This window comes from Drosophila innubila (genome assembly GCF_004354385.1).
Source record: "Drosophila innubila isolate TH190305 chromosome 3R unlocalized genomic scaffold, UK_Dinn_1.0 2_E_3R, whole genome shotgun sequence".
Taxonomy (NCBI): domain Eukaryota; kingdom Metazoa; phylum Arthropoda; class Insecta; order Diptera; family Drosophilidae; genus Drosophila; species Drosophila innubila.
In genome coordinates this window covers 12,691,280-12,812,544 of record NW_022995380.1, presented here as the reverse complement: position 1 = coordinate 12,812,544, position 121,265 = coordinate 12,691,280, and the positions used below count along the sequence as shown (strand labels likewise).

The window sequence follows — 121,265 nt, the reverse complement described above, 5'->3', positions numbered from 1 at the left end:
TTTTAAGCTCAGCCCAGAAGTATGCAAGGCTTTTTAATATGATTTGCTGCGTGTATATTATTTCTTCTTATTACATTTTAAAATTTTTTTTTTTTTTTGTATTGGATAATTGAATAATACATTACTCAATAAATGAGAATATAAGCATATTTTTGGGAAAAATGGCAATAATTTAATTTAATTAAAATGCACAACGCGCATCTCAACATTGAATTGTAATCAAGTTCTTTCTTTGAGGTTGAGGTATGCAATTGGGATTGTCAAAGGAATTGGCTATAAATAAGTGTGATTGATTGCTTTCTACCAAAACAAAAACCACAAGTATCTATATAGTAATAAAAGACTCGTTCTGTTATTGTTTGCATGCAAATTTTAAATGCATATGGAACGAGTAAAAGGCAAAAGGTTGACCTTTCTAACAGCACCTTCTTAGACAGCACTAATAACGCCCTGTTTTGGCATTAAGCGAAGAAAAGAATATACCACAATATGCCAGCTATTCATCATGAGCAGAAATAGTTTAAACTTGTACCGTAAAGATGCTTATTAAGAATGCATGCCACGTAGGACTAATCCCAGAGCTAATCCACAGCTTATGAGGCTCATGAGAGGTTGATTCATTGCATGGCTCATTAGGCTGATTTTGAGGCCAGTCCGAGTCAAAGACCGACTAGCTCACGGCATGAACTTAACCTTCAAGCTGGCGGTACACCCAACCCAAGCCCAAACCCAAAACCCAATCCCATACCCCAGACCTAGGCTCAGGCGCATGTTGCTGTTGATGTTGTTGTTGAGACTTCGCCTGTGACTGTGGGTGTGTCCCCATTTAGTGGCCTTTGTTCGGTTTGTTGCATTGCACTTTGCCTACGCCGTTGGCGCTGCTTTCGACTGAAAACTCATTTCTTTTGGCCGCCTCAATGGCTGGCTTGGCTGTGTCGGCTGCGATGGCTGTGATGGCTTTTGGTTAAATGCCTTGGTCCAATGCAGTGTTGGCTCATTCCTCGCTCAAGTCGCGTGAAAGTTGGACGCCAGTCAGAGCACAGAGGCAAAGAAAGCTAAAGAAGACGCTAAAAAGCCAAGCAACAAAGTTAACAGCAAAACCTTATTAAGTCAGTTTTATTCTTCTTTGCGGCCAAAGAGAGAGAATAATAAACAAACAGAACTGGTCCGTTTTGACCCAGTTTGGAGTACAATTCAAAAGAATTTCGGTGGCCCTGGAGTGAAATTTATACACAAACTCGCAGTATTTATCGTATACACTGTATGTTTCATTTGTGGTTTTTAAGTGTTCTCCAGAAACGCTTTCGCTTTCGAATAGTCAGCGTCATTTGAAATTGAAATTAATTAGCATATGAACAGCTAACACACCGATACCAGTACGTGCTAATAAATTATGAAACCAAACTAAAAGTGAAACAACGAACACTTTTTTTCCTTGACTTGTACTTTCATGCAGACGAACCGCAAGTTAGCCACAACAACAAAAGCAACAACACCCGATACTATAATTATGTGCCACAAATTTGGAATAATATTGCTGCTGTCCACAGTAGGCGTTATTTTGGCCCAGCAACAGCGTAAGTACACCCCAATAACTAAGCCGAAAATCAAAACTAACACTTGGAAATAGCCAGAAATCGTGAGGCCAAATGGCTTTCTAACTGATTACGTCGATGTCGCAAACACTTTCTGTCCTGCTGCCAACGAACTTATCGCTTATAACCAGGCTTAAATACCGCTCGATTCGGCTTTAATTACATGCTTGAAACGTGTTGACCGCTTTGAAAGTTGGCACCAGTTATGAGGCTATCGTTTCCAAGAATCTATAGGAAAAAACCCCCACTCCGACCTACCCAACAATTAATCGGTTTTAATTGGTAAACCCTAAAATAGCAACGTTATTAAATGAGCTTATGACACATGAAATTTTAAGCGTATATACTTATATGTCAAAATTTCATTTGAAGTTTAAGAGTTTTTCGAGATCTTGTTCACGTTCTTCCCATTAACTCTAAGCCGGATAAATCTCTAAGATATTCTATTATTAGAAAAGTAATAAAAGTCAGACGTAATTGTAATGAAAAAAGATAGAATTATTTAAGATCTTTGCATATACATATGTATATCTTAATATATATATAAAAAGTTCAATTCCAGCTAAATCTAAAACGTAATTGGGAAAACAGATTTGAGTACATCTTAACCGCAATATGAATTGTGAGACTTACTTTAGTTTGTAGAATAACAGTAATTAGCACAGCCTTAGTTCAAGTCTGCCAAGCCCTCAATTTCCCAATAATGCAGTCAGATCGACTTCCCCCACTTAAAGCAATCACGCCCGATGTGATAGTCTTATCCGATTCTGTGGATCTTGACTCGACTGTGAATTGCCAGCCCGCCGATGTGTGAACTTGAACTCAGCTCGAGCATAGCCAAGTTCGGGCTTTGAGCTGTAATTAATGGCAAATGCTTAAATTTCGTTGCAGTTGAATGCGCAAAAAATCAAAAAATTAAAAGCAAACTGAAAAAACTGAACAAACTGCAAGCTAAAGAGAATCAACAAAAGTTGTTAACTGAGCAAATTAGTGATCATTACATGCAAAAATTTCAATGAACTGGGAAATGTTGAAAAATCGCTATATTTATTCCTTTCTCTCTCAAAGTCTCTCTCTCTCTCTTTCTATCTGCAGCTTACTATTTGCAGCAATGCCCCCGAGATGAGGCAGCTATTAACGAGTGTCTACGTGATAGCGGCAACAAGTTGGTGCATTATCTACAAAAGGGCATACCCGAATTGGATATTTACGAGGTATTTCTAACTAGGAAGCACAGCAAATTCTGTTTTCTATCCCCCTCACATTCTTTTAACAGATCGAACCTGTTGTAATCGATGAAATTGGCATTGTTTTGGGCAGCGGACCAGACGGTTATCGTGCTCTCTTCCGTAATATTCAAGCATTTGGCGTTAGTAATATTACGGTCACTAATGTTCGGTATGTATATAATAAAACACACACATACACACACACATATATATGAAGATCAGCACTTGAGTCAAGTGTGATGTCACACTGAGCACCTTAATTATTTGTACTGTGGTCGCAATTTCAAATATTTTCAGCGCCACTTTGAACCACAATAGCTTGCCCCTCAACTTGTTTGCCCACTTCTAATACTCTATCTCGTGTAGGATGTAGTTTATAGAAAAGCAATACAAAACATTTAATAATTTATCTACAGCATAAAACAGTTACACTTCGATCTACAAATAGTAAGAGTATTCAGAACTCGAAATTTATACTTATTTTACCAACATAGTTGATCATCTCATGCCTTTACTATTCGAATGATAGTTGGCAAAATTGTAAGAGTATTACAGCTTCATTCTTTAATAGTTTCATTAATAGTTTACCTTCCCTCTCTGTCTAGCATCATAAGACACGCGTATGCTGGACAATCGTTCAGTTATGCATTCTATCAATATGTCAAAGCATTTACGAGGCACGCGATCATTGCATATCAATTTAATTGATGCAATTTTATTTATATTGTGGCTAGATATAGAGAAAATGTCTATAAAAAATAACGTTTAGCACTTGTTTTGTTGATCCGCTCATTTTTTCTCTCTGTCTATCTCTTCAGCTTTTGAAGCTCTCTCTAATCTTTTAGATATTGTGCATTTTCAGGGAATTTTATATAGAACGTAAATAACCATGAATAAGTTATAAGACCAATAAGTTTGGGCACAGTTCAATTAGTAGGAAAATATCAGAAAATATCACCATAAAGCATGCGTGCTTGTTGGAAATTCTTTTGACGTCATTGTGTGGGTTGCAACTGGCATTGGATAATTTAAATATATATTAATAGTACTTTAAATTATCTTGGGAAGCTGCTACAAAGAAATACATATGTTCTTAAGGCAGTGAGTCAATGGAGTCTAATTTTCCCAACTTTTTCATTAACATAGTTCATGGTAATAGACAGAAAGACAGGTTCAAAATGTCCAAAATAGTTTCATATATTTGAGCTCAAATGAGTAGACTTGTCAAGTATGAAACTAAATCAATAATATAGCGACTATAAATGCCATAGCGAATAAGTTAGAACTGACTTGAAGTAGCTTCCACTCGCAGATTATGCAATTTGTGTGTCCTCGACCTAGACGTCCGACAACTTTCCGGCATTGTGAGTTCCCATGGCAAATGTATAGTAAAAAGAAGCCAGTGTCGAGTGGAAGACTCTTAGTACCATTTACAGTGACTTAAGAACCAAGCGGCAATTGCTTAAAGTGCTAAAGATGACGAATGGCAAGAAAAATATATACAAGCGAAAAACAAATGTGTGTCAAACGCAGTTCGCAATGTGAAGCATTCGGCTTTGGCCTTTCGACAAAACGAACGAATAGTCAGCCGGTTTCCATGTCAAATTCAATTTACGGTTTTGGCCCGACTTTTGTATCGATTCTGGTTTAGATTTTGCGGCTGAGTTTTACAGGTTTTGCAACGAGTATTTTTTGACGATGTTTGATTTAGATCTAGGTAATGATTTGTTGCACCAGATACGTATTTATGTATGTTGTCTCATGTGTGTCCGATCTGAAGGTCGAGGTGGAGTTGCTGTTGCAGTTGCCACACGCTGGCGACATTGAATATTGCAAAATTGTTAACACATCGGATGAAATTGCAGTTTTAGTGTTGCGTCGTAACTCGGAGGCGTACAACTCTATAGCCTGAACAGTTTGACACTTGAATACATAACATACATCACCTAGTCATTATCATTGTCATTGTCATCGCTTGCAGCTCCGACTTGGACTCACTACAGTTCCAGCTGACGTGCGAGATACCTCGGATACGCGTCAAGGCTCAATATCGATCCACAGGTGTTCTGATCTTGGTAAAGGCCTCCGGTGCCGGTGACTATTGGGGCGAATACGGCAAGTTGGTTATCAATTCGCATATTGAACATAAACTGATTTAGATTTCTCTGCTTGCAGAGGGCGTCAAAGCCAAAATCTATTTCAAGGCGTTGGCCAATGAAGGCGCCGATGGACGCACATATCTCAGCACCGATTCGGTTAAAATGGACTTCAATGTCAAAGATATTCAGATGGGCGTCGATAACATTGCCAATGGAAACACAGTTATACGTAAGTTTCAAGTAATTCACCAAACATTACACTATTTTAATTAATTGTCTTTCATTTTGCAGAGGCTGCTCTCAATCTGTTCATCAACTCGAACTCTCAGGAGCTGCTGAAGGAGATGAAACCCGCGCTACGCACCAAATTGACTCTGGTCATTCGCAACTTCATGGATCGTTTGTTTGCCAAGATTCCCCTGGATGAATGGATCAACTTGAACTAGATAGTTGCATTATATAATACTTACAATAAGATCTAATTTATTGCACACAACGAACAAATAAAATAATAAAAAACGAAATATATAGTATTTAATTGAAATGAAACTACAATACACTTTCAAATTTAAGTAATTGCTCTGCTAAAGTAACCAAACAGTTTATGCTCATACTCAAATCCTATTTACTATATAATTATTTGATAACAAGAATTGCAGCTTGCCAGCTGGTTAAATATTATCATTTTGTGCACGGTAACATCAGGTTCGACATGCAAAACGAGTACCTCAATAATAGTTATGAATGAATGGGAAATGCGGAGAAATGCATCTTTAAACTATAGGTCATAAGAATGAACAGTGTAAATAAATTTAACTGTACTTGAGAAATCGAAACTTAAATGGAAACTGGCATGGATCCAAACAAATTTAAGGAAATCTTCAAAGGGTATTCTAAATACTAATAGGACTAACCAATTAAAAAACTATGAAAAAATTGGTAAAAATTTCTGAACATTTAGTGTAGGAATGTGCCACATAGAATTTCATCAGAACATGTAAACTGGATATGAAAAATGGTAGAACAATAACTTATACCAAAGAATGCGACAACTCTGACGTAGATTCTTTGCTGAACAGCTTCATGAGATCTGCAAAGACTATATAGACTATACTAAACAACGGCCAAGGTTAACTAACTTAATCGTATTCATATTCGTAATCGATGGTAAAGTGACTCGTGTTTGAATTATTAGCTACAGCTTCTAAGCTCATGTCCATCCCAGCCTTAAGTAAGTATTAACTAATTAACTTTGACAATTGCGTGTTGTTGAATAATTTTTTTCCACATATAACTGAACATCATCAGTTGTAGCAGTGAACCATGTCAGAGAGTTACAGCCTTGCCTTCCTGTCAACACTCCACAGAATGGGGACTCGACACACAAAATTACATAAAACTGTGATGGGCGGTGCACGGCTGAAATGAATTCCACTTATACTAAGTTTAGATTGTCAACACTGCTTTGGAGACAACTAATTACGCACTGCACGCCAACCTGAGTCAGAGATCATCTGGCAATAAATCCAAACAACAGGCTAGCTAAAATGGTTCTTAACCTTTTCACCCAACAAAAAGGCAATGGGGAATCTGTTAATGTTAAACTAGTTAATGCGACTTCCTTGGCTGCACTTTGTAGGCGGGGTTTAGCCAACCATCGTATTATAGCACACATATATAAACAGATTCGTATGAACATGATCATTAAGATTATTATTATCATTAAATTAAAGCCGCTTTGAGTCGCGTTCTCACTATTAAGCTCTGCCTCTACCTATAGCTTTAGCTGTGGCTCGTGTCTCTGGCTCTCCAGGGTATTGTCAACGTGTTTTGGGGTTCTACGTTACGTCGCGACGTCTATGGCTACGTCTAAGCTCAGCAGCTCATGTAAATCGAATCGTTATTTTTTCTATAAAATGCGAACGACTCAACAATTTTGCATTCAGTACGATTTGTCGACGGTTACTTAAACCTCACACCTCAGATTCTAGCGAGAACACTGAACGGTTCTTCAGTTTACTAAAACAACATAAAAACGTTAGTAAAATCTATTGAAATGTGCAAAAGGAATTGTTAAAGTTCAAATTTAAAAACCTTATAGTGTGCCAATTCCAACAAGTTAAATCGAAAGAGAGAGAAATTAGTCCTCCGAATAGGTTATCAATAGCATTAACTTTATTTTTAACGTGTCTGTGAAATAGTTGTACTGAGTTTTCCTAGTCGAGGCTATGTAGATCATAGTCCGAAAGGAATGATAAGTCCTCGTTTAAATGAGACTCGTTGGTCTCTAGCTCATCATCATCGGTGGGTGGATCAACGGCTGCTGCTAATGCCTCCAGGTTTGAGAGAGCATCGTGTGGTGTTCTGTAGCACTGCATGCGAATCTCATCGAGTCCGTAATTCAACAGACCATCACACCTCGATATGTGTTCAATTGATAAGTGATTTATTTGGAAGATCACTAGCATCATTTCCCTTTCAAACTTGTCCGCTTTGATGACATTCCAGCCTTGGATCGGTAGCTCTGGGTTGGATGTTCTTAGCATCTCCAGAATGTCTACGGAGTCTGAAGGGGTCTCGGGAAGCCATGCTGTTGCCCAAGGTCGCGACGGTATGTCCACTAGATCAACTACCTCTAACTGTGCGCCAGGATACACCTCACCGACCTTGGCAGTCGCCCATTTGTAGAGCAGCGCCGATCTATCACTATCACAGGCAATTAACTTAATGTTTCCTTGAAACCATCCTGCATCCGTGCACGACGGCGGCGGTCCTGGGTTTTCCCTCAATACTTCTAGTGCAACAGAAGCCAGGGAGGCCTGAATCCAATCCCATTGGTTCCGGGGGATCTTGCCTTCAAAATTGCCATTGTCAAGGAGTCCGATGATCTTACGTCCTCTCGCAATTTGAGCAAATGTTCGCTTTCTTGGGATTTCATAGGATTTGGATTGTGTTTGATCGAGACCCTGCATCTTCATCGTCGAACAAGCACCAGGTGGTTGAAAGGAGTTTTTAATATCATCATCAATTATATCTGAACTACTTAACGGGACTTCCTGAGGAGTCTTATGTAACTTTACAATCAAATTCTTTCTTGCAGCTTTAATAGCTTGTGCCCGGGAGTTTGCAAGCTGGTTTAGAAAATTTGGAAGAACAGCCTTTGCCCACTTGATATCCTCTTGAATCCGTAGAAAGTCCTGACTCGAAGATACCTGGTCTTCTTTAATAGGCGCGGTTGCTTGACGCTTCAAAATTCGTTTAGCCTTTCTAATACGAGTATTTCTTGCGCTGGCTTTAGATGGATTAGATCTGGTACAATTATCTGGTCTTCTGCTCACAATCGGACTTTCGGAAAAAGTGTTATTGATATCCAAAGTTTTGGTAGCTTTGGGTATTTTATTGGGAGGACCAAAGTCCTGTTTATTATAATTTTTTCGTTTTGAATTCATTTTGTTCCCACGAGTTGCGGAGAAGATAAAGGTCACCCCGAGCAGAGATCCGCATTACCCGGGTAAGGCTAGAATAGAACAAGCAGTCGCCAGGAGCTTGAGCTCTCCGTTCACGACTGGGCTAGTTTTGATAAACCTGGGCCCCCAGCCAAGCTGACTCTCGGCACGGATCGAATGACACCTTAATCCAGCCCAGGTGTGAGATGAGTTACGAAGTGTGTGAAGCTATATTCTGGGAAGGCGGCAACACAAACGCCTTGTCGGTACTGTGGTTACTGCCACGCACCCGCTGGCTGTCCGGGACTGCTTATTTGCGGATGGTTAAAGTCACGCTTATTCGCAGCTAACCTCTACTAAAGAGGTCATTCGCTATCCGCAACCTGCGACCCGTCTGGCGGCCCCAGCTAGGCCCCTGTTGAACCCCATCTCTAGTTCATCAGACCAGACACAACATATTATCAGACATGTCATTAAGTCCTCTCATCTAATGTTCTATAATTGAAATCAAAGTCAACCCACTCTCTAAATGTCTTTGTTGTTAGATTACTATGCAGTTATCATAATGCCTGTAATCAGAGACTTGGGGATAATTATAACTAACTGACAAGCTTACTGAACTCTAGTCTACTATCAGAGGGGACACAAAAAGATTCTGTGACGTCAATGAATAGTAATGAACGGAACTTGGGATGAGTTGGCATTAACAATTTTAGATGTGGCAAATACAGATTGTCATCGAGCCTAACTGTATTATTAACGACTTTTCAAACTACTAATTTCAGGCATCCTTAGCCCAAAATGGAGTCCAGATTAATTACAGCCGCAATTCTCGTCTGCTTCCTTGGCATCACCTGTGCTGGCAATATGCGTATGTATAAGTAATAATTATCAAGTTACACTATAATTCATATTACCTTTTAATCCATTAGCTGACTATATTAAGATATGCCATCGCAACGATCCCGAACTGTCCAAATGTGTGAAGCAAAGCGTGCACAATCTGCGACCGTATTTGGGCAAGGGTATCAAGGATCTCAATGTGCCCGCTCTGGAACCCCTCTACATCGGTGACCTCAGCATACTTGATGCCAGCTCGGGTGGCATTACTGTCAAGGCCAAGAAGCTGAACATCTATGGTGCATCCAACTTTGAGATTACCAAAATGAGAGCGTCCTTACAGAACCAGAGATTCGACTTTGAGCTGATTCTGCCGCAACTGCAAGGAGATGGTCAGTACGAGATTAATGGCAACATTCTGGCGCTGCCCATCAAGGGCAACGGACCCTTTGTAGGCAACTTTACCAACTTTGTGGCCTATGTGCGAGTCACTTACGATGTAAAGAACGTCAACGGCATTGAATACCTTGACATCAAGGAGTTTGCACTGAAGATTCGTACTGGAAAAGGTCGTCTGCGTCTCGATAATCTCTTCAATGGCGACAAAGTTCTTGGGGATGTGATCAACCAGACAATCAATGAGAACTTTGATTTATTCACTAACGAAGTAATAGCGCCCATTGCTCGGGCATTGGAGGTCAAGTTCAAAGCAATCGCTACCAAAATCATCGAAAATTTTACATATAATGAGCTGTTTCCTGTTTAATTGAAAAACGTGCTTAGAGTTAAATGCAATCGCTTGTGATACAGTTAATTTCATTATTTTAGTATAAATATATCTCTCATAAATAAACTTTAAAGGAACATAAAAACAGACAGTGTTTTGATTCTTTATTTATTTATTCTTTTATATTTACCATTTTGACAACAAATTACAATTAATTCATGTCACTCTGCGCGTCCATTTTTGTGCATTTAATGCCAAATTTTGTTTGTTTACAACTTGAGGGATATTTCTGAAGGGAAATAATAACATTTATCGTAACAGCGATTTAACAATCAATCGGACTGTGCGAAATATCGATACATTTATATTCTAGGCAAATTCAAATTTTCAACTATATGCAATAAATTAATTATTTGATTAAAAGTTAAAATTCAAATTTATAAAAAATAAATATGTTGATTTTAATGAAGGCTTGTTTTGCTTGAAGTTGGTAACTACAAAAGGAGGAAAGTTACAATTTTAATTCTAAAAATATTATAAACATATCGATAAAATTCAAACAAAAATTCTGCAAAATATAAAAGAAACACTAACTTTAAATTCAAGAAACGTTAAAGAAAAAGGTACTTTTACCATTTTTTGACATTTTACTTTAAATGGTACGACTTGCCAGATCAAAAAATTTGGCTGCGTGGCAACCTTTTGAGCCAATACAGTGTGGGAACACCAGTGTTGCGAAATATCGATACATTTTCTTACGCTGCTCAGTGCCCTCAATTAAAAATAAAATTACAAAATTTCTCTGTCTCTGTTTATAAAAAATCGCATTGTTTAAACGTTCTAGTTTACATTAAACACAAGTGGTAGTAACGTTGTAGAACATGTCAACACCCGCACGCAGACGTCTTATGAGAGATTTTAAAAGGTAAGAAAAGTTCACACACTGACATTCGTCGTGGTATGAAATGGAGAAACGGGGCGACATATGTATGTATGTAGGTGCACACTTGCATACATACTTACGTATGTATGTACATACGCCCGTGGAAAAGTTTGCGCAGCCAAAATACAAACGTGCATGTGTGTGTGTGACCTGCGTATAAATTGTGTTTGTGCATGTGTGTGTTTGAACGTTGCCTTTTTTCGCTGCTCTTATTTTGTGATAATACTACAACAACAACAAAAACAATGGCAATAGCAATCGTAATCGCAATGGCAATAACAAAAAATAGTGCTGCCTATGCTGTGTGTCTTTGACACTTGACTTTGAAGCATAGCGCAAACACAAACAACCTGAAAAAGCATGTAAAATGTAAATGAAATCTGTGCAAAGAAGAACTGAGGCAAAATACAAAGCGTAATATACTAAAATTCTTTTTCCTCATTTGTGCAATTGCGTCGCAGACAGAACATCACATCAACACAAACAACACCAACGACAACAAATGCCAACCAGAGCAGAAAGCGAGAGCAAACCACACACAAATAATGAAATAGTTCTCCCAACAGCTGCAAAAATTCAGCCTCATCCTAATTTCCGTGCACTTCTCTGTTTCACCATCTTCCGTCATTCGACAGCGCACACTTAACCTTGTTGACTCATACTCTCTCTGCAGCGAAGCAAGCAGCAGCAGCGCCTTCTTATTGGAATTTCATTCAGCTTTGTGTGGGATACATATATTTTTGTTGTTTTTTTTTTATTATTGTTATTCGATTTTCGTTAGTTGAACCAATTATTACACCAACCTACCACGTCCCCTATCAACAAATGAGAAAGTTTGATTGCATAAAGCACTTACTGCACGTGGCTAAGGGTAAGGGTGGGGGGTGGTTGGGTCGCTACACCTTCTCGAGTCCAGTAAATGTCAAGGTCTAATGCGTGTATGAAATCAGCCAACTATCCACCCACTTTCCACAGTCAGCGCGGAAATTGTTTTTTTTTTTATCAGCATTTATTGTCTATTGTTTTTGCATTGTGTATGTTGTGGTTTCAGCAGCTGCTGCTGCTGCTGTTTAATCGATGATTTCATTTTAAGCTTTGTCATTTGTATTGATTTAAACTGTTTAAGGGCGCGGTTGTTGGGCATCGCTTCTTGTGGTTCACATCCTTGTTACTGTTCCTTGTTACACACACACGCACACACTTCTTCGTGTATGTCTGTATGCTTGACCTAAATACAAGCGAATGTGTCTGTTAGACACCTGGGAACCGCTATTAAATGACTGGGATTTAAAACATGTCTGTGACCAGTTAACCTGGGCTAAGAAACTAAACAAATTCTTGTTCATATCTTCATTTGAGTCGTTTTTGCACAATTTACCTATGTTTGCTTAATAAACAAAAAAGATACCCTAAAGACAGAATGCTTTTTAAGCAGCACACACTTCCAGCTAAAATGTGTTGGCGCGCTTCGCTCAATGAACTCGCCAATAAACAATGTACAAAGTGCAACACATACAATACCATCTGATTATTGTAAACAGCAAAGACAGAGAAGAGGAAATATGTATCTCAAAAGACACGACAGCGACTGCCAGTGACTTATAATATATAAATATATATGTATGCATATGTTATTATATCTATAGCCATAGACCCCTGATGATTACTCAGACATTCAGAAATGCTTTATATTATTTGTATATATGTATGTTATGTTTGTTGTTTTGGTTTGCCAAAATAAAAGAAGAAAGAAAGCTGCTACATATATATGTACATAGACTTGGGTTGCTGACGTTTTAATGCTCTTACAGAAAGTTTCTTTATATTTAAAAACAGACAGATTTGGCCAAATGTTTAACGAGTTAATCTTATGCTTTTTATTTGCAGACTTCAGGAGGACCCACCAACGGGTGTTTCAGGTGCGCCAACAGATAATAATATTATGATATGGAATGCTGTGATTTTTGGTCCACACGATACTCCGTTCGAGGATGGTACCTTTAAGTTAACCATAGAATTTACGGAAGAATATCCAAATAAACCGCCAACAGTTCGATTTGTATCGAAAGTATTTCATCCAAACGTTTATGCAGATGGCGGCATATGCTTGGATATATTGCAAAATCGCTGGAGTCCCACATACGATGTGTCAGCTATTTTAACATCCATACAGGTAAGAACTTTAGTACTATACATATATATTCTTTTGCGAATATAAAATGTATAACATATATTTTGTATTTCTTTTCTTAGTCACTGCTGAGTGATCCCAATCCCAACTCACCGGCCAACTCAACCGCCGCACAGCTGTATAAAGAGAATCGTCGTGAGTATGAGAAGCGTGTGAAAGCCTGTGTGGAGCAAAGTTTCATCGATTAGCCATGCGCCCACACTATTAACATCATCAACAACAACAACAATTATAATTGCAACAACAACAGCAGAAGCAACAGCAGCGGTAGCATCTACAACAACAACAGCAGTGGCAGTTGTAGCAGCGGCGACCTGCAGCAAAAAACATCAACAAGAAAAACAACAACAACATGCAATAATATAAAAAAGTTTAAATTAAATAATATCAGATATATTTATAATAGTTATAATGCTATGAAATTGTAACATCGCCTAACACACACACACACATACACAGACAGAAAACACAAACACACACACACAGACCCTTGCACACACGCACATTAACACATACATCCGCAAAACAGGGCAGTTTATGTTTTCGGCTAAATGTTTTACTCGTAGACACGCGACAAGAAACATCAACAACGTTAAAATCCAACAAAAACAACAACAACCCACTGAAGCAGCAACAACCACTTCAAGCGACATCAATAGATATATCACCTAAAAAGCATCTTTTAAGCTAACAATAATATTAATAACAACAACAAACAATTTAATGTTATAATTCAAATAGCAGCAGAAAGAAAAGTTATTAAGAATAATAAAAAAAAAATTATTAAAATAATTCGGATGTTTATTGCGTAAAATAGTTTCATTTTAAAATGCTAAATGCTATAAACAAATTGATGACTAAATTATTAATTATTATGTATAACCATTCGTATATAGATGAAAAATCCAAAAAAAAAAAAAAATACAATAGAATCACACACCATAGATGAGTTTTGAAGTAAACTTGCCTTGATTCCAAATATACAAATAAATATATTCATATATATTCAGCTATTTTGATTCGCAAGCTGTCATTTAGCGAGAGCTGCAAATCTAAAATGTAATATGATGATTAATTATTCGCACAAGCTACCTACTAATTGGTTCATAAGTAAATTGGCTAAAAGTTGTGAATCAAAAAAAAAACTTTAAATTAAATGTTAGTTGTTAGCATTCAATTATATTAAAATCGGATCTATGATATGTCTATCGAAGTAGAAGAAATACCAATATACACCCTTTAATCCTATGCCCAGTGACCAATTCAATCAATCCCTAGATCTTATACAGTTCTCATTTCAATGGGTGATAATTAATGTAATATCTTTTATCCACGACCATAACACTGAACATCGTGTACGCATAGTAATTAGACTAAACACCTCATAACTGCCACACGCTAAAATAGTAACTATTGGTAGCACATATAAACACACACCCACGCGTCTTCGACAGGGCATTTCATTATTTAGTTATTAGTTTATAAGCGTATTCTTACAATCGATTGTTCTAATTTGTTTTCAAATTGCTGTTCCTTTTGCTAAGACCCTCCACTTTGGCACTTTGTGTTGAGATGACGACGACGATAATGATGATTTCGGAACGATAATGATAATTGATAACGATAATGATAATGATAATGCGAATGATGCTCTGAGCATCATGTAAATCTATTTGGATAATCCTCTTATAGCAGCATGTTGTTTTTAATTTAATATTTAAAATTGTACTCAAGCAAACTATTGCAATCCTTTTAGAGCTCTTGATAATGAGAAACCACAAGTTGAAATCAAATAAAAATATATAAAACTAAATACATACAACAAGCAGCAAATTGAAGCAAACGATAACAACTTACCTTATAGATTTCAAAATATCAATAAAAAAAATATATGAAAAAAATAAAATTGTGGCATTTTTATTTATTTTAATAATAAACTGGTCCATTAGTCTGACTGTTGCAATGACTGTAAGGTCTTCGAGTTTTAATAATATGCAGACGGTTCTCAAACTAAAGGATGTCAAGATACTCCATGTACGAAAGTTAAAATTCTGTAGTTTTAAATATTCTTTTATCAAAATATTTTTAACCAATACTCTCAACTTTTTCTCGTAGAATCCCTTTTTTCCAGTGCGTCAGACCAATGATCTAAAAACCGACAAATCCTTGTGAAACTCTTCAGCCGACAGCAGGTTAGTAAAAAGTATCAGCTACTATGTAAAATTTCAGATCGCTGACTCACACTTAAAAAATAACTTTGACGCTAGTATTTTTTTATTTAAAATTTTATTAATTTGTTAAATTCTATTAAAGTTAATGACTTAAGCTTAATGTTTGTTAAATATGTGTAAAATCGCATACAATGAAATAGATTAATCGTGTCGTTTTAAATACACCAATTATTTTGAATATTAGTTTGGTGAAAATTTTATTTATTTTTTAATTGTTATTAATTAAAATGTAATTTGAATAATATATTTTGACACAGAAGATGATAGAGATAATAATAATTTTAATAATAAACCATATAGCGCACACAGATAAAAGATAATGTATAAAGTAAAAACGGGGACCAACACAAGAACAAGACGACAAAGTAAAATACGAGACGTTATTTACATGGAAATTTTAGAGCTAGAAGAATACAATTAAATTTCGTAAATACGATTGTGTAGTATAAAGAACTCCTTTAAGATGTAGAGTCAAGTAAAAAAATTGGAAATCTTTTGTGGGGGAGGGGGGTGTATACGTTGTATATAAAAATATATAGAATACTAAAGGGCATTTCTATGTGGGGCTACAGCTTTCGGCTGCTCCATGGAATTGCACAAGGGTTTGTTTAATCGATTGCAATGGTTCTAATTGCTGGACGCATGACTGTGCACGTTCTTAAAGTCCTGGGTTTGAGTGGTGCTGCGCAACACTTCCAGCCATCTGAAAGACATTAAATATATTTAATTCAATTCATCAACTGTATAATGTGTGGACTCACCTGTTATAGGTATGTGCACTCTCTGCTCTAAAGAAATACACATGGTTCTTAAAGGAGAGCTTAAAGACGAACTCCTTTTGGACAGCATCCTGATGGCCAGGTGGTCCTACGGTATAGCCGAGCAGTGGTAAGCTGGCCAGTGCAAACTCATCCTGATAGCTCTTGTAGAAGTACAAGCAGAACGAGGTAAAGACCACCCACAATTTTTGCCAGCCAGAGCTGTTCTTGAATTTACGAAGCAGATAGCCGGAGAGCTGATGCTCCGCAGCGATTAGATGATCGCCCAGCCCAACGGTGGCGCCACGATGCCAACAGACGTGTAGTGCGGTATTGCTGCGTGATGGTTGCGTCTTGTTCTGCTGCTGCATCTGCACCTGTTGTGGCGTCAATGGGCCGCCGCCTCCAGTGCTGCTGTTCAGGCTGTTGGTGCCATTGCTCAGACCGATCATATCGAGTCCCTCTTCCGACGAGCCTAAATGTGGGAAAGAAAATGGTTTGAGAAAGTTTTCAGTGAATGCATATTACAAGATGAGCCGGATTTATGGGGGTGGTTTCCTTCTTACGAGGCTTTGCAGAGTGCTTTTCTTGCCAGTCACAATGTGAGAAGTGTTGAAGTTAAATAGATAGAGAATAAAAATAAAGTAAAGTCAACTAAAGTGCATGCAATAAGAATAAGTTAAGAAGTATACAAACAGTAAAGAGAGAGGCACTCTAGAGAGTGCTTTTCGGAATTAAAGGAGAATAGGAATCTCTGTCTCTTTTGCTAGATAAAAGTCAATTTCATATGCATAGTCTTTTTGAGTAAAGCCAAGATAATGAGTTGATTATATCCTTCAATCCCATTTAGATACTCACTGCAATTCTTGAGTGTGGTCAGCTGTAGTTGCATATTCGGCGGCCTGTTCTTGATGTCGGCGGCCGCCTTTGAGAGTTCGGCTAGCCAGAGAGTCTTCTCAGCGGTGGTGCCTGCACTCACCGTTATCGCGCACTGTCCACCAAATATGGAAAACGTATTGTGCTCGGCATTCTCGGTAAGCAGAGAGCGTACTGGCACATGGCCGAGTATGCGAAAAGTTTGATCCAACGGCGACTTGGACCCATAGAGTAAAATGTCCGAGAAGAGAAAGAACATGCGTTGCTGCAGGCCACGCTTTGAATGCTTCAACAGGCAACCCTGTCGTATGAGACGACGATGTGGTTGCACGAGCTGCTCGAAACTGATGTCACGCTGCAGTTCGCAGAGTTCTACAAAGTTGGCCGAGTCTGGGAGCTGGATGCGAATTTGCTTGGTGCTACGTATGAGCAAATGATAGACAGCCTGGCAGTCGGCATAGTCAATGTGTTCCTCGGCATAATAGTCGCATAGACGCTCCAGCAACAGTTGATAGTGGAGCAGACGATTCAATGGCTTGAGAAGAAGCTCGCCAATAGGCAGATAGCAGACCTTTTGTTGCTCGAACTCTTTGTAGAGCTGCTGAAAGCGATTATCCGTCTCGTACATGTCGTTCATACAGTGCAGTATATCCATATGGGTCTGAACATACTCATCGTAGATGGGCAGTGCGCCCATGTGCTTCATCATGACATCACCAATGCGATGGGTATCATGATAGCCGCGTCCTTCCCACTGCACCATGCGATGCTCGATGTCGCGCAAAAAGAGATTGTGATGCTGGGCAAGCGAATCGAGCAATTCGAACAATGGCTGCAACTGCTCCACATCCTCCAAGCTAAGAGCCTGCCTCAGGGAACAGTTCAAAACATCCAGATCCTTCTTGTACGTGCGCTCCGTCATCAGCAGCTCCTTGGCCAGGAAATAGCTTGGCTCTGTGGGCCATTTACGCTTCTTCACCTCCGACTCGACGTCATGGCTATTGGACATGGGCAGCCCGTTGCCATTGTGACCATTATGGGCGGTAGCTACGCCAGTGGCCAGCTCCTGACGCTTGGCGTGCTGAATCTCTGCCTGAATGACATCATAGGTTCCAGCCTCAGAGCGCGACAACGATGATGATTTATCCGAGCCCAACGTAAGATCATAGCGATTCGGGAGCGTGCCAATCTCACCGCGCCTATCCAGCGACATATTGCCATTGATGCCGTGGTAGACATCTGCATCCCAAATGAACATAAATGAAATGAAAAATAATATTTAAAAATAAGTTAGAAAATTATAAAAAATATAATCAGAATTTAAAACTAAAATTTAATATACTTATTGAAAATTAATGTCCAGACTTAAACACTTTTCGATTGATTAATGAAGTTTTATTTATTTGGTTTCTCTTTCTATATAATTTAATGCTGGTTTAATCGCTTCTTGTGTATAGATTTTCACTCATTAATTAATTAATTACTTTTTTCATGAAATTGTATCTTAAAAATTCTTTAAAATGAAACGTGTGTACTCAACGAAGTTAGAAGTGTTAAACGATTATTTTTTTATTATATTTATTTGCTAAAATTCAGCTAAGATTTTATATTTTTTCTTTACCAATCTAAATATAACTTAGCTCTGAATAAACATTCATTCGAGTTTATTGGGAGATTAACGAGTACCAGTTCAGCTTCATTCCAAATTCCTTTTTCGAATCAATTGCGCAAAAATTAATAAAGCATAACTTTTGGAACATACAGAACTCAGCTTTATTATATGATAGGCCCAAATCTAAGCCATTAAATTTCAGTCAATTTTTACGAAAATTAAATTCGGAAATTAGCTGTATCGTCTGGTCATTAGCATGCTGGAAGTTTGTCATATACATGCGCACATAAATCCATTAGATAACACAAAAAATGGTTGTAATAACATTCGCTAATGTACATATTACAAAAATGTAAAAACATTTGTTTTAACTAACTAACTAAAATCAGGTTTTAACGGATAAAAAACGATCCTCAAATATTAAAAATTTAACGTAGTTTGATTCATTTGTGTAGATATTAACTAATTTCGCTTAAGCTAAACATTTTAATGCCAATAGGAATGGTTTAATTTCTTTTGATTAGAATACTTTTGATCCGGTGAATAGTTGAAATTATTGTACTTGGGATTTACCCTCCATTCTCTACATAGTGTATACCCTAACCCGTTTCAATCTTAATAATTTTATACTTATTTTTCCATTATAACAAACATTAATGTAATATGCGATAATTTTTTTGTAAACTTAACAGGGTTACAATTCATTTCGCTAGGTTTCATAATTCGATTTACACTTTCGCTGCAAATTCACATAAAATAGGAGTAGCATACATCTTGGTAAGATTTCAAACATTCTCTTCTACTCTAAAAAGTACGTAATATTTATATTAATGTGGAATTAAATACGAAATGTGGAATTCAAAACTGACCTAAACATTAGATTTTAATATTATAGTTTTAAGATTTTTTATGTCAGTTTTGGCACAATTAAGTACTAGAACTAAAACTAATACAACTTCTTAATACTTTTAAAGGGTCTCGAATTACAAGTAACTACCGATTGCTTGTTAAAATGCTTGGTTTTAAAATGCCATAAAATTAAAAACTTATTGATTTTGTTCGATTGAAATAAATGCTGCTTCTTTGATGTGATATAATAGTGGCATTTGAGATCTTAAATTTGGCAGATATTTCTTTCTGACAAAAGCATATTTTTGGCATAATACTCGACCTGTAGATATATTTTGAGATTTGACACTTTTACGGGAACTTATAGCATAGACAATATATAATATGTAATACTGATCAATTACTAATCGTAAATCAATTAAATATTTAATTATTATTATTTTTTAACTTTTGTTTTTTCTCTTCATCTTCATCTTCTATTTCATTTTCTTCTTCGCTTTAGCTAAATAACAATTAAATATTTCTGTTGCATTTGTATTATGAATTAATAATATTATTCGATGATTAAACAGTGCATTAAAATTTGCTCAACTCGATTCATAAATGTTTATTTTTTGGCTCTTCTATAACATTATATATACTCTATAGAAGTTCGATAATCCAAATTCAACACCAACTCATTCTTCTACTTCTTCTTCATCTTCAACTCCCTCTCCCTTTCCACTGACAGCTTGATTATAATATTTAAGTTTATATATTTGATTAAAATGTTAGTAAGTTTGATTTTTGATCGCATTTTCCAGTTGTTATATGCGTGTTTATATGATTCAATATATTCTTTATCGATCTTTTCTATAGCAGCATTTAGTATTTTTTTGTTTTTTCGCATTGATAGTTTTGGATTGTACGATATTCTTGTTTGTATTTTAATTTTTTTTTTTGGTTTGTCGTAAATCAGTCTCAATTATAAATAAGTTGGTTATACTTGGATCGTGTGTAAAAAGTCATAGATTTGTTCTAAAAATGTTCCAAGGCAACTGAAGAAATGGAAAATGCTGCTGACGCTGCTGCTGCTGCTCCCTATTTATCATGCTACGCAATTTAATGGTCACTCAGGTCATCCGAATCATGGAATTTGGGCGGCGGATCAACTCGTATATCCAAGCCGCATGCATAACGTTCATATTCAATGGGCTCCGACTCGTAGTCTGAAAGAAAGTCCGGATAGGGCAGCTGCTGTCGAGGTGCCTCAACTGGGTGCACAGTTCGACTGGTGATTCGTCGAATGGTTCCCATGCCACCAGCACCACCGGCACCGCTGTCTTCGCTAGAATTGGCCAGCTCATCGGATAGTCCACCACCACGTGATTCATACTCGCTCTCCTCGGGATTGCAGTAGCTACGTCCATGATACGGCTGAGGTTGCTGAGCAATGCCACCAGATGTGCTGGCCACCTGTGAGTCTTCACGCTTCAACTGGCGCTTCTTTGTGCGCACGGGCTTTACAGGTTGACCGCTGGCTGGGGGCATGGGATGATTGGCAGGTGCCGGCCTGTCCGCCACTGGTTGATACATGGGCTTGGTAATGTGACCCAGACGATCGTAGCGTGGGAAACCCATCTCATCCACGTTATCGCTCATGTCAAGACTCTCGAACTTGCTGGCGCCGCTGTACTGCGGATAATCGTCATACTCATCGGTTTGCTCGCGCTCCAGTTCCTCGTCAAACTCCAAGTATTGCTCGTCGCGCTGATAGGAGTACTCCGAGCTGCCCGAGTCCATCTCAGGCACATAACCCTCAGAGCATTCGCTACTCTCCGCCTGCTCCAGCAGAGCAGCAGCATTTAGATTAGCTCTCATGCGTTTCACAGGAAGCTGACGCTTTTTGCGATAGCCCCGACTTCTCAGCTGTTTCACATCCTGACCACGCACATCCAGGGAACTGTCCGTATCATTGCCACTGGGTGGACTCTTCAAGGCGGTGGCCACAGCAGCGGCCGACAACTGAGCAGCTCCAACTGTTGCTGTGGAAGCTCCCTTACGCGGTGGCTTTTGAATCAGCTGATTCGGCGGCGACTCGGAGCTGAGACTGCTCGAGTAATACGGGGAGCAGCGTATCAATTTGTCAGCCCGCTGGGGCATCTGAGGCGAATTGGGCTCAGTGCTCTCACTGTTGTGTGTGTTCGTTGTGGTAGTCGTATTTGTGGCCGATGACGTGGAGTGTGCATCCCGCTCCTCGTCAATTCTCATGGGCAACTCCTGACTGCTCTGCTGCGACTTGCTCAGCATATGCTCGTGAAAGGAGCTCGACTGACGCAACTGTTTGCTGGTTGTTTTGAACTCACGTATCTGCGTCTTGGACAGCGTCTTGTCATCGTAACTGTGGTGCTTGGCCAGCGGTTTCGCCGGTGGTGCACCTACATTTCCCGGCAAATCGCTGGGCGTCACAATCGGTGGCACACTGGGCACTGGCGGTGGCACAGGCTTGACAACTGCTTGAGTTGCTCGCTGGGATTGAGATTGAATTTGGGCAGCTCCAGCTGCTGCTACTGCTGCTGATGCTATTGTGGCGGCTTCTTCAGCTTCAGCGGCGGCGGCTGCCTGCTCCGCCAGGCCAGGCTGTTTCATCTTGTTAAGCAGGGCCTGCATGATGGGTCTGGTCACCGCTGACTTTGGCTTTGCTGGCGGTTGTGGAGCTCGTGGTTTCTGACGCGTTTGCTGTGATTGCTGTGTTTGTATCTGTGTTACAGTGGTTGTTGTGGCGGTGCTGCTTTGGGTAGTTGTATGCAACGGCACAAACTCCTGGCTCTGGTAACGTTCCGTCAGCTTGTCGCTGTGCGCATACAAGCGTTCGACGAAAGGAGACTCCGACTCGGAACAGATTTCTTGGCTTTGATACAACTTGGACATCATTTCGAGCGATCGACGCTTTCGGGCCGCTGCACTTGTCTCTGGGACAGCGTTGGGTTGTTCTGTGTGATCTTGACTGGATCGTGCTTGGTTGCCATTGCTGCCGCTGCGTCGATGGACCTGGGGTAAGGAGCAACGTTTTTCCTCGCTGGGCGAGCTCAGACTGGGCTTGGAACCCACACGGGCTTGCTTCAGCGGCAGATACTCGCCGGGCACGACGCCCACAAGGGTGAGACTGCTTGATGTTGACCATTCGCTGATTGTCTGTGCCATTTCGGTGAGGGTGAGTGTAGTGTCATCGCTGCGGGTGGCCGAAGTTGGCTCACTCAGCTTGTCTGTCTCTGAGTTGGATAACATGTCATAGCGCAGACCGTCGGAGGATCCATTATCTCCACTAAACTTGTGGGAGTAGCTGCCGCTTTGCTCGTTAAGACTCTCAGCGGACTTGTTAATGGAACTAATGCTGGATTTGGTTTGATTAGATTTTTCGCTCTTGGCACAAGAGTGTGTTGAGACGGCGGATAGACTGTCGGAGCCGGAGAGATTGGCATACTGTCGCACTGTGTTGGTTCCTGTCGACCACTCCGAGATGCTTAGTCCAATCGATGTATCCTCCGAGTGAGAGCTGTGCGTGCATTTCTTTTGTTGCAATCCCATACGAACGGTTCCATCCAGATCAGTACCAATCGAGCTGGTCTCCTCTTCGGAATGGCTAGAGTGGCTGCATTTCTTGCAGCTGCCACCACTGCTCAAACGTGCCTCATAATTGCGACGCACTGTCGTCTGATCGTCGAGGTATGCCGAGGTGCTTCCCGAAAGGATGTCATCTATGGACGTGTCGGAGTTGTTGGAACCACGCGAAAGTTTCCTTAACTGTCCATCCGGTGACAATTGCACCTTAATGGTGCCCGGCATGAACACGTCATCACTGGAAAAGAGCTCATCCTCGGAGATTGGACTACGCGGTGCCGGGGAGCGTGTTGGTTGTGCTACAATCACTTCCGGACTGGAGCTCTTACGCAGACCTGCGCCAGCTCTAGCCGTTGGTTGTGTAGAGGACGTACTGCAGCTGACATTGAACGAGGACGACAGGCAGGATGCAGCACTAAGTGTGGAGCTCAGACAGCTTACCGTGTCCAATGGTAATTGCTCACTGCCAAAATCTTTGTCCTCGAAGGCAGCCGACATGAGGTAAGCGGTGTCCTCATATGGCAACACTTTGGCCACATCAGGGGGACCGGCTACATTTGCTTCATCATCCAGCAGAACCTTGTCAGCGCTTTGCACCTCGCTGGCATAATAGGTTTCAATGCTCTCCACCACAATAGGGGCGTCAATGGTGCTGGATGGTGGTGATGGCCAATCCACCGAGTCTTGGGATTGTTGGAATGACAAGCTGGCTTTCCAGCAGAATGATTTGGGCACCGGCTTATCCAAATCTGGCATGGCATACATTGTCTCTGGCGGTTTCACGGGCACATGATCAAAGGGTATCTCTGGCAGCGGCCAATCCTCAGAGTCCTGACTGCCCGCATTTGATAAGCACATGAGCGTGTGACGTTCCAAGTCCTCCGGCTGCTCTTCATCCACATGTGTTACTGAAAATCGCCCAGTCACCAACGTGGGTGATTTGGGTTCATTGAAACTGCCAATGCTAGAGAGTCGATCAGCAGTTGCCGAATCGCAGGGTATCTCGGGCATCTCCGCCGAGGTGCGACGATCTGCATCTGATATATAGGCCAGATTTGTGTTGCTTCGAGAATCAGAGCTGAGGCTGGGTTGATGATCAGTCGATCCAACGGATTCATCACGCATGCTTACCGAATGTGTCGATGCTTTGCTTACATCATCCTCCATGCTCGATTTTTCTGACGCCGTGCTACGTTCCGAGATCCGTGAAAGCGTGCGACCCAACGTGAACCCTGTACTGTAGCCAATAATATCTGTAGGATTAACCCCAATCCCTCCCAGAGTGCTGGTCATTGCCGGATAGCCGAAGGTCGTGGGGAAATCATTGAGGTCATCCTGATAGCTGGTATCGCTTTCCTTTTGCTCGTCCGGTGAAGCCTCCTTGACGTCACTGTCTGAGGAATCTCGCAGCGGGTTCTGTGCGTCATAGCGCTCATATCCGCCATCAGTTTCAACATGATGCCAGGGATCATCTGTACTGGAGCTGTTTGAGCTTTCGATGGGGAAAGCCTTCCAAGTACTTTGCTGTTCTTTTTGCGCCAATTCGCCACGTCGTTGAGCCGCACCCAATGATCCAGAACTACTCTCGGTTTCAAAAGATCCTCGAGACTCAACGCTTAGTGAGCCTTTTGAATCAAAGCTGGATTTCGATTCCTGCGAGCTGCGATCGCTGCCTGATTTCCCCGGCTCTGTTTTGGTTACCGACAGTTTTTTGCCAGCATTGGCACGCGCTGGTTTTTCGATTCTCGGGGGTTTTCGGGATCCACCAGAGCTGGACTCACTGTCCTCGGCTCTTTGCAGTATTTTGGCAATGCGTTCCTCAATGGGATCCAGGTATGATTCGGTACTGTTGCCCAAATCAATGGGACTTTGTTTTTCCAGCGTAGGAGTTGTTGGTTTTTTTATGATGATCTTCGGCTCATTGGTTGGCGTCTGCTCATTGGATCCAGTGGGCGTCGCATCAGCATCGGCATCTTTGACTACCACATCTAGCTTTAGCATGCGCTGTTTTAATTCCAGACACTTTTTGGCCTCCTCGTTACCAAAATCTTGTGATATGCCTAGAGGACGTGCGATAGAGCAACTAACACTGGACTCGTCGTCAACGGAACTCTTTTCCTTACTCACTGACAAACTCCAATCCGGCTGACGCTGCGGACTACTGTCCTTCTCACCGCTAGTCCAGGAATCCGAGCTTTTTGATTTATCACTTTGCTTTTCCAAACTGTACTTCTTCTTACTGTCCGACGTATATTTCTCAAACGTTTCGAGCACAGACTTTTCAATCATTGGACTGGCATTAGGTGGAGTTACCAGTATGTTTAGATCGGATGTGGGCGTGGCACAGTTGGAGTACTCCAGCGGTATGGCATCCTCTAAAGTGGCTTGTGTCTCCAGGATATTGCGATCAGGCTCTAGAGTGCGTGGTTCATTATCCGATGTGTCAGAGCCAATAAACTCATCGCATTCGACAGTTATCCAGGAGCCCGTCTCATCGCTCCGACTGCGATCTAAGCTCAAGCGATTGACATCGTGGCGTCCAACTTTAAGGTGTCGACGCTCCGATGAGATGTCGTCCTCCTCAATTGAAGGCTCCTCACACTCGATGGTGGGCACACGATGGGGATATCCCTCTGCCGCAGGTACCGGAGATTTGCTTGCCGGGGAATGACTTTCATCTACGGAGATGAACGAGTCGAGACTCTCGGCCGTGGAGGCCTTACGGCTCTGATTATATTCACTATCGCGAGTGTCCTCTGAAGGCAGCGAACGCTTTAGTATCTCAAGCGAACGACGCTCTGATATCACTGCTTGCGTATCGATATCCTCATGGACATTGTACTGATGGGCAAACATGCGACGATCGCCAATAGCACTTCGTATAATAGCCGCAGGTTTTTCTTCGGTCTTCTTAGCCTCGGCTGTTGCCTGCTTCTTATCATCGAGGCTACGAGCCTTTACATCCCGGCCAAGATAATGATGTTCGGCAGGTTTTTCCAAGCTACTGGACTTTCCGTCTATCTTTTTGTGGACAACGCTGCCCTCGATTTTCTGCTTGATTTCCTGTGCCTTGGCTATTTTTTTGGGCGATTTAATCATAATATCTTCGGGCACATCTGATTTCTCAGAGTCTTCAAAGGATTTATTGCGATCCTCAAAGCTGCGACTTGCCTTGTCCAATTTATCGGGGCTGCGACCCTCGTCAAAGCTGCGACTGAACTTCACCATTGATGTGTCCAGCTTGCGAGGTGCCTTTGCAATTAAAACATGATCCTCTGCTTTCGATTTAAATTCAGTTTCAATGATTATTTTATCGCCATCGGTTTTCACCATTATCTTATCCTCGGGCGCGGGAAAAGCTGGCAGCGTATCCTTCACCGGACTTAGCATTGTGATTGTCTGTTTCATGGCCGATTCATAAAGCTTTTGTTGCCTCTCCTTACGTTTGGCAATGTCTGCCTCAGTTTCCTCCTGCGACTTGCTCTTATCCTTGCTCAAACGACGCATTTCAATGGAACGTGGACGCTCCTTTGGACTTGATTTCTTGCTTCCTCTGCCATCTTTGCCAGCTTTTATGTCATCGGCGCTGGTGCGTCGTGACTCCGGACGGCTACGAGAGAGTGATTTACCTTTAAATGGTTCTGAGGTTTTTAGTCTTCCCTTGCCGGTGCTATCGATGCTGCTGGCCCTGGACACACCTGGTGATGTTTTCCGAGAGCTATTCGCTGAGCTGTAGGGTGACCAATCGGTGAATCGATACTTTGGTATATTCAAAATTAAATGATCGCCGCTCTTGAGCTTCATCTTCGACTTTCTTTTGTCCTTTATCTTCACGCCTTGTAATGCAATCTTTTCAATGTATTTCAATTGGTTTAGAAGTTGAACCTCCTCACTGTCAATAGTCACAGCACTCAAAAGCGAATCCTTTCGATTCGTGTTATAGCTACTTTGCGTAGGAATGGAACCAGCACAGGAATGAACACTGTCCGCTGTATCGTCCTCCTGTAGTGCTGTTTGATTGGTGCGCTCCAGTGACTTCTCTTCGAGAATTTCCCCTTCCTCCTCAAAGCCCACTGTGTCGTCTTTCGAGGAGAATGCATTCATGGGAGGCAAACGATGTAGTGAAATAACTGGAGTGTCCAGGCTCTTTGTTCGCCGCTCCGTGGTGGGTGACTGCTGGGTAGCTTGCTGACGTTGTAGAGAAACCGATCCCTCCGATAGATTGAGTCTGGCATGAGCAAAGAGAATTGGTGCATGACCCTTTGAGCGCATGACTATCGAAGAGTCTATGATTTCCTCAATTAGCTTGACTTTTGACTTGGCTGTTTGCTTTTTCAGTGTATAATCAATGTCTGATCCGCTTATCTTCTCCTCATGACATGTCTCGTAGATGTCGTCATTGCTGCGAAAGAACTCAGCGTGCTCAAATATGGGAGATGGAATGTTCTCGTTACGTTGATAGTCATTGGTGCACTCGTCCATGCGTCGCATCGGCAAATGAGGCTCATCCTCCGAGGATGGTATGGATATGGAGCGCTCCGAAATACGACGAAGCTCCGTGGCATTCGCATATTGTGGATCCAGCTTCTGTGTGTGATAACGACTCTCCAGGTCGGCCAGTCGACGACACTGCGGCGGAGAGCCTTCGATTTCCGTCGAACTCATGGTCTGACCTCGACCCCAAGCAGCCGATATAAGTCGACTTTGCTCAATTCGCAAAATCGGTTCAATTTCTTTGCGAGATTGCGGTGGGGAGAACTCCAAACGATCAGGTATGGCCTCCGCCGAGCCAAAGACATCATCCGAGTCCAGACTCTCATCATCCGATGAGAAGGATGTAATGCGAGTCTTCCCCTTCTTGGACTTGCCCGATGGCTTTGTCTTGGGTATAACCCTTGGCTTGTTAGCCTTTCTCGCATTGGCTTGTAGTTCCTTGCGTAGACTTTGGATAAGCTCCATTTGTTTCTGTTCGAGCTTCTGCTGTTGCATGCTTTCAGTTCTTGAACTGGTCGCCGAATCGCTTTCAATTTGACTGAGCTTCTTATTAAGTTTCTCCAGTGTGGATGCATCCATTTGCTTGGTAATGTCTCGTTTCGGCGACGACAGTTGTATAATCGGTATAGTTTTGTCAATTTCAAGTGTTATTGGGTCCACTTTAGATAGATCAATGTTTTGAGTAAATAGAAACTCCTTGGTTTCTGCTGGCAACAGACTGTCAAGGATATCTGGCAAAAAGTCAGCTGGACCGGGCCCGGTCAATGCACTTGCCTTTGGCGACTTTGGAGACTTTGGTGATTTAGGAGACTTTGGAGATTTTGGTGATTTCGGGGACTTTGGCTTGTTGTGTCCCTTGGCCCCTGGAGAAGGCGCTGTACCATTCATAATGTGACGCTTGTGCAGTACGTATGGTATATCCTCCTTTAGCACCTTGGTGAATCGTCGCTCATAGTCGCGGAAGAAGCTCTTGGGCAGTTCAAAACCTGTCTTTGGTATATCCACTTGAGATGCCGGCTGGCCATCATAACATTTGGGTATTTCGAAATTACCGTGAGCCTTGCACAATGGCGGTGCACTTGGAATTTGCTTATAGATGTAGTCCTCGTCACTTGAATCAGCTGGTGTGAGGTCTATGGATTTCTGATGCATGAGAACATGACGGCGTGAGTTGCTGCCAAGGCGAGCGCGATTTGCCAACGAGTTGGGATCGCTTTTGGTGCGTTCTACCGTTGCATGGGAATAGTTAAGCGGCACCATTATGGGATTGTATTCCTCAAAGTGTGTCTTGGCCATGAGTTCCTCCTTGCGCGTGATCTTCTGATGCGCTACACGCGCCTGTTGTTTCTCAAATTCAGAGACAAGTTCGGGAGTCAATGGATATTCTGGACTTTGTTTGGACTTCTCATCCTTGGGCTGACCCTCCCATTGCTTGGTGTACTTCTGAATGCATTCAATTCGATCCTGATCAAAACTGAATATGTTTTCACTATCTGATCGACGACGAAAAGCAGAGATTTTGCATGATTGCGAGTTGGACTTCTTAATAGGTACCGTTTGATCGATGGAGTCTCCAGTTTGTATATCTTTCTCCTTACAACGAATACCAGAAGCGGGCGTGGAGACCGATTCCGGAGATTTATTGCCAAATGATTTTGCATTGCGCTCAATTTCTACATTTTGTAAACTAATCGAGTGCACCTTGGATGTTTTATGCGTTTTATTGCTCGGAAATGTGGAATATGTATCCCGGCTATCATAGAAAGAGCTATTAGCTGTCGAACTATGCGTGTCCGAGAGCAAACAGTCATGACTTTTGACCTTTGGTCGTGTGTAAAGACCTTCGGCATCTGGCACTGGCTCCACAGCATCATAGTAATCGCTCTTTGAATCCTGACTGGATTGTGCAAACTTTTCGTAGAGTTCCTTCTTGTTAAATTGCTTGACCTTTTTGCAGGTTGTCGTCGGCATTTCATAGTTGCGTCCAAAGCAATCACCAACCAGAGACTCTTTAGAATCCTGACTGGAGGCAACCGATGTCTTGCTTTTGGTTGTTTCTCTGGACTTCTTGCTGTCAGTATGATAAAGACTGTCACGGGATTTCTTACTCGAGTCCGAGCTACGAGAGATTTTCGTCTCAAACATTTCACTTGGACTCTCTTGACTAGATGTACGCGTAAGAGCCTCCTGAATCTTCTTATAGAAATTTCCATCTGATTTGACAGAAAGTTTCTCACGTGGCAAATATCGTGGATCTTCCGCATCCCAGATTTCGTTCATAATATCAGCAGCCGACTTGGACTTAACGTCAATGGCCGATCGATACTTGGGTTGCTCTGAGACAGATTCATCGTCACTGGGTATATAATTACCAGAGTCCAGGGAACAGGAACGCATGTGATCTTCGGAACGACGTCGTCCGCTAAAGAAATCAATATCATACTTCTCCAGCAGCTCGTAACTATCCTGCGATATGTCATCCTGTGACCCTGTAAAGTCTAACTGCTGTCCATAATGTCGTTTCTGATCTTGGTTGTTGTACGTGCTGCCCGGATAGCTGGATGAGTACACCTTGCTGTGTGGCAGTGGAGAAAAGCCCTGTTGCGCATCTATTGAATGATTCTTGACAAAGTACAAGGAATGCCGGGAATCATCATAACGTGTTACTGGAGAATCTATGCGATTTGACGAGAGAAACTCTTTATCGAAAGCTGTCATGGGCTTGGGTTGTTCGCGATCATAATAAACGCTGCTATATCGTTCAAATAGATCCTTGCAGGAGCTGCTCTTGAGCCAAGACTCACGCTCTACCTGATCGTAGATGTTTTCACCTTCCCCATCATCCTCCCCATCGTGCTCCTCATCATCGTCCATATAATGAACAGCTGCCTGCTCCGGTTTGACAAACTGCGCTGTGGAATATAGATTCCCGGTAGCCATTTGATACTCCTGTTTCTCCGCTGAGCTTCGTCTCGGATGATGTGTAATATAATGACTATCATACGAGTCCACCGAGTCGACCCCAGAGAGCTCTGAGTTTCGCGGCAATGAGTGCGTATGCCTGGAGCTTTGCGAATCTATTGATGGTGTCAAATAGTTCTCAGATTGCGCGAGTTTAGTGCGTTCATTTTGAACATAGCGCTTGGTACCGAAGCCAGTGCCAAAGTAGGATGACGAAGATGACTCCGAAGGATGGTTGAGATCGTTATGATATTGATAGTTTAAGCTATTATAATTACGCTCCTGAGCTGCAGCATATGCCGATGTACTGGGCTGCTGAAGCATGGGCATAGAAGGTTGTATGCCCATTTGCTTGGCCCGGGTATATTGGAGTATAGACTGATCGATAAACTCATCGCTGAAGTGTTTCTCGCGTGTCTTTGACTTGGTCTTGCGATTGACTGTAGCATATATATCATTGCGATCGTTCAGATTGACATGTTCACTATTGGAAATCTTATGCTCCATTTGAGCGCTGTGAAAGTCCGGATACTTGTAGTGTCCCATATCGTTAATGTCAGTGTAGATGATGTTGTCAGTTTCGGTTTCGGTTGAGTTGGCATTGGCATTGTTAAGCATACACTGTTTAGACATCGAATAATTGGTACTGCTATAATGGACTGGGGTGACAGTTTGCGATTGGGACTCCTGTGACCGAAGCGGCTGACGACGGGCATTGGCCATGGCCATGGCTGAGGCCGGTGAGACTGCCGCCATAGTCTCCCGATTGATGGTAGATGCTGTCAAGTCCGAATCCGCTTCCTCCTCGACTAATTCCTCCTCCTCCTCCTCCCCCATAGGCTCCTCCTCCTCCAAATCCGCAGGCTCCAGCAGCTCCTCCTCCTGCTCCTCCAATTCCATGGAGCTGTTGAGATCCACCGAAAGACCCACTGTGCTGCTGTTGATAGTGCTGTTGTGGGTGTGATTGTTGGTGTTGATGCTGATGAGCTGCGGCGACACAGGGACATACACTTGGGATCCCACTGAGACTCGACGAGGCGTGCTGCTGCTGTACAAGTGGGACAAGTGGCTCAGACCTGAACACGCGCATAAACAAAGCATTTTATGGGATGTTAGCACTTGAGCAATAAAATTTAACCGAAAACCGAAACAAACCGAAATCATATTGAACTCAAGGCCAAAGTAAACTCTGAAAACATAATACAAGTACATTGATCAAGTACAGTATTCACAATAAAGATCATTGATCTAAGTATTACCCAGATCAGTAGCACTGTGAATACTTAAAGAAATAAAATGGTGGGTAAATTTTATAGGGAGCATTCACAAGTAAATTAAGTAATTCGCGCTGGCTTAATTGGCGCCATTGTGAATATTTGACCAACAAAAATCCAGCTAAGTCTATTTTTAACTTATACTTAAGAAAGGTTAACGAAATCGAATTATAGCTAAGGATTAAATTAAACTTATACGAATATCAATAACTTATCAAAACAAATCATAGATAAATCTACAACTATCTGTAAATGTAACTTAACGAAATTATGATGAATAGATGAAGAGCGAGTTGAAAATTGTAAGACTCACCTAAATTGTGATCGCCTGGATGCACACGAGCCTGATCGGGAGCGCGCTGCAGGCTGCTGCTGTGGCTGGGCGAAGTCCACGATTGCGGACCCTGTGGTGAAAGCGAGCGGTTCGAATTCATTTGGTCCATACCCACTGCCGAGTGGTGTTGACGTTCCGCCGAGCAAGCCGCTTCCTCCGGCGAGGTTGGCGATTCCGCTGCATAATTCTTCGTCTGATAGATCTCCACCTGGGCTGCTGTGACCTGATCAACCAAAGTGTTTTTATCTTAATCGATTGCAATATTGATGATTAAGGGTATAAATACTCACTTGAGAACGCATGTGGTCTATAGGATTGTCTCGTCGGCGATCCAAGGTATCCGCTGCCTTCTTCGTCAGAGAAGGGGTCATCGAGTCGTTGCATTGATTGCGATAATCCCATGTCGCTGCAGCGTGCATGAAAAAAAAAACAAATAAGATAAATAATATTAAAATTAAGGTAAATATTATTTATATTGGCAAATTATAGTGAAAATTTATCGCCTTGGCTAAACATTTCGCGAAACAAAAATCAATAAAAATTAATTGAATACGAAATGATAACGATAAATCAATAAATATAATTGAACAATTAAACAAAATAAATACAAACCAGTGTCAATTGGGAGAAGGGGATTGGCTGAAATGCTGGAATTCACATACGTATGCGACTGACTTCGGCTACTAGCATTCAATGGCCCTTGCCGGAATGACTGAGACCTGCAGCAAAAGAAAAGACAAGAGGATACCACGATTTTATTTTCACATGCTCATTTTTTTTTGCTTTTAATTTTGTTTTGAACATTTTTTTTGTTATTAATATTTTCGATTTTTCATTTTATTGGTTCTATTTATTTTATGATGGAGTTAGGCACAATTTTGTTTGATTTATGGCTTAATTTTTTTTTATTAGAGCTTAATAGACTCCGAAAATTTTATATTTTTAGCAAAGAGTCATTTGAATTAGGACAGATAATTAAGGAAAATTAAAGTACTTCATAATAATTAATAAACTTAAAATAAAACACACACACAGCATCATATAATATGGGTTAAGGCTACTTTAGCTGATGAATATTACAAATTTCCATAAATTATTCGATGGGAAATCATTAAGTCTCTCTCCCTTTTCTCTTGACAATAAGTAATACTTTCAATATTATAATTAGTTAGATTTAATTAAGAGTTATTTAATTGTACAGACTAAACTACTTATAATAGTGGCATAAGTAGATAAGGTTAGGTTTATACTAGAAAACACAACTAGTTACTACACATTTATGAGAATAAACAAATATGAATAGATTTATTTGTGTACAGTCTATACAAAACACAACAAAAAGCGACAAGCAAAGATCGTAGATACATTTAAGTCACGTTGTGGTCGTATCAACGAGTACAAATGGACTCAATGGGCCATTTTAGACTAGACTAAATACAACAACACACAATGTGAGCAGTGATGATTAGAATGAAGTTTAGGTTAAACTAATGAGAGAGTTGTTATTGTAGGGATAGACTAGGTTTTGATGACGACAGTTGGGTGGCTTATATATATATGTATATATAAGATGGTATCAAATTAGGAAGAATGTTATGAGTTTAGTACGTATATAAATAATTGCCAATTGTCATTTTAGATTACAAATAAATAATTCTGATTATCTACAATTATAAATAGTTGGATTAATTAATTCACATACATGTTTAAAAAAAATTAAATAAAATATAATTTCCAAAATGCTTGTTTGCTTCTGTACAATTTGTTTTTTCAATTGCTCTTTTCATTTTTTTCTTTAATAGATTTAATTTAGTTTTGTGCTTTGCTTTGTTTAGTTTGAACTTATGTTATGACCAATTGGTTTTTAATCCTCTTCTCTTTTCTCTCTTTTGAAATTGTTGAGTTGGCTTTAATTGTTTTTCGGCCAAGTTGTTAGGTTGTGACAGGTTCTGGGGTTAGGATTTGGTTTTGGATTCGTAAATAAGTTAAAAATTTTATTTTGAACAAAAATTCTGAAGTTAATAAGGAATAAAGTTTAATTTAGAAAAAAAGGATGATTACGCTGATGATTCATAATGTGAACGGATGAGGTTTATTATAATAAATGCTTTTGCTTTTTTGTCAAAGCATTTGTTTTGTGTATACAGAAATATGGCGAAGTTTTGAGGGTGGTTTGGTTATTCATATATAAGGGGGAAGTTAAAGCTCAAAAAATTTTCAAAAATATAAATTAAGAAAAGCGTAAAAATAAGTTTAAATGGAGTTTACTTATTTGTTAATGTATTAATAGAAATATTGAAATAATTGCGATTTGGTTGTAAGCCAAATGCTTTAAAAATTCTGAAGTGCTGTTTTTATTAAAATTTTAATGACCATTTTCACATGTTCATGCCAATGCTAAAAGCCACTTTAAACTGTGGACACACTGGACATGATACTCGTAAATTTCGTGAAGTTTTACAGCTCAATAATAACAGCATTAATAACAAAACACAGTTTGTACCAAAATAAACTAAAAACACGAATTTTAAATAACATTTCAGGCATAACAAATGTTTTTGATGTTTCTGTTGTTTCTCCTGTAGCAGATGTGGTTAAGATTGGTTTTGTAAATTTACTCACCTTTGAAAGTTCTGACGCTTCACATAGTTCTCACGGACAAATTCAATTATTTGTTTCTGTGTTTTTCCGCTGTAGCTGCAAAAGTAGAACATTAAACAGTTTTAGAAAAGATTTCTTGTGAGATCTTCCTCTCAAAGGTGGGGACATACCGGAAAGAGCTACCGCGTGAGAGAACACGTGTCTTGCGTCTGGGTGTGCTCTGAACGGCTGTACAGCGAAAGAATCCGTGATTTTCGACGCATTTCTTCCAAAAATTCTTGCACTCATTGCGGCCCTCAAAGAAGAACTCTACGGTATCCTTGTAATATCCCTGCAACAGACGGAAACCAATTAATATAGAAATCAGTGCAGATGTTGTAAATTCTTACGTAGCCCTCGGGATGCAGTTTGACCAAAAAACGTTTACGTTTGAATGAAATTTTGCGTATTTTGGCCCACGAGAAGGTATTGATGCGTGTTATATTCTGAAAGACGGTAATGCCCATGTGAGCAACGGCTAGATTTAGTGGTACACCCTCCACATCCTTGGCGGGATGCATTTTCATGCCATACAGCTCACAACGACGTGCTGTCTCCAGCAGATTAAGATCCGCCTCTGCCGGTGACTGGCCACTTTATAAAATAAATATTACGTTAATAAACCATTTGCAGGGAATAATAATTCAAACCTACAAGTGCTTCTTATGATTCTCCATAATCTTGCGCTGCATTGTGGCATCCTGGTGTGGCACAAAGCGATACGATGACAAATATGTATGATCAGGATAATCCTCGGGCACATAGTCACCACACGATGCCTGCACTATGTAGCTGGCCATGAGCGCCGCGGTATTATCATTGCATTGCAAGCTACCCGTTGCCAAGTCACGTTTGATTTGCAAACAGAATAGATATCTGAAAGAGTACGATATATATGAAAGACTTTTCACTCAAATATAATAATATAAATACCTGGTATACTCCTCTTCCAGCTGTGCTGGATCTGGCGTATAGAACTTGATACAGAATCGCAGTACGGGATCGATGAGGGATAGACCCACCTGACGATTCATGGGCTTCTCCAGATCCAGCCAGTATTTGGTATGTGTGGATATTTCCTGATATTCCAAGCCAAAATAGTCCGCTTCCAGCAAATTTAATTGGCGGCAAGCTTGCTCAAATAGCACACGACCCAAAGCCTTGGCCTACAATAGAGAAACAATCGAGTTAGGGAGTGCATTCAAATTTCAACTACAACAACCTTTAGATAAATTTGAAAGTTGAAAGACATTTGTAAGTTATGTAAGTTGGGGAGGTAAAAACAGAATTTTATATTAATATCTATTTTAAAGAAGCACTCCATAGCCTATATTTAAAACAAGCCAAAAGGGACACTTGGCAACTGTGCAACAATCCTAAGCGTCATATAAATCAACAGCCGCGACGCGACTTATCCCTGAAGTATGTGGTTGTTGTTGTTGTGGTGACACACCATTAGAGTTGATTAAAAATGCCATTAGATTGTACTAAATAATATATAAATACATATTCATTTGCTTGCAATTTGCACTGCACGTTCGAGCCTTGACGCTTGCACGTACGACCCCGCCTATTTGTTCCTCCAAATCGACCTCTTTCTGTTCTCGCGCAATTTGGCAGCGGACAAACAGAACGACGACCTACATTTTATATAACTTAATTGCTGCCAGAGACGATGCCTGGCAAACGGGCAGCGTAGTCAAGTGGTCTAGTTGGTAGTTGGGGTGAGGCGTCAACTCAATTGAAATTTATTTAAATGCAATCAGACGAGGCATCGGCCACAAAACTGCTAGGCATGTGGCAGCGCTTTAACTCGTCCAGCTGTAACGCAGATTATATTTTAACGCGTTTAGCTCAGACGATGCTCACGACACGCCCAGTCGCCGTGCTTCCCACACCCACACCACCCATCGATAAAGACCGCGCGCAAATTGTGCATAATATTTCTTGAAAAACATTTTATTTATTTTATATATTCTAAGCGGTCTAAGAACGCTACAACGATCTGGCAGCGCTAAATAGTTATGTAAAGCATCTGCAATCTTTTTTCTATAAGATAAATTTGACTTATGTAGTGTTTTGCAACAGTGTCTGTTTGTAATGCATTTTAAACTATAATAATTTAGTTTAAGTTGTCTTCTGCAAACCAATTAATATTTAACATTTCCCCTACAATTTTAAGGCCCGTTATTTATGGTGCATTTTAGTATAAACTGAGAGCCATCATCCTTCACTTAGTTAACGAGAGCTCAACTGGACATTAATTAAAAGGTCATGGGAAATTTAGTTTTTGCTGCTTTTAATAATGATGATCAGTTAAGTTAAAGAATTTTATGGCAGAAATACCCTTCAATCTGCTAAAAAGGACTCTTGTGAATAGACCAAATGGTTTGTAGCACGCATGATATGCTAATTTGAGATCGAAACAGCCATTAAAGGAGTGCTATCTGAGTCCTGAACAACTGGAATTATACCTTTATACCATCAGAAATATAAAGGCCAATGGAAATGTTATCGACATAGACGAGTCGAGAGACGAGGACCTTACCAATCAAGTAAAGTGCTTTGTCAATTTGAATATTGCGCTTGACTTTGCCCAGAAACAAGCACAATACACTGAATTTCTGTCAGCCTTCGGCAATGTGGCATGAATCGTGTCTAAAATGTAATTAAAGCTATGTTTTAACACCAACAACCCACAAACCAAACCAATTTTCCATGTCTTTGTTTATATTTGAATATTTCATGCAATAAATTTTGGCAAATGACCAACTGCCGCCACAATGCAAATAGCTTTGTGGCATTCATACATAAATCAAGCAAATAATATTGGGCGTTGTCAGGACTTAAGCCTGAAATTTACACAAATGTTTTATTAAATATTAAACAAAATTATCATCCACATTAAAGAGCCCCTAAATTTTCTCTTAAAGCAAATCAAAATTTTTGACATACGATTTTTATTTTTAGGGATCGCCCTTTTAATTGAAACGTGAGATGAAAACTGGCAACGAGTTCAACAAAAACAATGAAAAAACCAACAATGTGCGGACACAAAGGAATTGTTGATGCATTTTTTATGAGTTCATGGGGAGAAAAGCTGAAAAAAGCAAATATAACAAAGTTTCGCAACATTTTTGTTGAGTGAAGGTGATTGGGGAATACGGTGGGAAAATGTGAGAACGTGAGCTGTAGGTAGAGATTGCATGGTTCGAACTGTAAGCAAAATGTGTTTTCATAGCATATTTATCGGATGAGTCAATTGAAAATCTAAAAAAGTTCAAAGTCCTTTGTACTTTAATACTAAAAAGCAAAAGCACTTTAATCATCACTTTTTGAGCTCAGTCTTGTAAACAGAGTAGTTTATAGCTGCATCCACATTAAACTTAACTATTTCCTAAAACTAGTTGCAAGCTCTGCAACTGCAAAAGTAATTCACTGTTGAATTCCCCAAAGCAAATGAGCAGTGTACTACAAATAGTATTTCCTAGTTAATTTCCCTAAGTCATACTCGTATTCAATTAGGAAATAATTGATATTTAATTTATCAATTAAACAATTATTACAGCCTTATAACTTATTCCGACTATTTCATTTTCAATCTATGAATATGAATTTTACACAAATGCAATTTACAGAGCTTTCCTTTGTTTCCAACTACAGTTCAAATAAGGCTAAAGTTTAAAAAGTTTTGCACTTTGCACAATCGCTGAAGCATATTTAATTTAATTTTCAGCAAACAGCCGGAGCATAAAACACACTCGAAAAAAATGCGGGTTTCCTCTTGAGAGAAGGTTACTGAGTATAGTGGTTGTTGGAGCGGCTGCTCTAGAAACTGCAATCGCATTTGTTGGCCCGGGCAAACCTCGGCAACAACAATGGACCCCACCAGACACACCCAAACTTTGACATTTTTCCTGTGACGACAGAAGGGAGATGAAAGAAGCCTCTATTGATTGTACTCCACTAAACCAATTTGGATTTTCAGCAACTACAAACAGTCAATTAACTTTGGGCTCGGCTGAAGGAAAACGGAAATCAGCAGAGCACGGAAAACAGATGAATGCAAATATCTTTCAAACACAAAGAGAAATCCAAAGAGAGAGAGAGAGAGAGAGAGAGAGAGAGATAGAGAGATTGACACACATATAACTGTTGACAATTGTCGCTCATTCAATTTGTCGCAAGAATAGGAAAGGTAGAGAAGCTGCCCCCCGTCAGCAGGTGTTGTTTCTAGAGTGCATAGTAGGAGGAAGGTAGTGTTGTTTGCCTTTTGTTCATTGACAGCAGAATTCCCCTATTCCCGATACACAGACACGCACAGATCAGCCTGGCGTAATAAATTTATACTTATGCGGGTGTCTGGGACTAAAAACTAATGAAAAAGCAATTTTAAATACCACATTCTCCGTGAAAGCTATAAAAATCAGCAAAATACTGTAAATATAGAATGTAAACGGAGAAAGCTTTTATCTTTGATTACAATAAGAAACTTAGCAACAATTTTTTGTTAGGTTACATTATAAATAAATAAATAAAAAACAATCCTTTGCCTCTAAGAAAGTATGCTCCTATTAAGAAAACTTTACTTAAAAAAAATTATAATTCAGATTTCGTCCAGTGGCCTGTTTCCAAGGATAAGACTTTGCAATTGAATTTAGCCAGTAAACAAGTGCATCTTAATAAAACCTATTTATAGTTGTCTTCTAGTCTTTGAAATGTCTCCCTTGATGGCACCTGCCCAACGAATACGCCCTGCAGTCACATCAATCTCTGGCTAAAAGAAACTGCAGTCAGAAAAAGGAAACCAACCATAAAATGAAATTGCATTAATATATAATATGTATTTGTATATATCAAGATAGAAGTAGAAAGAGAGAGAGAGAAAATCACAGAGAGGAAAGGGAGAAAGAGAAGAGAGAGGCTTTGCGGTTGCAAAATATGAATAGAAATTTATAATTATACGAGTATTATATACAGAAGTTGAGAATTGTACGTTAATGCGTCAAACGAAGCAAGGGAATTGGGAATAGGCTGAAACAGTAGGGGCTGGTGTAGATGCGGCTGCAACTGAGGCTGAAGCTGCCACATTGGCGTTCAGTCCATTCACTGATTTTTGGCAGACTGCCAAAATGTGTTCCGGGCTAACAAGAGCAGAGCAAACAACAGACAACACAGAAGCGGCAGTAGAAACTTCCAACAAATCAACAAATTTTCTAGTAGGGTGTTGGCTTCTGTAGCTGCTGCGAATGCTGCTGTTCCTTCTGCTGTTGCCCTCGCTTGGCTTCGATGAAGCCAAACCAAAAATAAAGCACACTACACAACTTTGGGTATTGTTGACTTTCTTGTTTTTCCTTTTGGCTCTGAGGTTCACGAACTGTGGCCACACATGCAAGATGCTTGTTACAGTTGTAGTTGTTGTTGTCTGACAGATGCAGTTGACCAAAAATCGCATTAATGTAAACGGAAGGCGTCCGAGAATGTGCCACATCCTCCGCCTTGCTCTGCTTTTCCTTTTGCCTCTTGTTTTTAGTCATTTCGGCATTTTGTTAATGGGATCAGCTGTTGTTGTTGTTGCCTTTGGTGTAAGTTGTTTTTGTCGTTCCACTTCCTGGCTCCATTAGCCAGCCAAGCAAAAGGCTTACTCGGTTTTTAGTTGAAGTGGCCACGCCCTGTTTGCTCATACCATTTTCATAGCCAACTTGCCACAGACACACAGCACACACATTTCAAAGGCTTCGTCGCTCGAAAAGTGGGGAAAATGTTTGCTACAACAACAACAAAATGGCTACTCTTAGTTGTATGTATGCGCTATTGTTATGGCCAGTTATCTAGGGTAGTAACTTCTTGTGGTATGCAGTGAATTTAAAAAAAAGAAGAGTTTCTAAACATATTTATAAACATTTGAGCTATTAGGGCCGGTTTTTCAATGTCTCCTTAAAGTTTAGCAAATAGATTTTTTTAAATTACACATATAAAGCTAGGAATCTAAAGATACCCTTTAATAATAGACAAAATTCTTAGATGCATTTTCTTCATATAGATGATATTGTGTGAGAACTTGAAGTTTATCTTTACAGAGTATCTTCTAGCCGCAACAGTCTTAAGTTGCAGCTTACCTACTTGTTTAAGCCGTTGTTGTGGCTGCTCCGGGCATTGTTGCGAGGGTGTGTGTCTATGTGTGTGTGGAAGAGAGTAGGTGGTGAGTGTTTTGCTTGTTGCATGGGCTAAGAGCAACCCCTTGTGAACCAGTTGCACTTGAGGCGCTGCTGCAAAACGTTGAGCGCTTTTTTAAAGTGCTCATTCACAAAGAAAACTATATTATGGCATCTGCTGTTGGCTATCCATTTTGTATACCTCCATTCATCTACCCCAAGACTCCCAACCCCTTTCATTGCTGTAGTCTAGTGCTGGCTTATTAAAAATTGAAGCACGTTGAAAAGTTGTTGCTGGACTGCAGACTTGCATAAATTGCGTATACGTAACGCTTATGTAATCTATTGACGTGGGCTGCCAGTTTGTAAATACACATTAGCAAATACACCCCGCTCTATTCCTATTTCCATATTTGCTCACACTGAATCAAATCTGTAACCCTTTTTAGAAGGCTAAAACCAAACAAGTGGATTGTGCTCGAGGCTATTTGTATGACGTTCACGAAGTGTTTTTTTGGTCAAGTGCATTATTAACAACTGTTTTATTTGCGACTTTGTTTGTTTTTTTCACAGTCCAGCGTTGTTGAAGCCTGCATGAAAAGATTATGGAATAAATTTAAATTGCTCAATTATTTATTTGGAAGCGAACCTCTACCTGCACAACTTCATTAAACCCCTGTTACCTACATTACAGGGTATCCAAAATGCTTTCAAAATAGTGGTCTATTTTTTGTGTATGCCTCTGCTATTTATGTTTCATATTGGTCAACAAAACGGTAACCACACATTAGCCTTGTGGTTGAACCTTTGGTTTCAGGTTAGTTTGTAGCATGCTACACTACGTCTGGCATCCTTGCCACATATTCCGAAATGAAAACCATAATATCCTTTCATAAAACATATTTAATTATTTATTTAAAAATTCCTCGAGGAAGCAGACCAGGAAAAGTGATGTGTAACGTGTCAATATATTGTGAAAAATATTAGATTACTATAAGATTACCCTTTTAATATAAAATATGATGCTTCAGCTGTCTGTATTGCGCATTCAATTTCAATTTATTTATCCAACAATAAGGCTTTGCAATTGAATTTTATATATGCTGAAAACAATCTGAAAAAATGTATCTCGCTATTTAGGTAAAAAACACAGCTCGGAAACGACGCAGGGGCGGCAACTGTGGAAAAGTCAACAAAATTAGCTGATAATGCAGAAATGCGCACAATAAAACTTTTTTATGCGAATTATTGAAAAGTTTGCTGCTCGCATTGAAAATAAATACGGTTCGAATAAATATTGTTGTTTGTTTGTACTAAAGTTATCTATATGTACAAACATATACGTTGCAGAAGAATAAGTAAAAATTAAGATAATCAATAAAACATATTAAATGACTTTAAAATTATCACGTAAGCTTTCACTTATTTATATTGTAGGTATTTAGTTCAGTCTTAATTTCGCACTCACCTGAACTTGAAACATAGTAATTGAATCATCCAGCATTTGTATGCGTACAGTCAGCTTTTTGCCACCGCGATGTCTGGGCGTTGATGGTGTGCCATCGACACCGCTGGGTGTGCTCAGCGAGTGGGTCATGCGACCGCCGGGCAAACCACTTCCGGGAGCTGCACCGCCGCTACCGTTGTTTAGATCATAATGACGAGATCCTCCTACTCCTCCGCCACCGCCGCCAACGGATCGTGTTACTGTGCCCATGTCGGCCAGTGACATTTTGTAAACGAGAATTTTGGTTACCGCAGCACGGAGACGTCGTAGACTCTTCTCCAACGGATTCCAGAAGCTGCTGCACTTAATCCAACCAGTTGAGTCTTGCTAATATCATGCATAGATTGCACGAATCCTTGTGAATTTGTCTTTTCTTAATTACTTTTCTACTAAATGTTACGACTTGGAATGGTACTGGGTTTGTATAATTTCAGTTTCTGTTTTGGTTCGGTTTCGGTTTAAAGTTTCAAAACTTTCGAAAACAATTGGAAGCTATAACCTAATGCCACACATCTGCTTCACATTTGAGTCAGTTCCATCTAATGATTTAAGAGGGTTCACTTCTTGTGTTTGGCATATTTTTTTGCTGCTGCTTCGATTGCTCAATTTAATTCTCGTTTCGTGTTATTTCGTTCTGGTTGTTGTTGCTGTTGTCGATTTTTGGTTTCTTCATAAATATTTATAACGCGCATGTGGACTCAATTTCCTCATCGTTCAGAGCCGAATGTTGTTGCCTCATATTGCTGTAAAGACACAGGCATAGATAATTATAGTCAGAAATGGTCATAAGAACTTAAGCCCCAAACAGTTGCAGTTGATTATAGAACATTGAGACAAGGCATAAAAAGATTTAACAGTGATGTCATAACTCTAGCTCAAAATCACAAATTTCAGGATCTTTTGAGTCAAACTGAATTCAACATTTGGTCTTCATTCGGTTGTGAATGAAAAGGCAAGCTCGATTTTAGTTAAGGGTTTTAAGCAAAGTTCGAAACGCTGATATTATTGCTACATCCTGAATCTCTTGAAAGCAAAGGCAAGTGAATTTTACATGCAGTAACAATTTACATCTTGTCTTTTAAGTGTTGAGCAACATTTCTCATAAGGGAAAATTCATTTCAACTATGGTAACATCAATCATCATGCAATTAGCACAGGGAATGGGTTAAAGCACTAGAACACTCAACTCATTTCAATAACTGTGTGTTGCTTTATGAGCACATGCTAATCATGGGCAAGTTATATACGAGTACAAAACGTGACTTATGTCATCTTGGTAACTGAGCCAGCCAAGCAATTTGCTAGAATATTTTTTTTATGGCATGCTTGGCATGTAAGAGAAACGAGCGAATGACGAACGGCGAATTCTCCATCGAATTCGACATTTAACTCAAAGAGAGCGAGAGAGAGACAGAGAGAGAGAGAGAGGGAGATCGATAGATTCGTTATCTGACTGACTGACTAACTGAGTGAGTGAGTAACTGACTGCTCTGACTTGGGTCATTGAACGTCGCCAACGTTGTTTCATGTGTTATTGCCGCGTTGCACATCGAGAGAGAAAGAGAGAGTAAGAATAGAACGCTATCTCAGCTGATCAACCTGACTACTGCATGTTCATAACGCATCGTAAATTCACACATTTCACGCCCCATTCGCTTAGTCTTGGATGGCATCCTGTATCTGCAAATTGACAGCGTACCACGTCCGCATTCAAATTTATGAGCTGAGCATAAATATAAGACGTAGGACTGACTGTAGACTTCTGGCCTCTTCATCTTTATCATCATTTTTTCATATTTTCTGTGTGCGTCCCACAATATAATTGGCGCCAAACTTCTATAGATACTCTTTTATATACGTTGGCGTTCCACAACGACTCGCTTATAACCCCAAAATCAACCTCAACCTCAACCGAAACTTTAACGTCAGTTTTCGATTTTCGCTTAACAGATTTAAGCTCTCAGCTTTCCGGTTTCGCGTGGGCGCCTCTCGTGGGCTGACCATTTGATACACCGCCTTTACGCTCTTCTCTTATCTACCTCTCTCGCTCTCTCTTTCTCTCTTCATGTCTCTTCCTCTGTCGTTTTTCTTTTTAAGTGCTCAACATTTCTCATGTTTACTTTTTTCTTCCGTATATATATTGTATATCTTTTCTTTATTTTCTGGGTCGCCTCTGATAAGCTCATTTATTTTCACAGGTGTTTTTACTAATTTTCAGTAAATTTTCTCGCTCTTTCAATCAATATTCGTTTGTGTTGCGTGTTTATTTTTCTTTTTGTATTTTTATGCGTTTTTAATGTTGAAAATTATTTGTGGCAGTCAATATTTTATTGGGTCATTGTTTGGGCGCTTCGTTTTAAATCTCTTTAAATTATTTACTGTCAATTTTTGTGGCATCGTGTGGACCGGAAGAGAGGAAAAGAGGAAGACAAAGAATACCCACATTTACTTATTGCCATCCACTTGTCATTATTTATTATGTCAGCTTTTATATGTCTAGTGGATAAAAGCGTGCGTTTCCATTTCTTGAGTTGTGGGCGTGACTCACTCCTCATTTGGATGGACCAAATTTCATTTTGAATTTTCAATCACTTAGACAGAGTTATATGAAAATATCCTTAGATAGCCTGTTTTAATTTTTTTTAAAACGATAAAAAAAATGTGCAAGAGCATTAAGTTGGCAGTTTCCTTGCGACCCTTAAAAGGTACTTCTTTGGACTCCGACGGACTCGTAAAACTTAATTAAGTAACCGTAAATTTCGTCACTTGACAGCATGTAACGGCAATAAAGTTTTGATGGGCGACGAGTGCAAAGTTTTTACAAAAAAGCCAAGAAGAACGTTTTAGTCGACACTGGAAGATACCCATGTGAACAGTTTTGAGATACCTTACTTTTTTAAACATACATTTATTTGAATTCTATGAATACACACATTTATCATTTTAGCAAACTCATCATAACTTCTTTTTGGTAAATTTCGAGGGTATATAACTTGAAGGTAAACTTTAAAGCTCAAAGTGATAAGTTTGATGGAAAGTTGCTGTTATGTGTGTGGCTATGCGTGTCTGTGCGTGTGTATGATTTAAAGTGCAACGATAGCTTGAGGCACATAAGCCCCTATTTAGTTGTTTGGGATGGCACGCAAAGTATGCGAAGCTAGGCTTCTTCCACATATGGCAACTGCCGTTGACATAGTTGGTTAGCCAGTGGACAGACCAAAGTTGGTTAGTTGCCAGTTGCAAGTTGCCCGGTAGCGGTGCTTTAACCTATTTCTGAGTAAACTAGGCAAATGCTTTTATAGATGAGCTCTTGAGATTTTAAGCCGAGCATATCTGGAAGAATTCTTGGCAATGACCTTAAATTCGAATTAGGAAAGTTCTAGCTAAAAACTAAAATTTCAGAAAACCAATAGCATCCATTTACATAAACATTCTGCTAAGCGTAAGTTTTTCAGTTGAGCTAAAGAAGATATATTTAAAGATATTAAAAAATTGTTCATCATATTAAAAGAATATCTTGAAATGAATAAAAGATCAAACCATTTCCTCACATTAACTAAAGTTTGCGTTACAATTTGTCCAAGATTTTCTATGACTGCTTTTGGCCAGTTTTACTAACCAAGTAGCCACTTGTTTAGCGGTACTTTAACCCATTTTTTTGTGCTAACGACCAGTTTGGCGATGAGTTGACGACAAGTTCCTTAGTCTCAATCTTAGCTACAGCTATTGCATTTGTCGTTAATGTTGGTCATTTTTATATAGTTGAGCTAGTGCTAAGGATTAACTAGAAAGACCGCATTCTATGTGGGTGCCCCGTTACAGTTAACGCGTAAAGCAATTGCAATTAAAAATCTAAAAGAATTGTCTGCTGACAGTCTTGAAACAGACATCGAGTCTCGTTAGATGTGTGTATATACATACATACAAATGTGTGTTAATGCACATAAAGATCGTAAAGAAAGAGTCTGTATACATGTAAAGAGGAGCATGTAATGCAATGAAATAAAACGATAAACAAAGGCGAGTCATATAAAAAGAGCAACTGTTTGCTTCCCTTTAAATGCATATTTTAATGAACTGCACAAAAGGCGAGTACGACCTCTCTCTGAGTTTTTTGACTTTGAACAGCAAACGGCAACACAGACTGACAGTCAGATAGACAGACAGGCCGAGTACATCCTTTTATACACACATAATTTGTTTTCTTTTCATTTTATTTTTAAACCAATGTACAGAGTAATGGAGTCGGTTACCATGTGCCACATGCTGCATTCGCTTTCTGGCCTACGCAAGCATCCATCAGCAGCGGTTGCCTTAGTTGCTTGAGTTGTCTTCGTTTCTTCATCTTCATTATTTTTTTTATATTTTTTCGGTTACTCTTTAAAGGTACATACAAATGTGTACATACCCATATGCAGATAGATATACCAAAAAAAAAAAATACCAAGTGATTCATCATCTGTCGACTGGAAGAGTTTACAGCGTGATACGAGTACATTTTAATTGAGATGCCACAAAACTGTGTTGAGATACTCGTACAAGTTGCACAAATGCATGACTTGTAGCTGGAAATTTGTTTAAATAAATTCTGGCAATCAACTAAAATTATCTTCCCAAGTGTAAATACGAACTTGTTTAGGTTAGACAAATTAAAAAAACAGTCAATATTAAGACGGTTTTAGTTTATTCTAAAATGCGACCAAATCTTTTATCTCGTGTGTTTAGAAATTTACAAGTTTCAACATTCATGTTTATTTAACACAAATTTGTAATTAATATTTGTAATACATTCTATGTTATAATACTTGAAACTTAACCTTCCAGTAAATAGCTACTTTAATCGCTAAAAATAATTTCCACATGCTACGAAAAGCCAGGCACAATAAAATATATTTATTAATATGCAACACGAATCAGCGAAATTACTCATAAATACTAAGCGAAAGCCGACTTGAAACTTGCCGTCAGCAAACAGCAATTGAAAATACACATAAAACTAGAGTGTACTTAATGAGAATGCTCAACAAATAGATACCCTACAGTTCGATGGTAGATACCCTAGACAGAAATAAAAAACAAGCACATTGTTTACTGTTAAATGTAATTAAAGGTTAATTCTGTCTGTGAGATACATTTGCATAGCTCTAGTATACCCCTTATGTACCCGTTTATCTGCTTACGGGGTATAAGCAATTGAGTGCATGCCTGAGGGGAAATCAATTAGTATTGTCAAAGCATATTCATAGGCAGTTATGAGCAAACAAGCAAAACACAAGCACACAAAAACAGATGCAGATACACAACACACACAGACATGCAGATACAGATACAGATACACACACAGATGCAGATACATGTGGTCTTCAGTCCATTGGCCGAGGGCTTTGACAATCTTTGACAACGTGAAAAAGCAAGTGGGCGATTGTCAATTGATTAGATATTGACAATGTGAATGAAGAATTCAATGGGACAGTATCAAGTTATAAGAGAATACAGTGCTGCATGTGATTACATTAAATTTAATGCAGATTTAATAAAAAAACCTTTCTAATATATGTAACTTTTGCATAAAATATAGCAGGGGACTCAAGTGATGTGACAACCTTGCCGCATTCAACTTGACTGACATTTCAAGCAGCCAGCAAAGGGTTGTAGATGAACACACACACACACACATCAGAGTAGAAGAAGCAGATACAAGTGCTGATGGTCAGGCACTCTCAAGTTGTGCTCAATTTGTATGCAGAACGACCGCTCAGCGCAGCTACTAAATTTAAGTTTATTAAAACGGATATGATAATCGTTTATCGTTTATCGATCTGCCACCAAATATAATAAAACCTGTTTGCAAGTCGCGTGTCGCGTAAAATCGTGTAAGAACTGTTTTTTAATTTAGCCAGTCGTCAGCAAAAAAACAGTATGGAGTTCACTAAAATACTCACAAATACATTTGTATCTGCATATTTAGTACAAGAGATTCAATTAGTAGTTCTGATATCGATCATCTTGGCTGGCAACCAGAATTTGCTTGATTTTCAACGTATTGTCCATTTTTGTCAGATTCTATTGACCCATTTCATCTGCACCATTAACTCGTTCTTTGTTGGCCAACAAGCAAAGCAAAGTTCTACCCGTTTTCATACGACTCTAGCTTAATTTTGTATCTGTATCGATAAATTACTTTGTACAACAACAAAATCCATACGAATTTCTTAACTTAATTATATAACACCTTTTTATATACACAGAAATCGGTAATCGAGTTTTACTACCTTAAGATTTGATTATATTTGTATAAACGAATGGCTAAAGTCTAAAACAATTGGTATGTTTCTAAGAAATTGCATTGAAAATTACAAAAAAGAAACCCTGTAAACTGTTGCATTTAACTTATTTAAACAAACCATTTTGCAAATATTAAGTATCTTTCCGTTGAACCTATAACTGTGTTTATACAAAAATCTTACATATAAGAAAAGGAATGATATTAATTGTTGTCTTGTACAAATTAAATTTAATTAAAGTTTTGCCAGCAAGAACGTAGATACAAATACACACACACGAATTAAACACATCTGATGACGTCAGCTTTTGCTGGAAAGGGCGTATTGCCAAAAAAAAAAAAAAAATAAAGATAAAGTAACACCTCATAATAACCGACAGCTATACAAACAAATTGTTGTTTTCTTTTTGCCTCAGTGAGTTGTCGTCTTGTACTTATCTCTTTCCTTCGCACACACACACACAACATACTATAAATACACATATGTACACAAAATGATAATGAAATGCGCTTTGGGCTCTGTAACAACGAGTGTAATAAATAGACAGAAGAAGCAGCAGCAAGCAACTAGCGAAGGAAAAGTGTTGGGAGCTCAGCGTTTATCTATTATCTATGTCAACGTGTGTTGTTGTTATCAGCTGCATATGAAAAGCCGTTAAACAAACATTACAATTGCGCATGCATGCGTGTGTTTATCATTAATCTTATCGATATGTGCGACAAGTTTATATATTGTGTCAACTCTGCAAATGCAAAAACAAGCAAGAATAAATAAAAGCTAACCAAACACATTCCGATATATGCTGATAAGCTTTGAATGGAAATAATAAAAAACAGAAAATCAAATGTAATTGCAAGCTAAAGTTGAAGTTGAAGCGTAGAACTTTGCACCACAATTGAACAGATGCTCTCAGTCGGGCATTTCATTTGATTTCCGTAACAAAAGCTCCAATAAGCACCAGCCGAATGAAATGAAAGCGAAAATATATTGAAAAATCAACAGACAACAAAAACGAGAGAGCGGGCGAGCGAGAGTGACAGAGAGTAAGAGAGCATTGTGAATGTGAGAGCGGAGCGTGGGAGTAACTTAAGCAAATGCAATGACCTGAATTTGAGTCTTTTGTGCAAGTAAATGTAAAAAGGGCGATAAGAAGTGTATAAAAAGGTAAACATGTGTTAAGTCTCCTACCCCAGCCATTTTCAGCACAAAAGAAAAACCTCCGAAAAATTGAGAGGCACAGGCAAACATCAAAATAAATCAAGGCGCAGCGACGAGTGTTTACAATAATCGTGTAAAAGGTAGCAGTAATTGTTGTTGTAACTGCTGCTCAGCTCCTCTTCCACAACCAACACTTGCTCTGCGCAAGTGTATGTATGAGTATGAGTGTGTGTTCGGTTGAGTGTGTATATACGCAACGTCCTTGTGCCTAACACAACAGTAAACGGGCAAAGGGGTGCCACAGGGGGTTGCACAGGGGCCAGAGCCACCCAGTTTGCTGTTGTCGTTGTCAGAGTCTATACACTTGCCTTTTCCTCCATGTACGTGTGATGCTGTACGCCACCCTGCGTATGCGTATATGTGTGTGTGCGTGTTCAGGAATTTTGCGTGCTTATTGAATTTTCAGTTTTAACGATACGAACGAGTTGCGCAAATTACTGAACGCCCTTTGAACTTGTTAATTTAATAGAATGACACGTTAAGAACAGGTCCAGATGTGTGTTTCTTATATTTTCATGTTACTATTGCTGCTGCTGCGCCCTTTACACATACACACATAAACGCGAGCAGAGGGGACACTCACACTCACACGCACACTTACACAGGCTCAAAATTTTTCACTGGTGCAAAAAAAGGTGGATAAGCAACACAAAACAGCAAAGGCATGTAAGTCGAAAATAAACACTTAAATAATACACACACACGCCAGTTTTGCTTAACAATAATTTAATCTGAATTGCGCGCACATTTTGTTGTCAATTAAAATCCATTAGAAATGCAAATTTCATTAAAATTTAATTGTTTTTGCGGTGCGTGGAATATGTACTAACCGTTCACGACAACGCCATTTTTACTTCTGACAGCTGTTTTGACATAGCGATGTGCAATATGAATTTAAGAACCTGCATTGAAATATCGTAAGTTAGCGATATATTGCGATAAGTCACAGTCAATTTATCGGCCACGACGAAGCATTGTTGGGAATCGATATTAATCGTTCAGCATGGAAAATATTGGCGGGAATTTGTTTTAATTTAAAAATAATGTAATTACCTGTTATTTTTTAACAGGGAATCAAACCAAACAAATAAAGGTTTCGTTTTCGTTTCCGATACGTCCTGAAATAACTATTTCGGTAAAAGTTTCTATTTCAGATTTTTTCGTTCGGTTTCGGTATCAATACCGGTGAAACATTTTAAAATGTTAAGATATTTTATAATAAATATGACATCAAAATAAATAGCTAGACCTAGGGCAAATTTTTTTTTTGAGCGAATTTAAAAATACTTAAATGCGGAATGATCAAAATGAAATTCCACTTAAAAATCGGTTCAGTTTTGATCAAGTTATGACAGATGAAAGTTGGCCAACTATTTAGCAACCGTAAACCGGTACAAGCGTTTTGGTATTCGGTTTTTTACAGATAATTTTCATTCGGTTACGGTTTCAGTTCCTAAAAATTAAACGGTTAGTTTAGGTTAACGGTACCGGTACCGTTCCCGGTGTCATTCCCTGTTTTTTAATGTTACATACAATTTATTGAAAAATAAAACAAAAATGGCCAAATGTATAAATTTAAGATGAGTAAGTGCAACTTAAAATTAGCAATCTTAGGAACATCTACATTCTATTTCTTGGGCTTAGCCTTGGATTTGGATGCAGTTGATCCGGCGCCAGACTTTTTACCGCCGGATTTGGAAGTGCCTGCCTTGCTGGCGGTGCTCGCCGCTGTTTTCTTTTTGGCCTTAATTAGACCATCCAGCTCCAGATCATCTTTATCCTCATCTTCATCAGAGGAGAGTGCATTGCCGCCCTCCTCATCTTCATCGCCCAGCATACCGCCGGTGTCATCATCGCCAGCCGCCTCGGCTCGCTTCCTCTTAACGTTAGCCTGTGCCGAATAAGAATAGGCCATCACCTCTTTGTTGTAGGCACGCGTAAGTGCCGCCTTCACACGCCCATCGACTGCATCCATGGGTGACTTTTTTCCCGGCCACGAAGTGAGCTCAATCAGAGATTCTAGATCCTCGCGCAGCAAGTGATAATCTTTCATAACATTTAGCGCAGAAGAAACGCCTTCCTGACCCTCCAATGCCAACGGACGCACAATGTTGGCAAGCAAGAAGGGAGCATAATCCTGACGGACCGAAAGCTTGGAGGCCGAGGTGCATACTCGAGTATGATCATGGAGCTCCTGAGCCAAGCGTGCGCGCTTATTGGACTTTGAATTCTTGCCCAGCCAGCCGGGGAAATTGATCTGGCCAGTGAAATGGCCGCACATGTACTCGCCGGGCAGCACGGAGCTGAAGACGGCTTGGGTGGGCAGGAGACTCCAGGCGGAATTGGCGCGTATGCGCTTATCCACCATATCGCCTAGACTTAGAGCATCCGCAGTGGCCGCCACCTTTGACATGATCTCGTTCCTGTTACCCTGAGGCATCACTTGCAGATAATTTTGCTGGACAAACAATGGAGCCATGCTGTAGTCATGGAAGAACAGATCGCACTTATCATAGAAGCTCATCTGCTTGTGCTCATCGGCGGTGAAGACCTTGCGGACGACATCCCAAGGACCCAGCTTAAGATCCTTGGATGCCACCTGTTGCCCCGTGATGGCTTTCTCTGGCAGTTGCTCGCCAGCGCTGAGGAGTGCGATGTGATTGATGGTCTGTCGTATGTCATTGTTGGTGGCGGCAATGATCTCCTCGATCTTGGCCGGTGGCATTTTAAGCTTCTCCTTGAAGCATATGCTCATAATGCGTCCCTTGATCTGCTCGATACGAGGTCGCTGGAAGCGCAAATCGTAGCAGTAGTTGACCAGAGAACGGATCTTGGGATGATTGCGATCGTTGCACATGCAAATAATCGGCACGGAACTATCCTTGATCAGAGCAATGAGTTCCTGCATGCCGCCACGATCCTCGTTGCCCGCCATGCCGTCCACCTCGTCCATGATCAGTACATGCTTCTTGGACACCGCCTGCGATTGGCCATTGACATAGCCATAGAGTGACTTGTTGCCCAGCAGACTGGCCACCTCCTCCTTGAGCAGCCGCTTGCTGCGCGTATCCGACGCATTGAATTCGACCGCATCGAATCCCAGCTCCTTGGTGACCAGCGTGGCGGTTGTCGTCTTGCCAATCCCGGGTGGACCGGACAGCAAGGCCGCCTTATAGAAGCTACCATCATCGTTTTTGGCCCATGGATTCGGACGCTGTGGCTTCTTTTTGCCATCATGACTGACATACCACTTGGACAACCAGTTCATCAGTCTATCAAAAGAAGATTAGATTGGAATGGAATTAACTACTAACAACGATGTTTACTCACTTGTTGACATTGCTGGCGGGTCCAGCCTGACCTACAATATCCTTAATAGTGCTTGGCTTGTATTTGTCCACCCAGGCCATGTTCTTTGTGTCTTCCGGCTTGGACTCATCCACATTGTTGTTGGCTTCCTCACGGGGCAAGACTTGTGTCCGCTTGGTCGACTCAACAGGCTCTTTTTTGACTTTGGGACTAACACTGGATTTCATCTCTTTGCGTTCTTGTTTCACTTTAGAGCTGTGACTCTTCTCCTCTTGCTTGGAACTGCTGCTGCTCCTTGGAATATCCTCTTGGTTGCGTTCCTTTTTCACTTTCGTTATGCTGCTCTTTTCCTCTTCTTCCTTCTTCACCTTGGGACTCTCCTTCTTTTCCCCAGATCTCTCCCGGATCAAATCAAATAGTCCATCCTCACTTAAGATGGTCACGTTGTGCTCTTCGGCCTGGGCGAGTTTCTTGGGCCCCGCCTCCTCACCCACGACCAGATAGTTGAGCTTCTTGCCCACCACAGTCATGACACGACCACCGAATCCCTTAATCACCGATGCGGCCTCGTCCCGCTCCATGGACTCGAGTATGCCGGTAACCAAAAATGTTAATCCCGCCAGGCAATTGGGCGATCCTTTGGGAATTTCTTTGCTGCCCGGATTCAGGCAGCTGCTGCGATTCTTGTACTGCTGATAAAGCACGGCGGCCATGCGTTTTCGATCCTGCCGATCCTCGTCAGTCAATACACTTGTCTCCAGATCCGCTGACTTTTCCTTCTTAACACGTGGCGTCGAGGCCTTGGGCTTCTTGGCAGAAGCGGCTTTGGGTTCCGGAGTTGGCTCCGGGCTGCGTTTGCGACTTGGCGCCGGACTCTTGGCCTTGCTGATCTTTTTTGGCGATGGAGAGGTTGGCTTAGAGATGACTACATCGGGATTCTCATCGAGATCTACCTCCATCAGACTGCGATCGATTGCTTCATCTTCTAATTCAACTATGCTGCGATCTTTGGGCTTAGGTGCTTCTACTCGCTTCGTTTCGCCACCAAACAGCTCTGTGGGATTCACTTTCTGCAGCTTCGATGCTTCTTTCAGCTTGGACAACGATGGCTTCTTGGCGGCGTGTCCATTATCGTTGCGTGGTGATTTGGTTTCCAGTGCCTTGCGCGACTTTTTCACCTCCTTGCCATGCTTGGTCACCTGCGGACTGGCGGGAATTTCATCCTCATCGCTGGAAATGACAAGAGCTTTTCGTTTCTTTGGAACCGGCGACGGTGTCGCATCTTCGTCGCTGTTCTTCTTGCCCGGCAGCCGCTTGAAGAACGTGTCTATACCCTGGAAATGGCGCGGCAGTGATTATATTATTTACCAACTACTTTTAATTATTAATCAACTTACGCGCTGCATTCTATTGATTTAATTTCGCATTAAAGTGGAAGCAAAAAGGCGCACTTAAGTTGTTTGTAAAGTTGTATTTCGATACTAGTTCTATTGAACTAATCCCTAAAGTGAGCGAACGAACTAAATCCCTAACTGTGGTCACCTAGTTCAATGCCATAACTTTGCAATTAATTCATAATTTTACGAAAATTTAAAATTCGAAATTACATAAAATTAACGTAAGCATTTTAATGAAGGTATGATGTTTTTCATCCTAAGGTTGTAAAATTTGAAGTTACCAATTCTGTCATTTGACCCAAAGTGGTGCATATTGCCAGATCGATGAATTTAATAGGGCTGCCCATCCTGTAAAAATTTCTGATCTGGTTTGATTTTATTACTTAAAGAAATAAGTACATTTCCAAATTAAGGTATTCTGAATTTGTGTATCTACCGGTTTTTTAAACTGAAGCGCCACTTTTGTATTCTCGTTAAACATGTAGGCAAAAATCTGTTTTGACAAAAATGATTACACACCACATCTAAGTGCAAATTTTGCAAATATTTGTGGAAACATTTATTTCAATTAGTTTAAAGTGTCTCCAAATAATTTAAAATCTCGCGTATATTGTAAGTCGAGCTATCGAGTTTTTTTTAAATTTGTATCGTCACAGGGTGACTATTTTACTTAAACAGCTGCAGTGATTGGCAACGTATGCGCTAGTTGGCAACGCTACTTGTAGCGTTCAGTTGTTATCATGCAGCATTTCAAATTTAAATTCAATTTTAAAGCCGTTGACACAAATTCAATCGGCCAATCTAATCACTGATCAAATAAACTTGAGGAAACAAATTGATTTTGTTAAACCAAGTAGCTTAATTGACTTATTGACTTAACATGTTATTTGACACATGCCTCATCAATCTTGCGATAATGCGATCTAATCACATCTTTAACGCCAACCCTCAATCACTTCTATTACACTTGCACATTCGAATTATGAGGCCGCACAAGCTGTTTAGCTGCATTTACAAGACATTAGAAATTTGCCACCCTACTCCCCCTTGCGGCTCACAGTTGTCACAAAGTTCGCTCGCTGATTACACGCGCAATTAAGGGTTGTGGGCAGGCGCCATTACCAAACCTCATCCCCCGCGAGAGCAGCGGTCGACACGCGGACCGCTTGTGTGTGGCTTGCGGCCTGTTGCACGTGTTAACGCTAAACGCACTAACAACAACGACATCAAATGTTTCCCTTGGGGGCAGCTGACAGTGATCGTTACTTAACCTTGATTTTGATTAAATTAAATATAAACAAGGGACTGGGGGAGCAACTTAAAGTTAAATACAACTGGAAAATTGTATTAACGTAGACACGTTTAAATAAATAGATAAATATGTACATGCATTTATTTTTTTGTTTTATTTGATTGTTGTAAAGCGTGCAACAAGTTAAAAAGTTGACACATTGACAATTGGGCAGTCATTGATAAACCGCAAAGGGAGCGCGTTCAAGCATAAAAAGTTCAACAAAAAAGTTGGCCAAAAGAAGGAAAAAATCATCAAAAAGGGTTGCCCAAGGGATACGCAAGTCCCCGGCCGCTCCCTTCCTGTCTGTTATCCCGCAGCCACATGACAAAGTTCCCACAATCGCGCAGACATACATATGAATATAAATTGACTTTGGCCAAATCACATTTAACAGCCTTTAAATTATGCATAAAAGTCAAAAAGTAAATAGAAAAGCGACTTTTCTATGCTCCATTGGCGGGGTGGTTGTTTTCCCTTCAAATCGCATTTACACGCATTTTATTACATTTTGCATTAGATTACGTGCCGTTGATTTCGTCAGAGTATTGCCAGATTGTTTTCAGTGCATGACTTGTGATAAATTCGAAATGTATGTGTATTTACACAGAGCAAAAAATTCAATATTTTGTATTCTGGCACATTTAAAAATTGATATCTTACTAAAATTGAAATTATCTCGTTTTAATGACTGTAAATGTAAATATTTTAGTATTACAAAACATAAAATAGACTTAAATCTGTAACTGAGTACAAAAACGTGTAGAATATGAACATGATACTTAATCTATACTTTATACTTCATTCGAACTTAATTTAAGTCCGACTTTTTCTCTCAGTGTAGTTGTTGTGCTTGCTAATTTGAAAATGGCGTGTGATTGCAAACACTTGTTCTATGGTTGTTCCCCTTCCACACCCCCCGCTGATGTTTGCTTTTAGCATTTATCGATCATCAGCAATGTCTACGTAACCCTCCCTCCCTCCTTTCTACACTACAGGGCTAATCGTCTCCGCCCCCTCTTCTTCGGTTGCCTCATTAACTTGACATTTTGCTTTTGCATTTTAATGTAATGTGCTTTTTTTCTCGACTCAAATTCCCCTCTTACACTTTCTCTCGCTCTCGGCTCTCGGCTCTCCCTCTCTCGCAGTGTTTAATCGTGATTAATTGTTTTGACGCATTATTTTGATTTGATATTTATCAAAATGTCGCAAACTCGCGTTTAGCCTTTTATTATGTTTATTTAACTGATTAATCTCGGGTTTTATTCCCGTTTGGCTCTAACTATATTTAAATGGTGTGAGTGTGAATTTAGCAGTATTATTATTTTGGTGATTAAATTCACAAAATTAGCTTTGCCTTTGGTTTTATGTTAATTTCCCTGTATGTCAGCTAAGAGAGTGAAAAATTTGCTTTTCCTGTCAGGTCAAGAGGCAGTTACGGCTGTGTATTTATAACAAACAATTACTCATGATTTCTATTAAGTATATTAACTAAATAAAATACAGTGAAAGCTCCCTAAAGCTTTTGAAAAAGCTGAACCACCTTTATAATCATAATTCTTGCTGCCTGAATGTTTTCTTTGTAGTTTGTTTTTAAGTAAGTTGAGCACTTTTTTTTTAAATTTTATTTTGTTAGAAATTTTTCTGTTACCTTTTGAAAACTTTCACTGATAGCTAAATAATTTCTTAACCTCGAACTTGATGAGGTTTGCAAAAATTTAGAAGCTTTGAAAAACGTTTTTTAAAAACTTCCTATCATTAGGAATGTACTTTTCAGTTAGATGAAAATTGTAAAACCATTCATATTTTATTAATAATGTAAAATTTGTTTAAAGCTGCTGAAATCTACAAATGAATAAGACATGCAACTTTCAACTTCTTCGAAATAATGTGTATAAATTTTCCATTATTAAACATCTAAAGTGCTGCTTTAATTTCTTGGGAATCCTTTAAAGAGACTCCGCCCTCCACTGCGATTTCAAGTGAAGTTTCGTTTTAAGGACGGTGGGTTCAAGTTGCAAGCTGCAAGTTGCTCGTTTTCATTGATTTCAATTTGCTTTCGTTGCGACGCCATATTTCAATTTCTGACCGTCGCACAATTTACAAGCCATAGCATGTGTCTCCAATGATTCTACCTCCTGGCAGCCTCCTCCTTCGCAACGTGGCTTTAAACATATGTGTGTGTGTGTGTGTGTATGTGTGAATGTGTGTGTGTCAGCAGACAGTTGGCTGAGGGAGCGTGTTGGGGGGCTCTGTTCAACAGACGGACAGGACAGCTTAATTGATGAACAAAGGCGTTTGGGCCAAAGTTTTACTTAGCCAACAGAGAAAGAGAGATACGAGCATGTCTGAGCAGAGAGACATTGGCCAAGGGACTGACTGCTGACTGCTGAATGCTGGGCCGGCTACAGTCATCGTCTCCGGAGGACTTGCAGAAGTCGTACAAAATATTTAACACCCGCTGCGCGTATTTATGGGAGAATGAACCTGTGTCGTTGTTGTTCTTGTTGTTGTTGTTCTGGCTGTTGTCTCCACCATTTTGTCTAAGACGGGCAGCCTCATCCTCATCCTCATCTTCATCCTACGTGGAGTCCTCCTTGGCAGATTTGCAATTCCAATTGGCGCGACGTTGTCGACATTGTTGTCGTATTTGCTGTTGTTGTTGTTGTTGCTGTTGTCAGTCCACTGCCTTACGTTCTCCACTCGATGATTAGTCCTCATCGCTGTTATTTCCATCTCTGTCTAGTCTCAGCCTTCTATAGTGCATGAGGACTTTCCCAATGGCCGACAGTTTTGAAATTTGTTATTCCTACCTGTCCAGTGTTTGTCCTGCCCACCGTTTAGCCTTATTTTTATTGCATAGGCAACGCAATTATTTGTTTTATTAACTGTTGAACATGTTTTTTCGGTGCGCCATGGTTTTTCAACTTCCCCCCTTGCCAACCGCCCAGCCCCATTCTTCCACCCTCCCGTTTTGCGAAAAGAAAAAAATTATAAATTGCATATGTTATGAGTTCGACTCTGGGAAAAACGAGTTACTTCTGTGTGGCATAGCTGAATGTGTGTGTGGAAATCCTAAGCGAAATGTATTTGATAATTTGAACATCGATTGCTCAGTGGCTGCAATTAACCTTTTAAGGTGTTTGCCTGGTTTTTTGAAAATTGAAATTACAGTTGGGTTTTCCATGGGAAACTAACCACAGGAATCTGGGAAATGAATGAACCATATAGATAACACTTCATAATTTTTTTTTTACAATTTATCTATATTTTCGAAGTTGAAGCGAAATTTAATTGATATGCTGTAAAGATTATAGTATTTATAAGCTATTGTTTTAAATACAACTTATATATTTACATTCCTATGTTTTTTCTTATCGATAGGAAATCATAACCAATGATTATGAAATTTGTTGCAGCTTTGAAGCTACCGACTGTACTTCAATTATTTTTAAATTGAAACTTAAATAAATATGGCACATAAAATTGACGAGAGCTTCGTAAGCTACAGGTATCGATTCTTCCCCTTAAAAATCATGTATATATATGTATATATATATAAAAATTTATGTTTATTTGTTTATCTATGTATATTTTAAATGCCGATAAAAGCGCATGTACGACATGCGACTAAACAAGGCACAGAACATGGCATCATTACCACCATCAGGGGGAACAGAGCGCCATGTTTGATGATTAAATCTTGAAAATGTTAATGATGATGCCGACGATGCAGCCGTTAAAGCAACAACAACAACAGCAACAACAACAACTTGGCAACTTCTTCAGTGAAGAGCATTCGTATAGGAGGACAACAGTTAAAACCCAAAACTCAGGCACTGAAGATGGAGATGAAGACTGCGACAGCGACAGCGACTGCGACTGAGACATGGAAATTAGCTGACGATCGTTAAATGAGCAGCAATTTTCGGTGACGCCAAGAAAGGATCGACAGCAACAACAAATATCATTGGATTGGATTGGATCGGATTCAATTGGATTGGATTCGTTTGGATTGCATTGGATCGGTTTTCATTTGACGCGCTCTGGCAAAACGGCGGCTTGATTTGATATCGATTCGATTTCTGTCGCTTGATTAGCCCAGACTCGTTCTCGTTTTCGTTTTCCGTCTCTTTCCCTGTCTTCGTCTCCATTTCGGGTTGGACTATCAAAATACCCATTAACAATTAAAAGGCTTATGACAAGTTGAGGGACTCTCTTTGGACACATTGCCGCTGCATCTGAAACTCAAAATTATGGGACATTAATTGGCTGTAGGTTATCAAAAAAAAAAAGAAAAAAACTACAACAACAGAAAACGGAATAAATGGATACAAAAATTATGAAAAATATTATTGCATTGTCTGTTGGCTGAGAGAGGCGCAAAGCGTTTTCATCTTTCTTATTCTCCATTGTTATTGTTGTCTTCTCTTATTATTTCATTCTTTTGTAACTGGTTTTGTGTAACTGCGGATTGCCTTTTTTTGTATATTTTCGAATGTGTTTGTGTTTTTGTTGGCGATCTATGGATTATGGTCGGCGATTATGGCCTAGACTATTGAATATGCGGTTTATAAGGCGGAATGCTCGTAAGCGTGATAAACTAAATAATTGATAACTAAGAACTGTCCGACAAAAAACGATCTGTATATTAATAAAGACGAGTAAACGGATGAAGTAGTACCTTAAATATAAAATAAATAAAAAGAGGAGAAAAGTGTTCTTAAATGTATGCACTGTATAAAGTTAAAAATACTTTATAAAATGGGAGCGAAAAAGTAATGGTTAGAAATAGTTGTTAAAGGAACAAAAAATGATTTCAAGGGCATTCTCGAAAATAGTGTTAAAATGTGTTGCAATTATGTTAGATTTCTCTGTGTTATCAATATTACTATATATATGATGATAATTGGCAATTCATTGTCTCGCTTGTCTCGTGGCTATTAATCCCTGGCCTAAAGTCTCGTCTACTGCACAATCTTTGGCGAAGCTATAGAACCACAGGTCGTACATTATGCACATTCGAGAAAGGCAGCCGAAACCAAGTCCAAAACAACTTGGAGACTCGTCTTTGACTGGATTGCATTCTCATTCTCATTCCCATTCTGTTCGGATTGTAGCTTCGATTGGGTCCCAAACTCACATCGCTGTGTTGTCAAGTTTCTTAAGATTAATTGAACAATCAATTTAAAATTTTATAGGTTTTAAACTTTTCATTTCTCTTACACGATTTTCTGTGTATTCCTCTCTGCTTTTCTCTCTCTGTCTTATTTTCTGTCGCTGTCTCAGTTTGTTGTTGGCATATAAATTTGGTTCCTTTGTATCTGTGGAATGGTCTGACCAATTTAAAATTATGAAATAGTAGCATTAATGAAAGATAAACTTACGTATATTTTGGCGCGTCGCTTTTGTCCATCGCCTCCTTAATGTGTCGAGATCTTGGCTCGAATAACAGCAGCTGCTTAGGATCTCTTCAGATTTGCTTTAGAAGTTTTACCTGCTTTTAAATAATAAACTAAGATACATCGGTGTAGATTGTTCCAATTTTTTTTATATATGTCACATAGTTTATATCTATCGAGGTTGTATAAACCGGAATTCATCGATTTAGGAAATTTTTAACCAATGCGCCAAAAACGACAATCGACTGTTTCAAAAAACGGGCAATGCCGGCTTAACTTATTATATGTTATAGGAAACAAATTCAGCATGTTGCTTAACTCCTACTGGGATAATCGCTACACATTCTAGTTGCGATTGTAATTTCCTTCTTGTTCAATTTGGCTATAATATTTTGATGGCTTCTATTAAGCAGTCATAAATGTTTATAAGACCCAAAGTAAATGCTCGACTCTTGGCAATGTCATTAAAAAAATTTTCTGTTATTATCCGAGCGTCATTAAAATGAAAATGAAAATTTGCTTGACATGGCAAAAAAATGTGTCGACAATTGGCAATTTTCTTGATTTTATAGGCAACTTCGAAAAGTTGCCTCTAATTGGCCGGATTTGCGGTGACTATCAAAGGCACTTTTTATGCCACGAGACAAGACGTAGATAAAGGGTAAAAGAGACGGGGGTCTAGTCAACTTATGGTTAAACTGTGCTGAAGTCATAAAGATTTTTATATATTTTTTTCTTACAACTGGCGCCATTTTAAAATGGAGAACATTTTAATGAAATTATAAATTAAATCGTTCTTCCAACGACTTTTATTGACTCCACTTCGAAACAGTCAAAGACTTTTCTCAAGTTTTCTGTACACTTTTCAGACTGTGACGATGCCAACACCTACGGTTTTACTACAATACTTCCAATACGCATAAACATTTCTTAAAGTTTTCTTTTGTATTTAATTTATGCACATTTCAAAGGTTGTCTCTTTTTTTCTCCTTCTTTTCGACTGTGGCGCATGCGCTACGATTTGTTACAAAAGATTAGATATCATGTGCTGTTCAGAAAACTATATAACTGACACAGCCAAAATATTTTAATAGCTCACACACATCAATTTTTTATAATTTTCATGCTTGAAAACGATTTGAAAAGGTCTGAGGGAAGGCGTGGCTAAGAGTAGATGGAAAAAGAATTTGAATTCTATCTAAAAAAATATTTGAGTAACAAATATATATTAATAGAAACAGTTTTTGAAACATACAGAAAAGAGTCTTCCATTACCTGAATCGTACTATATTTTGAGCTATTCTTAATTGTAATTCCAAATAATTAAAGGTAACAATTTCAATTCAAATTTTAATTAGCTGACTATCAAAAAGTTTAGCTTTTGTTTGCGATTTCATTTGTGGAGTATAATTTTCTCTTATTCTCCATGGAGTTCTCAGTCATTGAAATGCTATGCAAATTTCAGTTAAACAACTTTTACATTACAATTTTCCACACTGTCACCCCATGGTTGCCCATCTAATACCCCAACTAATTAATGAAAGTAAATTAATTTATACGTAAATTGTTTTGTTTAGAAACTGTCTTTGGCTATGGTTTGAGTTTCTGTTTGACTTTGGGTTCGGGTTCGGGTTCCGGTTCGGCTCCGGGTTTGGGTTTGGGTCACCTTTATCTACGGCTTTGTTCGTCTACGCGCCCTGAATGTCTAATGAGAGTGGAGAGAAGCAAAGTGTTTCTTTCCTTTCCTTTCCAGGTGCTGCAATTGTCTTTTTTTCAGGCTTGTCAAGTGGTATTGTTGTTGTTGGACAACAATTTAATTCGTCGTGTAATTGTTGATTTGGTTTTTCGACTCTTACTAGAACGTGGGAGCTTTGTTTGTTTCAATTCAAAGAGATAACTGTCTCTCCGTTGGGTATTATCGGCTTTGAACCTTAGAGTTTTCGAGCTGTTGACACAATAATGCGGGAGAAAGGGAATTACTATATTATCGAGGGTAGGTAAAGTGCAAAACTATCTTTAAATTGCTTATACGCATAACGTGAAATTTAATTTAATAAAATTACAATCCTATATACAGTGTTCATTTGATTAACATTGTTAAGTTGACAAATTTCGGAATTTCCAAATACAACGCATAAACATTGCAATTTCAGTTCAATTGAGACTCAATTGATGCTCAATTATGTTAGCTAAATGGTAAATGCCACAAACAATAATGTGGTATGCTGTGGCAAGCTCATTAAGTGGTGATTGCGAATTGTCTAGAGTTTGGTTTTTGGCCCCATTATACTGTTGGCCAGAACAAGCGCATAAAGCAATTATTTGCATACTGGAGAGCGCAAACAATGAGCCCAAATTGCTGGAGTCCAAAACACAGGACACAGGATACTCAACTCGAACACTCGCTCCAAACGATGGCACAAACACGATAATAATAAGAAGTAAAAGTTGAGTTTGAATCACCAAAGTTTTAATACTCTAGCATATTGTTAACAAGATACGAAATTATAATAGTTTTAAATACATTTGTGTAACTTGATTCAATTGAAGATATTTTTCAAAAATAAATATTTTTAATAAGATACACTTTTTTTTTAGTTATCTCATATATATATCAATTTATTTACGAACTAGTTTCCTTGTAACTAATATTTTCGTAGCTCATCAATATGATTATCAATTTATCTAAATATATAAATTACTTTAGTTTAATAATACTTTAATCACAAGCTCATTATATCATTGAAAAGAGCATTAAATTGTACAGTGTACACCTACACCTCACCATAGGCAGCAGATACTCGTACGTACCTCAAACACCCAAAACAACCCACAGCCACACTCATAATCAGAAACGGAGTGGGTGAGTGCATTCATTCATTTATTCAATTGTGGCCACTTGTTAGGACAAAGCCTGGCCAAGAGAGCACAATGGCTAGCAAATTTGGCCAGCACATTAACTCATTTGTTAGGTCGTTGATTGTCGTCGTCATCGTCGCTGATTTGTATCTCATAGATACACAGGAGCCGGGCAACTGGATGGCGTCTTCGTCCTTTCGGTGAACTGATGGCCTGGCTGACTGCTAGACTGCCAGACTGACAGACTGACGGAGTGGCGCTGTCAGGCGCATTTGAAATTGGAATTGGAATTCGTGGGCGCAGCTCTATAGAAACTATGAGAGGCAACTTGGCGGCGCGTGTTTTGTGTAACTGACATTTGCTTTTGTGCGGCATCCATAAGATACAAAAGTTATTTGTGTTTCTGTTATGATTCTTAGAAGCTGTTGTTGCTGTTGTTCTTTGCTGATGATTGCGCATAATTGGGTCACATGCTTGTCAGGAAAACGCGTCGAGTCTACTGCCTCTCTCGCTCTCTCTCCCGCCCCTTCTCCATATTTGCAATTTACGAGTACTATATGTATTTGTCTTTTCGTTCATGTAAAGGCGAATGGCAAAAGATTTTCATTAAAACTGTCAGTTTTTCTTTTTACAACATCTCGCTCTCTCTCTTTCTTTCTCCCACTTTCCTTCCCTCTCTTTAAATTGCTTTCTTCTTTTCTTATTGCTCGGCAACAGCAGCAAAAACTTTTGTCATTTATTTTACATTGCTCGTTACTTATACTCTATTTGAGCTAAATATACATAAGCTATCTCATTAGCTTCGTTAGTGTTAAAAAAAATACATGATGTATTTTAAAATGGAATTGAATTTTATTTTATGTATTTATCTCTGTGCCTTATTTTTGTAAATATCTCCAAGGACTATGTTTTTTATATAATCATTTTCTGGCTTCTTACGAGCCTGTCTTCAAGTTTGGTTGGTTCTTCTTTAATTTCCTTTTGATTTTAAATTAATTTTCTTTCATCATTATACCATAATCTACATCTCTTCCATACCTTCGGACAACTCGATCTCTCTTACAATGTTTATAGGTTACTCCATTTTTCCTTGTCTTTTTCAATGATTCGCTCAGTTACTATGTTCCCGATTCGCTCAGTTACTATGTTCAAATTTTCTCCCCTCTTCAATATCTGTACTTTTCTATTTTTTCAGTATCGTTATCTTTCATACTTGTCATTTTAACTATCCCCCTCTCTTAAGATATCTCAGTCCCTCCCATTTCTTTGATATCCTTAATCTAAGTTCTTTTTCTCTTTCTTTTCTTTTCACAATATGTATTGCTCTTTCTCTTACCCTTGTTCTCTTTCTTTTTCTATATCTATCTTTTATCTAAAGCTCAATCTAATTTTTTTTTTATTTCAATCTCTATATATTTCTGACATCCATTGTTTCCTTCTTGTATTCCTTTTCTTCCGGTTGAAGAGCATTTCAATCTTCGTTTATTCTAAAATTTGTCATTTCGCTGTTTATTTTCTTTTTGCCATTTCGTGCTTCTGATTGCGTACACAATTTTTTGCCGATTTTTATTGTGTGCCTCGTCGTTTATTTTGCAGTGCATAATTTATGCCTGGTCTCTTCTTCTTCTTCTTCTTCCTCCTCCTTTCATCCTTCTCCTTCTCTTTCTGTTTCTTGTTCAGTTTCCCCTTTCTTTCTCTGCTTCTCAACACTGTCCCCATCGCTCTTTTGTCATCTCTGTGGCGTCGCCATTTTTTGCTTTTCCTGTGCCTGAACTCAGTCTCCACTTTGGGTCCCGGCTCTCTTCTTTGGCCATAGCTCTCATTCTCGTTCTGGCTCTGGCTTCTGGTCCGGATTGAGTGTCCAGTGCCCGGCGGAAATGTATTTACACCAAACGTTCATAAAATGGCGGCCATAAAATAAAGTTTTAACGGATGTTTACGCAATGCGCATGAATTGTTCAATATTGACAAGACAAGAAAGCGACGATTGGTCCTCCGTGGCCCCTGTGGACTCGTGGGGCTTTTGAAGGAGTAAGAGGGGATGGAAAATCTGAGCTATTGAAATTTTAATGGGTCTGCTGTGTGTGGATTGAAACTGGCAGCTGCCAGTAATGGTGGACACTTTAAAGCTCTGGAGATCTTAAAGTCCGAGAAGAGGTCATTAATATACATCTTGCTAAGAGCAGTTAGTCCTTAAAAATTAAAAAGGCATTTAAAAGTAATATGGTAAGGCCTAAAATTATAATTGTGTTGTAATGTCTTTCATATAGGAACCATGTTCAAGACTTGAATCTTTTTTAAATCAATTCTTTTAACACAACAGTTGTATAACTTCGCACCTATATCTAAAAATTTTGAAAGGATATAATGTTTATTTTCACAATATTTAGTTAAGGTTTCAAATAATTAACTAAAACACATTTTGACCTAAAATGTATACAAATTAATGACAAATTTTGAAATTAACTCGCAATTTATATTATTTGCCTGTATAAGAAACTTTTAGGTTTACTTAAGTGAACCAATTTATAAATTATTACACTTCGATTCAAAGTTATAAGATTTCAAAACAAAAATGTATGAAACCATCCAAAAGCTGTTTTAAATTGGAACCAAAGGAATGCACACATCGTTACAGAGAACATTTTCCCAAGAGTCCTTCATAAACATGCATTAATCCCAAACAGAAGCACCCCAACCCTTTTGGATGCGGTTTCTTTGAATACTGCTCAAGTGAAAACCACAAATCTCTGCAACTTTCAACTGCAATTGGTTGTAATTAAAGGCAAAAGCCCGCATCCATCAGTATTTGCAACCAAGTAACTTGATGCGGCTCCTTGATGGGTTCAGGCGGACGGGGACATGTGCTAATGACAACATGATTATGGGCTGCCAGATAAAGCGACAGGCGACCAAAGCAACATGGGTCTAGATGCGAAGGACGAAGGCGAAAATACGAAGTAACGCCCACACAGTTATGACAGTGACACTGACAAAGCAACCAGGGTCAGGACGAGGGTTGCCAACCAATGTTGCCCTGCCAATGCAAAATCTCCACGAGCTAATCATTGAATGAAGATGGAGATGTCATTGCCAATTTCAGTGTCGCGACCCTTGAGCGATAGTCAACTTTACGCACAATAAATTTTTCATTCGTTGTCATTAAATCATTTCGACTGCGGCTCCAGAATGAAGCCAAAAGTAGATGAAAGCAACTAAATAACAGAGAATGCTAAACTAGCGGATACCCTTAGAAATTGATAAAAATTAAAACCATAAAGTAAATAAATATTTGATTTTGGTAGAAAATATTTTTAATTGGCGCAGGATTCTCAAAAGCAGCTATAGGAAAGACATCATAATCTTATAATCATCATTTCTTATAAACATAATCGTTAGTAAATCTTCTGGAATAAAGATGCAAAAAAAATTTAACAAATTAAGTTTTTTCTTTTAAAATAAGAAATGCACTTAAGATAATAAAAAAAGGATATTATGTATTTATAGCACCCTAATTAGTTTTTTTTTCTGGGATGAATGTTCCTTCCCTTAATACATTTTAATAATTACAGGGTATAAGTAAGAAGCATAATGACAAGCAACATGCTGCAAGTGTCAGTGCAGACAGGAAAACGGATACGTATTGGTGCAGTAAGGAAGTTTGGCGCAATGGCCGACGCCAAAAAGTGGCAGATAGACTGAGAGACAGAGATAGACAAAGAATGAAAGAGAGAGAGAGAGATATAGAGTGAAATGACAACAAATGGGGGGCAAGTTTTATTTTAGTACATGCATCCGAGAGCCGGAGCCGAAAGCCGGAAACGGATGTGGGTGCGAACAACTTAAAGATGTCTGCCAAGAATAGCGAGAAACAACAACATAACAAAGGACAATACCGATGAGAAATGTCACAGAGAATGCGACAAAAGCTGTTGGCAATGTAAATTATGCAAAACAGTAATAAATAAAAAAACAACTGTAGAATATGGTTTTCTATTAAAATTCATTTGCCGCAATATGATAAATGCCATTTGGGTGCAAGGAGGATTCAAAACCAAAGAAAATCACTTACAGCAGACGGCTAACAATTTTAATAATGAACGAAAATGCCCAAAACGCTAACGCCCAGAACTCAAATGCAGCAAGAGCAGCGGCAACAGACGCCGTTTGTGGCAGGAGTTGGATAAAGGGGGCACCGGAGGATAGAAGGACACGTGGCAAAGTCATCGTCAACGACGGCACACTTCATAAATTTTGGCAGCGAGCAGTTACAGTTAGTTATGATTGCCAAAGTCAACGACAACAACACCAGTAAACCGAACAACCAAACAACCAAACAACCCAACAACGAGGCGGATGTCCGCCCCGACTTATGTACTATACATGCATCCATCCCCCTCCGCCGCCTCCGGACGCGCTTCAGAAAACAGGAAGCAAAGCCTTGGCAGGCAACCGCAGTGGCCCAAAAGTAAATACGGAAGATTTTCACCGGGGGCACAACTCTAAAAGCCTCAAGCAAACAAAACAAACGCCAATGCCAATCCCCGACTCCTCCCCTCAGTTGCCGGCAGTGGATTTAGTGGCAACATTGTAGCTGGCGAGGATTGGTGCGGCTGCCGCAATCAAATCATCTGCCAAGTTTATGATTTATTTAACTTTTTTAATTGACTTTTTCCGAGCAGTGCCAACGACAACAACGACAACAGCAACAACAACAATAACAACAACAGCAAGAACAACCCCCAACAATGAGACTGCGTGTGAAAGGATAATGCCAGGGTCTTCACTTGCAGTCGCTCCTTTTGCAAGGAAGTGCGTCATATATGAACGGATATCGAGGTGTATGTGTGTGTGTGCGCACACTTTTGGGGATGTTGTTGTGTGTTGTGTTGTGGGTGTAGACGACGCGCGTTTGTTGCAAATCCGGTTGAGTCTATTTATTTGAATGCCTATTTTTTTTATGCTTATCCGGTTGCTTTAACATTTACGTTCCTCACATTTCTCATGCCTCTTCTTCACTTTCTTGTTTCATTTACCGCTTAAAAATACTTTTGATTTATGTTATGGTAATTGTAGAGCTGAAGAAAGTGAAATGCAGAGGAAGCTAAGGAACACTGCGGATTGGTATAATCGTAAGCTAAGGAAGTTATTGCGTAGTTGCTTAGGAAATTTTATAAATCAGCTGCATATTGAAACACTGTACTGTATTGAAGGAATTTATAATCCTGAACTTTTTTTGTGTTAAAATTTTCTTATCATTTAGCTATTTAAATTCCAATTCCAAAGTTTGAGACAATACTTAAGATATTATCTTAATCGTTCCTCTTACTTTATTTAGTTGTATTCTCTAGTGATGTAAATATACATCGAAATATTGCCAGCTCGATTTTTGCAAAAGCGTTTATCGAGTACTTCAACTCGATGATATTGCTGACGATCTATCGAGTTGATTAGATCGATTACCAAGAAAAATCAACAACTTCCTGGGGCTTGTTAATCGTGTTAAATTTGCAAAATTATGTTTGGTCGATCAATTTTAGATGAACGACCGTAATACGACCTCCAAATTGTCAAAGTTTGAATAAGGCATTAAAACGATACCAGAAAAATTAGATTTGTAATAAAAGTATGCGTTTATTTGCTAATTACAATTGCGTATTGATGTTGAAAAAAAAATTTTGAGACAACTCCATATTTGCAACTCGATCTACTATTTGCCGATATATCGACAACTCGATACCAATTTTTAGCGATTTCCTATTTCGATATAAAACTCCATATAAAGTTTGGACTTACATCACTAGTATTCTTATTCCTCAGGCTCAAATTTTGACCATTTAGCAAAGTACGCATTGTTTTCCCATATGCAAGGATCTGTTGAATCTCAAGATTCTCAGCATGAATCGCTGTCTGATCGTTTACCGTGAAGCTGGGGACTAATTTGACAGCCAACTAGCGCCAGCACCCAAAAAGGAGCTCAGAAATACCCGAAGCCTTAAGGCCCTTCTTAAGAGTGCACCACACACATTCAGGCTGAAAAATAAAAATGAGAAAAAAGGTTAAACCAAAAAGTCACTTGTCAGTCTGGAGGCAGAGAACTTTCAATTTCTGGAGAAGAACCAAGAAGATCAGTTTGAGTTCTTCAGCCAAAATATAATTTATGAGGGAACAACATTTGATGTATACATTTGAAGCTTTGTTGAGACACAAAAATGATTTTGATGGACATTTAACAAAACGACACCAGATTCAATCCGCATTCTGGCAGGACAGAGATTGTTGAAGATTTCAGGTGAGTCGGAGTCCGAGTCCGATTCGTAACTGGAATCCAAGTTCTGTTCTCTTCGATGGCAATACCCGCAAGACAACAACAAAAAAGTCAGCATATTTCATATTTTATTTATTATTTAGAAAGGGTTCGCTGCATAAATCAAATATGAAATGAGTACGACATAACAACACCAAAGTCAACTCAGAGTCTGGACTCGCTAGAATCCAAGACTCAGTCGCAATATCGACGTTGTCCAGCAACCAGCATATAAACTGAAACTCCAAATGGGAAAAAAAATGAAAATAAAACCAGCGCAAAAATCAAAAAAGTTCCCACATGTTCACAATTTTTGTACACATTACTTGTACCTTATGGAAACGGGCGATGAAGTTAAAAAATAAAACAAAAAGCAAACCAAACCCACAGATTTGCAACCTTAGGCATAAAATATCATTCATTGAACATAATGCCAAGGAACTGACGCAGTTTTGATGCGCGAATTTTTGCACTGACAAAAGTTTTGACAGTTTGCCTGATTGTTGATAAATGGAAACAAATGAATGAAAAGGAAGCGAATATATTTATAAAAATGAGAATGTGAGTCATATGTATAAGCAAAGTACTATAACTGGTATTATTAAATACTTAAAAAATGCTAAGAGCAAAAATCGTATTACATTTAATTAGTCAAGAAACTAACTATAGTAGGAGCTAGATTTTGCCATCTTGGCAGGGTGACTTATTTGGATACCATACTGTTAAGCATAACAATATCGAATTTATGAATTTATTTTAGATACAAAAATATCTGGTCTTATAAATTTCTTGTATTATTCTCCTAAAAAAACTCACGAGTTGTGTACTCTAATTTCTGTATATGATTCATAAAATTTTTTTTATAGCATAGATTTTGTTGTACGCCTTTACAAATATTTTGCATGAAATTATATATGTGGGCTTATATATAATTAATGTACTAAAACTAAATTCAATTTGACTGTATTGTTAAAAGTATTTTTATTCATATTCATATTCAGTTACAAATTTAAAGTAACCACTACAAATTGTTAACAATTTTATTTTCTTTAAATTAACGCTACGAGATTTCTCACAGTGCAGCTGGCTGTGACAAGAAAGGGTCACATGCCACATTCTGCAGCAGCAGCAGAAGCAGCAGCGTCAATGGCAACAACAACAACAACAACAAACAGTCAAATGTTGTGTTGGTATTTTTGCGTCACGCGTTGCTTAACTTGTTGTTGTTACTGTTGTTGTTGTTGTTGCTGGTGATGCTGTTGCTGAGGATTGCTTGCGCCTGCGCACACGCCTGAATGCGACGCGACGATATCAGTAAAATGATCGCAATCTCAACACAAAATTTGTGTTTGGCGCAGACATTTTTACTGCGCCTGCGCTTGAGCCGGCGATTGAGTCTGAGGCTGAGTCTGAGCCTGAGCCAGGAACCTGGAATCTGGAACCAGGAATACTGGACCTGCTGCTGTTGCTGTTACTCCCAAGTCCCAAAAGATGATGAAGATGAAGCAGCAGCAAATCTGCTAGCAATGCGACCAATATGCCCAGCCCATGCCCCAACCCCGCCGATGCAGCCCCTGTCTGCCTCTCTGCGGCACAGAAGGAGAAGGAGCCACCAAACAACCGGCCAAACAACGAAACAACCAACAACGTCGTGTTGTCATAATGAATGGTGGAGCTTAAGTCATTTCATTTTGAAACTGAGTCTGAAAACTGGGAACTGGCTTTGATTTTTTTATAGTTCTGCTGGCGCCACGAAATATTAAATTACGCGCTGCTGTTTGCTGCAACAGAGAGAGATAGATAGAGCGAGACAGAGAGGGTTGAGGCATGTGGCAAGCTCTCAATCAGTCCTGTTCCTAATTTCGCGCATTCTTATAAAAACTAATTAGAATCGAATCAATTTTATTTAACCATTTGCTGTGTCGAATTCCACATATTGAAATAACATTCAAAATTCTACTAGCAAGAGAATTCAAATGGATTTGACCATATTTCAAAACGGATTCGCAGCTTGGAATGTAGTCATCTAACCAATCTGTACTGTCCCTTTGAGACACATTCCACATACGCCGTGTGTGCCCGTCGAGTCTGAAATTAATAACATAAACATTGCGACTGCTGGCCATAAAAACTGCGAGCGATTCATTGCAAATCCAATCGCAATAATTGAAATTCCAGATCGTATAATTAATAAGTTAATTCCACAAACTTCCCCCACGCATGTTCCCCCCTTTGACACTTGGCCCTCAAACATATTGAAATGTTTGTTTTGCATAATTACATTGGCGCTCTTGTTTGGCATTTTATGTTGGCTTTTTATGGCCCCATGGTTAATTTCATGTCAGGAGATTTTATGATTTTATGTGGCCCAAGAGTGGTTGCCAACCAGACAGTGGGTTACGCTCAAATTGCGGCTGACTGGCCCGCAATATGCGGAACATTAAAAAGGTTAAAGTTGAGGCCATTTAATGATTATGAGTCGAGTAACTTGAGATTGGCTTTTGGAGCTCTCATCATAATTATGTGAACACTAATTGCTCTGATAACACATGAGAATCGTAGCATTCGCTATAGAGAAATAGGCGAATGTTGTTGTGGAAAAAGTATGAGAATTGGAGAGAAAGGTTGCAGCTGCATGTGAGAAAGCTCATTGCACTCAATCATAACAATTACGACTGTCACTTGGGCTTTCTTTCCCTCTCTCCATCTCTCTCTCTCTCTCTTGCTTTTATATGCGCACAATATATTTAGCAGAAATCAAATAACGATAAAAAATCACACGAATATTAATTCGCAGAATTGCAAAGACCTTCAAGAGGAGTCAACTCAGCCAGGCTCTAAACGGTTACCCCTTTTGCCATTATAAAATTTATAGTTGCGGTCTGGCTAGACCGCAGACCCTGGAACCTCGTTCAGAGCCTCGGCCCAATGCCCAATCTCCCAAACAGCTGGGACTACACTGCTGACCAGCGCTTGAATCGTGTGAGAATGCCATGAGGCTGGTGTTGGGCCACATGTGCCCCCAAAAACCAGACAGCCTGGTTGCCAGCTCAACCCCGGGTTCAACAGCGATGTGGCCGAGAGCTGGCAAAGTATTTTAGCCCAAAACGACACACAACTACTGGCCAAATCGCTGGAGTCTAATGCCAGCCGGTGTGCCGCTGACTGGGCTTTTGTTTTTGCTCATTTTTATGCGAGCTACTTCCATGGAAGTGACTTAAGCCAAACGTAGCAAATATTTTTATATACGAATACGAACAGCATACTCGTAGACTACAGACTTATCGCCGAACAAGATCAATATGCACGATATCAATATGCTTCGCTTTTGCTTTTGCTTTTGCTTTGCTTTTGGTGTTGTTCCTTTTGCTGAACAAGATGAACAGACACACAGCTTCAAGACCAAAAGCGGGGGAGCAACAGCAAACCAGCTCAAAAAAAAAAAAAAAAATACAAAAAAACAGAGCAAAACATTCAAAATTTGTTAGCATATGAGATGTGTTCTTAAGTAATAAGATGGACGACTACAGAGCAATGCAATGGACAAGTTTTACAAGCTGAGTTGGGTAACTGCAATATAGGAATTATTTGCGGAAGCATAAAACTTAAGATACTCATGCTAATCAAACTTAAAAATATTTAAAATTTTTCCGATTTAAATTGAATATTCAAAATAAAAGGAGAAAAATCTCATAACGCTTAAAAGAACGATGCTTTTAAATAGGAATATATATAGGTAAATACCATAAATAAATCACAATATGCCATCAAAGTTAGTTTACATTTATAGTAAGATATTCGTTTAATAATTAATAAGAAGTGTACTTCCACGTTTAAGAATTATTTCCATATGTTCAATATAAAAAGTTAAAAAGTTTCCTTTAAGAACTAAAACATATCTTATCCTTCTATATTGCAGCTGAAATAAAAATTTGTAAAAGTTGTTCACCCTTTTTATCGTGTGATGACTAATTGCTTAACAAGTTAACAGAAATGTCTGTCAGTTGGTCGAGATTTGTCGCGCTTGTCACTATGATTAGCCCGTTTTAATTTTGTGTCTATCGGTCATGCGGTAATTTCGCGGAATTTCAAAAAGCCAACAGAAAATATGCAATGACTGCTATACAAACATTTTGAATGCCCCAAACGACATCAACGACGACTACAATGATGATGATGATGATGATGATAATGATTACAGTAGACAATTTTTTTGAATACCCTTAGGTAGGGTATCTTAACTTTGCCATGATATGCAAAGCTTAAGCATTTAATTGTCATAATATTGTTAATTATTTCAGTTTTTAAGAGCGTAATCAGAATAGAGTAAATTATTCTACAATCCATATAAGAGCTTCCACGAGACACTATGAAAAGGGTATCCTCCGTTCAGTAGTACTCAGCTAACCTTTATTGTATTTGTAGTGCTCTTTGTGGCATTTGCATATTTTAAATGTTCGCGCGCGTTCTGCACGTTTTACAACTGCAAAATGTTATCGATGATTGCCAGGTAACGATGCTGGGAGCAGGGAGACTGGTCAGGTTGGAGGACCTATGGACCTGTACAGGCTGTGGGAGGAGAGTCATGATGCTGTCTGAGGTCTGAGCACCTTTTCATAGTTGTCCCTGTTTGTTGTTGTTGTTGTTGTCAAACAATTGTCACAACGTGTTGGCATTCACACGAACTTTATGTTTTGTCAACACCTCGCAATGTTATTTTACTTTTTTTTTAAAGAAACGCGCGCATGTCAAGGGTTAAAGCTTGACTGGGTTATAATACAGCTCATCAGCTGATCTAGCGAGAGAGAGCGAGAGTGAGTGAGGGATAGAGAGAGATGGCAACTGCTGATTTGGCCTACCGCATTGCCACACACACGCATAAATAACATTTTTCTGAAGTGCTGTCAAAAATGCAGCGGCAATTTTCAATCAAAGTCTCATCATTCGCATTCCTTTTGTCAGCTCCAACGAGCCGGCTAGCTCCATTGTGAAAAAGCAACACCCGTTCTGAAGGGTTCCTCAACTGCTGCTCATCCGTGGCTAATAATAATAATGAGCGGAACACAGACTCGCGATTGTTCATTGTATCTGGCATCTTATTCTCTGTTTTCCCCCCTCCATCATCATCATCTGACTTATCGTTATTATATTTATGGCACAATTTTGTTTTGGCATAATACATAAAAAAAACACTTGTGCCTCGCCGTAGCTGACAAGCGGAATATCTTTTTTCTCGCGATCGAACGATCGATCGATCGTTGAAATCATTGGAAAACTGTTGCTCCCTGATGATCGTTGGCTGAATAGATCACTCAGTCGCAATGAATTATTGATGGACTGACAGTGGAAAAAACACACATCTCGCAAGAGATAGATATGAACGGAGAGAGAGGGAGAGCGAGTGTGTGTGTGTGTGTGTGAAAGAGAGTGACAAAGAAAGAGATAGAGCTTTGACTTTAATGTGGCAGGCGAACCGATCGATACATCCAATCTTCAATTTGCGATCGTCTTTGTTGACTTTGTCAACATTGTGTCTCGTCTGTCGCTTCGTCCTGACCACAGACTTGTTCTCATTCGCCTTACCCGCTCTCAATCCCTTTCCTCTTCCAGCATTGTGATATATTGTTTCGGTAGCATTTTGTTAAACGTGATCAATTTTTAATTACCCATCATCCATCGATCGTTGATCGTTGATCGGCGCTCGTCGTTTGTCGTTTGTCGTTCGTCGTTCGTCGTTTGGTCCTTCCACGATCCACGTATCAATCGCACCGCAGAATTGTAACCAGCACGTTTTGTCGCATGTCATTCAACGATTTATGCTCCTCAGCTCCAATCGAGCCGACTGAGCGACTTTAATAAACGTATCTTGCCGCTTTTGGAGCCGACCTCAACTTCAGTTCAGTTTTTAGTCTCAAGTTGGTGCTGAAGCTGCCTGATTGGAGGCTACTTTGTTGACTTTGTAGAGCACTGGCGCTCAGCAAGTGTGTGCGTAAATTTTTAATTAGCTTTGTCTAATTAACACTTGGAACAGCGAAATAAAATGTGCTGGCTGCAGGCTGTAAGCGTGCCATCTAAAGGCGTGAAGAACAAAAGGTAAATGGGCGAGATGATTCGAGTTGAAGTTGAAATAGTTACTAATTTAGGGAGGTCGATGACTTAAAATACTTGCAGCGATCTCTGCGATAGACACTAATGAGCATAAGCCCTACAAAATAAGAGAAACAATTCATTTCTGAGGATTGTCTTTTTATATAGTAGGCGAGAAGTCCTAATGAGTTTATTTTTATCAGGTTCAATGCATATTTTTTTTTTTTAGAAAATAATGCCACCGTTTGTATTTTCATAAGTTAATACCAACTACAACATTTATTAAAGTATTTGCACTCTTTATAAAGCGAGTTATCACTCTTTATTTAATCGCATTTTTAGAACAAATTAAGTTCCGCTAATTCAATTTAAATTTAAATATTTAAATACAATTCATAAGTAATTATTTATTTTGGACTCTCTAGCTTATAGTGTCCACAAGTTTATTTATTTCAATTCCCTTTTGAACTATAATACATATAAGATCCCAAGCTGCCTCTAATCGTCCCTATTCTACAGCTGTCTTAAGTTCCTTTAGCTGTATCCCCCATAAAAATGCATTGTCTTAAGAGCTGTTCTTAACTTTCTACGCAAGTGTTCCCATTAGCCTGAACAACTTTCTTACTGCTCTGTTAGTTTCTCTTTTGTTTCCAGAAATTATAAAAAGCATATGCCAGACGTAGTTGTTCCACCTTTTACCCAACTCTGCCAGCTCTGTCGGCTGCTCTGCAGAACAACATAATTTCTACAAAAATGGTCTAAAAGCAGACAACAAACCCACGCCCATTTTGCCGCCAAGAAGCAGTCCGATCCAAGTCAGCATGGTCTTTGGCTACGAGTGGCCCCGAGGGCTGTACGGTAGGCAGCTAAATTTTAAATAAACGCCCACAGCACGTGCCAAGGAACAGAAGGAGTCTGAGTCCAAGTCCAAGACCAAGACCAAGACCAAGTAGTCAGATATGGGCAGCCAAGCTGGCTGGCAAGTCGTCCGAACTTCTTTTGCCACTTGAGTTTTGTAGTTTGGCTTCATTTTGACTCCTCGGCAGCTCCTTTACAGCTTTAGTTCGACTCCTCCTCGTCTGTTGTTTTTTATTTATTTTGGTACGCGCGCTGCAACAAATTAAAAAGTAATTCCCAAGCACTGCATAATTAGCTGTTAAATGACACTAATGGCCATGGTAACGGATCGGCCTTCCAGCTTCCAGCGGCACCTTCTCAAAACTAACCTCCTACTTCTCTCTTTTCCCTTCTCTCTCAAATCAAATTGAAGTGCTCCGGACTGCAGTTTGGGGAGCGCGTTGTGTGGGCACGTAAAGTTTTTGGTAATGCCACTTTACATTTCGTATACTCTAGACAGGAGCATTACTAATTTTTCGAACATTTTGCTTGTAATTTTTTCCGAACTGAATCTAATTTTCTCATGGTGGTAGAACTTGAATTCTCTTTCTGAAGGAAGAGTTAATGTTTCAAAGCAGTTGAACTTGATATCAGATGAGACACTTCTAAACCTTTAAAACCTTTTCCTTTTCACCTTTTTTGCCTCGTTTTCCTTTGGATTCTTAATTATCTATATTTCATATATGTGTGCTTTTTTTTACAGGAGAAAAACCATTAAAAAGTTTATAATTTTTATTAGATAGAGTCATGAAAACTGTATCAAGTTGTGTATTCAAAATTTTAAGAATTTAAAAAAATCAAGAATATTTAAAAAAATATTGAGAAAATAAAATATTTAATAAATATAAATAAATAATAAAGTTACCTCTTTCTAATATTATAAATAAATCATCCACTGTAAGGGTATACAAAATTCGTCACTCTAAACAACTTTCCCTACTTATTTTCACTTTATTTTTTTTTTTTTTTTTAGCGGTTTGGTTGCACTAATTGAGTAGACGTCGTGTTTCGTGGCACATGGCTCTATGTTGGGACTTTGCTGTGTGGCTCCCTTCTGGCTGCCAAGTTGTTGTGCGTGGTGTTGTTGTGTGGCATCGGTCGGCAACCAAATTGATGATTGTGATGAAAGCAAAGGTCTTTATTGTGATGAAATGTATGTATGTAAATGATGATAACGCAGCTTCAGTGTTATTTGTGTCAAAGTTTATGTACAACAAACACACAACATACAACACCCAGAATCTAACTGTAAGCTAGAGCATAATTAGTGGTAAGCTATCTTCTATGCTTTATCAACTGTGACATCTCCGCACATGTCTCGTGATGCATCGTTCCTCGATTCATGAATCATCATCGGATGCCGAAGAACTTTCCCACACCGATTATGAGGATAACGATCACACTTCATATGAACAGAAACAAGATGATAACTGGCAGGATGAGTACAATAAAGAACCTAAACAGAAGATCAATTCGTTGCCATATGGTTATGCCTCTGATAATAGTAATGATAGCTTGTATAACAGATGCTGGCAGCGAGCGGAACATTATGTCCAAGATTTTATAAAGGAACAGGATGCAGCTAATGATAAATTCAATGAACCTAAAGCTACTTTGTCCAGTCGTCGAAAAATGCATGTTCCGAAGTTCGAAGAAGAGAAAACCGAAAATTATCAGAGAATTAGTTCAAGGAAAAGTCAACAAATTGATTGCAATGATCGTTCAGACACAGAGTCACAATTGTCGCCATCCTCAAGTGATGAGTCGAAAACCTATAGTCAAGTGTACAGTGAAATCTTCGAAGAATCTAAAGCGCGACAGAAGAAGGCTGAAAAAATCCGCAGAGTCTATAATAACAATAATAATCGAACTCAACACTGGGTAGAACATATAGGTGAGTATGATATGGATGATTGTACTACGGAAGCTTCAGATCGGAGTGACAAAGAATCTGAGGAGAACTTTAAGGAATCGGAAAATGAGCTTGATTATGAAACTCTAATCAAAGAACAATTGGATGTCATAGATCAATATCAGAATGATCCACTTGGCAGTTTTAGAAGCTGCATTGAGGAATACATGTTTAAAATAGATAAAGCTCGAAGTGGCAAAGAGAAACAAACTACAAGTGCTAGGCGATCAGAGGAGAAAACTAAGGAAAGTAATGCAACTGATAGAAGCACTCGTTCCAATTTGATCAGCATCAAATCTTATGCTCAGAGTCTCGACTCTGAAGGTAAATCTTCGGAAAGGAACTCAGTTGGAAAATGTTTGGTGGATAATGATCTTAACGTAAATTCCACTGAAATACTGCACTTCGAGCACTGTGAAATTTACCATGTTAAGCGACCTATTAAAGATCTGGAACCAAGAAAATTTCATTCAAATGATAACAAGAACATTCCAAATGAAGAAATTTTCTCTAATCGTAGCAGGTATTCATTGGTAAAAGATTGCAGAGAATTCTCGAATAATGGGGAACGTGAAGACAGAAAGCAGAATCCGACTACAAACAGTCAATTCTCAGATGAGTCCAATCAAAATGTAGAAAGAAATTCAGAACATTTTGTTGAACAGATTGAAGAAGAAAAGTCCCAAGATACAAATCAGTCTGCAGATAACTCTTATCAATTGGAAGCTAAAAGTTTCGTTGAAGACTGGAAGTCCCAGAGTAAAATTTCTGATATAAGCGAGTCCTCTGAAAAAAAATCATATGAAAGTGAAACTTCATCAAATCACATTAAGGTGCAAAAATCACTAAGGACTCGACATAGACTAAACAAATCTGAAAGGGCTTCCAATAACAGTCACAAGTCTCATCATTTGCCAACAACTTCAAGCCCTAGCAGCAGGATCCGTAGCCCTTATGAAGATAGTTCTGATAGCACCAATAACTACTATTTGAGTAGCAAAAGTTTGACTTCTTCAAGTTCCCATTCCCAAAACAGCAGCAAAAGATCTCGTAATGCAAGATCTTTAATAATCACGCCTAAGACATATGAAGATCGCGCCTGTAGTCCCATTAAAATAAAATCCAGTCGTCAAACCAATCAGAAGATAAGAAAACAAAGTGAAAGTGTTGGGGAATCAGGTGATACCGATGATGATGATAATCATAAAATAACTGAGAGTTCCAGTTCCAGTTCAAGTAAAGCTGAGCTAAAGCAACAATACTCACAGGTAAGTATAAACAGCGAGGACAAAGGCCTACAATATCCCAGCGATGATGAGCTGCAAGATTCAATAAAATCCCCAGTAAGCAATAAGATGAGTGTACCATGTTTTAAAGTATACGATTTGGATAAGGCGCTGCTGGAAGTACCCAGTGATTTAAAAGGTAATGCGATCATGTTTGATAACGAAGACGAATTGCTGAACATAAGTCTGAGCGATGACGAGTTGCAAATGCAAGCAAAACTCCAGGCAGCTATCTTGAGTGACCGCAAGAAAGACATCAGCTCTCGGAATAGTAGCTACAACTCAATTCCGAGTGCGGATAGAAGTAGCATTTGTAGCATTTCCAGCTATGAGCCAAGTGAGCGATTCTATCGTCGCACCCAGGCTGAGGTTGATGATGACGACAATCCGATTGAAGATGCTGATGATTCTGAGCCGATGACTTATAAAAAGCATGTATCACGTTTGGCAGAGCGAACACTGCGAGCTTGTACCAACTATTACAATGAGGGCATTAAACTCAAACCGGAGCTGGATCAGGAACTAAACGAAAAGGTGCAAATGCTCTATAACTCGGAAATGCGATTTAATACAGTTAAGAGGCAAAAACAACGAGATGATTTACTTAAAGAGTTCAATGAGAAGCTGCAGCGTCAGCTGAAGTCAATTGCTCCAAGGTTGCAGTGACAGATGACATAGATTACACACATCATACACATTTTGTGATTATATATTTTGTAACTGAGAAAATGTGATAAAGTTGTGCTTATCAAAATAATGCTCACGAAATGGAAACAATGGGTTAAACGATGGGCTAAATGTTGTAGAATTTCGATCTCTTTATTTTTATTTGTATTTGTATTTTCTTGTGGCAACTGCAATACTTGAAACTTTCAGCAACACGACAGACAGCCGCCTTCAAGTCTGGCCCTGCACAGGGCATAAATCAGTTTTAGTGCAGTCCAAGGGTCTTGTTGAAGGCAGTCCCTGTCTTCCTTGCCTCTCAAGTGGTCGCAAGAGGTAAGGGACGGAGAGAAGAGGGATCCACCTCTAGCATAATTAGGTATGTGAGCTCTGCCCCTGGGCTACTGTTAGTCTCGCATCTCTCTCTCTCTCTCTGTCGACTGGCTGCCCCGTGTTGCACATTCATTTTCTTCACACATACTAAATATGCAGCACTGTTGTTTACAACATCCCCCAATCTGACAGTCAGACAGTCGGACAGTCGGATACTCAAGACATTCAGCATAGATATTATGTTGGGGGTTACACTATAGTAGCTGCAGCGCTGCACTCTTAATTGTTGCTGTTGTTGCTGCTGCACTGCCTCCTATCGATCCCCTTTAATTGCTAACCAAACACAAGTTTCCACATTGAATGAAGTGAGCTCTAGACAATTGCGAGCAAATATTGTTTTAAGGCACATCAACATATTTCACCTGCCCAATGAGAGCTCACATGATATCTCCAAATATCTCGTAGATTTTATAATGATGTGCCGCTCGATATGTTTATAATTTACGATACAAACTTTCTGTATCTGTGTATGTGTGTGTGTGTGTGTGTATGCGAGAGAAATGTGTATTTTCATAGGGAAGATTTTTGATAGTTTTTCTGCTAGAATAAATACACTTGAAGGGCTTTCGGATTCGATATCTGTTGCAATGCAAAAGTGAAGAAAAAGTGCAGTCAATACTTGGTATAATCTTTTATTGGGTTACCCAATTCATTTCAAGTGCCTGTCGAAAACTAAACCAAAATATGCTCTCAAGTGTTGATAAACAGTATATTATTTCGAATATTTATATTGTATTAAAGAGTATTTTTTTAAATCCTTTTTTTTTCCTTTTTAGTTATGCAAAATATATTCTCGTCTACAACTTTCTTTATCTTGTATTTTCTGTGTACCAGTGTACCAATGTCATAAGCGCTCATCCATCTTTAAATTTAAGGAGGACAACTTAACTTAACTTCCTTAAATTTTTTTTACCATATTGTAAGCATTTCAGAAGAGTTCTTTCAATATCTTTAAATATACAGCATATTATTATCCATCTTAAACGGTCAGGCCATTTTTCTGTCTAAATTTTTAGTTTTTGCTCATTATATTTTAGCTTCTGTTAACTCTGTTATATTTTCCATTTACCTACCACTGTCTTCTCACGATAATTCCCACAATGATTGACCTAAACCCACTCGCACTGTCTTAACTACCCACCAAAAGATGAGCTGAAGTTTGCATTCCCAAGCCCAGTCCACAGATCAGAGCATGGGACAGAGGACGGCATAATTTCGACAATTCCCTTCATTTATTATGAAAAATGCACTCAATTTATATGACTTGATTATAAAGGTCTTCGCAAAGCAGTGCTATGTATATTTGCTTAGGCATTGACATTGGCCGAGTGACTATCCATTGGATTCCATGTGCCTAAACATTCGCATGGTCAACGGCAACAACAATTGCTGCAGGCGCACCCCACGCCAATTTATTAAAGCCAACACCACATGGCAGATGAAGGCACAGGTTCTCCTTGCAGCTAATATGAAAAATGGCACGAATCTGCAAAGTCGCATATGCAAAATGCATAATTCATTTAACATTTTGTAAATCATTTGTTTGAATAGCACGATGACGATGATGTCTGGGTAAGCTAGGGAAGCCTTTTCAGCAGTGTAGCAAAAAAATAAAATTAAAAAAAAAAACAACCTGTAACCATCCAACACAATCTGCTGGCCAGTTAAACTATTCGTCTGCCCTGACAAATCGGGCCAGAGTAAAAGAGTCGACGTATCCATGTTGCCATTCTTCTTCAGTCGGAGATTCAGTCTTACCGTCCAACTAACTCCTTGGTCCCTGTTTCTTAACACAATGCTGCTTCATGACGCTGCACAAATATAATTTCGCAACTGTCTGCACATGGGCCAAAACGAAACGAGACGCACGAAGCCAGGCTCCAGAGCTCAGTGCCAAGATCTCAGAGTCAGAGTCAGAGTCTGAGTCCCAGTCACAGTTCCAGTCTCAGACTCAGTATCCGAGTCGGTCCTTGCTCCAGTCATAAGTCACACGCGACTGCAACGACTTTTTGGGCTTGGTATTAACCCTTTTTTTTTTTTTAGTTTTCTGTATTCTTTATTATTTTTATTATTATTTGTACATTTCGCGTTTTTGATTCCTGTGAAATTTGCATGCGCTCCAACTCCAACTCAAGCTAATTTAGTTTTGTGGTCTCTTATTGAAAAATTACAAAGATTTTGATGTGAGAATGTGAGTGTGGCACATTGGAGCAGCTGTTGTATGTGTCTGTTGTCCAGTTCTTCTTGGTAACTTGGGAAACTCTGTAATTTTAATGATCTTCGCCGCTGACATCGTAACTCAATATATCGCCATAGAAACGATCTTTCCAGACAGCTTGGAAGCAGCATCGTCTCCACATCCACATCCATACAATTTATCATTTTATTTTTTGTTGCTGCACTTTGAAAACTAATTAAGTTTCGGTTGCGTGTGGCCTGGGTGGAGGTGTATGGGTGTGTGTGTGTGTGTGTGTGTGTAACCATTGTAATTTGAGTTTGGCGTAAAATTTTGTATCAAAAAACTATTAGCCAAGTGTTAAATCCATCATTAAGTAAGAGTATTGTGGTGCCAATGCGTCTGCCTCGTTCGACAGTCGATTATCGATTGTGTTGATTGTGCTGAGGGGTGTGGCGCATTGTTTTCATCGTTTTACAAATGAAATGTTAAGTTGCGTGGCTTTTTAATTTACTTTGAGTCTTTTGTTTGACTATGCCAAGTCAAGGATAACTTTACTGGCGGCCTTATAGATCTTGACCAAGAGAACAAATCAGCCAAAAGCCACAACAATGACGTGTTGTGTGAGAATAAATCGATTGTTGTTTAGTATCTGTAGTCAAGCCAAATTACTCCAGAAGGGGTATCCTTAAGGGATGCAGTTTTGGTAATGTATGGTATATAGAATTATCAAGTGCATTGAAAACTCCATTTAAAGCAACGTAACTTAACATAACAATTTTTGAATTTGTGTAAGGGAATCTCAAAAGTTTTATTTATTTTATTAAAAAATGAAAGCTTTTTTGACAATCAATCAAGTTAATTAATGAAATTTTCCCACCTTTGTCCATTCTTGCCTTATTTTTCCCTTGACACTTTTTCACAAATTTCAAACTGTTATAACTTCATCAAATTTTGACCGATTTCCTTGCGGAATGTCAAATTTTTCATTATTTGGTCTCTTATTTAATTCTGCATAAATATTGGAAAATTAAATTTTTCTTGTTTTTTAAAGTGTTTGACTATCTGTCTAGGTATTCTACTTACACATGGTTCTACAACTAATTTTCTCATTATATTTTTGATTACCTACTTATCTTATTTTACTGAGTATACTTAATTATTAACACACTAACTTATTATACATTGAAAACTGCCAACCGCAACCAAATTAGTTGACCACAAAAGCCAAATGACAACTGTATAAATAACTTAAACTATAACTAGCTTTTGGAAATGAATTGATGTTATTTAAATTGTCGTATCGTTTATTATATTTTAAACCCAACAGCCCGAAAAATAGTAACTACAACAGCACAACAACAACTACAACAAAAGCGTGCAAAATGTTTAACTGTCCTCAGCTGTCGCTGTCAACAGTCGCCTGCCTATTGCCCGTTGTGTTTTGCTCTCTCTCTCTCTCTCTCTCTCTCTCTGTCCTCAGTCTCTCACTCTCTTATTCCATGTGCCAATCCGGGTCCTATGAGCGCTCGACGCCAGTTTCCGACGTCAATTTATAAACGCGTTCAGTTTAAATTGCAACAAATAGTCGCTCATTGAAACTTAAATTGTGCCGACACAAAGTGAACGGGGAGAGACAGACAGACAGACAGACAGACAGAGAGAGTCAGCGAAGGAGACGGGGAGAGACCCTAGTCTGCCATGTTAGAAAGAGATGGAGCATTCCTACAATGGGTGTAGAGCTTTGTGTCAACAAGTTTTTTGTCTGTGGCGCTTTTTGGCCATTTTTTTGCCTGAGCTCAAATGTTTGTCAGTTGTTGATGTAGTTTTGTTGTTTTTTGTTGATCAGCTTGTTGTTGTTGTTGTTGTTGCTATTGGTGAATTTTGTGTGGTCGCAGTTTGATTTGTTTAAAGCTTTGCCATGGGAAAAAACATTTCTGTCTTGCCATTTAGACCAACTGTGTGAGTGGTAAATTTTGCTGTGGAATATATTTGACTTGAATGGTTTTAACTGCATTCAAAGTGATTGAAATATGTGTGGTAAATTAGTATAATTAGCGCTATTGATAGCTGAATATGATTAAGCAAAATAGGATGTATCAGATTTTACACATGTTTGAGTAGTTCAACACACCAGAAAAAAAAAGTAGAAGAGAATACCAAAGTTAATTGCAATCCAACAACAGTTCTCTGGTTGTTTTTCTTTCTTTAATTTCAATTCGAGAGTTTCCTAGGGGTTCATCAAGAGACAGAGGCAAACGTACCTAGTATAGACGTAGCTAATTTTTTGTCAGACAGCAGCAGCGGCAATATAATTTCTTTAGATTAATCCAATCGATTTCTATTCAATAAATCAAAATATGAATTCGTTATGCTCACATACAGCGCACCTAACAACTTTGCCTAGCTGCCGCAGATGGGGCAACAGCTACCTTCTCCTATGTCTCGACTCTCGACTAGCTATTTTTCTGCCCCTTCTCCGTGAATGTGTGTGTGTGTCAGTTTGAGGCACGTAACAAATTGTTGGGTTAATTAAAAAAACATAAATCGTTTGATTTCTGTTACTCGTGGAGTGCTAACAACCGTGGCCGAGCTTGACGGGCCTTTCATCACTTGAAATAGTATTTTATTGCCAAAAAAAAAAAAAAAGAAAAACAATTTCACTTTACATCGCCCAGGAATACAATTTTTAGCAAACACGCATTAAAAAAGATACAAAATATAAATTCTAATAACTTACATTTAGCTTGATGTGTCTAAAATTTATCTGGTTATTTTAAAAAAGCTTTTGGCAATGTACAGTATTTTTTTGTTGAGTTCTAGACTGTTTATTTGCCTAATTTCTCTCAGTGTAAGCGCCTCTATGTTATGCTAATGTTGATTAACAGCGCTCGATAATTGCCACTGTAATGGTCGGCACTAAAACTTTTGATGCTTCGACCCACTGAAACCAGATACGCATATATAGTTTTGAAACCGCTGTGCGAATCGCGAAATCCCATCAAAACAAATCAACAAATAAAAAAATTTTATAAAAACTAAATATTCATGACGGAATTTGGTCAAATACCAACGAATAACAGACAAAGCTGAAGAGGAACGCTACAAACCTCTGTTAATTAACAAATCAAAATTGCAATTTCATTTGCATTTCAATTTATTATTTTATTAGTGTTATTTTATTAATGTTGACGTTTATCTAATTGATTTTATAACACAGCTCAGTGTAGGCGTACAGTGGTCTAAAAACGATTCCAAGGTCAACGAATAACTTTTAATTTTACCTAAAGACATCAAAATCTAAGCGGCATTTAATGGCATCAGCTATTTAGTTATTCTTAAATAACTTATGTATTTATGGCCGTAATGAAATGCTCTATGTTGTTTAATGATTAAGAAAATTAAAACAATTTTTTTTTATAGTTTTTCTTTATATTTATTTTTTGTGTGTTGTTGTTTGTTTCACGTTTTTATATTTATTTTGTGTACTTAAGCTTGGGGAATACTAAGGCCGAAAATGTACGTATATGTTTTGCTTTTCAATTAAACATTTTTTTACAGTGTATTTAATGCATGTTTTCACTTTTTTTTTACCTTTTTGTACTAGAAAGCAGTAGGAATTTTTTTTCCATATAAGATTTTGTGAGTGTGTGTGTTTGAAAAGCAACTTGAAAAATTTGCTATTACTTAATAGTTAAATAGTCAATATGCTTAAATAAAATTATAATAGATATATATAAATTTATGTATATTTAAATGTTATTTTATACATTTAGCTTAAATAATTTGAAATTTTTATAATTTACAAGAATATTTCATTTTTGCACCACACTTAAACAAAAGCAACTACAGAACTATTTTTCTTAATTGATTTAACATTTAATTAGCAAAAAATTAGTTAATTTCCATTGTTGTTTTTGTTTTTGTTTTTATTGTATATTATATTAAAATACATAATAATAATCATCATAATAGTAATAGATTTTAAAGTACTCTCAACTCAAAGATGAAATTTCTTTTTTTTTTTTTTTTTAATTTTAACTTGATTTTGTTTGTTTTTTTTTTTTGTTTACATTTAACAGCAATTTTTCAATTATCAGGTATAAAGTTTAAAGTGCTTTCTTCAACTTTCAGAAATATTTGGTTTTCACATTGGGCGACAAGCGCCAAATTCTGCAGACGCTGACAGCAGATCCAGTCCAGAGATGCCGTTGGCTCATCTGGCGGCACAGCGGTCGCCGCTGGTGTTGGGGGCAGCGGCGGCTCCTCGGGCCACCAGTTCTCCCAATCTCAATACGCTGTCGCTGCTCCCGGATGCATCAGATGGTGATGATGATGATGGTGGCCAAAGTGATTCAATGGATTCATTGCCTCCGCACTGCCAGCCGGCGCTGCCGTATGATACCAATCGCTGGGCGGATGATGCTGCGCCGCCGGATGGTAAAGCAAATGATGATTATGATGTCCGGTTACCGCCAGCATCGATGCCGAGGCAGCAGCCGCGCCCGGCGACACTGCCGAGGCAGAAGCAACTGCAGCTACCGCCGAGCTGCCTGCCACCTGCGGATGATGATGGTGATGATGATGATGCGATGGCGGTGGACCCAACGGTGGTGGCAGATACGCGGATGATGCCATCAGCTGCAACGCGGGCGATGATTTCGAATCCGCATGCAAGGACTGATGTGCGGCAAGTTGATGTTGCTGCTGTTGCTGTTGCTGCTGCTGTTGTTGCTGCTGTTGCTGCTGTTGTTGCTGCTGCTGTTGCTGCAACAGATGGGAGGCACTGCTGCTGACTGTGCTGCTGCTGCCACTGCTGGAGGCGCCCAGATGCACACTGTGCAATGGATTTGGCTCCGATTTGATAGAATGTGGGGAGGATTTAATGCCGCTGCCGCCGCTTAAGCTGCTGACGCCGCTGCTGCTGCCGGCGCTGCCATCCAAGCGGGTCGATGGCGGCGTCTGTGCTCCGCCGGTGACAATGCTCGAGCTGGAACTCTCCTCGCCCTCGCTGTCATAGCCATGCGACGGTGACTTCTCGTCAATGTTGCCATGCACCTGCGACGAGAGAAAAGCAAACAATAGAGAGAGAGAGAGAGAGTTAAAGAGAGTGCTCAAGTTTTTGGGGAAAGAAGAAGAGAGGGAAGAGGCTGTGGAACTCACCTTCATGTGCTTGCGCAGCGAGGAGGGATGCGTGTAGGATTTATCACAGCCATTGATGCGACAGTTGTAGGGCTTGTCCGAGGTGTGCACATGCGAGTGCTTTTTTCGGTCCGAAGAATTGGCGAAGCGTCGATCGCAGCCTTCGTGCTCGCACTTGAACGGTTTCTCGCCTGAAATTAGCCAAAAAAGACAAACGGAAAATCTTGGTTAGTTTTTGTAATTCTACTTCATATATAAAATATACACTTAGTTTGAAAGGGTATCACTAAACGTATATACATAATATCTTTAGGTGTTTCTTTTTTAACTACCACTACAACATCCCCCTTAGCTGTTTTTGTTGTTGGCGAGGGGAAAACAATAGATATGCCTCAGGCTCCCTCCGCTGAATGTGTCAGATCTTTGGGACCTGGGCCATAAATGACATTATTTATGTGCCACGCATAAAATATAAATATATACTCGTACAACTAACTAGAAGAGGGAGACTAGGGAGAGGCACCTATAAAAGACGCCCATTTATGAACTCCGAACCAAGACTCAATATCAATACAATTTAATAAAGGTGGGAAAAACGAGAAACGGCTGTCCAGCGTTTTTATTGAGAAAAATCATATAAATTATGCGGGATCATTGCATTGTTTGAAATCAAACAGCTAACCGAGGCCTCCGACACGCAACCTTCGACCTCTTCAATCCGAGCAAACAACAACAAATATTCACCTGTGCCTTTGCTCGCTGTTGTCCTTTTTGTCGGGACATGTGAAAAGTGAAAAACTAAACGGACAACGGGTCAAAATATGTGCATGCGTTGAATGTGCATGTTGCTGGAAAAAAAGGTCAAAAGGTTAACCTTTATTATACACAGGTTGTAACACCTAAACACAGACAGCAACAGGCCAAGGCTATGGCTTTGGATTGGGTGATATTTTATGGCTTATTAAAAAATTATCTGTCCATGTAACTTTTAGATGCAAACAGATAACATTTTAAATTATATTCAAAAACGAAAACATACATAATAATTCATATTTTATTGCTCCAATGTTAACCTATAATTTGGCAAATAATACACATGTGTTTTGATTCTTTTAGATAGAGATACATTAGCATTAATCTTAAACAGTTCTGAGAAATGTAAAAAGCAATAGTGAAAGGGATAATATTTTCAGAAATTTTATATAATTAGGTTTTCGGCAGAGAAAAAATGTTGGTTAATGAAAGAAATAGAAAACTTCCCTACAAATAAAATGAATAATAAAACAATAATATGTTGGAAAAATTCAATAAAGCAACAACTATTTATTCACTTCGACTATCATACAAAAAAGTGTTGAGTTAATTTTTCTCATTTATCTAATAGCCATAAGATGCATAATCTTCCCATAGTTAGATAACAAACAGGCATAGCAAGCGCCCACAACTCTGATCCATCAGTTTCAATAACATGAACATAAACTTGATTCAGGCTGAAGAGCAAATCCATTTAGCATATGGCATTTATATGCCAGCTAAGCGGCCATTATAAGTCTCGCCTTTTGACAATTGCAGCTAAGCGGCTCAGCTGGCAGCCCCAACTTCAACTGCAACTTCAACTGCAACTCCGGCGTCCCACACAGAAACCAACAACAAGAACAGCAACAACAACAACAACAATGACGCTGACGATGACAATAATCGAACATTTTCACACCTTGAGCTTAAAGTGGACATAGTTATGGTTTTGAAAGGGGCAGTCTGTGGAAAAGGGGGTGGGGGAAGGGGGAAGCAACGCTCGGGAGGAGTGTACACTGAAAAGCTGCATTATTATCTGTCCCTTTGGGGGCTTTGTGTATGCGCCATATAAAAAGACATCCAGCGGTGTTCTTTGGGATTTACTCTGTGCCACGTTCAACAAGTTTCCAGTTTTCTTTTTTGCTTTATGATTTCTTGTTGTTCATATTGTTGGTTTATTGTTTATTGTTTGACTCCCTTCCATGTAATTTAATACTAATTTATGTGCTTTATTACGCACATTTGCATAAACTTTAAGTTTGTCTTAAACTTAAAATGAGTTTTCGATTTTCAATGGCGTGTCGCATTGTTTTCCCCACAGCTATTGTTGTTGTTGTTTTCCTAATAATTTGTCAAAATTGAGCAGTCATAAATATGCGTATTAACCGAACAATCACTCTCCTCCAAACGCTTCAATTATTTTGACAGACCGAATCCACTGGAAATTGTTAAGAAACAAGCGCAACGAATGCATTTCGATGCGAACAACAAAGTATTATAGTTCATGGACAGCGGGATGGGGTGTGAATGTCAAGTGTCGGCCAAGAGTCGAATGTATTTAAATAGGCGTAAAAGGCGCCAATATAAAAGCTTAAATAGACCCAAAAAGATTTAAGCTGAAATCTAAAATAATTCAATCACGTTGGAAATAAAAATAAATTTCCCAATCTTATTCAATCAAATTATTAAACAATGTTCAATAAAAGTTACTAGAAAATAAATGATGCACAAAGATATTCATCCTGTTATTATTTCTACACTAAAAATCTCAAAAAGATTTTCCAGTTTACCCAAAAAACGACTTGAGAAACAATGAAACAATCGGCATTGTCACAAAGTATCACACTGATCTAACATAAATTTGACAGTCATCCAAAGCCAAAGAAATTGTTATCAGCATAAAATTATCCATGTTATTTTAAGCGATAATTACTTTAAATTGAAGAAGCAGCTGTTTATTCATGTATAACTCACGCTGTTCTTCTTACGGTTCAGGTTCTTATCAGCATTATCACTTGGAATGTGCATCGACTGATGCGACTGCTATTTTTTTATGACTTGCCTGGACACTCTAGGTACTAAGTATCGCATATATAAAGCATATGGGCAACTCCTGGTGTGCCTTGCGGTCGAAACGCAGCGGGGGAGTGTACGGCACGCGACTGCTAAAAGGGAAGGGTTTGTGTCCCAGCTAAATATATGCATAATTTTCACATTTTACAACGCGATGTGAATTTAAATATTTTATTGCTTTAAGTTTTAAACGACAGATACTGATAGAAATAGCGATGAAAGAAAGAAAGAAAGAAAGAAAGAAAGAAAGAGAGAGAGAGAAACCGCCCATTTATAAAATGTCAATTTCAGTGCAAAGATATTTCCACACTTTCAAAAGGATGTCCGGGGCTGAGCAGGCCGCCATGTAAATCCCATTTAGGCTCTGAGCATTGCCAAACTTATTTAAATATTTCAATAAAGTAAATCCCAAGTCTGTACATAAAAAAAAACCAGCAAATAAAAATGTGGAGAAAGAACTTTGAAATAGGCCAAGCGCCGAGAAGGCTATAGAAATCTGCTTTGCATATTTTCCCCCAGAAAGTGCCATTAACTGAGGCCCAAATTGTTAATTTCCTAGCGGAAAAAAACGTTTAATGTTGCTCAGGGAACGCGTGGAATTGGCACAGCCTCTGTCATGGCGTCCATGTCGTTTCGTCGTTCCGTCGTGTACAGCCGCGCGCTTTTTTGTTGCTTTTATGCCTTTGTTTTGGGGTTGGTTCAGTTTCGGGGGTTGGCATTGCTTTGTAATCTGTTTTGTGGGTGGCTTTAGCCAAGGAAATTCTATATATTGTGTATGTGTATATTAATATATAAAGTGGGCTATGTGCATGAAAAACATATCATATGTTCTAGCTTTTATATAACGGTAAAGCTGCCTGTCATTTGCAGACTCAGTCGTACGTCCGGACCGACGGTCTGAAACTCGGAACTCGAACTCAACTTCGGTACTGTGTCTAGGTCTTTTCAATGACTGTGTGTGTGTGTGTGCGTGTGTGAGTGTGTATATTGTGGATGTTTTACTTTTGGGGCGTTGTTTTCGGCTGTAAGCTTTGGGCGTTTTCGCATAGAAAAAAAATTGAATTTTGCTAAACGTCTCTTAAGTGTTTTTTTTTTTTTGTTTGTGGGGATGGATGGGGAAATTGTGGAAATGCCTACAATATGTTTTTCTTTGTTGGGCTGCTTTGAAGATATGCTGTGTGTTTTTGTGAGAGAATTTAAAAAGATAGACAAAATATATAAGCGATGAAATATGTCAATAAAATTTACCATGCCTAAATTAAGCAAATACAATGTTGTTCTTAAGATCTGTCACAAACTAACTGCACTTTGTTCCCAATTTATCGAAGCTATACTGAATTCTGTTAAATTTAAGAACAAAAATAAATTGAATCAACCTGAAACACCGCCCACCTGTCTGACAATGAGGAAGCAACAAGCTGTCTGTAGAATGTGCCTCATTTGGCTTTACTCACACACCTCCCCCTTTCCTCCTTACCCACGTTCGCAATGCAAATTAAGCATCATTGACAGTCGCTGATTAATTGAACCAGAATCAGGTTTTTTTATTTAATTTTCTGCCGGGCAGCCACAAAAGCTGAATAACAGCAACAAATGGGAGAAATGAAATAAAACATATTTACGCATCCACCGCCAGAGTTGCATATTAAATGCAACTGTCGAGAGCAGGTGAATTAATTAAAATGCCATAGACAGGTTCTCTTAACATTACGGTGGGATGTCAAATATAACATAGTTCTTTAAATATGCTGTTAAAAAAGAGGAGAATGAAAAGACTGAATGTAAGATATGCAGGTTTGTTAACAGTTAAGCATTATACTGTTAACACAAATCAAATTCTTCAATTATCCAATTGACTTAAAGCAACTGCTATTGGAAACAATTTGGCTTTTTTATGATTGTTAAAAAAAGTCAAAATAAATCAAACTTTAATTAAAGCATATTACTCAACAGCATTCTGTAAGCGCTAACAGACCGAATTCTGTGATTTGCTCTGTTAATGGAGCTGTTAAGTATGAATTGCCCGCTTAAAGAGCATCTCCTGTTTGCTAAATCGGTAGAGTGGGGTGCGAGAAAGAGAGAGGGAGAGAAGTAGCGAAGATAAGCGGCATCATCATCGCTCATGTGTCAACAACATGCAATGCGATATGATTATTATTATCTAACAATACAAAATAACAAAACAGCAGCTACTTTTTGCCTGCCTGTCTGTCTGTCTGTCCCCCTATTTTTATCTGTCTCACTCACTCACTCTATGGCTCACTCGCTCTAGGTTGTTGACACTCTTTTTAGGATTTGAAAAACCTCTGCTCTTTGTATCTGTTATTGTGTATACATTTTTATGTTTTTTTCCTGTCGCTTCTTCCTTTGCGTCTTTTGTTCTATGTAAAGCCGGAAAAAGCCAAACCCCGATTTCCTGGCGGTTTACATTTCAATGGGCAATTTTCTTCCCCTACTTTAGGATTGCTTTTTTTTCATTTTCTTTTTTTTCTATTTTGCGAATGTCTCTGTTTTGGTTTAGGGATAGTTAGGGGGCAGTGACTGTTGATGATGATACTTAGCAGTGCCGTTAAGTACTTTCAGGATGTGTCGTAGGGTTGCCAAACAGGTGCAGAAATTAACTCACGTGACAATATAAAATTATTTCGATGAGTAATTAGATGAAAGATGGTAAAAAGTTAGTGAAATATCAGTACAAAAGAAAACTAATGAGCCAAAATCATAGAGAAAAAAATTAAGTATTCGTGATCTTTAGAATGGATTTGTTAATAGAGTATAAAAAGTTCTTCCGAAATGATCTGTTCTCTCCCTGGAAATTTTTTTTGACTCTCTCCGACCTATATTCAATACAATACAACGCTCATTTTCCCACATAATTTTCCTCTCGAATTCTCAATTTTCGTTATGAATATTTATAACATTCGCCTGCATTTGATAACCATATTAATGACAGACGTCTCCCAAACTCAGCTCGCTCATTATTTATGCCTCATAATAATAATAATAAAATAATAATTTAAACGCAATGAATGCTGCTTGTCAACAGCAATAGCAAAATACAAAATCTCTTTGAGCCGGACTGCTGCTCATCATCATTATAATCATTATCATGCTCAGGAGTTGAATTTTGCACCCCTAAAAATGAAGTTACCTATATGCTGTTGGCCTGGCCTCGAAATACTCTTCAGCTTCGACTGCGGCTCTATTGTTTGTTTGTTTGACAAAAACCGTTGAGTGAATTGCGTAATGTCTGTCATGATTTATGATTTAAGCATCCCTCCCTGAAACCATCGCTGCCGCCGTTGACCCATCCTCATCCTCATCCTCTGAGTAACATCCTCACATAATTTTCGCTATTTGTTTGCAGCTTTGCCGTTTGCTGCTGCTGCTGTCAAGTGATACGTTAATAATTGACATTGGGGTCACTCGAGCCCGACTCTGCCTGTGGTTTATTGTAGCCAAATAGACGTAAATGGCAACTTTGTTTTTATTTTTTTTCGGTTCGCCCGAAACTGTGAAAACAAAACAAATTTTACAGTCGACTGAAGTTTTGGGTTTTGTCTAATTAGTGCGGCACGAGCAATGAAGAAATATCTTCAGCATAGTTTATAAATTGTATCTCAAGTTTGCAATTTCATTGAGTTCTTGAGGAGGTGTTAAAGGAACTGCTATTTGAGTTGAGTTTTATATGGCAATATTGAATTTCTTATATCATTTTACTAGTAAACAATGTTTGTATAAGTTGATTATGTAATTAATTTTGTAGTTTCATGTGAATAGTTAATTCCAATCTTGCAATTACAAAACCAGTTGGCAGTTCCCTTCTTTAAATTGCATTTTATTTCAATTTCCGTCGCAAAGAAATGTTTGCCTTTAAAACCTTGCCTTTGCTATAGTTTTGTCTTATAAACTTCAATAAATTGTGCTCAGCCGGAACCGCCGTACAACGTTGCGTATACACAATGCGCATTGCTCATATGTATGTTTGAGCCAGACAACTACAATGACTATTAGTAAAACAATGACAGGCAACAGCCTTGCTGTACATGACCAAACATGGGCCAGTTTGTCTGGTACTCTCAGTATATGTCTGTGTTTTTTTTTTTTTCATTTTCTCTGCTGTTTTTTCTTACAACGAACAAATTTTCGACAAGTTAGCCAGAGCAAGAGAACGCCTCGAACAGATTAGAGGTGTGTGTGCTACAAACAGATATCTAAATGTACACACACACATATGTATGGTATATATATGTATGCATATAGACATAAGTATTCAGACTGATACACACGAGTACTCGTACACGACTGCATTATGCATTCAAATTGCATTTTCAGTTGCCAGCTAAAGTTTTGCCCCCAAACCGCGCAGAGAGCACAGAGAAAGAGAGAGAGAGAGAGAGACTGAATGTCTGGCTGGGCGACTTGCAGACATGTAAATGCATTATATGTATTTATATCTATATCTGTATATAAGTAAATGTTTTTTTTCTTCTTTTTCTTTTTCTCATATGCATTCAGTGTGCAGTTATGTCTGCATCTGCATCTGTGTCTGGCAACCTTGTACCTTCTGCAGTACATATGCAAAATTTGTACCAAAAACTGTTTGGCTTGACAGCAAATTGTTGACATTAGCATTAAAAAACTTTGATGTCTTAGAAAAACAAGGCTGTTAATAACTTTTGAGGTTTATGCGTATAGCTTTTTATGAACCAAGCAAATTGTTGTTCAAGATACTTCAAGACACATACTTAAGTACATGATATGTCGTTATCCCAATTTCTTGTGCCTGAAGTAAATTCAGATTTATGATGATTATGGCAATTACAAACAACTTTTAAATGAATTTAAGACTTGGTTTACACGTGATCTTAGTATAATATGAAAACAACGCAGAGACAGTAGAAAATCGCTTAAATATGCGGTTAACTGCATCTGGCTATGCTAATTGATTAGCTATGTTGATTTGGCTGTGGCTTGGCATATGCCAACATTCGTGTTGCCTGCCTGCAACGCAAAAGATACAAAACAAGGCAAAGCAACTCAACAAATGCACTCGAATGACAAACGAAGCGTAGACAATAAGCAAAAGTAACACTAAGCCTATTGTCTGTGGCCCAAAGTGCATACAAACAAGGCGCGATAGAGACCGATGAGAGAAAGAGAGAAAGAGAGAAAGAGCGAAAGAGAAAGGGAGAGGGAGAGAGATGTGTAACCATAGTCCCAGTGGCATTCCTGCTCCCCAGACAGTTGACAAAGACAAGAAGACAAGACGCTAGGCAGGATTAGCCCAGTTCGAATGCGAGTTCAAATTCACAGGTAGACCGTGACAGCTGAAACACTCAAACAACACTCATGAATGAAATTTGCAACAATTTCAGCTACAGTTGCGCTTACTCCTTACATAGAAAATTCAAGTCGGCTTCCTCACAACACTCAAAGAGGTGTTGCTTTGTATATACTTATAGGTATATACCCCGACTTAGGAGTTCGAAGTGTATCTGATTCTTTTTCTCCTTTTTTTTGTTTTTTTTTTGCTTTTTAGCGCTCTTTAAGATTTTAATCTGAGCCGTTGTCTTGAGCCGCTTGTTTGTTGTTTTGCGTTGCAGCCAAGTAGAAAATCTCTTGGCTTGTTGCGAGTGTGAGAAATTAAAATGTCATCAAGATTGTCATCATTGGTTATTTGATGTGACAACTGGTGAAACTGTTTTTATTTTGGGATTCTCCTCCTTTCTCTCTCTCTCTCTCTGTGTTATGCTTATCGCAGTGTTCAAGTTTAAATGTTGTCAATTTTAACAAGATTCGACTTCCAGATAAGTATCTCAATGACATCAGCGATTGAATATTTGAAAGACTATGGATTTGGGAGTGTGCCAGATACTCTGAACGGAATTCCTATGATCCTTTAACGGGGAACCTCTAGAAAGGAGAGAAATAAATACTGGAAAATATTTAGAAATAAAAAATCAAATGTGTTATAGTTGATCCATTGTTGAGTTCTCAAAAACAGCTGTTAAAAAGTTTTGTAATGAATGAAGTAATAAAAAAATAATCATTGCTAGATAATATATTTATTGGAATTAAGTTGCAATTTTAGACTTTAAATTAACGCCAAGAATTTATGCGAAAAGAATGGAATGAAACACTTATTGCTGTAATTTTCACACACACTCACACCTTTTCCCGTGGGGTAGCTGTCAATATTGCTTAATGAACATATCAAAACATCACATAAAATTGCATTTATGTATGGTATGTTCCAGGGCAGAAAAATATCATTAAGTGGCAACAAATTTGGTCAACGCCTTCAGAACATATTGAAAGTATCGCATCTCCGAACGCCCCCAGAAAGTGTTACCTCAATGGCTCCGAGTCGACTTACAGTTGAATGCGCCCTGTGCCCAAAAACAGTTTGACTGAAATTTGAGCAGGCTGAGAAAAAAAGCATTGGCAGTTAGGACTGAGAAGGGAGAATGCGACGCATATCTGTCAGATACATGTACTACAGCCAAGCCATGCCGATTTGAGTTGAGCCGTCGGCAATGCGTCATAGCCAAATTGCTGGCGTTGGCCGTCTGTAATTTTAGCCAAACTGAGTGCCCGAGTGTCCGCCCGGCTGTCACAGCATTCACAGCATTCACAACATTTGACAGCCTCGTGTCAGACAAGATTTGTGTTTTGTTTTAGACTCGGCATATGGCAACCCGTTCTATTTATTTACATATACTAGAGTTTTGCCTCTAATTGCATTGACAATGTTTTTACAATAAATTGCGTGCCAGTTAGCTGCAGCTGAACCTATTTGGGTTAAAACAATCACAATTTATGCCTAAATAAACTTCAGAGGCGTTGGTGTGTTACAAATTTGTCAACGCGACCGACAAAGTACTCCAACTATTCAAAATTTCTGAGAAACACGAGTGTTTGAGTGTTCGAGTGTGTGAGTGTGTATTGTGTAGTGTAGTGTGTGCAATATGCAAAGTAAAGCGGATTTGACAAGCACGCTTATAGATTGCCGTATAACAAACTTATATGTAAATATATTCAAGCTGAAATTTCTGTGATTGATCGCCAATTTTGATATACTCTTCATTTTATAAAGACAAAGAACGAATTTGTTGTTTATTTTTATAATGCTAATATTAATTCAAATTTAATTTTATGATTTTCTTTATAAACTATTTACTATATTTTGATCACTACACACAAAATACTTAAAACATTTGGCATATTAATTGCCTAGGACAATTTATGAATTTGGAACCCCTAGTTAAGGTTTTAGATAACTTTTGGATAATAATTTACGAACCTAATTTTAATTTAACATTTATCGATATTTGATATATAGTATCTATGAGATATTTTGTAATTTGCAGCTGAGTTCTCTGCTTTGTGTATATAACCAATAACAAAGATGAACTTATCTAAATCAAAATTCATGTGTTTCTTGAATATCCTGCACTTTTTGTTATATTTAAGAAAATTTTCAGTATTTCCTGACATTCAGCTTAATTATTATAACACCTTTCAGAGCATACGCTGGTTTTGTAGCGTGTTGCCTCAATCTTTTTCTTTTTTTTTTGGGACTGTTTAACATTTTTTGTTCATGTGGTATGAATAATGATTTCATTTTTCCCATAAGCTAATTTATACAAGTGGATGTTGGGCATGTGGCGGTCGGTGGTGGGGGTCGGTGCTTGGTGCGCGATTTAGAGGATTAGTCAGGCTTGCTTTCATAATTCTCGAAAAGAGCAGTCCAGGCACAAGCACTACCTGTACCCTCTACCTGAGAATGTGTGAGAGTGTGTGTGTGTGTGTGTGTGCGTGTGTGTGTGTATCATATGCATGCAGATATAAAAAATATGCAAGATGACAGTTTAATTTTATGGTTTGTCTGCTGCTGATCAGTTCTTTATGCGTTGAAATTTTATTTTTATTTTTATATATTTTTTTTACTTTTTGCCCGCAATCTGGTCGTCTGCCCGAGTCTCAGCTTCTCTCCCAAACTTGCCCCACCGTCCGCCACCTACATAACTCCGTCGAATGTGGGGAATGCGCACACGCTGCTGGTTTGTGGCTACTTTTGACTGAGATATCTGCTCTTTTTTTATCTGTATTTGGTGGTTTTATGCTCCTTTTGGATCATCTAAGGAATTTAATTAATTTGAGCGCGACTTCTATGACAAATGGGCGTGGCTAAGCGGCAGTTATGCCGAAAAGCGCGCTTAGTATGCTCCAACAAATATTTCAAGAGTGTGCTAATAGTTGCTCGGGCAACAACAAAACAACGACAACAACAGCATGGACAACTACAATAAGAAGCAGCAGCAACAACAATGGCTGCCAGGCCAAAATAAGCCTCATTTATTAACTAGCCCCGTAGCCCACGTCACAATAAGCAGCTTAGCCACTCAACCATCATACAGGGTGCTACAAAAAGAGCTAGAGCAACAGAGAAAGAGAGAGAAAGAGAAAGACAGAGAGAGGGCGAAGGAGCAGGGGCAAACATTATGCAACAACTTAGACTGCGACGCGTTTATATCTTCTATTATACAAAATGGCTACTTAGCTAATAGACCAAAAAAGGGTTGACGAAATTTAACCCCCGCCGGGTTGTTATGCACTTCTAAATGAAATTATAATGCACAAATACATACACACACACACATGATAATGAAGTATGCCTCAATACATATAAAATTGTTTTGACATTTTTAAAAATGCGTGGAAATAGTTTAGGCATTATGGCCAACAACCCTCAACCATATACGTAAAGCGGAACGGCTGCACATGTCAGAGGGAGCAGGGAAATGTTCTATAAAGGGTGGTGCTAATTATAATGCATGCATTTTTTAGATTAATCAATATGCAGAAAAAGGAGGCTTTCATAATGATCAGAAAGATTTATAGGGCATTACCCTAAAGGTAGTGCAAGTAAAAGTATATATGTAACTCAATATATTAGGAGTATCGAAAAATGAGTTAAAATTAGTTTATTAATGTAAGATGATATATACTAACAAGTCTTAAGTTTAGTAAGCAAATTAAAAGGTAAAAATCATATTTTGTTTATTTGATGATATAATAATATATTTTTATTGCAACTTTTACTACTACTAGTACCAGCAATAGAATGTAATACTTTAAATGAAACTAAAGCTACACATTTCTAATAGAATGTTTAAAAAGTAGGACACAAAATACATTTGTAATTATCATCAAACTCTATTTTGCAAAAGTTATAAATCATTCACCTAAAGTTGCACAAGAAGAGAGAGAAATCATTTCGAGAATTTCTGTAGGAAGTCACAAAACTAAACCAATATCCAGTCGACTGTCAAATACTGCAGCCACAAATGAAATTTATATACTTTTTACTTTTCAACCGCAGGTCTCATAAATCTGCAGCATCGCAAGGCGTTGTCATAAAAATAACATTTGAATAATTCAATGAGTGGCCGAAACGAAACTCTTCCTCTGTTTCTTCCCATTCGTCCCGTTCCGGTCCATCGCTTGATAATCGAGTGTCATGTTAAAATTGGTCACATTTGGCACTTTTAATTGAGCGAAACGAATGCAAAACACGAAACGAGTATATGTATTCGCTTTTCAGAGGGATAAACCAAGTTACAAACAAGCCAATGACGAATTCTGTTGAAAAATGCATTCGTCATTAGCCAAAATTGTTGTGGAAATTCAGAGAGAGAGAGAGAGAGAGAGAGAAGGAAATAGAAATGCAATGGGTAAGAGTAAGAACGAAAGAGATCTAGGAGCGTAACTAATTGATTTTCAGAGTTTTAGAGAGCGTTGAAGTCAGCACGAGACGTTAGAGATCCTGCCAAGCACTGTTCATGACCACGGGACAGGAAAGGAGAGGAGAGGAAAGGAGCAAGGGCAGGTAGTGTATAGTTAATCAGTCCCCGGGGCACATTGCAGGTTTTTTTTGCCTTTGCATTGTTCGTATTCTCCTGGCCCCGAAAACAAATTCTGAGAAGTTGAACAGCAAACAGTCAACATTAAATGCGCAAAATATAAAAAGTTATTTTCGTTCAGTCCCACTGACAGTTTGTCTGTCTGTCGCACTGTTGTCGTTGTTTGTTGTTTGTTTGAAAATCGTTGAACCCGCAATAAAGTCATCAATCATTGACATTTGCAGCATTTGATATCTTGAACCGCTCGCTGGCTCTAGAATTTGAAAAATTATGCTCTTGGCGCCGACTAGCAAAAAGCGCTAACAGAACATTCGCTAAAAATTCTGTTAGCTAACATAGACAAAGACACTGCTACAGTGCTGTAAACTCAATAAATAAAGAGAGAGAGAGCTAGAGACTGGGAAGAGCATAAAATGTTTTATTTTTATTTTTTTTTGCCAGCTCTCAGAACAACTTCATAAAAGACTCATTAAAAAAGCACTTGAGCTCAATTAAATCGAGTGGCAGCATCAGGAAGCAAAGCTAATCAACGTTTACAAGGGTTCACAGGACTTCGTTAAATGAACGATATGCTGCACTTGCTTAGCTTGTGATGTGGAGTGGAGGAGGGGAGATGAGGGGCAACAGCATTGGGGCAACATAAACATAATGAGCTTGGGCAGCTTCAACTGCAAACTAACCACAAAGTTGTTGGCCATTTGGAGCAACTTCGTTGTAGGTGTTAATGAATAAAGTTGTTGATTGTGGTGGAGCAGCCACAGGAGTGCAACAAAAAACAGCAAAAAAAAAAACATACGCCAGTCAATGGCAGTGAGTAGGAAAGAGAGAAGTGAAAAGCATGTAAAAACCACACACAATGATAAACGCCATTCAGCCCCACACAGCACAGACACAAACACAGACACACACACAGGCAAAGCTGCTGGGCAAGGTGTCAACTGGAGGGAAAAGCAATAACAAAGCAGACAAACGTTGATTGTTCTGCTCTTGCTCTTTCTTCTGTTATTATGACTGTTGTTGTTGTTGTTGGAGTCTGGACATTGTGAGAGTGCAGAGAATGCAGATGGCGGACAAGTGACAAGTGCAAAGTTAACAGAGACCTCAAACTAGCAGCGACAAAAACTGCAAGCACAATGTTATTACATATAACCAAATGTTATCACTAGAGCTTTAATTGGATAGGCAGACTTTTGCAAGAAAGTAAAATAGGAGTAACACCAACATACTCCGAGTCCATTAAAATGAAAGTACCACATGTTATAGCTTGTTAGCAGCAACTAGCTTTCTAGTTTGCAGTGCTGCCAACCTGTTTGCAGCAAAAACATAAAATGTAATTACTGTGCACATAAAAACCGTCAAGCTATAGAGATGGAAAAGCAATAAACTGTACGCTCTAATGCTATTTATCATGACACGCATGCAATGAAGGATAATAAATATTTTAAAATAATAATATTCATAAAAAAAATATGGTATGTTTTTTTAATAAAAAACACTTTTCGCTAGATAATCTGTATATTCATTTGATATATATGTATGTATATAAAAAATACGCAAATTTATGATTATGCCAGAATATCCCAGCCGAAAAACAATCGAGCGCGCCATTGTAAAGAACGACTTGGAAATACCCTGCATATTATATTTAAATAAAGAGACTTTTTCGTTATGTTTGCCAATATATACATTTATCATTATTATATCCTTCTATCTATGACTACAGGGTATAAAAGCGAGGGGAGTAAGGCGATGAGAAAGAGGCGAATGCAGAGCTAAAATTAAAGCACAAGCAAAATGCGTAAAATATGCCAAGCAATATAAACGCCATTTTGTGGCCGTACGTGTTGCTGTTGTTGCTGCTGTTACTGTTGTTGTTGTTGTTGATATTGTTGTTGTTGTTGCTGCTGTCTAGCTCGCCTGCCTACCCTAGGCTGTTATCTCCTCTGTCTACGTGTATGTGTTTGTTTTGTTTTTGTTTGTATGCACAGCGCGCTTTTAATAAACGGAGGCTGTGTAAAAGACCAAACAAGGATAATACGCCCACGCTTACATCTCTCGCTCTCTCGTCGTCTCGCTCGCTCCCCCAACTGTTCGCTTGTTGGTTTGCTTGGGCTTTCACTTTGTGTTGTTGTTGCTGGCTTTTGTGTTTGCTTTATTAAAACGAGTGGCGCAATTTTAAAGCAATTATATTTGGGTTCGCCACACGGTTACCCCTCGATTTGCTCTGTTGCCTTTGCATCCTCCATCAAATCAGCAAGAAGAGCAACAACAATGCAATAAGTGTTTTTAATTGCTTGTTTAATTGTTTTTAATGTTAGAAATAGTCACATAAAAGTTCATGCTTTTTAATGAGCTTAACACGCATCCAGAATTTCTTTGCATGTTATTCCTCATTCAAACCATAAAAATCTCTCCTCGGTTTCCCCCAAAATTCATCCATTTATATTAGAGAGAGCGAGGGACAAAAATCATTTAAAACCCATTGATTCAAAGTTAGATTAATGTTCATCCATAGTGTTGACATTAAGCCTAAAAATGATGGAATGCAAAATTGGGAAAATGTGCGAATATATTGAACACATTGATTTTGTGAAAATAAAAAGAGTTAAAGTTATAAATTACCATGTCGCTTCAAATTCCAAATCTTGATAAAAAAAACTACCGTTAAGTTAGATCCATTATTTTTCCCTTAAACTAAAAATATCTAACTGAAATTCTTATATAAGCTTTGGCATTTATTGCACTAACAAAACTCAAGTATTCTCAAAACTTGTTAGCTAAGTTTTATAGTCTAATTAGATCCGCTTCGCCATTCGCTCGTCTAACCGGTAAAGTCCTAATAAAAAGAATAAGAAAAATAAATCAAATCCCCCTACACAAATGCAAATGAAAATTCAAAATTTAATGAGCTTGAAATTTCTACACAATTGAAATACAAATCATTTGATTTTTTGATTTTTCGTTGCGTTGTGTTTTGAATTAACAGACAAATTTCTTTTGCACGATCATTGAAAGGTAATTAAAATGTTTGATTCGATTTTGGACCATAGACGCCATTGAATGACGCACACAGATTGCGGGTATATATACATATGTTCCATAATGATCTTTTTCGATTCATTTTTTTCCATCATTTTTTTGACTAATTTCCATGATGATGTAGCAAAAAAGAATTGAGCACATGATTGGTTGGTGGGTTTTGAAGTGGCCGACGGAAGACACAACTTCATTAGAGTTGCGATGAATTGGGAGAGAGCAGAGAAGAACGGTCTTTAACCCAGAATAATTGCCACTTGACTTGCTCTCCCTCTCTTGCTCTCGCTCTCCAACTACCTAACACTCTCTCCCTCTCTGTTTGCCCTTACGCCCCTCATATAAATCAAAATTCAATCAGTAACGTTTTTGGGATCTGTTAACTGCCTGTCCTGGTGTTTGTTTTTATTGCATTGACACACACACACACACACACAACTCTATATGTGCGTGTGTGTGTGTGTGTGTTGACACGTGTCAAAACTTCCGTTTGTAATCGCACGGAAATACTTCCAGCCACTTCGTGCCCAGCACTCCAATTGCGCTTTCGAGATTTCAACTTTCCCAATCGAAAACTGGGGTAAAATCACAAAAATCAGCGCAATTCGCATTCAGAACGTCCCCTCTGGCCAATGGGCGAATTCTCTGTTTTTCTGAGTTTAGCTTTGGGTTTAGATTTAGGTTTGTTGTGTGTGACTCTGTAAATATTTTGGGCACTCGCCATGCTACATTTAACTTTTGATTTAGTTTATGCAAAAAGCGTTGATAAGTGCGCAAGTTATTTATGAGGCTGTTCCCTTTGCCGGAATGACATGTGTGGGGTGTTCTCAACTGAAACGGAGACACGTAAACAATTGTTCCACTCAGATGTGTAAGTGATAAGAAGACGTTTATTTTAAAGAGGTGTCAAGATAGAGACGCATAGAACTAGTATAAATGGAAAATTAAACGAAGAAATTTTTAAAACTTTAAAGCAGAATTATTACTCGAAAGCTTGAACAAATTTAGACCTGTCCGGTTTTCAAACTCTGCTAGATTTTTCGGGAATTAATTTTCTTTACCAGTTTTAATTTTATTTAGCAAAATTTGGCGGATTAAATTTACTGGTGAAACTAAATCCGATAAAGATATAAACGATCATTTTTGGATAATTGCACACAAAAGAAAATTTATTAAATAATGGGAAATAAAAAGAACAAAACGGAACAGATCAGTGAATATATTTAGAATTGTCCAGTAAAATAAAAAACTGAAGAAATATCTAATAAATTGCTTCTAATCTATAATAAGAGAATGCAAATACAATATATTGTAGCTTTTTAAGAATGGCCCTTATATTTTTTAAATAAAAGGTATATATGTTGAATCAAAACTCTACATTTTTTAACAATAATGTGATCTAGTTTATGATTTGCCAAAGTCTGATTTGTTTGGACGTATGAGTAAGAATGCTCCTAAAATATTATTCTTAATTTCTGACTTTAAAAATTTCATTTCATTTCATTCTTTGAGGAGTACCTCAAATTTTGACTTGAAACCTTGTGTAGCCTAGTTAGGATTATCCAGAATGCAGAGTTATGAAGTCAACGTTGAGAACACTGTTAGATCCTTTGGCTAAACCGTTGAAAAGTCGAAGTCAAGCCCCTGGACGACTTATCCCATCGGGAGAACAAAAATATTGTTGAAGGCAACAAGACACACTCTGAGGATTTGAGCGAAAGGCTTAAATTGAGAGTTTACAGGTGATGTGTGGATCGTAAAGGACTTAGGACTTAGCTGCAGGTAAAAGGAGGCGTGTTCCTGCACTGACGCCTTGTCGGGGATTTGCCCGATCACCGCCTGCTCGGAGCAAGGGGTTAAACCAAGGCAGATACAGACACATGTATGTGTTTCTGGTTACCCGTTATGTTGTACTTACCCGTGTGTGTGCGCTTGTGTATCTTGAGGTTCTCGCTGCGGGCAAACACCTTGCCACAGCCGGGATGGGGGCAGGCAAAGGGCTTCTCGCCGGTGTGCACGCGTATGTGGTTGACCAGCTTGTACTTGGCCTTGAAGGGTCGTCCGTTGCGCGAGCAGCCGACCCAGAAGCAGGCATGGGTGGTACACTCCGGTCCCCCCACATGCTCCACGGTCAGATGCGTGACAATCTCGTGCATGGAGTGAAAGATCTTGTTGCATGTCTTGCGACTGTTCGCCGACTGCGATTGCTGCTGCTGCAGCATTCCCGGCTGATCGGGATCTATCCAGAGGCACTGCATCTCCTGCTTAACGCTGGACGTCGCCGATGTCGGCTGGTGTCGCATATAGCGCAGAAAGGCGCCAGCTCCGGCCGGATGCATGGCGGACATGGCATGATGCGGATGGTGGGCATGGGCATGGGGATGGGGATGGGAGTGGGCATGAGCATGGGCGGCAGCGGCATGATGATGTGCCGCATGCACCGCCGACGGAAAGTTGCTGTGATGCGAAAGCTGATGCTGGGCATACGGATGCGTTGCATAGTCCGCCATCCGCATCTGATGCTGATGATGATGATGACTGTGAAACGGATGCTGGCCAAAGCTGCCAGTCAGCTCCGCGGCCGCCGCCTGCGCCGGAAAACTAGAGAACAGCATCGAATCCGCGCTGGCAGCCGTTGATCCCGTTGCCACCGTTGCTGCCGTTGCCGCCGCCGCTGCAGCTGCTCCGGCGTAGTCCGTGGCATCGCCGCGTCGACCTAGCAGAAAGTCACGTGAGGCGTAACTGTTGAAATGGCCGTAACCGGAATTTTGATATGCCGCCGCCGCTGCAATTGATGTGGAGTCCGCGCTGCCCTCCAGTTGTTGTTGTTGTTGCTGTTGCTGCTGCTGTTGTTGCTGCTGCTGTTGTTGTTGCTGTTGTTGCTGCTGCTGTTGTTGTTGCTGCTGCTGCATATCATGTTGCTGATTGTTGTTGCTGTTGTTGGTTGTGGTATTGGGCGACATGCGCAGCCCATAGCTGGCCAAATGATGCTGAGCGGGCTCAATGAATGCGTTCATCATCATTTTGGCTCGATAAGTTCACACTGACAATTGGCTTGAAGTTTCGTTAACAACACACTGACTTAATAACGTGGCTCAAACGCCCATCACAGCACCAAAAACACCGCACTTAAGCTAGCTTTGTATGTATGTATTTTGTATTTATCTTATATTTATTTTTCCAATTTCTGTATGTATTTCTTTCGCTTTAGCTTTCTGTATTTTGTGGCACTTGCAACGTATAAAAACACGCGCGCGATATTTGTTTTCTTATCTTTCTTATTTTTGTTTTTTTTTTTTTTGTTTGCTATTTAAAACTCGCGCATTGGCAACGCGAACACCGGGGAGCGTCTAAACGTCACAAGATTCGCAGCAGGACTGAATTGTAACGCAATGCTCAGAGTTCCATCGCGAACTGATTTTCACTGTTCGCGCACGTTGGGCTCTTCCATAAAACCAGTATACACACGCACACACGTACACGGGCAATCAACCACCAATCGAAGGCGTGTCCAAAGCATTCCATTTAACAGAACAGCGCAGTGTGAGTGCTAGAGCGAAAGAGAGAGCAGCATCAATGTGGTGGGTTTGGCACAGAATAACATAGGCAGGTGAGTTAACAGTTTCCCTTAGAATAAACAAATGTAAATAAATGCATTTATATGTATGCGTGCTAAACACATTCTGTAAATAGTAAATAAATACTTTAACTTTTTAAATAAATTTAATTAATTTTAATAGAATGGACATAGAATTAATAAGCTTGCTTTTTTACAAATTTAATTTATGTATATTATATTATACTTATTTATTAAGCTGCAAGTTAGATAAATTAAGTTTTTGAAGTATCTAAAAATGACTTATAAATAAATGTACATATTTGTATATAAATTATTTTGGTACTACAATAAATCGCTATTTAAATAACAATTCAGTCCTTATAATCTACTGATTTTGATTTAGATTAAGTTTAACTTGAATAACAGCCAAACAAATGAGCGACCCTAGCAAACGGTTAAGCTCACAGACTATTCTGTTAATTAACAGCATAAGACTGTTTCGTGTGTTTACACTCTCTCTCAACGCGTGAGCAAGAGCGAGAGATACTGCAGTGGTGTGTTTCTCGTGGTGAGTTAGAATTACTCTCGCAAGTGCGAGCGTGAGACACATACAAAATGGCTACTCTCCCCTGTGTGTGAGCAGGACCAATAGCAGATCCACTTGAACTGGAATCCAATTGGAATTACTTAGCATATTGCCATTGCATTCACTCAGAAACCGGTTTCGCACAGAATCTACACCCACTGTGCCGTGTGGGTGGACAGGCGGGTGAGTGCCGCTTGGGGCGTGACGCGACATGCGCCCAACGTACATTGCTGCCATTGGCTTTGCCGCCAGCAGCCAATCAAGGGCTTAAATGCATGCAAGTTTCAAGTAAAACTTTTGCTTTTGCACTAATTGCACTGTTGCACACTTATTTATTATATTCATACTTTTCGCTTTAGCTGCCATTTTGTTTTTTTTTTTTGTTGCTGCTGTTTTGTTTGGTTGTTGTTTTGGTTATGTTTAGCATCTCTGGCGCCATGTCAGTTTATCTACGCTGTTTATTTTATTGATTTTAATGATTTTAGCCACATTTCTATTCGAACATTTGTTTATTTAATTGGAAATGAAAAACGCTTTTTTTGCGCCTTTGCGTAATGAAGACATAAATTTTCATTAGACCCACTGTTCGATCTGTTGTTTCTTAATTTATGGAATTTTAAATAAGCTAAATCTATGTTCATGATCATACAATTTTTTGGTGCCAATTGATGGGGCACAGTTTTAAGTGGTTCAGCTAATTGCTTTTCGATAATGATGCCCATTGTTAGCGATTACTTAATTGATTTGATTTCATTTGATTTTTGCTCAAGGCCTTTACTAGACTATTCAAAATATTTGTAGAATATGTAATCCTAAAAAGTTTTACATTTGTTGTTAGAGTTGAAACTAAAAAAAATCAAAGGTGTAAAAAAAAAAATATTTAATCTTTATATTTAAAAACTAAATGTTCGGTATAAGTCCTATATTTTATTTTTAATCTATTAATAACAGTGGCTGTAATCATTATAAGTTTTATTATAAAAATTGGAACATAATCATTATTTATGTTTGTTATAATTTTACTTAGAATTATTTTTGAGCCAAAAAATTCAATTAAAAAATAATCCATTTTTTTCAGAAAAAAAAAACTTTACTCACCTTCATGCCATCATAAAAGTGTTTTTAGGTTCCTTGAATAAATTGCAATAAAATTGTACCAGCCTAAATAATAAAATAAAACATAAAGAAATGGATGCAACTTCTGTTTTATTTTTGAGAAAAAATCATTATTTACTTTAGTTTAGTTTCCTGGTTATTAAGTCAGATATGTAGCATTTTTCTGCATTTTCTCAACTTATTAGGGCAAAAAAAAAGTTGCCATATCTTAAATTGAGACTATTAAAAGTCGCACAAATTGTGACATTAAACGTCATTGAGCAATGGCCATCAAAGTTGCCAAACGATGCGACTATTAAAATGTCAAAAGAAACAGCGTTGCCCATTTTGAGGTCTGGGTAGAACCATAAAAAAAGAATTGCACTAGCCGATGCCAAGTTGAGAGTTGAGGCTTAACCCGCGGCGCATCAAGCGGCAGTTGTCATTTCAAATGAAGCCATTGCTCCACATCAACTGAGCAGTTGGAATGGAATGGAAAGGAGGAGGGGAAGGGGCAGCTTTCGCCACATGAGATGAGAGATGAGATGTTGGCTGATGGGGCACAGCTATGGGCCAAGTGGATTTCTAGCACATGGCGAACGAGGCGTATAAATAATGCAGTCGAAGCAGAAGCCACTTGAAAGATTGAAAACTGCAACAAACTTGTTGTTGTAGATAAAACAACAACAGTAGCAACAACAGCAATGGCAGCAACAAATTAGAAATTTGAAATGTAAATAAACATAGGGCAAAAGATGGCTCAGCAGGGCGACCCCCCAGCAATGAAATACTCGTAGAAACAAATGAAAGTACACTGCATAAAAAGAACAACTTCTAACAACAAGAACATTCATCTTAAATAATATGTTCTTAAAATAAGAACATTTTAAGACAATATTACTAATACTAAGAATATTAATCTAAAAAATCAAAGTTCTTAATACAAGTGTCAATATTGTAGATTGTTAGGAAAGTATAAATATGTACTATTTCAAATATGTACTATCAAGGCAAAATAACATTTATAAAATTAACAAGTCAGAATACAATGTATATAAAGCAAAATTAAGAAAAAATAATTATAAATTTATAAATCATTTTTAACTATTTTATTTTAGTTTTAAGAACATTTATTCTTAGAATAATAGCTTGGTCATAAAACATTAATCTAAGATTTAGATGTTTTTGTCAAAAACTTTTTGACGCACTTTAGACCAAAGTTCTTAGTTGTGAGACCAAAATCTTGATTTTAGAACACTTTTCTTTCAGTGTACATAACATACGTAACATCAATCGGCAGAAAGGTCATGCAAAAGCGAGCGCCCTCTAGCGCACAGGTCACGCAACTGTGCCACTTTGCCACCAAATGTGGGCGTGGCTGGCCACTTGGCTGTGGACACGAGTCAAATCGAGTAACGGGGCAAGCAATCGAGCCGAGAACCGGGAACCGGGAACTGGGAACGGGACGCCTTTGGCACATGCCGCGATCACCAGCGGTGCACGGGTTTCCGCCTGGGGTTTCGGACTCAAGTGTCGCTCTCTAACCACGGTACACCAACTGTCTGCCGCCACTGTGACTGTGACTGCGACTGTGAGTTTGTTTGAGAATCCATATGATACGGTTTGTGCTCAAAAGCGTGGGAGAATTTTCCGCAACAGGTTTTTTTTGCTCTGATTTTTTGAGTGATTGATGAAGAAACTTTAAATAAAATATGCAATATACGTGAGTAAAGCTGAGATGGAATGTGAGGCTAACCGAATTGGATAGTAACTAAAAGGTTATTTAGGGAAGAATCGAAGAAGTACAGTAATGAAAGTGAAAGTTGACAAGAGAGCATGATTAGTTTGATCTTTTCCTGAGCAAAAACCTCAGTTCTAATGTACTTTAATCAACTATTTCACACTAATCTTAATTTACATCTGATCTAATTGGGTATTTTCTGAGTTTTCCCCAACGAATATTGACACTCAGATTTAAGTTGTTTTTATTTTAAACGTAATTTTGATCTCAATTTTAAGTTTGTTTTTTTATAACATTCATCATTAAATTGCCAATTTCTGATTTAAACTTTCGTAATTAAAATTGTAAGTTCTTTGCCGAGTTTTTATTAATAATTGATAGGAAATGAATAAATAATTATTGCTTGAATGCTGGATTTTCATACAGACAGATTTAAACTTTAAAAATGTTTGCTTTAAGCAATCAAAAGCGACTTCTACTTATTAAAAAAAAATAAATTCTCCATATTCCTTCTTATTTATACATAGCATAAAATTTTGCAAATTTGATATGCAAAATTTAACATCTAAACTTGAGATGCTAAAGTAATAAGTAAACACTTCAAATATAGTGATGTAAAAATACATCGAAATATCGAAAACTCGATTTCAAAGAAAGTTAAATCGATCATTCTTTGGCGATCTATCGAGCTATTAAAATCGATAACTGACTGTTCATTGTAAACAAATATTTGAGAAAACTGTATCAATTATTTTCCGATATATCGCCATATTGATATTTTTTTGTGCCACTTTCTATTTTAATCAAAAGTTTGAATTTACATAATTAATCCAATAAAATATATATGTATATTTGCAGGGAATATTTCGCTAAGAAAATAAAGATTACTCATAGATAGAAACATTTTCAAGTTTCCCTATTTAGATATAGTTAGTTACCAATCCAACCTTTTCAGCATTCCATTCCATTCAAAATAATTGCCGCATCTCATCATGCAACAGGTAAAGTTGAGGCAAATATTCGGCAATAATTGCGAAACCCGCAACAAAATGAAAGCTGTAAAGGAAATTTGCAAAGAGTGGCGATTTGGTGTCCACTAAGCTGGACCATAAAATGGGCGTGAGGATCGGATCAAGGTGTGTCCTGGAATGCGGATGGTGAGCAAAAATACAGCTTATAAAGTCAATTTTTTTATGGCCATGAACCGGAACCAGCAGCAGGCCAAAAACAAGACTCGACTTGGCAAAACGGAATGGAAAAGGAAAAACATTGTGGAAATTATGCGCATCATAAAAATGTTGGCAGCGTTTTTCCAAGATGGGCAACATTGTTATTGTCTGTTTTTCAAGCGAATCATAAAAAATCGTGTGTGTGTTACAGGATGCGAGAGGAAGAGGAAGAACCACGAGCAGTAGGTGATAGAGAGAGAAAGATTTGTGATTTGAGAATTGAGAATTGACAAGGTCGTGTCAACCATAAATATTTACATGTCGTAAAAATCAAGGTGAGTCCTTCGACAGACAAACACACATCCTTTTTCCGCAATGCGTTTTCCATTGAATGTCCAAGAACGAGACCGGACCTTGAAAGTTTTATGATACTCACACACACGCACACACACACACACACACACACACAGAATCAGCTAGGACGTTTTAGGCCCAAAAACTCTGGAAAGTCAAGACGCGTTTGGCCAAGTCAGTCAACTTGGTGTGTGTGATTTATGACCTGTTAGAGTTGCTCGCAACTTATTTTCATTTGAATTGTATCTTGAAATGTATCTGTATCTTTTAGCTGTATCTGTGACTGCGACTGTGGCAATTTTCACTGCCATTTTCCACACAGCTTGTAAATTATGACATTCGACGTTCCAAGTCAAGTTGTTTCTGTGGGCGTTCTATGCCAACAATCTGTTTCCAGTTACCTGTTACCTATTACCTATTACCTTTTACCAGGTAGCCCTAAAGGCATAGGCGTTGCAACTGGCCCATCTAAACTAGCCTTTAACTCTTTGTTGAACTCAATTATGCTGACCATTTCGGGTTTAAATAGAAACCCCCGAAACCGATATTTACATGCCTCTGACTTTTTACAATGCGATTTGCATGCGAAATGTGTTTAAGAAAGTTATTTTTATGCCCTTGTCCAGGAAATGTGCACCAAAAAAAAAAACGAAATCTATTGAATTTTGGCTTTGTGTCTAGCTGAACTAGGTTATAAAAATTGTCAATAAAACCATATTCAAGTACAGCCTAGAAACAGTAATTCCATGATAACTAAGCGAAGGTTTCTCAAAAGGTAATGTTGAAGTTTCCCTTCAGAATTAACACTTAAAAGGGTTAAGTTTCATTTGAAAGCTGCAGGACAGATATTGAACATATTTTTAATTTTTAATTTTTTTTTAAGTTCTACTTTAGATCTTCACTACTTGTATCAGCAATTTCTGAAATTCCAAATCGTAGAATTATACGCAGTATAAATATAATTTTTTAGCCCGTCCGAACAAAAAAATATTTCTTATATAATTAGAGCTAGAAGCACCAAATTTGATATGTAGACTCCTTATACTTTTCTGCCAGATCAAGTTGATTTCAAATTTTGTAACAAGTTACCCTTGAATTTTGGCACTAATGTTACAAAACGAAGTACGAAAATGTCATCGCGATGAAATAATAAAATCGGGGGTCATTTTAAAACTAGTTTTAAATAGCAACGGGTCAAAGAAAGAAAAAGATAACCTTGCTAATTAAACTTACAATAATAATTAAGCTAATTCACGCTCAAAAAAAATAATTCTTCCAACATACGAGTATATTTATTTGATATTGCAGAAGCTTAGGCTCCAAGTTCAGCATAAATGTATAATCTCCTAATATTTACAAATATATTCAAACTCGTAACTAAATTAGTAAATTAAATTCATTTTTTTTTTTCAATAAAAATATTATTTTTATTTTATTCAAACAAATTTAATGAAGACAAAATTGAAGCTTATTTGGCAAGGTCGTTAATATAGAAAGTTTGTGTTGCTGAGTTTTTTCTGTTGTGTGTGTTTTTTTTTGTGGTGGCTGTCGGTGTTTAATTAATCGTTAATTATGGCCATGCAACAAGCGCTCTAGCCACGCCTCTCTGCGCACTCCCCCAATCCCCAACCCCCAATGCACTCTCCCCTTCTCCCCTCCTGCCATGCCTGCTGTGTCTAGTACATGTACACAGAAGCGTTAATTAAATTTCTGCATGGCTTCGACATGGGTTTGGGTTGGGATTCGGGTTGGGGTTTGGGTTTGGAATTGGGATTGGGTTTGACGATGCCTTGGCGAAAAATGCAGCAAACGGGGCAGTAAATAAATACTCATTTAATTTATGGTTTTAATTTTTATGGCTACAACTTTGGGGCCATCATCATCATCATCATCATGAACGGCAGCAGCGCCTGGAGGAAGGGGCAAGAAGGGTGGGGAGGGGAGAGGAAAGAGGGCCAGGGGCAGCAGCAGAAAGTCAGACAATTTAGTAGTTTGGCGAAGCGCGGATGGAAATTTAATAACTTTGTTTATGCGCACACTAAATCATAACTAATGAGCACAACTTGCGAGTCACTGGGAATGGCTACGGAATCGGCAATGTGAAGAGTTTGAGGATCGCGGGGACTTGGTGGAGATATTACATCAGCTGCAGCTGCAAAACTAACCTCAATGACAACCAAAACTATTTGATTTACGCCAGAGAACAGAGACTTCAACACAGACAAAGACATCGACTCAGAACCTGACTCAAACAATGCACAAGCCACTAATTTGAGTTGAACACCTACAAGGACACAGGACACGGGACACAGGACTCGAAACACGAATATTTCTCTAAAACTTGAGTACCCGAAAATGGACCACCAACTGTTCGGTCTGAAGGCAAATTGCAGTCACACCAGGAAGCCCCTGATCTCTGGCCAAAGCAGCCTAAGCATCAATGTCCAGGATAACAAACAAGACGATACGAAACGAAACGAAACGAAATGAAGCACAAATTGTGCCGCTCATTTCAATTTCTGATTACTTTGACATTTGACATTTACCAACAATGATATGGAGGTTACTTCCAACCCAGATGGACAACAGGAGAACGTGCCCAAAAGCACAGCTAAAGTCGACATAGAAATGTCCTGGATGTCGCATTGACATAACACTCATAAAAAAATGTATTAAAATAAAGATTTTGGGCTGAAAGCTACGAATATTATCTAAAAAAAGGCGTCAAAAACATACAATTCTTAATGTAAGAAAACACATTTTGGTTTTAGGAACATTTCAAATAAGACCAAGTTCTTATTATAAAAAAAAATATTTTTAAAATTAAAGTCAAAAAATAAAAAAATTAAAAATCATTTTTAAGTGTCTAATTTTTTTATTGTTGTTCCAATTTTGATTTATATACATTCCATACTTGATATTTTACCTTGTCACGAGTGGGACTCGAACCGGCGCCTTCTGCTTTCAACTGAAGCGGCGTCTCTACCCAGAGCGCTACGGGTCAACTCCTTCTTTCATATGAAATAATACATATTTATACTTTCCTAACAATTTACCAATTTTATTCTTGTATTAAGCACTTCGATTTTGTAGATTAATATTCTTAGTAATATTAATATGATCTTAAAATGGTCTTATCTTAAGAACAAAATATTTAAGATGAATGTTTTTGATGTTAGAATTTGGTCTATTTTTGCAGTATACTGTATCACCATCTAACCCACTCACCAGCAAACTACAGGGTACAGCAAGCCTGGCAACTGACAGTCAATTGATTATGTCCAGTATTTTTTATGTAGACTTTCTAATTTTCATTTCCGGCGGAAAAGTTGCAAGAAAACTTTCATGTTGTTTCTGGTTACATATCCTAATCATATCCATGCCATATCATATCTCACATTTTATCATACTCGCATCATATGATATCAGAAGAGAAATCTCTAAAGTTGTCTCTGTCGGCAGCAGAGGACAAAGTTATCTCATGAAGGGCATCTGGGTTTAAATAAATAAAAAAAAATATAATATTATGCTGGAAAAATGGTTCGGGCACAGCCCACGAAAACAACGAAATTGTCAAAGGAAATAGAGAAAATATGAGAACGAAATGAAATTTACATATTAAAGAGAAGAAACCTATAGCTATGATAAATGTTATGCTCGATTAATAATTGTTAACTAAGCCAAAACGATAAAGATCCAGGTAACAGACTTGAGAATTTATCATAATGACCAGAGCCTAGAACCTGAAGAACCTTCATGGACTTCATGGCGTCGCAGAGTAGGCTAATAAAATTGTTAGACAGATAAACGATATGATGATGATACCTCGACTTGTCTCGAGACATAATTTGTAATCAATAAAATGAAATGAAATTCATCGACTGAGCTCGCTTCAGATGCGCGCTTTGAGATAGCGGCTGGAACAGCCATAGAAGGAACCGCATGGAACCCGAAACAGAAACCGATACCGAAACCGAAACCTAAAAACACAACACACAAGACCCGAATCCGCATCCGAACCAAACAACCAACCACAAAACGGCGGCAAGTGTAAACACGTGGAAATTGTTGACAACGCGTTTGGGCCAAGTCGAAAGGTTCGGGCCTTATCAAAAACACTGAAAAGTCTCTCGGGGCGTTTAATCCTGCGGCCCACACAGTGGGAGGTTTCTGTTTTCTGCCTGCCTCGCAAATCTCAGCTAATTAAGTTTTAACGGCACTTGCTAAATATGCGACCTGTCGCTCTCTCTCTCTGTCTCTACCTCTCTCTCTCTCTCTATCTCTTGGGTCAACTTTGGGTTATTGTTCTCGCTCGGGGCGTGTGCAAAAACTGAGAAAAATGCTTTTGTTTGTTTGATTTTAAAATGGGATTAAATTGATTTCCCGCTACTCGACTACAACAGTTGTAATACAACTCAATGTCAGGTAGTTCTCCCTGAACTCTTCATGGATGTGGTACCACTTACTTTCCCTCTGTGGGATGAGCTCAGCACAATTTGTTTTGGCACCTGACAATGAATGATGGAAAACAACTCGAGGACTGAACTTAATTGAAATGTTTCAACTAATGATTTTGTTTGTCTTAAAGAGAAAACTGTTGGACATCACCTTATATATGGTTTGGTCAAAGCACTTTCTCGACTGAATTCAATTTAATTCAATATAAATATCCCATAAAGTACATAATGGAATATATGTATTTTTACACTAATTTAAGTGTTCAGTAAAAGGTTCTTTATTTTATTTATTTAGTGTCGACTAAGACCCGTCTACTTAACTTAAAATAAAATTATGAAAATATTTTTAAATTAAAAATGAAAATTTATACGGAAATAATATTAAAAAGAACAAATTTAAAATTCAAAAGTATAAAAGTCTTGGCGAATTCAAAAAATTATTAAATGACTGGAAAAAAAACCCAGAAAACTCATAATTCAAAGCCATATATCTATATCCCTAAAATTTATGTATTTTCGTTTGCTAAGCAAATAATTCACAACAAGTAATTAAATACTTATACATTTATTTGTTTAATTGGCTTATACTAACAGTACAAATATAATACTTTTAAAATTTTGAAATGTTTGTTATATAATTTTGGCAATAGTATTGCTTGTCTAAATAAACTAAATATTTAAATAATATTATTGGTTAAGAATAATTTAATTATAAGTTTTCTGTTCACAGCTAAAAACAGTCAGAACTACCGTTATATTTATCTGATATTGATGCACCAAGCGGGTTAATTGATAATGATAAATTAGAATGTTCACTCCCGAAATGGGCATTCTATCAAATTATACTTTAGGTATATTTATTGTATATTGTAGGGCTGAGAGAAGGTCATTGCAAAATTTCGAAATTTAAAAAAAAATGTATTTCTTATAGACTGAGTGGATAATGGTGGATTAAAATCTGTTTAGCTTACAACTTCGAAAAATTCAAATTCTTTAATATCGCTTCAATATTAATAAATTTTACTTTCGCTTGCTTCTGAGCTCTATCAACTAATCTCTCTCTCTCTCCGGTTTGAATTCAACAATATGTTAAGGTCTGCATTTGTCGTTGTAGCTCTTAATTATCTGATGATTAATACAACATTAGAACTAATTGAGTTCTATAAATTGACAAATTCGCAAGCGCGACAAAGCAAACAGTCAAGGATATATTGGACTGAATAGCGGATGTCAGATGGATAGAGATGGCCTAAGGGATCGCTTGATACTCCGCAGGATATCGTTGTCACTTAATTGTGTGACACTTTATTGGATTTTAAAAAGGACGACACAGCTAGAACAGGAGAGAACAACGGATGCTATTGATATCCTCTGTACATCATCCGGGGGTAATTAAATTTCCCGTGGAGCATGACGCACTGTCCTTTGCCGGGGACCAAGGCAAATGGATTTTGATTGAATTAAGCACTGGCAGAAGAACGCCAGAGGGCATGAGCTTAAATGCCGCCAATGATGATGATGATGGTGATGATGATGGTGATTGGGATGATGATGATGGGGATGATGATAATAATGATGATGCTGCTGACGCCACAGCGAGTTGCAAAAGGGGCAACACCAAGCGGGGAGTCCTTCCGTGCAGCCAGCAAGACCGTAAGGACCAAAAACGATGCGCCAACCAATTGCGTTGTGGGGCACAACCACAACCACAACTAGAGCCATAGCCAGAGCCACCGCCTCCAACTTGCTCTTGTTGTTGTTGTTTTTGTTTTTGTTGTTTTGCTGTTGCTGTTGCTGTTGCTTTTACTGTTGCTCCCCTGCGGCTTCTCTCAATGCGGCGTTAAAATTTTGGGGGTGTATCAATTTCAATTCATTGCCATTTGCCATTCAAGGGTGGATTTCGTTGTATAAATTGTTGTTCTTAGCCAAACAACATTGTTGTTGTGCCTGTTCACACTTAAGTGGGTGGCCTTTTGTGCCCTAAATGGCATAAAGGGCATTTTGGGGTTTGTCAGCTAAGCAGCTTCCTTCCTTCCTTCCATCTTCCTTGCTTCCATCATCATTTGAGTCTGAAACAATAAAAATCATTCGAGTACCATATGCTCAGCTCTAATAGCATTTCTTAGTCTCCTTTTTCGTATCCCCTCTCTATTACTTCCTCCTTTGCCATTATTTTTGGCTTGTGGTTGGGGCAATTAAATTTTATTAAGTAGGCTGTAATAACTATAATCATCGTATGATTTTATTATTAATTTATGATGCTTTTTCGTTCTCTTATATTATGTTGATATTTATTTAATTGATAATTTATTGACATATTATTTACACAAAATGATTAGAAAAGCCAATAAAAAGTAATGATGATAAATCTATTATATTCTACTCAGTCGTAAATACCGAAAACTAAAACATTGTATAAAACAAACTCCAAAATTTTTAAAAGTTTAAATCTCAACTATCCTGAAACTAAATAAACTGTTTTGAAATGAAACCCATTTAAAGTGTTTCTTTCGTACTGAAACAAGAGCCATCTGATTTAGCAAAATATAATGGCTCACAATTCAATTGGTTTTATTTTAAAGAAAAAAACTTGTCAACGAAAATTTGAAAACCATTTATTGAGTTGCCTGACCGAGAAACTCAAATTCTCCCCTCGATTGCAAAACTTTAAAATTTTTACTTCATTGCATAAATATTTATGCGCTTTGAAAAATGCTCAACATTTGCTCAAGTTTTGAATGAAAATATTTGAGAAAATACAATAGAAAACGACGCTCGATGTGTCAATGGCAGAAGGACTGCTTGAAGGACCCTCATTAGTGCAAAGAGCTGAGCAAAGAACAAGGCTGAGATGTTGCTGCGATATAAGGACAGGCCAACAATGGAACGACAACGACAACGCCTAACAGGCCCTTAAGATTGCCTCCCTAGTCCTCCAAGTGATTGTACTTCTGCCCTTTAACTGGGCGTGACGACTGACTGAACAATTACGATCATTGCCCGAGGAACAGGACTTTGTCGTCGTCGTCGTCGTCGTTATCGTTATCGTTGGTGGTGGTTAAAGGCATTACATTCAAGTCAAGATGCTGACATTTACTTGACTTTGAAATCTGATATCGCCGGAAGTTGGACAATTGGCAGCAAAACGCGTAAATGGGCGCTCGAACAGGAGCCCGCACAAGAATCTGAACAGGGACCCTGTATAGTCGTATAAACTAACTCCTACTTCTGCCGCGGTACAGAAAAAAGGTGTGTAATTATTTGCGGTGCCGTTTTGACTTCATTTGACTTCACAGCCTCGCAAAAAGCCCGCCAGAAACATCGGCAACAACAGCCCCTCGAACGGAAAGTTTCTCACGCTCTTGAAATATCCTTGGCGTGGCATTTGGGCAACTTCCTGCCTTCCGTTAGGTTTTAGGTTCATAATTATAGGCCCGACTTCCCAAAATGGCATCGTACAGCTTTTCAGTTGCAAATGCGCAATTCCAAT

The 121,265-nt window shown here is 38.7% G+C and overlaps 8 protein-coding genes and 1 long non-coding RNA gene across 19 annotated transcripts; 4 read left to right on the top strand and 5 right to left on the bottom strand.

Annotated features, from left to right (window-relative positions):
- The first annotated feature begins 1,030 nt into the window (after positions 1 to 1,030).
- On the top strand, positions 1,031 to 5,447 carry LOC117790362 (protein takeout). Of its 3 annotated transcripts, none has more exons than XM_034629796.1 (7): positions 1,031 to 1,261; positions 1,457 to 1,577; positions 2,691 to 2,809; positions 2,872 to 2,993; positions 4,806 to 4,939; positions 5,000 to 5,152; positions 5,215 to 5,447. In XM_034629796.1, exons 2-7 carry the CDS (start codon positions 1,511 to 1,513, stop codon positions 5,367 to 5,369), a joined length of 750 nt encoding a protein of 249 aa, XP_034485687.1. In that variant the 5' UTR covers positions 1,031 to 1,261; positions 1,457 to 1,510; the 3' UTR covers positions 5,370 to 5,447. The 3 variants fall into 3 exon arrangements, with proteins under 3 accessions (XP_034485687.1, XP_034485688.1, XP_034485686.1); XM_034629797.1 differs by lacking the exon at positions 1,031 to 1,261 and adding an exon at positions 1,286 to 1,376; XM_034629795.1 differs by lacking the exon at positions 1,031 to 1,261 and having other exon boundaries at positions 1,404 to 1,577.
- A 1,424-nt stretch (positions 5,448 to 6,871) lies between these two features.
- On the top strand, positions 6,872 to 10,081 carry LOC117790681 (protein takeout). Its single transcript, XM_034630201.1, has 3 exons — positions 6,872 to 6,960; positions 9,155 to 9,240; positions 9,302 to 10,081. The coding sequence occupies exons 2-3, from the start codon at positions 9,171 to 9,173 to the stop codon at positions 9,973 to 9,975; spliced, it is 744 nt and encodes a 247-aa protein (XP_034486092.1). The 5' UTR covers positions 6,872 to 6,960; positions 9,155 to 9,170; the 3' UTR covers positions 9,976 to 10,081.
- On the bottom strand, positions 7,077 to 8,811 carry LOC117790680. The gene is made up of 2 exons (XM_034630200.1): positions 8,088 to 8,811; positions 7,077 to 7,871 (listed from the first exon to the last, which is right to left on the bottom strand). The coding sequence occupies exons 1-2, from the start codon at positions 8,370 to 8,372 to the stop codon at positions 7,140 to 7,142; spliced, it is 1,017 nt and encodes a 338-aa protein (XP_034486091.1). The 5' UTR covers positions 8,373 to 8,811; the 3' UTR covers positions 7,077 to 7,139.
- A 578-nt stretch (positions 10,082 to 10,659) lies between the features above and the next one.
- Positions 10,660 to 13,862, top strand: LOC117791499 (ubiquitin-conjugating enzyme E2-17 kDa). Of its 3 annotated transcripts, none has more exons than XM_034631279.1 (3): positions 10,660 to 10,861; positions 12,767 to 13,052; positions 13,133 to 13,862. In XM_034631279.1, the coding sequence occupies exons 1-3, from the start codon at positions 10,818 to 10,820 to the stop codon at positions 13,256 to 13,258; spliced, it is 456 nt and encodes a 151-aa protein (XP_034487170.1). In that variant the 5' UTR covers positions 10,660 to 10,817; the 3' UTR covers positions 13,259 to 13,862. The 3 variants fall into 3 exon arrangements, with proteins under 3 accessions (XP_034487170.1, XP_034487169.1, XP_034487171.1); XM_034631278.1 differs by lacking the exon at positions 10,660 to 10,861 and adding an exon at positions 10,907 to 11,016; XM_034631280.1 differs by lacking the exon at positions 10,660 to 10,861 and adding an exon at positions 11,238 to 11,293.
- A 1,706-nt stretch (positions 13,863 to 15,568) lies between these two features.
- Positions 15,569 to 50,750, bottom strand: LOC117791498 (FERM, ARHGEF and pleckstrin domain-containing protein 1). 7 transcript variants are annotated; one of them, XM_034631271.1, is made up of 14 exons: positions 50,694 to 50,750; positions 42,744 to 43,104; positions 42,323 to 42,688; positions 35,633 to 35,865; positions 35,354 to 35,575; positions 35,050 to 35,293; positions 34,831 to 34,991; positions 34,682 to 34,756; positions 32,672 to 32,778; positions 32,350 to 32,465; positions 32,039 to 32,282; positions 16,918 to 18,174; positions 16,063 to 16,534; positions 15,569 to 16,004 (listed from the first exon to the last, which is right to left on the bottom strand). In XM_034631271.1, exons 3-14 carry the CDS (start codon positions 42,584 to 42,586, stop codon positions 15,929 to 15,931), a joined length of 3,471 nt encoding a protein of 1,156 aa, XP_034487162.1. In that variant the 5' UTR covers positions 42,587 to 42,688; positions 42,744 to 43,104; positions 50,694 to 50,750; the 3' UTR covers positions 15,569 to 15,928. The 7 variants fall into 7 exon arrangements, with proteins under 7 accessions (XP_034487162.1, XP_034487161.1, XP_034487165.1 ...); XM_034631270.1 differs by having other exon boundaries at positions 42,323 to 43,104; XM_034631274.1 differs by having other exon boundaries at positions 42,323 to 43,104; positions 50,610 to 50,704.
- Positions 50,751 to 51,421: 671 nt separating this feature from the next.
- LOC117791192 (replication factor C subunit 1) lies at positions 51,422 to 54,646 on the bottom strand. The gene is made up of 3 exons (XM_034630880.1): positions 54,570 to 54,646; positions 53,194 to 54,506; positions 51,422 to 53,135 (listed from the first exon to the last, which is right to left on the bottom strand). Exons 1-3 carry the CDS (start codon positions 54,576 to 54,578, stop codon positions 51,491 to 51,493), a joined length of 2,967 nt encoding a protein of 988 aa, XP_034486771.1. The 5' UTR covers positions 54,579 to 54,646; the 3' UTR covers positions 51,422 to 51,490.
- Positions 54,647 to 61,135: 6,489 nt separating this feature from the next.
- On the bottom strand, positions 61,136 to 61,302 carry LOC117792610. The gene is made up of 2 exons (XR_004618190.1): positions 61,248 to 61,302; positions 61,136 to 61,184 (listed from the first exon to the last, which is right to left on the bottom strand). It is a non-coding gene; the product is annotated as an uncharacterized LOC117792610 (long non-coding RNA).
- Positions 61,303 to 78,608: 17,306 nt separating this feature from the next.
- On the top strand, positions 78,609 to 81,380 carry LOC117790379. Its single transcript, XM_034629816.1, has 2 exons — positions 78,609 to 78,681; positions 78,722 to 81,380. Exon 2 carries the CDS (start codon positions 78,736 to 78,738, stop codon positions 81,274 to 81,276), a length of 2,541 nt encoding a protein of 846 aa, XP_034485707.1. The 5' UTR covers positions 78,609 to 78,681; positions 78,722 to 78,735; the 3' UTR covers positions 81,277 to 81,380.
- Positions 81,381 to 87,826: 6,446 nt separating this feature from the next.
- On the bottom strand, positions 87,827 to 107,851 carry LOC117790874 (pair-rule protein odd-paired). Its single transcript, XM_034630480.1, has 3 exons — positions 106,733 to 107,851; positions 89,006 to 89,175; positions 87,827 to 88,900 (listed from the first exon to the last, which is right to left on the bottom strand). The coding sequence occupies exons 1-3, from the start codon at positions 107,835 to 107,837 to the stop codon at positions 88,133 to 88,135; spliced, it is 2,043 nt and encodes a 680-aa protein (XP_034486371.1). The 5' UTR covers positions 107,838 to 107,851; the 3' UTR covers positions 87,827 to 88,132.
- Positions 107,852 to 121,265: the final 13,414 nt, after the last annotated feature.

Coding starts and splice junctions, on each gene's coding strand:
- LOC117790874 (XM_034630480.1), bottom strand. CDS start 107,837: ATGATGATGAACGCATTCATTGAGCCCGCTCAGCATCATTTGGCCAGC. Junction 89,176..106,732: donor ACACAAGCGCACACACACGG/GTAAGTACAACA, acceptor GGCTAATTTCAG/GCGAGAAACCGTTCAAGTGC. Junction 88,901..89,005: donor CGCTGCGCAAGCACATGAAG/GTGAGTTCCACA, acceptor CTCTCGTCGCAG/GTGCATGGCAACATTGACGA.
- LOC117790681 (XM_034630201.1), top strand. CDS start 9,171: ATGGAGTCCAGATTAATTACAGCCGCAATTCTCGTCTGCTTCCTTGGC. Junction 9,241..9,301: donor CACCTGTGCTGGCAATATGC/GTATGTATAAGT, acceptor TTAATCCATTAG/CTGACTATATTAAGATATGC.
- LOC117790680 (XM_034630200.1), bottom strand. CDS start 8,372: ATGAATTCAAAACGAAAAAATTATAATAAACAGGACTTTGGTCCTCCC. Junction 7,872..8,087: donor TTCAAGAGGATATCAAGTGG/GCAAAGGCTGTT, acceptor GATCAAACACAA/TCCAAATCCTATGAAATCCC.
- LOC117790379 (XM_034629816.1), top strand. CDS start 78,736: ATGCATCGTTCCTCGATTCATGAATCATCATCGGATGCCGAAGAACTT.
- LOC117791192 (XM_034630880.1), bottom strand. Junction 53,136..53,193: donor CCCGCCAGCAATGTCAACAA/GTGAGTAAACAT, acceptor TTCTTTTGATAG/ACTGATGAACTGGTTGTCCA.
- LOC117790362 (XM_034629795.1), top strand. CDS start 1,451: ATGCAGACGAACCGCAAGTTAGCCACAACAACAAAAGCAACAACACCC. Junction 2,994..4,805: donor ATTACGGTCACTAATGTTCG/GTATGTATATAA, acceptor CATCGCTTGCAG/CTCCGACTTGGACTCACTAC. Junction 5,153..5,214: donor CAATGGAAACACAGTTATAC/GTAAGTTTCAAG, acceptor TTCATTTTGCAG/AGGCTGCTCTCAATCTGTTC.
- LOC117791498 (XM_034631277.1), bottom strand. CDS start 42,586: ATGTCACTGGCCGACATGGGCACAGTAACACGATCCGTTGGCGGCGGT. Junction 35,294..35,353: donor GAGAATCATAAGAAGCACTT/GTAGGTTTGAAT, acceptor TATTTTATAAAG/TGGCCAGTCACCGGCAGAGG. Junction 32,283..32,349: donor TAGACCACATGCGTTCTCAA/GTGAGTATTTAT, acceptor TTGGTTGATCAG/GTCACAGCAGCCCAGGTGGA.
- LOC117791499 (XM_034631278.1), top strand. CDS start 10,922: ATGTATGTATGTAGGTGCACACTTGCATACATACTTACGTATGTATGT. Junction 11,017..12,766: donor GCCAAAATACAAACGTGCAT/GTGTGTGTGTGA, acceptor TTTTATTTGCAG/ACTTCAGGAGGACCCACCAA. Junction 13,053..13,132: donor CTATTTTAACATCCATACAG/GTAAGAACTTTA, acceptor TTCTTTTCTTAG/TCACTGCTGAGTGATCCCAA.